Source organism: Heterodontus francisci, chromosome 24, assembly GCF_036365525.1.
Source record: "Heterodontus francisci isolate sHetFra1 chromosome 24, sHetFra1.hap1, whole genome shotgun sequence".
Classification (NCBI taxonomy): Eukaryota; Metazoa; Chordata; class Chondrichthyes; order Heterodontiformes; family Heterodontidae; genus Heterodontus; species Heterodontus francisci.
In genome coordinates, this window is record NC_090394.1 from 64614143 (window position 1) to 64758321 (window position 144179).

At 42.0% G+C, this 144179-nt stretch overlaps 1 protein-coding gene across 5 annotated transcripts; it reads left to right on the plus strand.

Annotated features, from left to right (window-relative positions):
- Nucleotides 1-1953: 1953 nt before the first annotated feature.
- Nucleotides 1954-109373, plus strand: usp7 (ubiquitin specific peptidase 7 (herpes virus-associated)). Of its 5 annotated transcripts, none has more exons than XM_068056410.1 (32): nucleotides 1954-2576; nucleotides 29950-30054; nucleotides 39636-39834; nucleotides 40801-40939; nucleotides 43061-43149; nucleotides 43462-43570; nucleotides 48664-48794; nucleotides 54519-54573; nucleotides 56055-56135; nucleotides 56225-56315; nucleotides 56398-56480; nucleotides 57288-57397; nucleotides 59555-59711; nucleotides 62390-62534; nucleotides 65050-65180; nucleotides 71551-71685; nucleotides 75407-75508; nucleotides 80895-81000; nucleotides 81190-81282; nucleotides 81360-81427; nucleotides 82147-82247; nucleotides 88197-88350; nucleotides 89985-90052; nucleotides 92096-92204; nucleotides 93422-93499; nucleotides 95267-95367; nucleotides 96083-96182; nucleotides 96288-96407; nucleotides 96587-96658; nucleotides 96901-96991; nucleotides 97189-97224; nucleotides 107895-109373. In XM_068056410.1, the coding sequence occupies exons 1-32, from the start codon at nucleotides 2507-2509 to the stop codon at nucleotides 107999-108001; spliced, it is 3336 nt and encodes a 1111-aa protein (XP_067912511.1). In that variant the 5' UTR covers nucleotides 1954-2506; the 3' UTR covers nucleotides 108002-109373. The 5 variants fall into 5 exon arrangements, with proteins under 5 accessions (XP_067912511.1, XP_067912512.1, XP_067912513.1 ...); XM_068056411.1 differs by having other exon boundaries at nucleotides 92102-92204; XM_068056415.1 differs by lacking the exon at nucleotides 1954-2576 and adding an exon at nucleotides 12508-12650.
- Nucleotides 109374-144179: the final 34806 nt, after the last annotated feature.

The window sequence follows — 144179 nt, forward strand, 5'->3', positions numbered from 1 at the left end:
GGACTTCAGGAGGAGGCCGAGATGGAACATCAACTCGGCACTTCTGGCTGAAGATTTTGCAAATGCTTCAGCCTTCGCTTTTGCACTGATGTGCTGGGCTCCCCCATCATTGAATATGGGGACATTTGTGGAGCCACCTCCTCAGTTAGTTGTTTAACTGTCCACCACCATTCACGACTGGATGTGGCAGGACTGCAGAGAATAGATCTAATCTGTTGGTTATGGGATCGCTTAGCTCTGTCTATCACATGCTGCTTAGCATGCAAGTAGTCCTGGGTTGTAGCTTCACCAGGTTGACACCTTATTTTGAGGTATGCCTGGTTCTACTCCTGGCACGCCCTCCTGCACTCTTCATTGAACCAGGGTTGGTCTCTCGGCTTGATTGTAGTGGTAGAGTGGGGGATATGCCGGGCCATGAGGTTACAGATTTTACAGATTGTGGTTGAGTACAATTCTGCTGCTGCTGATGGCCTACAGCACCTCGTGGATGCCCAGTTTTGCATTGCTAGATCTGTTCGAAATCTATCCCATTTAGCACAGTGGTAGTCCCACACACCATAATGGAGGGCATCCTCAATGTGAAGACAGGACATTGTCTCCACAAGGACTGTGCGGTGGTCACTCCTACCATTGCTGTCATGGACAGATGCATCTGCGGCAGGCAGATTGGTGAGGACGAGGTCAAGGATATTTTTCCCTCGTGTTAGTTCCCTCACCACCTGCTGCAGGCCCAGCCTAGCAGCTATGTCCTTTAGGACGCAGCCAGCTCAGTAGTAGTGGTGCTACTGAACCACTCTTGGTGATGGAGATTGAAGTCCCCCAGTGCTATTCAACATGGAGAGCAGTACTGATGTTAGTAAGGAGGACTTTGCAGGATCGACAGGGCTAGGTTTGCCATTGTCAGTGCTAGGTCGTGCTGAGTTATCCGTCCTGTTTCATTCGTTGTTGACTTCGTAGCGGTTATATACAACTGAATAGCTTGTTAGGCCATTTCAGAGGGCATGTAAGAGTCAACCATATTGCTGTGGGTCTGGCGTCACATGTAGGCCAGACCAGGTCAGGACAGCAGATTTCCTTCCCGCATGGGCATTAGTGAACCAGATGGGTTTTTACAACAATGGTTTCATGGCCATTGTTAGACTAGCTTCTTTTTAATTCCTAATTTTTATTAATCGAATTCAAGCTCCACCTTTTGCTGTGGTGGGATTCAAATCAATGTCTCCAGAGCAATAGCCTCAGTCTCTGGGTTACTAGTCAGCGACAATATTACTACGCCACTGCGTCCCCAATGGCAATCAGAAGAAAATCCAACTGAATAGCTAGCTAGCCACTTCAGAAGAGCAGTTGAATCTGGCATGGCTCTGGAATCACATATGGGCCAGATTGGATGCAGACAGCAAGTTTCCTTCAGAAAGGAACATGAAGGCCTGAAGGACAATTGCATTTTCACAACCTTCCAACAGCTTCATGGCCACTTTCCCCAATAGTAGCGTTTTTATTTCCAGACACATTCTTTCTTCTCTAAAACTGAATTCAAATTCTCAAACTGCCATGATGGAATTTGAACACGCATTCTCTGGATTCTTATAGTCCAGTCCCTTGGAGTGGTCTATTCCAGTAACATAACCAGTACACGACAAAATTGGAGAAGTTAACTTTTAAGTTGTCAAACTTTTTAAACTTAGGAAAATTGGATTTTTTTTCCCAACTGAGGGTCAACATTTTTCTTTCGAAAACGTTAAGGGAGAAATGACAATGGAAGGATGTATTTGGGGGGATGTCTGTAAATTCGAAGAATTTGACAGAAAAAGTTCAGCTCCACATTGTCAGCCTGCTGTCAGGATCTGCAGGAGTTGGGATAACAAACTGATGCTGTGTTGTTGATGATGGTGATGACGTTGCTGCTTGCCCCGCCCCTCCCCCAGCCGGCAAACTGCGCCTGCGCCTTGCGAATCTGACATCTGCGTCGCGCCGCCATTTTCTCCACGGTGCGAGCAGCGGGCTGAAGCGGTGAGGAGGAGGCCTGCAGCCGGAGAGACGAAGGCAGGAGGAGGCCTGCAGTCGGAGAATCCACCGTAAGGCCCAGCGGTCGCCAGCATCGCAATAGCGACAACAAGTCATAATCAGCCCGGCCCCCTGGTTTGGAGCAGCGTCGACTTCTATTTTTAAAAACCGCCCTCCCGCCTCTCGTTTTCACCGAATAAAAATCCTCTATTTTATTTATTCTCCCTTCCTTCCCCCCTTCCCTCCTTCACCTCCCCCTCCCGCCCACCCCTCGGGAGGCGCTGGCTCTCCCCACCTTTTTCGGGGCAGGTCGAGGCGAGTTCCCCCTTTGCCGTGACAAGCGGGGAGGGGGGAGCTTCGAGCGCACCACTCGGCCGAGATTGGGCGAATAGCGAGCAAATACGTCCGGGTTTCCGTTCCTGCCACCCGAGAGCCGTCTCTCACGTCCCACCTCCCGGTTGTCGACGCGAGAAAGGCCGAGGCGGAGGCCGACTTCGAGACCATGAACCACTGCACCAAGCCGGAGCAGAATGAGCAGCACCTCAGCGAGCCCGAGGAGATGGAGATGGAAGGTAAGAGAGCCCGAGGGAGGTGGGGGTTTGGAGTTGGGCCCTGACTGGACCCTTTAATGGCGTAAGGGTCCACCTCTCTTTCCCCCCCCCCCCGCCCCCATTAGCCCTTTAAAAGTGAATTTCTGTCGGCAGGTTGAAGGAGGAAAGTGACGGTTAGGCCGCAGGGCCGCAAGCTGGGCGCGGGGTTTCTCGGCCTCCCCTCCCTTCCCAATGGGAACCACGCGTAGGCCACAGGCGCCATGCTGCAGCCTCGCAGATTAAATCCATCCGACCTCCTTGGTCACTCAGTTCATTTTTGTGTCTGTTCAACCATTAAATTTCTGTCGAATTCAACTTAAATAAAACTGACCCGAGTTGCTCTCGTGTATTTTAAGTTAACAGCCCGCTTGTGTGTTTTTAAAAAATATATATTTATGTATGTACACGTTGATTTTTTTTTTACTGAACGCCACAAACACAAACAAGGCCTGTGGTTTGGCGAGCCCGGGGAGGGATTGAGAGGTGAGAGGGGACTGACTACTCTCAGATCTCTGCTGCAGTATTTGCAATCTCATGCTGGCCTTTCCAAGCTATCCTATTTCATCTGCCATCGGTCTCCCCCACTAAGTCGAGATCTTATAACGACAGAGTATATTAATAAGCCCTTACTCAAGTGTCTCTTGAAAGGAGGTAGATTTACTTATGCGCTATACGTGAATAGTTGCTTCTATTTTTCTTAAATTTAGTTTTTATTGCATTACGTTAAATGCTCCTAATTCAGAGAAAACTCAAGCCCATTAAAACTTCATTTTGTCTTTTAAGTCTATCATTTAGGCTGTAATTTAATTTCTGAAGTTTGTCCTATACAATTAGATTATTTAAAAGAATAAACTTTATGTAAATGAATATTCAGTTTTCTTAAAACTGGACAGTTTTTCATACTTCGCTCATGTTTGCATTCAGTTTAAGAGATTGACTCCTTTAAAAAAAAAAGTTGTCCAGGCATTTCTTTCCAAACCTCGGAGACCAACTTCTCGCAACCATGTATATTAGGATTTTTATTTCCCCAAGGTGAGGCTAACCTAATTGGAAGTGAGTCATAAACAATATAAATTTTGGTCTGTTTTGTGTGTGGAAATAAACTGTTTTGACAAGTACTTCAATTGGGTAATTTTTTTGTATCTCAAAAATTACAGTACAGGGAACCATTGTGTCTTGTCAGTAGCAACCATTAAACTGGGTCTATTTCTTCTCCTTTTCATGCTTTTTTTCTCTTACCAAGTTTTATTTTATATGCTGTAGCTGTCGTAGCAGTCACTATGCTAAATTATGCTATGCTCGAATAACCCTCTGGAAAAATGTCCAGATCCATCTTTCAATCATACTCTTAAGTAATCCTCAATCTATGCCATCTTGTTAGTTTCACAAGCCTTTGGAAACATCCTTCCACTATTTACTCCTAAAACTCTCAAAGGACTCTTTCAAACCCAAGAATATTAGAGTAAATGGTCCATGTGATATACTTGTGAACATTTTTATTTAGCTGTTTAGCCATCGGCACAATTGTATGAAAGTAAATGACCATTGGTTTGGGCTTGCAATTTACTTAACTTTTCTGGTACTATACACATCAGTGAATTGTTATTAGAACCCAGAATTTACTTTACAGCTGAATAGTTTACATCTTCAGTGACCAGGGTTGTGCATAAAGTCGTGTGATATAGGTGAAGGAGGACTAAAGCTAGTAATGGTTTTGTAGTTACTGTAAGTCTTAAAAATAACTGGCATTTATATAGCATCTTCTGCAACCTCTGGATATCCCAAAGCACTTTACAGTCACTGTTATAATTTTGCAAACGTGGCAGCCAGTTTGTACACAGCAAGGGCCCACAAGTGGCCAAGCGATAATGACCAGATAATCTGTTCTTAGTGATGTTGGTTGAGGGATTAACTTTGGTAAGGACACTGAAAGAATGCCCAATCTTTGAATAACGGTGTGGATTCTTTAATGTCTGTCTGACGGGGCAGATGAGGTCCTGGTTTAATGTCACTGAAAAATGTCACTTTGCAGTACAGTGCAGTCTCAGTATTGTTCAGGTTGTGCTCCAGCCTCTGGAGTGGGACCTGAAGCCATGACCCTCTGACTAGATGAGAGTGCTACCACTGAGCCATGGCTAACAGCATTATCATATTTGGCATCATAACGCATCTTTTTTCTGCTTATAATGCACATTGCCAGTAAACAAAATATTCAGACTGGGGGCAATATATGCTGAAGTGTAACAGATTGTATTAAGGTTTAGAAAAGACGACTGCTTTTATAAAGGAGCAGCACTGTAGTTCTGGCCACCAATGCTATAGGTAGAAATGCACATCTGCAGTATTCATTTTAAACTTGAATTTGTATCAAATATTCAATTGTATCAGCATAATTTGAAAGCTAGTTCTCAGTGAGCATACTTTTCTCTAATTGCAAAGTGATGGATATTTCAAGTTTACTATGAAAAGATAACACTGGCAAAATGGAATCAAAGTGGAGCGAGCCATCTGTACCATGTGACTGTACATGTAAAAGTAAATGAAAGGAATGTGAAATTGGGGAGAGATAATTGGGTAAAGTTGGGTAATCTTGGCAGTTTAGCTTCCTACCCTTTCTCTTCCTTCCCCTTTCAAATGTCAGAGTTAATTGAGTTCATAATGACTGGAGCTGAGATAGATTCCATTGTAACGTGAAGCTTGCTCTGTATTCTAATTGAACCTTTTATCTTGGTTCACGAGTTTGATAACCTAATGGTTCTCCTGGACTTGACTAAATAAATGTCTTGGGAGTTCCCAGTTGTACCCATTTGATTTTTTGGTTGGTAAGTGCGCTGCTGAGTGGTACTGAGCCATATTGACTGGAAAGACTCCAAGATTATGCTTGTGGGCTTTGGTGGCAAATATACAGAGCCTCTGCATCTCTGGTGAGGGAAAAAAACAGCCTGCCTACCCGTGAACAGCATGAAGAATGACCACTTTAGATGTGACACTGGAGGACTGCTGACACATGTGAAACTACTGTTTGAAAGGAGGGAAGAAAGTTGGGTTGGAGTGGTTGCATTTAAGTCCTGGAAGGACTTGTCATTGCACTTTCATTTTTGACTGATTATTTGGTCACTTGCTTAATGGCAAATTAATGTGGCTTTGTGCTTTTTTCAATGAAGCACTAATTTTTATATATAATCTATTTTGCTCCCTTTTAAATGAAAATTTAAATTAAGTTATACAGTGTCATTCCTTAATGGTGACATTGAACAGGTGATGTGTTCTCCCAGACTTTAGTCGAAACTCTGAAATTTGGGTGCTACCTGGGTTGATTCTACCTTTCAGACAAGTTCTGCTTGATGTCACTGTCTCCCCATCCCCACCCTCAAACCAAGGCATTCTACAGTGAGATTGTGATCTTGTTTTGTGGTGAATTGCAAACCGTTTTGTGGTGGTCTGCTTTGATATTTGATTTACCAGCATGTTGGGCACCAAATAGGCATCAGTCATAAAATATTGCTAGTAATTGACCTAGACCTTCAGGAGTACTGAGAAAGCTGATTTTCTTGAATTTGACACAATTGACAGAAAATGGTAACATTTCATTGAGGGGCTACGGAGATGGCAAATTTTGCTTATTTCTACTTGGCATGACTGTGTACCGGGCACAATTTGTCCTTAAAGTCCTGAAAACTGAGAGTTTTAAGATTACTCAAGATTGTAGGACTTAGGAAAGATTGGTTAAGATGGTACACTGTTTCAGAACAGGTTTACTAGATAGATTCAAAACATGAACATATTTTTAATCAGGACTTGGGTGAGGGCACTAACTGAAGAGGGGGAATGGTTGTGATAAGTCATCCCCTCATCATGAGTGCTTGCACACAATCACATTTCCCCAACTGAAGAAATGTTATAAAAACTGTGCTGGAAATGTTCAGGTCTGGCAGCACTTGTGGAGAGAAAGATCCAATGTTTGAAGTCTTATATGACTCTTGGTGATCTGCTGAGTATTTCCAGAAATAAAAACAAGAAATGCCAGTTCTGATGAAGGGTCACTGACCTCAAACGCTAACTCTACTTTTCTCTCCACAGATGCTGCCGGACCTGCTGAGTATTTTCAGCATTTCTTTCAGATTTGCAGCATCTGCAGTATTTTGCTTTAATTTTGATTGAAATGTTATCTTGTTTTTGGGCAGATAATACACAAAATTATAAAATCACACTTTTGGATTTTATTTTGCAGTATTCCTGAAGTTATGGTGTTGGAAAGTATTAAAACGAATGTGCAAAGTGCAAATTGAAGTTGCATCAAGCAGACCAGCAATTTGACTGTGGCTAATATTTAAAATGTGCAATTTGCTTAATTTTTTTTAGACAAAACAGTTCAATAATTTTCTACAGTGTTACCTAAACCTATCCTCTGTTCTTGTGATCTTGCCCCTCTTTTTAGGTGTCTGTTGTGGCTCAGTGATAGCATGCATGTTTTCCTCTTGAGTTATAAGTAAAGCTCTACTCCAGAGAGAGCACATAATGCAGGCTGACACTTCAGTGCAATGCTGTCTCCCACATTCCAATTATTTTTCTTTATTTGTGTCTCTTGTCACTATTCCTGGCTCACTTCCTTTGCCTTGTTCTTTCTATATGACTCTCCTTTCTAACATCACTTTGTTTCCTACTTTGTATTTCAGGCATGTTCTTTTACTGATTTATTGAATTTGTGTTTTACATTTTGAAGGTTAAAGCAGGCAGCAAGGGGTAAAGTCAGGTGGAAAGCGGCCCAGGGCTGAAGTAGAGAGGACTTCTAGGAAGTATTGTTTCACCTTGGAGGTGAAGATGACCACGTCCATCATCTGGGGTGTTTGGTAGAGTTCTGGTAGGTACGTAGGTGACCAGGCATTGACCTCCATCCTTATTGATCTCAGCTGTGATAGCATCAGTTCGTGAGCTTTGCCACTAGACAGGAGTAGCTTAACCCTTGTCATTTCTAACAGTGGGAGGGTATCGAGAACAGTTGATGGTAACCTGTGGCAGTCTATTGATTGCTTCTTCTTTGGGTGTACTGTACCATAATCGCAGATGTAAGGAAAACTTGGGGTTAACAGCTGGACTCAAAAGGAGCAGTGGACATGGAGCTGCTTGTCAGTGTTGTAATGGGCCTAACCAGCAGTGGTGCAGTAGAGTCTGAGATCTGAAACCGCCATCGACCTGGGTGTGGGCCAGAGAGGGAGAGACAGGAGTAGAATTGTTCAGGGTGAGCCCAAGCCAGAGCAAAAGCCAAGCTGAATGAGTGAAATAGCAGTTGAAAATAGATTTTTTTCCCACGATATAATCTGTGGTTTTGCGTGTGGTTAGCATGGACCACTGTTGGGGATCTGATTGGTCCTTGCGAACTACAAGGTACCATGCACTAAATATAATTTTACGGGCCTATTACAACATTATTATCCACAAATACAAAAATTCTATTTGTGTAGATATGTGAAGGTGCAATTTTTTAAAATGAAGTTGCCATGATGAGTCGTTGATTGGATGGTTCTCTTCATTTTCCACTAAAAATTGAAATTAAAGTAACATTTGCCCACAATAGATGAATTATGCAATCTCAAATATGGATATGTGCATAGTAAATGTGTTCATTTTTTAAAGGCATGCTCCTTTTTAAATGGTGCTTTTGCAGACTTAAGTTAGTATTCGAGTTTGCGTAGAAACATCTGGGATTATGTATCAGGTGATAATAGAAATTGTGGAGCTATTCCCCTTGCACCATACTTGTATATAAACATATATAATAAAAAGAATCTGGAAGGGTGTTGGCTGTGGCTGTGTTGGTAGCGCACTCTCCTCTGTCACAAGGTTCCAGGTTCAAGTCCCACTGTAGAACTTGAGCACAAAAACTGAGACTGAAGCTCCAGTGAAATATTCAGGGAACACTGCATTGATGAAGGTGTTAACTTTTGGTTGAGTCCCCATCTGCCTGCTTGGGTGGATGTAAAGATCCCATGGCACTATTTCGAAGAAGAGTTGGGGAGTGCTCCCTGGAGTCCTGGCCAATATTTATCACTCAATCGACATCACTAAAACAGATTATCTCGTTGTCATCATATTGCTGTTAGCGGGAGCTTGATGTGCGCCATTTGGCTGCCGCGTTTCCTACATTGCAACAGAGACTACACTTCAAAAGTATTTCATCGGCTGTAAAGTGCTTCGAGATGTCCTGTGGTCATGAAAAACGCTATATAAATACAAATCGTACTTTTTTTTAAAGTCTTGGGTAAGATAACTAGACTTGCTGACAGCATAACCACCAAAGTGTTTTTCAGCTACAGGTTGTTGCAAGGTGATAGAAAAAATGTTAGCAAGTAACAAGTGCTATAATCTATGCTTGCATCATATATTTTACCCCAGGATGCAGTAGAAAGCCAAATGTAGGTTTGAAAAAAGTTGTATCTTTGTCTTGTCCTTAACTTTCGTTCATTCATTGGTATCATCTTTCCAGAAGGTTGACTGCCAAGGATCTCCACTTCTATCTGTCCTGTGCTGTCCTCACACATTCTGCATAGGTCAATTGCATCCAGTCCATTACATGCCAAAGACTTGCGGGTTGATGGGTAAATTGGTCATTGTAAATTGCCCCTAGTGTAGGTAGGTGGTATGAGAATTGAGGGAAGGTGGGGATGTGAGAGTGAAATGGGATTAATTTAGGATTAGTATAAATGGGTGGTTGATGGTCGGCGCAGACCCGTTGGACCGAAGGGCCTGTTTCGGTGCTCTATCTCTGACACTATCTGTTATCCATTTTCTTCTCTGCTTCCCTCTCCTACGTTTTTCGTCGATCTTTCCTTCCAGTAATTGTCTCTGTCTACCTTCTGCTCTAATGATGTGACGAAAGTATCGTATCTTTCTCTTTGTTATGCACTAATTTCCTCTCTTCAGCCAAATCTTTACCCATGTGGAAATTTGAAAGTTCATTTTCTTAGGTATGAGAGAATTTGGTGCAGTTTCCTGTTTCTCTTCACTGCAGTTTTTACATTGCAAGTCTTTCCCCAAGTGATCTTCACTGCTGTCACCTTTCCCTCTCATGGACATTTCACATGAACTAAATGTGTAGGTCAGTGATATGCAGTACAATTCAGTTGTAACAACTTATTGCTGTAGGGATCCCACCTTGTTACAAAGCCATAGAATTTACTCTTCAATGCACATTCCAGCAAAAGGGCATTTTCCATGATTGAGTTTCAAGTTTAGGCAGTATTTTAAATTAAGTTTTTATTCATGGAATAATGAGATGGAATTGCAGAGCTGCCTTTGTACTTTGCATTAAGTTGTCAGTATAATGTATGTTAATATCCTGTGCTCAAAAATCTGCATAAACTTCAAGTTCATACATCAGGATATGCAAAGTTTGTAATTTTGCACTTGGTATTGCCTCAACTCTGCATCTGTATTGTACAGCCTGTTACAACACAGGCTATTTTCCACGTATTCTAAGAAACCTGTAAGGGAAGAAGGTAAGAAACATTCTTGTGTAAGTGGTCTTGGTTGTTTTATCCTACCTATGATTACATATACTTAGCCTAGATAGTTTGGGTCTGGCATTTGTGTAGTTATTGGCACAGAACCAAATACACATGAGTACACCTGTGGCCATTTGTTGTGGAGTGTGTCATTGCTTTAACTGAAGAAAATATGCTGTAGAATGCCATCTTATTTTGTTTCTGGATATCTTAGTTATCCCATCAGTGTGTATAATGAGACCAGTGAAATAGTAGCTTTGTTGTCAATTGTATTTGTAGAATTAGATTCCTGATCTGGAGCCCAAGATTGTAATTTAGCGTTTTGGTGTTTTAAACTCTGGCAATGCTTGAACAGTTCAAAGATGTATTTTAAACCTAGAACTTGATGTTGACCAGATTGCAGCCAACTCGTTTGACTCTCCCCATCTTCCATCTTGCACTGGCTCCTTAGCTTCCTTGGGTGCTGGCTTGATCTAAACCAGGTGGTGTGCAATCCTGGTTTTCTGTTCCGGTATTTTTGCATTGTGATTTTGTTCTGGTTGGGTCTGACCATTGAGATAAACACATTTCTTGCCTGGCTTCTGGTGTCCCACCAAAGAGACTTCAAGATCTTCATTCATTTTTCAAATCCCTCTATGGGCTTATGCCATCCTATTAGGCAAGTCCTTTCCAGCTCACTCACCTGCATTCCTTTGATTGTATTTATTGCTTTCTCCTGTATCTTTCTCCTTTGTGTTGCTGCAGACATAGCTTGCGCTGTTGTCCGATTCCTTTACTTTCTATTTGGTGTACACTTGTAAAGAGTTGAAACGTTTTAGCTGAGGAGCCCCATATAAATATAGGTTGCAGTTATTGTGATTTTAAGCTACTGGGATTAGAAGCATACGAACATTTATGGCACAGAAGGTGGTCATTTGGCCCACTGTGTCTGTGACACTGGAAAAAGAGTAGTCCAACCTAATCCCATTTTCCAGCTTAGTTTGTAGCCCTATAGATTTCAGCACTTCAAATGTATATCCAAGTATTTTTTTTTATTCTATGACTGTTTCTACCTCTACCACCCTTGTGTTATATCATCTATGATCTTGAACTGACCAACCAGGCACCACTTCCCTGAAAGCTACCTGAACAGACACACTCCCTTTGGAGTCAGTCTTCTCCTTTGCACACAAACTATTTCATCAACCATAGAGGCACCCTCCCTTCTTGACTCCTGGTCCCATCTGCAGCTTACACCTGATGTTGCTTATCTGAGTGAAGTCACTGCCTGTGCTGGCATTGTAACCTTTGCAAAACAAATGTTTCTCCTGTTAACTTGGATATAAATTTACTTTTAAAAATCTGACATCTTGTCTGAAACAATTTTTTTGACATCTAATGAGAAATGTTGCTCTTAATAGAATAAGAGTTTGTTGGCTGATATCAAGTGAGCAGAAATCCATACCTCAGTGCTTTGGTTTCTCCATGGTAAAGTGCCACTGGTTCTCAAGCATATTGCTTCTCACAAGGTAGATTTTCAGGTGAGCATTCCTTTTAAAGTACATTTCTCTCTCTCACCCCACCTACACATTCTCCAGTACATGTTTTCCTTTTATTGAGGTCTTCGACTGCTATGTATTTTAATATTACGCATTCAAGTTGTCTTGTGCAATGGATAGATTGAGCCAGCTGCTAGGTTAAAAGTGCGACCTGTTTTATGAGAATATTGGATAGTTACTGGTCAGTTAATTGGTAGGATTCAGGTAATGTCACAAATTGCTTTAGTAGTTACTTGGACTTTGACTGCATTACTGCCTTTAACCCTATGAAGGGCATCTATCTAGAATTGACCAAATGCAGTTACTGCATTCAACTAAGTGCCTTCATGCTGCAGTTGTAATGCTGGTGAGAAGTAAATTTGGCTTTGCAGAATGCAATGTTGGAGACGAGCTTTTTCCTAAAGACGACAGCCGGGTTACCATAAACTGGGTTCCACCTGAATGAAACACAAGTTGCACCTGCTGGACTTGGCCAGAGTGTTAACCTACGGGTTGATTGTAGATGATTAGATTACTTTGGATAGTAAAGTATTAAGAATGTTCCTTCCACTGCCGTACTGTCTTATAAATAGATTGAGGCTGGTAATTGTTCCATGATATGCATGTTAGCAATACCACAAATAAGGAGTTGTAGCTTCATTAATTTGTGGAATCTAATTACTTTTGAATGAAAGACAGTTGGGCTGTTTTATGACATCATGAGAAAGTTGTTCTGGCACAAGAAAGGTTGCAGAGGTAAGAATTTTCAGCTGGTTTGTTAAATGATTGTCTGAGACATTTTTATTAAAGTAAAGTTTAAGCAGCTGTTTATTCATTAAGCTTGCAGGTTTCTTGCGGCTCACAGCTCCCGCCTGTTACTATGGCATAAAGAATTGTTTTCATTGTCGACAGTTTAGAATGTGAATGATGGAATGTGGAATAAATTCATTTCACAATACAGAGATTTAAGTTTATTACTGCTCTTGGATGTGAGGCTCTTACCTGGAGAACGGCAGGCAGTCAACAAAATATGGAAAGTAAGTGGATGGGTGAAATATGGAACTATTTGTCTCAGAGGTTGAGATTTCCAAAGCTGATTTTATTTTTAAACGTCTTAATTGGAATGTTAGACAGCCATTATGATGGGCTCAAGAGCCTGGAGGTGAGCATAGACTTTCTGGTTATTCATTTGGGCCTGCTCATTTTCCATTGGTTACAAGTAATGTACAGCATAAAATGGACCGTTAGCTGACATTTGTGATGTAAAGGATACATTCCAACTATTCTTTCCATATTCAAGTAGAGCAGACGGAATTATTTTTTGTTTGGAGATAGGTAATACAAAACTAAAGGTTTGAAATGCATAGTTTTTTTGAAGGCAAGAAAGTATTTATTGAACTACCAATGTAAATGGACTAGAAGGATTTTGAAAAAAAGTGCAAAAAATTTAGAAGAAACTTCCATTCTCAGTAAGTACAGAGAATGACTGGTCTCTGTGACTTTTGTTGCCAGGTAGTCTTTTGGTACATTATGGTTATCAGAATGAAGGGATTTGATTGGCTAAACTACTAAATTGAGCACATTAGTGGAACCAAAGTTCCCTTGTTTCGAAAATTAATTTTCCTGTGATAAAATGTAAATCAAATTTTAACTCAGTTTTCTTAACTGCCTCTTGAAGCAGTGAATTCCTTGGGCCGTGGTTCCATGCATGCCCTTTGGCCATAATTTGTGAGCCTTAATGGTGAGTGTCAGCATTGCAATTTGACGAAGAGGCATTGCAGCCAAGCTCAATCTTGTCCTTTATCAGATGCCTGTGTGCACAATTGAAGCAGAGGTTGCTGGATAGCAATCTAGAGCAAGGATTCTAGCTGTTTTCCCATCTCCCCCAACTCTAGGAGATGAACTCCATTTTAGTGCTACTACCACTGGTCCAAGTGAGAAATAACAGCACAGACCAGGGATAGAACCTGTGGATGTCCTGACCTGTATAGCTCAACTGCTCATTGGATAAGCTTACTGAGCTATCTGGATCTTTAAACGTAATTTGTTGTAGGATTTGACAGCCAGCTGTTCCATCTGGTATTTTGGGTCTTGTACAAACAGCAGTGTTCTATTTCAAAGTTCTTACCAGCATCAAAAACATGGGTATGGAAGCAGAAATCTTTGGCATTTAAATAGCTGTCATTTTTTTGAGTCCTGAATTTTTTCTTGAGCTGAGCAAGATATGGACTGATCAGAGAATTAAACCACACCCTGGTGAGTTGACACCTTTGGTGGGGTTGCTATGATTCCCTAAACAAGCTCCTGTTAAATTTGTTTTGCCAAATTTTTGATTTTTAGTTACCAATACCTTTTTGCCTTTGCTGTTTGCCAGATGTTCGCAGCCTGCTGTGCCTTACCTTGGATGGACCATAATCCTCCATGATGATTTGATGCCAGCACCTGGCTTTGAGATCAGTACTGGATGTTGTAGGTCCTTTGTAACCACCAGAACTTGTTTACTTTCCGTAATTTCCAGTACTGGGGAGCTTGTGCAACATTCAGCAAAAGTACTCATTACTATCTTGTCTGCTGGAAAGCCATCCTGTTGTCAAAAATGTCCAAGCTTGGTTCATTTTTGTATTCATTTCAGTCTTGGAGCTCAAAATTCTAAAAGAAACATGCTTTCATCGACAACTTCGAGTCAGTGCTCCAAGAAGTAACTTGAAGCGAGTACATTTAAAGCAGGTCACAAAATTTCTTAATCCCTTGGTTCTGGGATCTATTGACAAATGACATAACTTCAAGTGCTTGAATCGTAACTGTAACTGGTACATATAGTATGTTCCTGTGTATCATGAACCAATGCTTTTGACCTCAATCAAGAAATGCACAACACTAATACTACTGGGGGAGACAGCATAGTGGTGGTGATGCTGAACTAGTAATCCAGAGGCCCAGCATAATGTCCTGGGGACACTGGTTCAAATCCCACCATGGCAGCTGGTGGAATTTAAATTCAATAAATAAAAATAATTAAAAATAAAATCAGTAATGGTGCAGTGAAGCTAGCATTGCTGGTTGTAAAAATCCATCTGATTCACAAATATCCTTTTAGGGAAGAAAATCTGCCGTCCTTACTGGTTTGGCCTACGTGTGACTCCAAAGCCATAGCAATGTGTTTGACTCTTAACTGCCCTTTGAAATGGCTTAGCAAGCCACTCAGTTGTCAAGGGCAATTAGGGATGGGCAACAAATGCTGACCATGCCACATCCCATGAAATTATTTTAAAAATTATATCACGAGGCCACTGCTGAATGATCTTTTCAGAGTTTTTCTTGTAAATGCATGGCTAAATCATGGAAGGAGATCTAAAGGGATCTTGGAGCATATCCTTTACAATTTCACCTGATCTAGAACTCTGAAATTATTCAGCTATTTTAAAAGCCTCCATTGGTTTCTACCAAAACATCCTCTAACTACTCTTCAGATTACCCCAGACTGGTGGGTATTCTATTGGACATGGATTTTTTTTTTTGACTAATAAATGGAGCTAATTGAAAAGTTTTTTCAAAGAGCCAATACATGTGATTGGGCCAAATGGCCACTTGTACTGTAAGATTTTATGAAGTATATCTGCATGGATTAAGTAATCAATATTTCAAAAGCTTCAAGAAACCCAAAAAGAGATCCCAAATATGCCCTCTGAGATTCATTCACTGTACCAATTACATAAAATGCAGGCAGGAATTTGAGGTCAGAATAGGAATCATTTAAGATACAGAAAACAAAAAAACTGTTGGCCTTCACATCCTACCCAGCATTGTCTTCCATTTGTCATCCCAGTATTGGGACAGATTTCAATGGTTGTCTTTAATTAGTGGTTGGGCAGCAGGCTTCAACTTTCTGTCCATAAGGACTTTCTCAGAGTACTTGAGAATTGATACTTCAGATTTAGACATACAGGGACTCCTAGCCTTTGGAGTGTAAAGGCAGGTGAGTTTTGACCAGGGATACCCAAGTTTTACTTTCCACTTATGAAAAAGGAGACTACTGGACTCAATCCCTTTGTCTGTTGCAGCAACTATTCTTCATTGTAGTAGTCGCATGTCCTGCCCTCCCTTTGATCATTCACCTCACAAGTAGACATCGGTAAGGAACATTTAACTCAGTGTCAATTCACATTTCCTCTAGTGCATATGACCATAAAATTTAACCAAATTGGTCAGCTCTACTATCTGTACCTAAAGCAGAAGGAATGTTATGTTGGGTGCAGGCAGCAGGAATTGGATTTAGGAGCACAAATTATCTTAACTTGTATTGTCCTCGGGGAAGATGGTTTTTAGAGTGTAAGTAGAGAAACACAAAACAGTACAGCACAGGAGACCAGTGGCCCATGTCTGCGCCAGCTTTCAAAGAGCAATCTAGTTGGTGTGTTTCCCCACTCTTTCCCCAATCCTGCATTTTTCCCCCATCGATATTTGTCCAATTACCTTTGGAAGGATACTATTGAATTTGACTGTTTCCACCACCTTTATCAGGCAGTGTATTCCAAACCTTAACCACTTGTGCAAAAAAATGTTTTTCCGAATGTTGCTGCTAGTTCTTTTGCCATTTATCTTGCATCTGTGCCCTCTGGTTTTTGATCCTTCAGTTATTGGAAACAGTTTCTCTTTATTTACTCTGTTCAAAATCTTCATGATTTTAAACACCTCTATCAAAACTGCTAAGCCGCCTCTGCTCTAAGGAGGACCCCAGCTTCTCCCTTCTTTTCACATAACTGTACTCCCACATCCCTGGAACCATTCTAGTAAATCCCTTCTGTACTTTTCAAAACCTTCACATTCCTCCTAAAGTGTGATGCTCAGAATTGGACACAATGCTCAAGCTGAGACCAAATTAGTGTTTTATATGGGTTTAGCATAACTTCCTGGCTTTTGCACTTGGTACCTATTTGTAAAGCCATGTGGTTTATTCACTGTTTTAAGCTGTCCTGCCACCTTAAAAGTTTTGTGCACAAGCACCCCCAAGTCACACTCTTCTTACACCCCCTTTAAAATTGTACCATTTAGTTTGTATTGTCGTCTCATTCCTCCTACCAAAATATATCATCCTCTGTTTTCTGCAGTGAAATTAATCTGCCTTGTGTCCACCCATTCTGTCAGCCTGTTTATGCACTCTTGAAATTTATTGTCATCTTCCTTGCCGTTGACTACAGTTCAGAGTTGCATGTTATCTGCAAATTTTGAGACTGCAGGGTACTGACAGAGTGGAGAGTGACTGAGACAACAAAAGCAAAGATATTGCAGGTACTAAAAATCTGCAATAAATGCAGAAAATCATGGAAGCACTCGGGTCAGGCGACATCTGTGGAGGGATGATCAGTTGAACCACCTTTATAGCAGAGGAGTGACTGAGGAGCTATTTACAGGCCAACTGGTGATGACTGACTGCAATCCCACCTAGGAGACAGGGTGATTTACCATGGAATGGCCAGCAGGCTGAAACCCAGGGAGACTGGGCACTGCAGCCATTGAATATTAGAGTATCTGGGGCTGGTTGTGTGGAGACCCATCACTACAACGAAGGAAGGGCCTGAGGCAGATACGTGGGAAACACCCCTTCCTCCCATTACTGGCGCAAGGTTGCGGGGCAGGCCTACACTTGGGATCTCGGAACAAATAGTAGCCATGACTTTGCTGGAGTTTTCTCTCCTTGCCTCAGACAGACAGCATCAGGCACCATCTTTGTCTTAGGTTTGGCAAGACGAGAATCATTTTCATTACTGGTTAATATTCTTGAACCTTCGTGTTCTAAGTATTGCCTGTCCCCTGTGTGCCCTTTTATAAACTCAACAAGTAAAAACATAATTTGTTGGTGTTAAAAGAATGGATATCATCAGATTATTAGTTAAAATTCCCTGAACTGCGCACAGTTTTAGCACTGAAAACTGAGTGCTAAATGGAAAATGTTCATATTGGCATGATATTCTAGCTGCACTCAGTTGTTGCTTTATTGAGTTACCTTGGCCAGTTGAATTAACCTGACATGGATCATCTTGAGGTGGGTGGGAATTTTATTGCAGAACACCTTATGTTCTTGAGGTTGATGAACACTTGGCTAGAGACCATTCTAGCCATACGGAGGTTGCTTTTAGGCCAATTTATGGTACTATAATAGCTATTTATTTATAAGCAGTTACCTGGATAACTTGTATTTTCACTAAGCATTGGTGTATTAGTTCAAGTAAACAATTTGACTTTGATATAGTGCACAAAGCTGATACAAGCCTTGCCTGTCCAACCTTTCCTCATAAGACAACCCGCCCATTCCAGTTATTAGTCTGGTAAACTTTCTCTGAACTGCTTCCAACGCATTTACATCCTTCCTTAAATAAGGAACCCAATACTGCACACAGTACTCCAGATGTAGTCTCACCAGTGCCCTGTATAACTGAAACATAACCTTCCTACTTCTGAGTTCAATTCCCCTCACAATAAACGATAACATTCTGTTAGCTTTCCTAATTACTTGCTGTACCTGCATACAAACCTTCTGTGATTCGTATGCTAGGACTCCCAGATCGCTCTGCAATCTCTCACCAACTAGATAATATGCTTTTTTATTCTTCCTGCCAAAATGGACAATTTCACATTTTCCCATATTATACTCCATTTGCCAGATCTTTGCCCATTCACTTGACCTATCTATATCCCTTTGTTGCCTCCTTATGTCCTCTTCACAACTTACTTTCCTACCTATCAGTGTAATCAGCAAATTTAGCAAACATGCCTTTGGTCCCTTCATCCAAGTCATTTATGTAAACTAAAACGCTGAGACCCCAGCACTGATCCCTGTGGCAAACCACTCGTTGCATCTTGCCAATCATAAAATGACCCATTTATGTCTACTCTGTTTCCTGTTAGCTAGCCAATCGTCTATCAATGCCAATATGTTATCCCCTACATCATGAGCTATTTTCTGCAATAAGCTTTGATGTGGCACCTTATCAAATGTCTTCTGGAAATCTATGTACATTAGATTAGATTAGATTATGATTAGATTAGAGATACAGCACTGAAACAGGCCCTTCGGCCCACCGAGTCTGTGCCGACCATCAACCACCCATTTATACTAATCCTACACTAACCCCATATTCCTACCAAACATCCCCACCTGTCCCTATATTTTCCTACCACCTACCTATACCAGTGACAATTTATAATGGCCAATTTACCTATCAACCTGCAAGTCTTTTGGCTTGTGGGAGGAAACCGGAGCACCCGGAGAAAACCCACGCAGACACAGGGAGAACTTGCAAACTCCACACAGGCAGTACCCAGAATTGAACCCGGGTCCCTGGAGCTGTGAGGCTGCGGTGCTAACCACTGCGCCACTGTGCCGCCCAGTACATCCACTGGTTCCCCTTTATCCACAGCACGTTACTTCAAAGAACTCCAATAAATTGGTTAAACATGATTTCCTTTTCACAAAACCATGTTGACGCTGTCTGATTACTGTGAATTTTTCTAAGTGCCCTGCTATAGCTTCTTTAATAATAGCTTCTAACCATTTTCCCTAAGACAGGTGTTAAGCTAACTGGCCTGTAGCTTCCTGCTTTCTGTCTCCCTCCCTTTTTGAATAAAGGAGTTAGATTTGCAATTTAATGGAACCTTCACCAAATGTAGGGTATTTTGGAAAATTAAAACCAACGTATCAGCTATCTCCTAGCCGCTTTAAGGCCCACGGATGAAGTCCATCGGCACCTGGGGACTTGTCAGCTGCAGCTCCAACAATTTGCTCAGTACCACTTCCCTGGTGATTGTAATATTCTTGAGTTCCTCCCTCCCTTCCATTTCCTGATTTACAGCAATTTCTGGGATGTTACTTGTATGCTCTAGTGGACACCAATGCAAAATACCTGTTCAATTCATCTACCATCTCCTTATTTTCCATTATTAATTCTCCAGACTATAGGACCAGTGCTCACTTCATTAACTCTTCAGGATATATATAGAAACTCTTACTAGCTTTTTATATTTTTAGCTAGCTTTCTTTCATACTAATTTTCCCTCTTTAATCTTTTAGACCTTCTACACTTTTTAATCTGTCCAGCCACCCATCTTTGCACAATTATATGCTTTTTTTTCTTTGAGTTTGTTACTACCTTGAACTTCTTTAGTTAACCATGGATGGTGGGTCCTCTGCTTGGAATTTTTCTTGTTCGTTGGAATGTATCTACTCTTTATATTCTGAAATATCCCGTTAAATTCTGGGAAGCCTATTATAGGAAACTTACTGGATCTGTGGAAAGGAAATGTTACATATTCTTGAAAAGTACTAATACTACGAAAGAGGGGTTCTATTTCTGAAGAAAGGCTCAATTTCCCCCCCACCCCACAAAGAGAAAGTGAAGGGAGCAGATCTAATGGAGGTCTTTGAGACAATATAAGGTTTTGAGGGTAAATAGTGAAAGCTTGTTTCCACTGATTGAATTAGTTACGGATTTTAGACTCGATCACTAGGAAAAATAAAGAGGAACGTATGATGGCATTAAGAGAGCTTTTGGGCCAACCATCAAGAAGATCGCCCCCCCCACACCCCCCCCTCAAATCTAAATCAGGGGACACAATCACTGGCCAATGCAAGCAAATGGACCGCTGGGTTGAGCACTACCTAGAACTGTACTCCAGGGAGAATGTTGTCACTGAGACTGCCCTCAATGCAGCCCAGCCTCTAACAGTCATGGATGAGTTGGACATACAGCCAACAAAATCGGAACTCAGTGATGCCATTGATTCTCCAGCCAGCGGAAAAGCCCCTGGGAAGGATGGCATTACCCCTGAAATAATCTAGTGCCAAGCCTGCTATACACTCAGCACTACATGAACTGCTTTGCCTGTGCTGGGACGAGGGAGCAGTACCTCAGGACATGCGCGATGCCAATATCATCACCCTCTATAAAAACAAAGGTGACTGCAACAACTACCGTGGAATTTCCCTGCTCAGCATAGTGGGGGAAGTCTTTGCTCGAGTCGCTTTAAACAGGCTCCAGAAGCTGGCTGAGCGCGTCTACCCTGAGGCACAGTGTGGCTTTCGTGCAGAGAGATCGACCATTGACATGCTGTTCTCCCTTCGCCAGATACAGGAGAAATGCCGTGAACAACAGATGCCCCTCTACATTGCTTTCATTGATCTCATAAAAGCCTTTGACCTCGTCAGCAGACGTGGTCTCTTCAGACTACTGGAAAAGATCGGATGTCCACCAAAGCTACTAAGTATCATCACCTCATTTCGTAACAATATGAAAGGCACAATTCAGCATAGCGGCACCTCATCAGACCCCTTTCCTATCCTGAGTGGCATGAAACAGGGCTGTGTTCTCGCACCCACACTGTTTGGGATTTTCTTCTCCCTGCTGCTCTCTCATGTGTTCAAGTCTTCAGAAGAAGGAATTTTCCTCCACACAAGATCAGGGGGCAGGTTGTTCAACCTTGCCCGTCTAAGAGCGAAGTCCAAAGTACGGAAAGTCCTCATCAGGGAAATCCTCTTTGCTGACGATGCTGCTTTAACATCTCACACTGAAGAGTGCCTGTAGAGTCTCATCGACAGGTTTGCGGCTGCCTGCAACGAATTTGGCCTAACCATCAGCCTCAAGAAAACGAACATCATGGGACAGGACGTCAGAAATGCTCCATCCATCAATATCGGCGACCACCCTCTGGAAGTGGTTCAAGAGTTCACCTACCTAGGCTCAGCTACCACCAGTAACCTGTCTCTCGATGCAGAAATCAACAAGCGTATGGGAAAGGCTTCCACTGCTATGTCCAGACTGGCCGAGAGTGTGGGAAAATGGCGCACTGACCCGGAACACAGAAATCCGAGTGTATCAAGCCCGTGTCCTCAGTCCCTTGCTCTATGGCAGCGAGGCTTGGACAACATATGTCAGCCAAGAGCGACGTCTCAATTCATTCCATCTTCGCTGCCTCCGGAGAATCCTTGGCATCAGGTGGCAGGACCGTATCTCCAACACAGAGGTCCTCGAGGCAGCCAACATCCCCAGCTTATACACACTACTGAGTCAGCGGCGCGTGAGATGGCTTGGCCATGTGAGCCGCATGGAAGATGGCAGGATCCCCAAGGACACATTGTAAAGCGAGCTTGTCACTGGTATCAGACCCACCGGCTGTCCATGTCTCCGCTTTAAAGATGTCTGCAAACGCGACATGAAGTCCTGTGACATTGATCACAAGTCGTGGGAGTCAGTTGCCAGCGATCGCCAGAACTGGCGGACAGCCATAAAAGTGGGGCTAAAGTGTGGCGAGTCGAAGAGACTTAGCAGTTGGCAGGAAAAAAGACAGAAGCGCAAGGGGAGAGCCAACTGTGTAACAGCCCCGACAGACAATTTCTTCTCCAGCACCTGTGGAAGAGTCTGTCACTCTACAATTGGCCTTTATAGCCACTCCAGGCGCTGCTCCACAAACCACTGACCACCTTCAGGCGCTTACCCATTGTCTCTAGAGACAAGGATGCCAAAAAAGAAGACTCGGAAAAATAAAGATGACCATACATAGCTTTTTGCCATTCAGTATATGATGAAGGAATTGCATGCATTTTCAGAAGGCATTTAATAAGGTCATGCAAGAAGCCGTATGGTTATCTTGGGGAACGTAGCTGGACGAATAAAACATTAGAATATTTGTCTCAATAACCCCTTCTGAAAGAATATAATTCTAAATATAATCAATTTGAAAAGCAAAGATTTTTTTTTAGATGGGTAAAGGATAGGATAATGGAATCATAGTTAACGAAATAAGAATTAGCATTGGTACAAGGAGCTGAACTCAGGAACATAGGAGCAGGAGTAGGCCGTTGAGCCTGTTTGGCTGATCATATACATCAGTGTCTTTTTCCCACACTATCCCCATATCATTTTATGTCATTGATATTTAGAACTCTGTCATCTCTGCTTTAAGCATACTCCATGAGCTTCCACAGTCCTTTGGGGTAGAGAATTCCAAAGATTAACAACCCTCTGAGTAAAGAAATTTCTTGTCTCTTTCCGAAGTGGTTTCCCCCTTATTTTTAAGTTGTGTCCCCTGGTTCTGGACTCCCCAACCAGGGAAAAAGTCTTACCTGCATGTACCCTGTATTTTGTAGATTTCAGTGACATCCTCATTTTTCGAAACTCTGGAGAATTCAGGCCCAGTTTCCCCAAATTCTCTTAATAGGGCAGTCCCACCATCCAGAGAACAAGTATGGTGAACCTTTGTTGCACTCCCTCTATGGCAATAATACATTTCCTAAGGTAAGGGACCAAAACTGCACACAGTACTCCAGGTACAGTCTAATCAAGGTTCTATACAATTGAAGCAAGACGTTGCTACTCCTGTACTCTAATCTTCTTGTGATAAAGGCTAACCTACCATTAGCCTTCCTAATTGCTTGCTGGACATGCATGTTAGCTCTTAGTGACCAATTGATGAAACCCAGGTCCCTTTGTACATCTGCACTTTCTAATCCCTTACCATTTAAGAAATATTCCACACCTGTTCCTCTTACCAAAGTGGATAACCTCACATTTTTCCACATTATATTCCATTTGCCATGTTCTTGCCCACACGCCCTGTGTCTGTCTAAATCCCTTTGAAGTTGCTTTGCATCTTCCTCAACGCACATTCCCATCTGGTTTTGTGTCATCCGCAAACTTGGAAATGCTACATTTGGTCCCGATATCCAAATCATTGATATAAATTGTGAGCAGCTGGGGCCCAAGTACTGATCCTTGTGGTACCTCACTAGTCACAGCCTGCCAACGCGAGAATGACCTGTTTATTCCTACTCTGTTTTCTGCCTCTTAGCCAATCCTTAATCCATGCCAGTATATTACCTCTATCCCATGTGCTTTAATTTTGCTAACCAACCTCCTGTGGGGGACTTTATCAAAAGCCTTCTGAAAATTCAGATATACTACGTCCACAGACTCCCCTTTATCAATTCTATTCGTAAAATCCTCAAAAGAAAACTCCGACAGGTTCATCAAGCATGATTTCCCATTCATAAATCCATGTTGACAATGCCCAATCAGATTATTATCCAAGTGTCCATTTATCACATCCTTTAGAATAGATTCTAGCATTTTCCCAACTACTGATGTAAGGTTAACCAGTCTGTCGTTCCCTGTTTTCTCTCTTCCTCCCTTCTTAATTACTGGGGTGATATTTGCTACCTTCCAATCTGTAGGAGCCGTTCGAGTCTATAGAATTTTGGAAGATGGTCGCGATGTATCCACGATCTCTATAGCTACCTCTTTCAACACTCTGGGATGTAGAATATCAGGTGCTGGGGACTTATCAATCTTCAGCCCCGTTAATTTCTCCAATACAATCTTCTTACTAATTCCTTCAATTCCTCATTCTCCCTATTCCCTTGGATCTCTAATTCTGGGAGATTTCTTGTATCTTCCTCAGTGAAGATGGACACAAAGTAATCATTTAGTTTCTCTGTCATTTCTCTATTCCCCATTATAAATTCTCTGCTCTGCCTGTAATGGACCCACATTTGTCTTAGCCAAACTTTTCTTTTTTATGTACCTATCGAAGTTTTTGCTGTCCGTTTTTATATTTTTTCTAGCTTACATTCATATTCTATTCTCCCTTTATCAGTTTCTTCGTCATCCTTTGCTGTATTCTAAAATTCTCCCAATCCTCAGGTTTGCTACTATTTCTGGCAACTTAATTTTATACAATCCTTAACTTCCTTTGTTATCCACGGTTGACTGCCTTTACTTTTGGGGTTTTTGTGCCTTGAAGGAATGCATAGTTGCTGTAAACTATGTATAGTTTTATATGCTTTTACATAGTTACTGTCTTAACATCTGAAGCCAGCAGTCACTGCTGCTTAGCCAAGGCTGAGTGAACAGAGCATTTCTCTGCGTGTCAGAAATTATGGCGACCACCCAAATTAGAAGTGGGGTGGTGTGCTGGATTGGGCTTTCAGTAGCCAGTCCCAGATTGCCATGCAACTTCAGAATTTCCTTTGTTCAAATTTAACACCCTGGCTTCAGATTGAGCTACCTCACTTTCAAACATAATGTAAAATTCTATCATATTATGGTCACTTGTCCCTAATGGTTATTTTACAACAAAATTGATAGAGGTATTAGGCTAGCTGTACTTAAAAGTTGATAAGTCACTAGGATCAGATCAGCTGCAACAGAGGATACTGCGAAGGATGGGTGAAAATTGCGGAGGCACTGGCCATAATCTTCCAATCCTCCTTAGATATGCGGGTGGTACTAGAGGACTGGAGATTTGATGAACCTAGCAACTACAAGCCAGTTATTTTAACCTTGGTGCTGGGAAAGGTTTAGAAACTATAATGTGGGACAAAATTAAGTCACTTGGACAAATGTGGATTAGTTAGGAAAACCAGCACCAATTTGTTATGGGTAAATTGTGTTTAGTTGACATGCTGGAGTTTTTGATGCGGTAACAAAGAGGGTTGATGAGGGTAATGCAGGTGATGTGCACATGGACTTCCAAAAGGTGTTTAATAAAGTATCTCAACAGGCTTGTCAGCAAAGTTAGAACCCATGGAATAAAAGGGACAGTAGCAGCATGGATACGAAATTGGCTGAGTGACAGTAAACTGAGTAGTTGTGAACAGTTTTTCGGACTGGAGCAAGGTATATAGTGGGGTTCCCCTGAGATCAGTGTTCAGACCCTGTTTTTCTTGTGTATTAATAACCTAGACTTGGGTGTACAGGTTACAATTTCAAAATTTGCAGATGACACACAACTTGGTATTGTGAACTGTAATAAACTTCGAGGATATAGACAGGTTGGTGGAATGTGCGGGCAAATGGCAGATGAAATTTAATTCAAAGTGTGAAGTGATACAATTGGGCAGGAAGAACAAGGAGAGGCAATATGAAATACAATGCTAAAGTGGGTGCAGGAGCAAAGAAACCTGGGGGTTTATGTGCACAAATCATTCAAGGTGGCAGGGCAGGTTTGAGAAAGTGATTTTAAAGGCAGATGGGATCCTGGGCTTTACAACTAGAGGAATAGAGTGCAAAAGCAAGGAAGTTATGATGAACCTTTATAAAACACTGGTTTTGTCTCAACTGGAGTATATTGCCAATTCTGGGCACCACAATCTAGGAAGGATTTGAAAGCATTCATGAGAATGGTTCTGTGGATGAGAGACTTCAGTCAGGTGGCAGAAGCAGGGGCTGTACTCCGTTGAGGTTCAAAATCATGAGGGGTCTGGATGGTTTTTAAAAATTCTTTGGGATGTGGGCATCACTTGCAAGGCCAGCATTTGTTGCCCATCCCGAATTGCACTTGACATCTGAGTAGCGTGCTAGGTCATTTCAGAGGGCATTTAAGGGTCAACCACATTGCTGTGAGTTTGAACATGTAGACCAGACCAGGTAAGGACTGAAGATTTCCTTCCCTCAAAGACATCAGTGAACCAGATGCGATTTTACAACAATTGACGAAAGTCTCAGTTATGGTGCCATGAAAGTATCTTTCAATCCCAGATTTATTAATTAATTGAATTTAAATTCCACCAGCTCCATTAGCCTGGGACTCTAGATTACTAGTTCGGCAACTTTACTACTACACCACCATCCCCCCATAGAGAGAAACTGTTCCCATTGGCGGAAGGATCCATAACTAGAGGACAGCAATTTAAAGTGAGTGGTGAAAGAACCAGAGGCGACATGAGGATAAACCTCTTTAGGCAGCAAGGCGTTAGGATCTGGAATGCACTGCCTGAGAGTGTGGTGGAGGCAGGATCAATCAGGGCTTTCAAGAGAATTAGATAATTATCGGAAGGGGAAAGATTTCCAGGGCTATGGGGAAAGGTGAGGGAGGCGAACTAGGTGAGTTGCTCCTGCAGAGAGCTGGCAAGGACACGACTGGCTGAATGGCCTCCTTCTGTGCCGTAACCAGTCTACAGTTCTAGATTATTTATTAACCCTTTCTCATTAATACTAGATCTAAAATAGCCTGTTCTCTAGTCTGTTCCTCAGCATACTGCTCTAGAAATTCATCCTGAACACACTCCAGAAACTCCTCGTCTACAGCATTAGTACTCATTAGGTTTACCCAGTCTATGTGCAGATTGAGGTAACCCATGATGACTATTACCCATTTTACATGCTTCTCTGATCTCCTGATTAACACCATACCCCACACTGCCAATACTGTTTGGCCTATAAACAACAACTACCAATGTTTGCTGCTCCTTGTTTCATAGCTCCACCCAAGCAGATTCCATATTTGAGATCCTCCCTTACTCATGTACTGATCCCATCCCTTTTTAACAGTGCAACATCACCTCCTTTGCCTTTTTGCCTGTCCTTCCTAAATGTCGAATGTCCTTGAATATTGCCTTGGTCACCCTGTGGCCACACTTCCGTTATGACAATTGGATCATACTCATTTACCCCTCTTTGTACCTTTTTAGATCATTTACTTTATTGCGAATGCTCCGTGCACTCAGAGTGCCCTTAACCTTGTCATCTTGACATTACTCTGCATTCTAAGCACAGTTGATGCTCGTCTTTGTTTCGCCTGCCTAATAATGGCGCTTGCTACTTTTCTACCTTCTGTTACCAGCTTTACCTCCTTCCAATTTGAGCTACCCCTCAGGTTTCCATTCCATTGACAAGCTAGTTTAAACCCTCCCCATACACTGCTGTATCTGTGAGTAAGATGTGACCTTTATGCTTTGGTTGAGCTACCTTATTGAGGTTTGCATAGTTAGGGCAGTCTTTCAGGCCAGTTTTGGAATTTATGCCTCAAATTGTTTCATTTGCCTCAGGAAGTTAGTATTAGAATTTTGTCCTTCACACATTTTTCTCTTCAAAGGGAAGTATCACTTTGATCAGGGCTTTACTGTTCAATGTAACAAACTAAGGACATCTGTCTATCTAGGCAGTTTGCATTTGGCAACCAAACAATTTGTAAGCCCATGACACAACAATCTGACTAAATGGGTTGTAGGATGTATTTTGTTTTAGCTGCTCCAGAACCATCAGGAAAACTTGAGTTCGATCTTTGGTCTATGATGTGACCATAATACACAATGTGCCGTGGGTTCTTTTACCACTATCTGCAAGGCATCAGGGCGAAATAACTTGTATGCTTTTACATAGTTACTGTCTTAACATCTGAAGCCAGCAGGCACTTTTCACTCAGCCTTGGCTAAGCAGCATAGAGCATTTCTCTGCGTGCCAGAAATTATGGCTACCACCCAAATTAGAAATCGGGTGGTGTGCTGGATTGGGCCGCCTTCAGTAGCCAGTCCCAGATTACCATGCAACTTCAAGTTGCTGATAGCTTGGCTGAGTGGCTGATTTGGCAGCCTGAGTCAGACAGTTGAGCTTTAAGCCCCAACCAAGGACTTGAGCCCACAGTTTAACTGACATTTAAGGTACTGTATTGAGGGAGTGCTACATTGTCGGTGTTATTCAGATGAGACATTACTTTAGCTTGTTCAAGTAAAAGATCCAATTACACAATTTGAAGAGGAGCCTGGGGTAATATGTCCTGGGAATGATTTCTCCCTCAACTGCCATCTGCACCAAGAATAGAATCACTTTCTCATTTGCTGTTGGTCTCAAGTGCAGATTGGCTGCATAGCTGCATTGGTGTTTACAGGAGGATCAAAGTGAATTCTAAAAATTTGAAGAATATTACTTTACAAGCAAAACTGGAACATTGAGTTTTTCAGTGAAAATATAGTGTACTAAACCGAGAAGTCTTTCCACCACCTATTTATGAAATTGGAACAAGTTGCTGGGTTACGCGAGTTTCAAGTTTTCAGACTTTGTATCTTAGTTTAGTTTAGAGATACAGCACTGAAACAGGCCCTTAGGCCCACCGGGTCTGTGCCGACCATAAACCACCCATTTATACTAATCCTACACTAATTCCATATTCCTACCACATCCCCACCTGTCCCTATATTTCCCTACTACCTACCTATATTAGGGGCAATTGCTAATGGCCAATTTACCTATCAACCTGCAAGTCTTTGGCATGTGGGAGGAAACAGGAGCACCCGGAGGAAACCCACGCAGACACAGGGAGAACTTGCAAACTCCACACAGGCAGTACCCAGAATTGAACCCGTGTCACTGGAGCTGTGAGGCTGCGGTGCTAACCACTGCGCCACTGTGCAAGTAAAATAACCAGAACTCTTCTGCAGTTAGGCTGCTGCAAGCATAGTACACATTCAAGCACAGTACACATTCAAGCATTGTGATGCCCATATTTTTCTCCACTTAAAAGCATATAACTAGAATCTCAGTCAACCATGGGAGTTAGTTGTAAGTCACTTGTGATTCTGCCACTTGTGTTGGTTGGCAGGCTTCATTTTTGGTTTACTGATGTCCATAAGCCAAGTACCAGTGTTTCCAATGTCTTGATAGTGGCTGCCAGTTGTACACTTCTAGGACCACTTCTCTCTCTCCTGGTGTTTATATACTTGGACCATCCCATACTGTAAAAGAAAATAACTAGGTCGACAGATTATAAAGGTAATTTGTTCCTGTGTATTACAGGTCTAGCAGCTCCATCATCTAGGTGGTAACTTGGGAGAGAGCATGTCCTGTGCTTGTTTTACTGCCTATACCTTTGAAGGCTTTCTTTGGGATTAAGTTGGAGTAGGAGATTATGCTGTTCTTGGGCTGTTAGCTCTATATTGGTGCCAATAGGATCAGAGTCTTACAGATTCTTAGTCTATTAATAGAGGGTCAATAGTTAACTATGAGTTCGGCAAATTGATCTCGTTTTAGTCTGGGCTGAGAGATTGTGCATGCTGAAGCACCTGGGATTGCAGCGGTCGGAAGTTGCTGCTATTTTGCATTCCTTCCACTTTGCTGCCTTGCTGCCAACACCACTGTTCTCAAATATTTGAATTAGAAATAAACTACTTCAGTCCACAAGGAAATGCAGATATTGGTGCTAAACTAATTGGCTATCTTGTCTTATTTATCTGCTACTGATTAAAACATGATGGTCCTGTTTTTAAAAAAAAATGAATTTTTTTTATTTAAAAAACTTCGGACTGGTGTGACTTTGATATTCCCCTTGGCTATGACATTTTCTTGCCTTTTTATGCAAATAAATTGTAACTCAATTAGGTTCTGTCTTGTGTGTATATATTGGAGCTGTTAGAAATGTGCAGTGCGTCTATCGACAGATTTATAGGGAAGAACTGGTGCATAGTGCTTTATTTTACAGGTTAACAGTGTAATGCGTAAGAAAATCTTCAAAATTCTACAGAGGAAACAAAAGCTTGAGTCTTTAGCAGTGATGCATTTAATTTTCTTTCAGCTGGGGATGCTGATGATCCCCCACGAATCACCCCTAATCCAGTCATCAATGGTAACGTAGCAATGGCAGATGGACACAACAACACAGAGGAAGACATGGAAGATGGTAACATTTTGTTTTTTTTAATCACTTTAGTATGGAAAGAAACGTTATAGTTGGGGAATTTGTTGGCTTAAGCTGGACTAATATCCATTTGTTGTAATATGGGAGTAAATGTTCAATTTGGACTGAAATCTTTACTGATGGAAGGCCATTGTTTGAACAATATGTATGTAGAAATTTAGTCTGGCGTTTCATAGCAACAATGTTTTGATTTTAATTTTATAAAATGGCCTGTTACATTCATGACTTGAATCTTGGATATCAAAATGGTGATGACTGTGCTGGAAATGAAAGCATTTTGTGCTTAGTTTGGTTAAGGAGGCTTGGATGCCTGGTTACCTGGTTAAAGCTCCCTCCTCACTCGCCCTCCCTAAAGTGTTCTAATGTTAACCTTAGTAGAGTGCCTTGTGCTACAGTCATTGCTGTGACCTCTCCACGCATTGCTGAATGTTGATAGCTCGGTGAGGACTTAAGTCACTTGATTTGATTGTACTGTAATACAGTACTTGGTGTCAAAAGACGATGTTCTTTCTACGTGTCTACATCCTCTTTTTCTTTTTTTCTGAGCCTTTTTCCCCCCCACGAGAGAGGGAAATATCAGTCAACCAATGTACTTGAAATAAGTTTCACTACAAGGTTCCATTTTGTGATCAGTAATACTGTATTATGACTTGGCATCTTGGAGTGATTATAAAAAAATCTGCTAGGTATTGGATAATATGTACAGCAATATGCTGGGGTGTGTAGCCCAAGACTCGGCAATTGATCTTGATTTTTTTCTAAATAATTACATTTATTCAATTTACATTAATAAAGCTGGAATAACTGGAGACATTGAAACTACTTTTGCAGTAGCTGAAATTAGTTTCCAGGAGCTCCTTAACATCAGGAGATGAGTTGGAAATTATTCCTTTTATGTAGAAAAAGGGTTAGCTCCAGTTACTTCCATTGTTGAATTTCATAGGGGTTTGTATTAAAGGTATGCAAAAAGGGATAGATTTTTGATGTAGGGATATTTTTATGCATTGACAAAACCTTTAAAAGGGCTGTGCCAACCAAAAATATGTTGAACCAAGATAAGTATGACTTCAAAATGGTTTGTTTTTGGTGTGGAAGCTATTGTCTGTTTAACTGTAGATGTACAGCAGTAATTAAAACAAATGACTTTGGATGCCGTGATATCCTATTGTGAAGTTTTTAAGATTAAAGTACAGTTTTGATCATAAATGGGACTAATGACAATGCTGTTGGTTATATTTTGCTAAATCTTTCTTAAGGACCAGATTTATTACACATATTCTCCTCCAGATCAGATATTCTACAAATGAACACTTATGGGTTATATATGCCTGCGCAGCTAAACGGAAGATTGAGAATTGCACACAGTTCTAGCAAGATGCCTCCCCATGGGGTAGGTGCTCTCTGATTAAAAATCCTGGTCACAAGGAATTTTTTTCCTACTTGGAGCATGTAATGAGAGATTCCTCAATTCTTCCTCATTCATTCAACTTTTGCATATAAATAGGAATTTCACTCATTAACTGTGGGAGAGGAGGGGTGGGAAAGGGAATGAGCACTTTAAGAGATTCACCATTGCGCTACTATTTGGGTCAGGCAATTTTTCCCTTCACTGATTAAGACTTTGTTGTGTACTTCATCTTTGAGTTTTTCTCTGTTTTATTTGTATGTACTGGTTTTATTCATTCTGGATAATAGTAATCTGCTAAAGGAGTTTTGGAAGTTCCTTAATTTAAAAAAAGTTTTTTGCCTGAGCCGATGGTTTTCACTATCAGCATTGGTGGTTTTCGTTGCAGTGCCGGATTTAAAATTTGTGGAACACAGCACTCCTTCTCCAAATCCATGACTCATCTTCAGTCTGTCTTCAACATTGCACAGTTTCAGAAATGAGGCCTGTGCTAAATCTGTGCAAGTGTTCAATGAAACGTTATTTACTGCATTGCAAAGCTAAATTCCTCCAAGTACAGGAAACCTAGGGTTCCAGTTTTGCTAAGTGCAAATCCTGATCAGACAAGGAATTGGGTTGAAGCAAGGAGTGTTAGTCAAGATGCATTGGCCATACTGTGTTCTGTGTTGATCATCAAGGAGAAAATGCGAAGGCTCTTCATAACTTGTGCAGTCTCCTACGGAGCAAGTTACAAATCTCTAATTTCTGGTTTTGTCAATCATGCAATTGCCCAATGCCAGTAGTGATGTCATTGAAGTCTTTGACCAGCATCTGGGCAGCGCTATGGTTTTTCATGTTCAGCAACGATGAGTCCAATGAGATAACCTCAAGTATGGTATTCTTTTTGTTGGGATATGGGTGTTGCTAGCATTTATTGCCGATCTCCAGTAACCCTTGAGAATGTAGTGGTCAGCTGCCGTCTTGAACTGCTGCTGCCTATGTGGTGAAGATGCTTCCACAATGGTGTTACAGGAGTTCTGGTATTTTGACCAATCAGTGGAGAAATGGTGATGTATGTCCAAGTCGGGATGGTGAGAGACTTGTACAGGAATTTGGATGCAGTGGTGTTCCATGTGCCCTTTGTCTTTGCCCTTCTAAGTGGTGGAGACCACTGGTTCAGGAGGTGTTATCGAAGAAGCTGTGGCAAGTTACTGCATTGCGTTCTTTGGATAGTACAGAGGTCAGCGAAGAGCGTTAGTCTTTAAGATGGTGTTTGGGCTGCCGATCAGGCAGACTGCTTTGTCCTGAATGGTGTCTCGCTTCTTGAATGTTGTTGCAGCTGGACCCATCCAAACAAGTGAACAGTATTTCATCTGATTCCTGACTTCAGCCTTGTAAGTTGTGGAGAGGCTTTGAGGAGGCAGCAGGTAAGCTTCTGACCTGCCCTTGTAACCATGGCATTTTTCTGGCTGGTCTCACAACCCCCAAGATGCTGATGATGGACTTAGCAATTGTCGTGTCCATGAATCTCATGGGCCGGTGGTTAGGCACTCTTGTTGGAGATTGTATGGAACTTGTGACATAGCTATTACTTGCCAGTTATCAGCCCAGGCCTGGATGTGCACAAGTCTTGCTGTATGTGGGGCATGGACTGCTTCACTCTTAACATAGACCAGGATGAGTAGATTAGCACAAGTCCATGAGCACCCCTTTTTCTCAAATGTAAAAGCGAAATATTGGATCATGGAACCCTTTCTGAAAATTTCTGTAAGACTTCTTGTGAATTCCTGCCTTAAGGATTTTGTACAACATATGGCTGACAACTTCCCCTCCATTTTTGGCACTGACTGGTGATTCACCAGTACCATCTCCTTTAAAAGCTAATGGTATTTTGGTATCATTGATGGTGCTGATTGACAGAATTGAAGATGCCAGGTTTTGAGCCGAGTTACAGAACAAGTGTGCTATCTTTCCAGGTGCAATTGAGCATGTATAAAAGTGAGTCGTATGCTCTTTTGATAGTTCGCTTTCTTATCCTACTCTCATTTCTTTGGGATCGCTCCAATGCCTCTAGGAACTAAAGATGTAAACCTAATAATACATTAACAGGGAGGAGCTTCCCTACAATTCCCATTTCCTAAACTTCTTTGTTTTTCCCTGCCCTCTTGGATGTCATGATATCAATTGTTGCAGACTTAACACTGTTTGTGGAGGCGCTGAACTGTCATAGCCAGGCTGTCCATGCCTTGCATGTTGGAAACTACTTCAAAGTCCAGATGCACAACCTGAAGATATGGACTGCAATGAAAAAGCAGCTTAGGTCTCATGGTTTCGCCTCCTTCAGTATATCAGCAGAGGCACAGCGTGCAACATAAATATGGTAGAGCTCTGGTTGTAAAACCTGGGAGAAAAGCATATGTTGGGAAAACTAAGACGAGTAGTATCTGTGGTCGTTGGACCTGAAGAGGCTGAACTACCATGATAACTCTGGGGTCCAGACTAGGGTGTAGAACATTACCTTGTTAACCTTGTGCATTCTGTAGAATGTTGGTACAAGGAATAGCTTTGTTTTGGACCCGAACTTTCAACCAAGATCCCAACTTATCCAGTAGGGGCAGGAAGGAGCAAAGAAATTCTTGCTTTCCTTTCTGGCCCGAGCCAGTGACTTGATGGAACCACATGTTACAGCATATCGAGAAGAGAAACAATCAGAACATTGTACCTCACTTTCAGAGCTCAATGACTTCCTCCCTGTGCCCCATTTCAACGTGGCCAGAATGCACAGAAGAGGATAATGAGATTGCTGACATAACCTAGGTTATTGAAAGGATGTCTGGCTCAAAAAAATAATGGTTTTGCTTCAATTGCATTGTAAAAGTATTTTTTCAGACTACATGAAAATCAGTAGATCTCTGTCAATACTTGAAGGGAACTCGTGCTTTGCCAGTAAAAAGGAAAAAAGTTATGCAATATCTAAGAATTTTGGCAGTGCTCCACAGCATGCAGTTTGTGTATTTATGCAAACAGTTGGCAGGTAAGTAAAATCTTGTGGAACTCAGACTTTATCTATATCTTTTCCTAAATAGATTTTGGAAAATTAACTAATATTGCTGGTCTGTTCACTATACCAAGACTGTTGTAGAAATGTTTAGAAGTTCCTATAATTTTTTTTCTTGTGTACTTGTACATTGTACACGGGCTTTTCCTATTGGAGGAAGGTAGTGTCTACGTATATATTCATCACAAACCCTTTGAATGGTACTCTTGTGAAAATGTCTGTGAAAGATCTGATTTAAAGGATAAAGAACATTGTAGTAATAACGCCCACTTCTCTAAAGGAGGATCTTCCACACAGACATAAACCACCCACCGTCCTCTTCTGTTCTCTAACTATTTTGTTTTAGCTCGGCTGTTCTTAGAACTACCTGCAAGTGGTGCATGCAGTCTTCAGTATTCCAGTTAACTGGATTGGTTCAGCTTAACGCTTGTGTCTGTGAAATACTCTCTGGAGAAATGGTGAGTTTTGACAGTGAGTAATATTCCCTTTTTTAATATGATTAGGTTGTGACTAATGGTGAGCTAAAATGATTTTAAGGTTTTTTTTAAATACTAAAATGCAGTCATAGAATTTCTGTAATTTACTGGTGAACACAAGTAGTAGGTATTAAATGGTGTGAAGAGGATTTGACTTGGTTTTGACAAGCACCCATGGTTCATAGTCTGCAAGTTGGCCTCGGAGGTAAGGAAATCCCAGTCGTATTTTTTTTACAATTTTTTTGGATGTTTGCTGTTCAACTGGATCCTACGTGAATAACAGGTGGATGTTATTCTGTGGCCTCGTTACTGAAATGAATTTTACTTAACTGGAAGCTCTGATCAGAAAGCATAATTCAATGTACTATCCATATGAATAGCTCTAACTAACTAGAATACAGCTAATAGGAAAACACATTTTTGATTTTGCAACAGGATACCAGTGTGAATACCCATCATAAAACGCATTTTTGCTTTATATATTACATATATGGTTGTGTATTGCAGTTCATATTTCCACTCATGGATGGCTGTCTTACTTGCTGTATGTCCTTTAGAGCAGTTAAAATCTTGTTACTACAACTTAAATAACCTTCCAACCAACAGCTTATTACATTTTAGTTCTATAGTTCTCCATCTATTGACATTATTGACCTATCTCATCTGTTTTTCATTGCTAAAACTGCCACAAAGAAGTTCTGTTGCCTCTTTTGTAACAGCTCCTTAATTTCCCCTCAACAAGGAAAGCAAATGGTATGTTAACTTATGGTACAAAGGGATTGGAGTATAAGCATAAGTAAGATTTACTAAAATTATACAGGACATTAGTGAGGCCACACCTGGAGTTAGCGTGTACATTTTTTTCTCCTGCTAAGGAAAGGCATATCTGTCTTGGATGGAGTGCAACAGGGGTTCACTCGACTGGTTCCTGGGCTGAGGGGTTTGTCCTAAGTAGAGATTGAATAGACTAGGCCTATATTCCCTGGAGTTTAGAAGAGAGGTGATCTAAATGAAACATGTAAAATTCTTAAGGGGCTTGACGGTAGATGCTGAGAAAATGTTTCCCCTGGTTGGGGAATCTAGAACACAGGGTCAGAGTATCAGACTAAGGGGTTAGCCATTTAGGACTGAGATGAGAAATTTCTTCTCGCAACCTCAAAGAACTGTGGATGCTCAGTTGTTGAACATATTCAAGAACAGAGGTCGATAGATTTTTGGGCACTAGAGGAAATTCAGGGGTATGGGGATAGTACAGGAAGGTGGAGTTGATAGCGGATCACCCATGATCTTATTGAATGGAGGAGTAGGCTTGAAGAGCCAAATGGTGTACTGCACCTCCTATTATGTTATGCTTGTTTGCTGGGCAGTACCTTTCACCTTTTATTGTCCAGTCTTGCTCAACTTTTCCTGATTTGTTGATTTTTGTCTGAGTATTTATCCTCTATTTCCACTTTAGCTTTAAACAGGCTCATGGCTTGCAATGAATCGTTACCATACTGAGAATGAAATGTTTTTATGTAGTGCCTTTAACGTTTAAAAAAAAAAGTCCTAAGGTGCTTCACAGGGTCATTATAAAACAGAATATGACATCAAGCCACTTGAGATGGGGCAGATGACCATTAGCTTGGTGAAAGAGGCGGGTCTTAAGGAGTGTCTTAAAGGAGGAAAGCGTGGCCGAGAGGCGGAGGGAATTTCTAAGCTTGGGGCCTAGGCAGCTGAAGCATGGACACCAGAGGTGCAGCAATGAAATTTAGAGATGCTCAAGAGGCCAGACTTAGAGGAGTGCATATGTTGCAAAGGGTTGTGGAGCTGGACAAAATTAGAGATGAAAGAGCAAGATCATGGAGGGATTTGAAAATGAGAATTTTGAAATCAAGGCGGTATTTAACATTGTGTTAATGTAGGTCAGCAAGTACAGGGATGCTATAACACTATTACTGTCCTTTTGTAGGATCTCTAAACTGAAATTCCTTACCTCATCTCTCTTTCCTTGCTCTTAATCTCTGGAGATTTTTAGAACCTGAGCTTCACATTTTTTTGACAACAATGACTTGACTTATTTATTAGTTCTTCAGTATTGCTGTCGTACACAATGCATCTAAGCCCTTTATTATGTTCAATTATAAGGAAAGCAAGCATACTGTACTTGTCTGAAGAATTTTCATACGTTTGCTCACTGCACTGATCCTTTATTTCTGTAACTTAAACAAAATACTGCCTTCATGGAGAAAAATAGACATGGGATATTGTCTTTTTAAGAAAATTACTCCCTTAAGTTGCTTTATTTCTCATCCATCTGTTTGTAAGGCCTTGTCCTGAACTAAGCTATACCCCTCCCTTGCTGAGACAGATATGCAAGGCACCAATCAACCTTCAGCAATGTCATGCTTTAATTAAGGGTTATTTTAAATTGTATTCCAAGGATGTCCATTTATCCAGGTTCCAGTTATGGTCCTGTTGGAGTGGGGATATGAATCTTACTGCACTGCCACAGGCTAAAACATGGTGTACTTCCTCAGAGTTTCACTGCAAAATTTTTATACTGCCACGCTTTCGTATTTGTATACGAGCATACGAATTAAGAGCAGGAGTAGGCCACTCGACTCCTTGAGCCTCCTCAGCCATTCAATAAGTTCATGGCTGAACTGATTACTCCAGATTTCCACCTACTCCTGATAACCTTCCACCCCCTTATCAAGAATCTATCTATCTCTGCCATAAAAATATTCAGCGACTCTGCTTCCACTGCCTTTTGAGGAAGAGAATTCCAAAGACTCATGACCCCCGGGAGAGAGAGAAATTTTCCTCATCTGTCTTAAATGGGCGACCCCTTATTTTTAAACAGTGACCCCTAGTTTGAGATTCTCCCACAAGGGGAAACATCCTTTTCACATACACCCTGTCAAGACCCCTCAGGATCTTATGTTTCAATCAAATTGTCTCTTACTCTTCTAAATTCCAGCAGATACAAGCCTCGCCTGTCCAATCTTTCCTCTCAAGACAGCCCACCCATTCCAGGTATTAGTCTGGTAAACCTCTTTACTGCCTCCAATGTATTTAAATCTTTCCTTAAATAAGTAGACCAGTACTGTACACAGTACTCCAGGTATGGTCTCATCAATGCCCTGTATAGCTGAAGCATAACCTCCCTACTTCTTGCATTCCATTTGCGATAAAAGATAACATTCTATTAGCTTTCCTAATTACGTGCTGTACTTGCACACTAACATTTTACGATTCATGCACGCGGACACCCCGATCCCTCTGCATCTCATCTCCACAGTGTCTCACCATTTAGATAATATGCTTTTTTTTTCTTCATGCCAAAGTGGACAGTTTCTCACTTTCTCAAATTATACTCCATTTGCCAGGTCTTTGCCTGCTCGCTTAACCTATCTATATCCCTTTGTAGCCCCCTTATGTCCTCTTCACAAGTTATTTTCCTACCTATCTTTGTTTCATCAGCAAATTTAGCAACCATACCTTCAGTCCCTTCTAAGTCATTTATATAAATTGTAAAAAGTTGAGGCCCTAGCACAGATCCCTGTGGCACACCGCTCCGTTCCGTCTTGCCAACCAGAAAATGACCCATTTATGCCTACTCTGTTTCCTGTTGGCTAACCAATCTTCTATCCATGCCAATATTGTTACCTCCTAAACCATGAGCTTTTATTTTCTGCAATAATCTTTGTGGAGGTTGAACACGTGAGGAAAATAACTATTATCTAGAGTGGGTACAGTCTTAAATTCTTTGGGAGAAATGCAACCTCTGCAAACAGAACTCCTGATGGGCCTAATCCATATGTGTGATCTTGTTTTGTGGTTACATTTCGATGCTCTTGCTGTTGGCATTTTAGTGCAGCCTCCTGTAGGCAAAGGGCAAAGCCTTGTATGCAGCAGAGTGGGGAAAGATCACCATAACAGCTCAGCGTGATATGTTTTCAAGAGGAACAGTATCCCAATTTTCTCCTTTATCCCCATTCCCAAATTCTATTTGTGCAAGGAATCTGAACTGCTTCCCAAGAATAAGGAAGGCCATACTTGTGGTAAGTAATATCTAGAGGTCAAATACTGCCATTACTGTGCACCTACCATTTGGTTCAAGCAGCCTGTTTTGGATGGTATTTTCTTTGAGTAGTAATAAAGATAACTAGTAATGCCTGCTTTATTCCTAACTGATCACTGTTGCTGTACACCACTTACAAACTGCTTATACATTTTATTTTTGCAAATTTGGCTCTTATCAGTTGAACTCCATTTGCATCATGTATCTCAATAGAAACTATTTCTGTAAGTTGTAAAGCTGCCTCACCTTCCCAAAGAACAAAAAGTATTGGCGTACAGGGGTCTATAAGAAAAGCTGAAATCATACTTTTTGGAAATGTGTAGACATTATAATGTCCAATTATAACTGAAAAATATGCTTTCAAGGTCTTGCTGGTGAAAATACTTTTACACATCAGTCAGATTACTGTGGAATTAACGAAATATCTATTTGCTATGTCTTGGATGTATTGACTTGGATTTCTGCTAATGCTTTGGAAACTGCAGAACAGTTTTAAGTTCCATTCAACAAGACAAATTTTTAACCTTAATTGTTTTTTGGCTTTATGTTGAGCATTGAAATTCTTTTTGATTTCGACAGACACCAGCTGGCGGTCAGAGGCCACATTTCGTTTCACAGTGGAACGGTTTAGTAGGCTCAGTGAGTCTGTGCTGAGCCCTCCTTGTTTTGTGCGGAACTTGCCATGGAAAATTATGGTAATGCCTCGCTTCCATCCTGATCGACCTCATCAAAAGAGTGTTGGATTTTTCCTGCAGTGCAATGCTGAGTCCGATTCCACGTAAGAGTCTACCTTTTCTTAAAGGGTGGAAACAGTCACGAAGTGAGCAGTTTATGGATAATCCCTCTTTAACTTGTACAGTTTGAGAAGTAGTGTGTCTGTAAGTGATTTTAGTGTGTAAAAGGTTTAGCAAGAACTTTGAGACCAAGTAACTAAAATTAAAATCTTGTCCTTTACAAAATTACCCAAAACATAACTTGGTAATTTGCTCAGTAGGAATATAAATGGCAGAATTTTGGCTTAGTCAAGTGATTTAAATGGTTTTAGCATTTGTTCTGTGCTGAATGTGTCAAAGATCCACAACAGCTATTGGAAAATCATCTCTGCATATATGAAAGTACATCAGAACTTAAAGGATTCTAGTCTGTAGATGGAAGAGGGCTTAAAATTAGGGTTAAAACATTAGACCTGAAGGTTATCTGTATCTTGGGTTGGGCGATGCTGAAAAGGCCACAGTTATTGACATCCTTAGTTGATCTGAGAATGTAGTAGTTGTCCGTCTTCTGTAGCTCCTTTTTAAACTGGTTGTCTTGCTAGGCCACTACAGAGGGCATTCAGCCAACCATGTAATGTAGAACTGGGCTCAGGTATATCAGACTGGCTAGGAGTAACAGGTTCCTTTACCTGAAGGACACAAATGTTTTTATGCCCATTTGGGTCTATCATGGTTTTTATAAACTGGTGCTTGCCACAGATTTCCAAATGCTTTGAATTCAGTTTTAGAACTTGGTGTGATTCCAGCTGAAGGTACGGGCTGCTGGTCCAGTACCATAACCGAGACACATTGCTGAACCCTGAGGACAAAATCTTGATTCACCGCCTTTTGCTGTTTCATTTGATAATGTAACATCTGCAATTATAATTTTTCTGTGAGTTGTGTGGTTTTTGTGCACTTGTGAATTTACCCTTGAAGCTAGAGAACATAAATTATCTAGTTACGAGAATTCCTCATGTTCCCGTTTATAGGTCATGGTCCTGTCATGCCCAAGCTGTATTGAAGATAATAAACTACAAAGATGAAGAGAAGTCTTTCAGTAGAAGAATTAGCCATCTTTTCTTTCACAAGGAAAATGACTGGGGTTTCTCTAATTTTATGACTTGGAGTGTGAGTGCTGAAGATTTACTACTTTTTTTCTGCAATCAAACTTGTTTGTTTTATAATCCAAGTCAAACTGTGAATATGAAATGTGCTAGCCTCCTTTTTCTGCATTATTTCAAAACTGCTATAAAAAGTGGGATGTGTATGGAGAGAATACACGGGACTGACTAAAGTTTTAGAAACTTATTCTAGTACAAAAAAGCTGCAATCCCACAGGATACATCTCCATCAACCCTTAATATTGAATATTCTTTCTTGAATATGACTTATAAGACCTTAAATTTGCTGCTGATCCGTAACTCATTTTGCAAGCTTCCCATGTAATTTAGGGTTGCCTGCGTGCTCCAGTGTCTGTCATGGTCTCATTGGCATAAGTGCATTGATCCTATTTGACTGAGAGAACCGTAATCTCCCAGTGTTTTGTCAGGCAGCTAGAAAGGACTTGTCAAGAAGGTTGCATAGTTGGATTTGGTGCTTATGGAGGCTCAAGTGGTTGAATAGTCAAAACATCAAGATCCAATTTGTCAATCCACTTGACTCTTGCAATAAAGCCTCAAAACCATTGACCCAAATTGAAACAAGTCAAGTACTGCCAATTTTCCATTGCTTTGTCTAGTTAGTTTTAGGATCATCCTTCCCCTTCAACTATTGAAATGCAGGCCATCTTGCTTAACCTGTGAAAGATTTAATTTTCATAAAGTGTATGTTTATATATCGATAAAATGCCATTGCCCCTTTAAGATTAATCCTCCGTGTTTGATCGCATTCAATGCCTCCACATTGATCTCAAAGCCCTCAGGATATTTGCTGTACTTGTAAAATAAGTTTCTATTCTCCTCTCTGAATACATCTTAAAACAAGTGTTACTGTTTTCCCTTGTTTCCTATTAATCCACAACTTTTATCCTGTATAGTTCTAATTTGCTTCCTAGCAATTCTTATTGTAATGATACAGGGAGCATGTATGCTTGTGCTTAACCACTTTTGGTTCATCTCCACTGCCCTTTTTTGTATCCCAAAATGCCTATTTTCGCATTTTAGAGGGATATAGAGTCATAGATACAGCACTGAAACAGGCCCTTTGACCCACCAAGTTTGTGCCGACCATCAACCACCCATTTATACTAATCCTACATTAATCCCATTTCCCCCTCACATCCTCACCTTCCCTCAATTTTCTTACCACCTACCTACACTAGGGGCAATTTACAATGGCCAATTTACCTAACAACTCGCAAGTCTTTGGCGTATGGGAGGAAACCAGAGCACCTGGAGTAAACCCACGCGGTCACAGAGAGCTTGCAAACTCCACGCAGGCAGTACCCAGAACTGAACCTGGGTCGCTGGAGCTGTGAGGCTGCGATGCTAACCACTGCACTACTCTCCCCTGTAACCTTTGTAGAAGTATTTTCTTCACACTCCATTTTTTAAAAATTGCTCTATTCCACTCGCCAGTGATTGATCAAAGATTATTTTTTTGTGTATACTTGATGCATATCCTTTTCCTCAAAGTTTTACACTTTAAAAGTTGAGCTATTTCTCAGCTATATATCCCGCTTAATTTATTAATTTTCTCCTCCAACGGTGTTGATGTACAATTTCACTACTTCAGCCTAAAACTTACAAGTGATCTTGAGCACACAAAACTGCACATTTTTTCTGTCACTTCCATCTGCCCTGGAAAAACCTGAACCTGCATATATTAAGTTTGCTTTTCTCTATGTGGGAAGCAATCACGGTGACATAATTTACGTCTGCATGTTTCAGTCATTGCAGCGGGATTAGTGTTGTTGTGATAGTACTTCAATGACTGGAATCAACCCAACCCCATAAGGCCTAGCTTAGGTGGATTGTGAATCATTGGATTTCAAGGAATGAATCCATGTAACTTCACCGACTGCTGGTTTAAAAAAAATAGTTGACTTGTGGAACTGAGGAAGCAGGGGTGTTCAAGCCTGTATTGTTTGTGAAACATTATGTTCGCTATTTTGCATATTGTCTGCCTAGTTTGAGTTTTTTTAAAATTCAGGTCTCATTAAAATTATCAGGCCAAATGATGAGTTATAACATTTTGAAGTAGCTATGGAGTGAACTACATTAATTGAATAGATATTTAAAATCTGTTTAGGAAGCAACTGATGCTGAAAAAGGTTTCATAGAAGATGACAAGGTTACATTTGAAGTCTTTGTTCAGGCTGATGCACCACATGGGGTGGCGTGAGTATTGTGTTTAAAATGATAAATTCTTGAGTGTTTGAAAGTTAATTAGATTGAGACACTTTACAAGAATAACTTGTGGTGATTGTGAGCAGAAAACAATAGTATGCTTTGGCTTTGTTCCTTGCTGTGCAATGGACTTTGAGGTGGGGGGTGGGTGTGGAAGGGAGCAGGGGGAGTAGGAAGCATGCTTACTAATCACTTTCAGCCTCTCGAGGCATGGGGTGGAGAAAATTGGGAAGTTTGCAAATATTTCAAGGGCAGCCATAAATTAGAAAGCTGTGAATGAAAATGTTGCAAATTTAATTCTAGGTGGGATTCCAAGAAGCACACCGGCTATGTAGGTTTGAAGAACCAGGGAGCAACCTGTTACATGAACAGCTTACTACAGACATTGTTCTTCACAAATCAGCTGCGAAAGGTAATGTGGACATTATCACTGTTCAAACAAGAAAATAAATGGTTGCAAGGAAACAGTTGCACACTGCATTTCTGATTTTGCTTTTGTGTGCTGCAGATTATATGGCTATGAAGATGCCTCAGCTAGCAGCATAAGCACATTCTTTGATAATATATAAACTGAATTATTTACTATCGCATTGGCAGCTTTTTTAAACTTGAAATTAAGCTTGCAAGTGTTAGAGCTCCAATCAATTACATTTTATAAAGTTTTTTTTATTTCATGGGATATGAGCGTCACTGGCAAGACCAGCATTTGTCGCCCATCCCTAATCGCCCTTGAGAAGGTGGTGGTGAGCTGTTGCCTTGAGCCGCTGCAGTCCATGTGTAGGTACACCCACAGTGCTGTTAGGAAGGGAGTTCCAGGCTTTTGACCCAGCGACAGGGAAGGAATGGTGGTATTAGTTCCTAGTCAGGATGATGTGTGGCTTGGAGGGGAACTTGCAGGTGGTGGAGTTTCCATGTATCTGCTGCCCTTGTCCTTCTAGGTGGTAGAGGTCGCAGGTTTGGAAGGTACTGACGAAGGAGGCTTGGCGAATTGCTGCCATGCATCTTGTATACAGTACAGACTACTTGCCACTGTGCACCGGTAGTGGAGGGAGTGAATGCTTAAGGTGGCGGATGGGGTGCCAATCAAGCAGGCTGCTTTGTCCTGGATGGTGTCGAGCTTCCTGAGTGTTGGAGCAAGTGGAGAGTATTACAGTGTACTCTTGTGCCTTGTAGGTGGTGGGCAGGCTTTGGGGAGCCAGGAGGTGAGTTACTTCCAGCTGAATTCCCAGCCTCTGACCTTGCTCTTGTTGCTGCTGTAGTTCTGTGGATGGTCCAATTAAGTGACTGGTCAATGGTCACCCCACCCCCCCAGAATGATGGGGAATTCAGAGATGGTAATGCCATTGAGTGTCAAGGGGCGATGGTTAGATTCACTCTTGTTGATGATCATTGCCAGGTAATTGGGTTGTGCGAATGTTACTTGCCACTTATCAGCCCTAGCCTGACTGTTGTCCAGGTCTTTCTGCATGTGAGCACATTCATTATCGGAGGAGTTGCAAATGGTACTGAACACTTTGCAATCATCTAGCATCCCCACTTCTGACCTTATGGAAGGAAGGTCATTGATGAAGCAGCTGAAGATGATTGGGGCTAGGATATGACCCTGAGGAACTCCTGCAGCAATGTCCTGAGGCTGAGATGATAGGCCTCCAACAACCACAACCATCTTGCTTTGTGCTAGGTATGACTCCAACCAGTGAGAACAGGGATGCTATTACGGGCCTCAAATGCTCCTGTGTCAGGGAGGGTAAAATCAGCCTAGTGATTGCACTGTATGCTGTAACATGTGCATGAGTGTTGGATAAAGACTGGATCTAGCATAGCTATAATGCCAGATGTTTGAATAACCTGTTCTTTCATAAAAATAGGATGCATCATTGAGATTCCAAGGCATTACAGGCACCTTTTGGTGATGTATCTCCCCCACCATCAATCAGTGCCTTTTGAGAGAGTAGGAGACTAAGATTTGGTGTGTCTTTTCCCTCTGTGTCTCTACAGTTCTTTTTTAGCTTGTGTTCTTGAGCATCTTTTTTGTGCACACAATAAACTCCGTGCTTCTTAGTCATATATACTGTATATTCTAATCATCCTTGATTTATTCCATGTAGTAAAGATGTTACAAACAGTTCTGTTTGGCACTCACCGTATAATGTCATGAGCTGATAGTTGAATAGTGGCCACTGATGTCTTGATCACTTGCTTGTCGGCTGAGGATTTTCAAAGTGCTCATTTAAGATTGAACCCCCTTTCAATATTTAGAACAGAGGAGCTGGGTTGAAGTCATACCCAGTTGTGGCTAGGAGGTTAGTACCAAGTAAGCTTATGATTTAAGCTATCGGGTGAAGAGCTAGAACCTGTCATAGCCACTAAGCGCACTGCACTGTTGAACTACAAGAAAGCCCCCAGCGAGTTAACATCTGCAGCACTTAAAGCAGCCAGGCGGCGCAGTGGTTAGCACCGCAGCCTCACAGCTCCAGGGACCCGGGTTCGATTCTGGGTACTGCCTGTGTGGAGTTTGCAAGTTCTCCGTGTCTGCGTGGGTTTTCTCTGGGTGCTCTGGTTTCCTCCCACATCCAAAGACTTGCAGGTGATGGGTAAATTGGCTGTTATAAATTGCCCCTAGTGTCGGTAGGGAATATGGGATTACTGTAGGGTTAGCATAAATGGGTGGTTGTTGGTCAGCACAGACTCGGTGGGCCGAAGGGCCTGTTTCAGTGCTGTATCTCTAAATAAAAAAATAAACAAAGAACAGCCAGGCACTGTGCAAATGACTACTGGCAACATCTATGCAGTCATATTCAGCTAGCCTCAGACACCGGAAACATCAGAGGAATGTATGATGGCATTAAGAGAGCTTTTGGGCCAACCATCAAGAAGATCGCCCCCCTCAAATCTAAATCGGGACATAATCACTGACCAACGCAAACAAATGGACCGCTGGGTTGAGCACTACCTAGAACTGTACTCCAGGGAGAATGTTGTCACTGAGACTGCCCTCCATGCAGCCCAGCCTCTACCAGTCATGGATGAGCTGGACATACAGCCAACCAAATCGGAACTCAGTGATGCCATTGATTCTCTAGCCAGCGGAAAAGTCCCTGGGAAGGACAGCATTACCCCTGAAATAATCGAGTGCCAAGCCTGCTATACTCTCAGCACTACATGAACTGCTATGCCTGTGCTGGGACGAGGGAGCAGTACCTCAGGACATGTGCGATGCCAATATCATCACCCTCTATAAAAACAAAGGTGACCGCGGTGACTGCAACAACTACCGTGGAATTTCCCTGCTCAGCATAGTGGGGAAAGTCTTTGCTTGAGTCGCTCTAAACAGGCTCCAGAAGCTGGCCGAGCGTGTCTACCCTGAGGCACAGTGTGACTTCCGTGCAGAGAGAGTGACCGTTGACATGCTGTTCTCCCTTCGTCAGATGCAGGAGAAATGCCGCGAACAGCAGATGCCCCTCTACATTCCTTTCATTGACCTCACCAAAGCCTTTGACCTCGTCAGCAGACGTGGTCTCGTCAGTCTACTAGAAAAGATTGGATGACCACCAAAGCTACTAAGTATCATCACCTCATTCCATAACAATATGAAAGGCACAATTCAACATGGCGACCCCTTTCCTATCCTGAGTGACGTGAAACAGGGCTGTGTTCTCGCACCCACACTTTTTGGGATTTTCTTCTCCCTGCTGCTTTTACATGCGTTCAAGTCTTCTGAAGAAGGAGTTTTCCTCCACACAAGATCTGGGGGCAGGTTGTTCAACCTTGCCCGTCTAAGAGTGAAGTCCAAAGTACGGAAAGTCCTCATCAGGGAACTCCACTTTGCTGACGATGCTGCTTTAGCATCTCACACTGAAGAGTGCCTGCAGAGTCTCATCGACAGGTTTGCAGCTGCCTGCAATGAATTTGGCCTAACCATCAGCCTCAAGAAAACGAACATCATGGGGCAGGATGTCAGAAATGCTCCATCCATCAATATTGGCGACCACGCTCTGGAAGTGGTTCAAGAGTTCACCTACCTAGGCTCAACTATCACCAGTAACCTGTTTCTAGATACAGAAATCAACAAGCGCATGGGAAAGGCTTCCACTGCTGTGTCCAGACTGGCCGAGAGTGTGGGAAAATGGCGCACTGACACGGAACACAAAGGTCCGAGTGTATCAGGCCTGTGTCCTCTACCTTGCTCTATGGCAGCGAGGCCTGGACAACATATGTCAGCCAACAGCGACGTCTCAATTCATTCCATCTTCGCTGCCTCCGGAGAATACTTGGCATCAGGTGGCAGGACCGTATCTCCAACACAGAAGTCCTCGAGGCGGCCAACATCCCCAGCTTATACACACTACTGAGTCAGCAGCGCTTGAGATGGCTTGGCCATGTGAGCCGCATGGAAGATGGCCGGATCCCCAAAGACACATTCTATAGCGAGCTCGCCACTGGTATCAGACCCACCGGCCGTCCATGTCTCCGCTTCAAAGACGTCTGCAAACGCGACATGGAGTCCTGTGACATTGATCACAAGTCGTGGGAGTCAGTTACCAGCGTTCGCCAGAGCTGGTGGGCATTCATTAAAACGGGGCTAAAGTGTGGCGAGTCGAAGAGACTTAGCAGTTGGCAGGAAAAAAGACAGAAGCGCAAGGGGAGAGCCAACTGTGTAACAGCCCCGACAATCAAATTTCTCTGCAGCACCTGTGGAAGAGCCTGTCACTCTAGAATTGGCCTTTATAGCCACTCCAGGCGCTGCTTCACAAACCACTGACCACCTCCAGGCGCTTTACCATTGTCTCCCGAGACAAGGAGGCCAAAGAAGAAGGATGTCTTTTTGATTTGCACCTTTCTTTAAAAAAAAAAGTAGTTTTGAAAGAAAGCTCTGTAGGAGATGGGATGCAGGATCAGGTAAAACATAAGCACATGCTTTTCCAAGCAGTGATGGAAATTTAAAATGACTTTTAACTCCACTGATGAGTTTAATCATGGAAACTTTTTTTTCCCTCCAAAGGTTTGCAGATAAGTGATTATATGACTTGATAGCTAAATGCCCCATGGTATTGTATTAAGCAGTTACACCCAGAATATCCTAGGTTTGGTTCCAGGCTCACTTTGTTGGCTTAGGTAGTAGAACAATTTGGTAGACTAATAATAACTAACTGTGTAAAGTGCTGCAGGGCTGTTGGGGGTTTAGGGTGGGGCAGGTGCAGTTGCTTTGGAACTATACCCGGCATGAGTCATCAATCACATTCAGAACAGCAATGCAATAGCGATTTGTTGGGGTGGGGGGAGGCTTGCCATTGGACTAAAAAACAGACGGGATGCATCAGAAGGAGCTTGTGGCTGATGTCTGTGCAAATAGGAGATGCTTTTGTATATTAATTAAAATGTACTGAACTTGGAAATGTTTCCTCCAACAAGACTGGTGGACTTGCCAGAGCTGACATTTGTTCAATTTTGTTTTGTCATACTATATCTCATTGCGGTTTCACTGATTTTCTTTGTTATGCATAGGCTGTCTATATGATGCCAACAGAAGGGGATGATTCATCAAAAAGTGTCCCCTTGGCATTGCAAAGGGTGTTCTATGAATTGCAGCACAGTGACAAACCAGTTGGAACTAAGAAACTGACAAAGTCTTTTGGGTAAGTCGGAATGGATACTTGTACTTCCATAAGGAAAACATTGGTCTTTGTCTTAAAGAATTAAGGCTGCATTTCTGGACTTTTTACTTGGTAGCATTGTAATAATCTTATTGAACTAGTAATCCAGAGCCCTGGACTAATGCTTCGGAGACACAAGTTCAAATCCGCACCCCAGTAGTTGGTGGAATTTAAAATTAATGAATAAATCTGGACTCAAAAGCTAGTCTCAGTAATGGTGACCATGAAGTTATCAGATTGTCATTAAAAACCCATCTGATTCACTAATGTCCCATAGGGAAGGAAATCTGCTGTCCTTACCCAGTCTGGCCGACATGACTCCAGACCCACAGAAATGTGATTGACTCTCAACTGCCCTTGGAAATGTCCTAGCGTAGAACCTAGTGTACAGCCAGTCATTTACAGCACAGAAAGAGGCAATGAGGCACATTAAGTCTGTGCCAGCTCTCCCTTGAGCAATCCAGTCAGTTCCATTCCCCTACATGATCCCCGTAGCCCTGCAAGTTTATTTCCTTCATTGCCGTTCCAATTTCCTTCTGAAATCGTTGATCATCTCTGCTTCCACCACCCTTGTAGGCTGCAAGTTCCAGGTCGTTACCACTCACTGCGTTTAAAAAAAAAAGTTATTATTGCATTTCTTGCCCAAAACCTTAGATATGTGTCCCCCAGTCCTTGTACCATCATTTAATGGGAACCATTTTTCCTCGTCTACCTTATCTAAATCTGTCATAATCTTGTATACCAATATCAAATCTCCCCTCAATCTCCTTTGCTTCAAGGAGAACCACCCCCAGATTCTCCAGCCTAACTTTGTAGCTAAAATCCCTCATCCCTGGAGCCATTTTGGTAAATTTCTTCTGCACCCTCTCAAGGACCCTCACGTCCTTCCTGAAGTGTAGTGATCAGAACCGTACACAGTCCTCTGATTGGGACCCTAGCAGAGCTTTATAAAGGCTCGCATAACTTCCCTGCTTTTGTACTCAATACCTCAATTTATGAAGTCCAAGATCTCCTATGCTTTGCTAATTACACTCAATATGTCCTGCCATCTTCAAAGATCTATGCGCATACACCCCCAGGTCCCTCTGTCCCTGCATACTCTTTAGTAATGTGCCATTAAATCTATATTGCCTCTCCCTAACCCTTCTGCTAAAATACATCACCTTACACTTCTTTATTAAATTCTATTTGACACTTAGCTGCCCATTCTGCTAGTCCTATCTATGTCCTTTTGTGGTCGATTTGTATCAGCCTCGCTGTTCGCTAAACCTCCTGAGTTTGATATCAATGGAAATGTTGAAATTCTACTCTATTCCAGTATTCAAGTCAATTTTATATATTTATCAAAAAAGCATTGGTCCCAGCACTGAGTCTTGGGGAACTCCACTGTCAACCATCCTCTAGTCTGAAAAATGACCATTTACCATGACTTGCTGTTTTCTGTCCTTAAGCCAAATTTTTATCCTATCTGACACTGACCCTCCATGAGCCTCAATTTTGTTAACCAACCTTTTATGTGGTACTTTATCAAAGGCTTTCTTAAAATCCATGTAGATGTTGCTACTTAATTAGATTAGTCGGGACCGATCTGCCTTTTACAGATCCATTCTGGCTATCCTCATGTTTTTTTTTCCTTCTGATGAATGTTCCTGCAACCTTACTCAACACATGTTAAACTAAGTGGCCTGTAGTTACTAGGACCGTCCTTAGCATCCTTTCTATTTGTCACTCTCCAATTCTCTGGCATCTCTCTTTCTTACCCCCCTTTCCCGCCCCCCCCAAAAAAAAATATCTAGGGAAGATTTATGGCAGGCCCTTCTGCTATCTCCACTCGCACTTCCTTTAGCAACCTGGGATGCAAGACTTCCGGAGCAGACGGCTTCCCCACTCTCAGCATAGCCAGCGTTTCCAATGCGTCTCAGTTTTCACCCATCCATTAACTCCTACCATCTCCTGTTATATTTTGTCAGCCTCCTTTTCCTTAGTAAATATCAATACAAAGTACTCATTATGTATTCTAGCCTTGCCCTGTGCCTCTAAGTTTGTATCACCCTCTTTGTCCCTAATAGGACCCACTCTGCCTTTTACTACATGTATACTGTTTACATACAGCTGGAAGATTTTGGGTTCCCTTTTAATGTTAACTGCCATTCTTATCTCCTATTCTCTCTTTGCCAGTCTTGTTTTCCTCTTCACTTCTCCTCTATTGTATTTGACCTGATTCTCATTTGAAGAATTCACCTGACATGCATCGTACGCCCTCTTATTTTATCATAATCTGTATCTCACTTATCATACAAGGAGCTAAGACTTTGGTTCCCCTACCTTTCGCTCTTGTTGGAATGTACCGAGCCTGTACCTGAAACATCTCAAAAATCATCCACTGGTCCGTTAATTTTTCCTGTCCTTCTTTAATTCCATTTTACTGTGGCTAGATCCCATGTTATCTGATTGAAATTAACCCTTTTCCAATTTAGAAGTTCTACTTTAGATTGTTCCTTGCTCTTCTCCATTAGCAGTCTAAACCTTATGATCACACTTACCCAAGTGTTCCCCCCACAGACACTTGGTCCAGCTCATTCCCCAGGTCCAGATCCAGCAATGCCTCCTTCCTAGTTGGCCAAGAACATTGGTCAAGGAATTTCTCCTGGACACATTTCAGAAATTTCTCCCCTTCTGTGCCTTTTACTGTGTCTAACACTATCCCAATCAATTTTTGGGTAATTAAATTCCTCCTGTATCACAACTCTACAGTTCTTGCACATTTGTGATTTCCCTGCAGATTTCTTTATCATGCTCACACACAATTTGGAGGCCTATATAGTAGCCCCATTAGATTCTGTCCTTGCCCCCTCAAAGGCGTCCTCTCTTTCCAACACTATCACGTCTTCGCTAATCAAAACTGCTATCCCACTCCCTTTTTTCCTTCTCTATCTTTTCTGAACACTTTATATCCTGCAATATTAAGCAGCTAGTCCTCATAATTTTCAAGCACTCCGTTGTCTCACAGCATTGACCTCTGCACCAGAAATGACAAAGTCACACCCTGCCCTGTCAACCCTGCAGAGTTCTGCTTACCAGCATCTGTGGACTTGTGCCAAAATTGGGAGAACTGTCCCACAGACTAGTCAAGCAAAAGCCTAACAGATATAATTCGGTAAGTATGACTTACAGCCAATGTCCCAGACTCTTCCATCACTGTCCCTGGGTATGTCCTGTCCCACTATCAGAACACATCTATAAGAGGTGGCGGCACAGTGGTATACCTTCAGGAGGGAATGGCCTTGGAAGTCCTCAACATCGACTCCAGATCCCATGAATTCTCATGGCATCTGGTCAAAGACAGGCAGGTAAACCTCCAGATTGACCACCTACTGCCCTCCCTCAGCTTATGAATCAGGGCTCCTCCATGAGTGACACAGTGGCAGCACTGCTGACCGGGTCCTGAAGGACATATCTGCCAGACTGCGCCTGCGGCAGATGGTGATAGAACCAACAAGAGGGAAGGACCTACTTGACCTTGTCCTTAATCTACCTGTCAGAGATGCATCTGACCATGACAGTATTGGTAGGAGTGACCGCGCAGTCTTTGTGGAGACTAAGTCCTGTCTTCTCACTGAGGGGCAGTCTTCATGTGTGCTGCTACCACTGTGCTCCATGGCGTATATTATTTAAATTTTTAAAATTGAGATACAGCACTGAAACAGGCCCTTCGGCCCACCGAGTTTGTGCTGACCAACAACCACCCATTTATACTAACCCTACAGTAATCCCATATTCCCTACCACCTACCTACACTAGGGGCAATTTACAATGGCCAATTTACCTATCACCTGCAAGTCTTTGGCAGTGGGAGGAAACCAGAGCACCCAGCGAAAACCCACGCGGTCACAGGGAGAACTTGCAAACTGCGCACAGGCAGTACCCAGAATTGAACCCGGGTCCCTGGAGCTGTGAGGCTGCGGTGCTAACCAATCGATCTCGCAGCTCAAAACTGGCATCCATCAGGCATTGTGGGCCATCAGCAACAGAATTGTATCCAACCACAATCTCATGGCCCAGCATATCTATCACTATTGTCAAGCCAGGGGGTCAACCCTGGGTCAATGAGTGCAGAAGAGCATGCCAGGAGCAGCACCAGGCATCCCTAAATATAAGGTGCCAACCTAGTGAAGCTTCAACACAGGACTACATGCATGTAGTTGAAGCAGCATGCGGTAGACACAGCTAAGCGATTCCACAGCCAACAGATCAGACAAAGCTCTGCCATCCTGCCACAATGAGTCACGAATAGTGCTGGCAGTTAGAAGACTGAGGAGGAGGATCCACAAACATCCCCATCCTCAATGATGGGGGAGCCGAGCATGTCCGTGCAAGACAAAGCTTTGCGTTTGCAACCATCTTCAACCAGAAGTGTTAAGTGGATGATCCATTTCTGCCTCTTCCCGAGGTCCCCTGCATCAGATACCAGTCTTCAGCCAATCTGATTCATTCCACATGATGGAATACTCTTCACTTGCTTGGATGAGTGCGTTCCAACAACGCTCAAGAAGCATGACACTATCCAGAACAAAGCAGCCTGCTTGATTGGCATCCCATCCACCACCTTAATGATTCACTCCCACCACCACCAGTGCACAGTGGCAGCAATGTGTACCATATACAAGATGCACTGCAGCCACTCACCAAAGCCCCTTCGACAGCAACTTCTAAACCTGCAACCTCTACCGCCTAGAAGGAAAAGGGCAGCAGATGCATGGGAACACCGCCACCTGCACGTTTCCCTCCAATCTGCATGCCATCCTGACTTGAAACTATTATTGCCATTCTTTCATTGTCACTGGGTCACAAACCTGGAACAGTCTCCTGAAAAGCACTGTGGGTGTACCTAGAGCAGATGGACTGCAATGGATCCAGAAGGAGGTTCAACTCTACCTTCTCGAGGCAAAGTAGGGATGGGCAGCAAATGCTAACCTTGCCAGTGACACTCCCATCCCAAGAATGAATACAAGAAACTCAGCATTTTCAATTTGCATGCCAAGTTTTAAGTGTGTAGTCTGCTGAGTAACACTAAATAGGATACTAACCTTTTGAATGGTGTAGTGATTCAAGTAGTATGTCATTCTATCCCCTAAACAATCTTAATCTGAGTTAATCTAATTAATGCAGAATTTAAACATGTGGCCTTTAATGCCCGTTAGTATCTCCAGTTGGCTTGTGACAGAAAACATGGTGCAAACTTGAGTGAGTGATATGTTCCCTATCTGTAGATTGTATGTAATTCAATGAGTAAGGAAGATGTGAATAATTACAAGGGGGCTGGGGGAGGGTGGTTTGTTAGTGTTCCCTTTTAGAATTTAGTTGCTGTGCGTGACCCGTTTTTAAGCGCACAGTCCCGTTAAAGTTGTTGTGCAGAACAAGGCCTGCGTGATGCCTTTCGTGCTGCTGTGTGCCCTGTAGCTTAACAGGAACATTGGAGAGGGTGTCTAGTTCCATAATGCATTTACTTTGTTGTTATTGGCTGTTGACAATTGGCATGAATATATGTAGAATTTGTACCCTGTGTGGATCTGGTTAGTTATAATATAACTTGCAAAACCTAATGCCGTATAACTCCTAAAACGTTAAGACTATTAATTAGATTTCATAAGTGTTTGTCAGTGTTGTCCTAAAATTAAAAGCTGTATTAATAATTCTCTTGTGTAGGTGGGAAACACTAGACAGTTTTATGCAACATGATGTTCAGGAACTGTGCAGGGTGGTAAGTGTTTTTCCTGTATAAATTCATTTGCATTTGCTTAATCTGAGCATATTCAATCATGCAGCACTACCAAGGTTAACTCTGCAAAATTCAAATGTCTATCTCCTGGCCAGTGTGAAACTACAGTAAACTATTCCTGATTTCAAAATGACAAATTAATTGTATGGTTAACTGAGTTCTAACTTCAATTGTGCTTGAAAACTCCATTCTAGGGTTGGGGGCAGGGAGGGAGGAAAGTGTGTTCTGCACTGCTATAAATGCTCACCAGGCCACCTAATTGCACTTCAGAATGATTTTAATTGACATACTTGGAAACTACAGAAAATGTATATCCTTTAAGATTCAACCAAAGTTAACATTTGGGTGTCCAAGCTAAATTTTTGATGTGGTAGTAGTTACTATAATCTTGGTGACTTTTATCGAGCCTTAAATATTTGTGAAGAGCCAGTTCTTCCCAGGATATTTAAGGCACTTCATTATAGTTTTGGAGGTGAACAAACTTTACAATATTGTGAATGAATGAAGTCCACTGCCAGCTGCCCTGTTCAACATCTGGCATCCCTTCTCCGTCGTGACCGTACTTGGTGCTACGTTCTTCTCTTGTAGGAATGAGGTTGCGCAAGGTATATAATTTCCCATTGTTGCGATCATTCTGTCCTCGGCTAATAGGAGGTAGGTTCTGTACAGCTGGGCTGCTGAATTGTTCGATGTTGTAAAACTTGGTTCTTGAGTGGAATTTTACTCAAATGATGTCCTTTAAACTTCAGCGCTCAAAGAGAAGGAACTATTTATATTGAAATTTTAGAAATATTAAAACTGGGTCTGTGGTTATTGGAGCTGTTGAGTAGAAATGGGTTTGGAATATTCCGCTTGGTTGCAGCAGGACTCTGAGCAAATAATGGCAATGCTTGAACTATGAAGTAAATGGAAATTGTGTATGTCTGTTTTCTTTTAGCAGCTATAGGTCTATTTGTTAGTTGCTGAGGACTGCTAGTGGCAAAAGCTAGGTACTGCAACATTATTGTACTAGTTGAGGAATTATATGGTTCCCAAAAGCTTTGACACGAAGTTGGCAGCGAGATTCCATATGGCTGCTCATCTGTGCTCAGTTTTTAAAATCTTTTCCGAGCTGAATTGTTGCGCTGCCAGTGTAAACCATGACTTGTGTAAAAAGTAATTGTACAAGTCAGCATTACTCGTGGAAAGCTTCACTTGCCAGTAGCACAAAGCAAGTATTTGAACACATCATATCCAGGAATTCCTTACCATTATGGTTGGACAATCATGAGTATGTGCTCCATTTGATATGAACTGCTGGTGGCAAGACTCACTGGCAGCATCGATTTGTAACACTGGCCCAAGTTCTGGTAATAGCATTTTAGGTTTTTCTCATCTGCATTGTTAAGGAGTTTTAATCTGGAAAGTTTTGCAGTAATTGTTAATTGATCTGGCAATAGAATTCTTCAACTTGTTTTTCCTAGCTACTTGATAACGTTGAGAATAAAATGAAAGGAACCTGTGTAGAGGGCACAATTCCAAAATTGTTCAGGGGAAAGATGGTGGTGAGTAATGACTAATTATTCAGTAATGGAATTTGGATAAATTTCATTGCTTTTGACATCAGTTAACATTTTCCCTTTTGTTTTTAAAGTCATATATTCAGTGCAAACATGTGGAGTATCGATCTGAGAGAATAGAAGATTATTATGATATTCAACTCAGTATAAAAGGAAAGAAAAACAGTGAGTATATCTACATATGCATTTCATATATGCATTCAGAATGACAGTAAATTAACAGCTTCTGGCTTTTTTTGTTCTCCAGTATTTGAGTCTTTTAAAGATTATGTAGCAGTGGAGCAGCTGGATGGGGACAACAAATACGATGCTGGCGAGCACGGTTTACAGGTATATTTTTGATATTGATGTATGGAAAAGTTGTATTTGATGTATGGAAATGTTGATTTATAATTAAGGTGTGGAGAGAAACCAGTTAGAATATGAAAAGCAAATTCAAGTTAGTATAGATTGTCTACTGCATAAATAGTTCAGAGATTTTATTAAAAATACTGTTTTACTCTTTCCCCCTGCCAGTTTTCTTTTTTTTTAAAACTACATTCAAGGCTTAAGATTTGAGAAATATTTCAAATTGCAGTCTGAATTTTCAAATTGAGCTGTTAATTGTAGTAATTTTGATGTGAGCTTCGTCATGGGTGGGTCAGTTAGCATTTCTGATTTTGTTGTATATAAAGTCATAATGACAACTGTCTTATTATTTGATCATCCCCTCTTTTGTGATGTTTTTGATCATGTTTTACTAGAGGCATATTGAGGACTACCTGGACTTGTTTGGTCCTGGTTGCCAATAGCTCTCCTGTCTTTGAAATCTAATGAACATCCATTCCAATAGTTAACTCATACAACATCTATATTTTCTATCATTTATCATTCCAAAACTCTGTACAAGGCGGCACTTCAGTAAGTTTATAGCACTAATAAGAGCACCTCTAGTTTATAGTCATTCGGAAAAGTTCCCAACTACTAATACAAGAGTTGTGGTGTACTAAGTACTGCATATAGGCCCCCCAAGTATTGCATAGTTATTGCATCACTTAACACTCATACTAGGGGAAATTTAGGCTTGTGCATCAAATACCTGATGTTGGACTCATGATTTTTGGGTTATGTATAAGCTTATTTATGTATTGTGTACAGGATGCAGAAAAGGGCGTGAAGTTTCTTACCTTTCCCCCGGTGTTGCATCTTCAGCTTATGCGTTTCATGTATGACCCACAAACTGATCAGAATATCAAGATAAATGACAGGTAAGCAGACTTGTATTTTTGTCCACATTGACTCTTACTCAGTCTTGGTACTAGGTACTTATTTTGTGTATTAAACGGCTACCACCTCTCATTTCCAAACAGAATCCAAACCTGAATTCTGATGATGCATTCTAGTTAAGTGGCATCTATACATCTTCATGGTAACAAGACTAAAAGTAGTTATGACATGCTTATTCAACTTACTGTTATAGCTGCCTGCTGTCTGAAAAGTATGTGTAGCAGCTATGAATTGAGTCAACACATATATAATTCATGTAAATTACCTTGTTACAATTGTTTTTATTTCTCAAATAGCTATGCATCCTGTTGTCTCCACATTTTAAGTTGGATCCAACGTGGTGACCGAGGTAGACAATCTCTGGTTACATTCCTCAGTCCCCCAATCAATCATATTATGCCAACCTCTCCCAGGCAGAAATATTAGGGGAAATTACCCAAGGCCATTCACCTACCACTTTGTGGTCCGTGATGGTACAGGACTGATGGAGCTCAGATACCAGGCCTTTAACCTGTCCTCATGGCTATAGATACTAAGGGGAAAGCAAGGGGCGTCAAGTTCAACCTGGGGGAAAATGGACATGCTATTTGGTATAAATATGAAACAGTTGATGCATTTATTTCATAATTTCAGGATACAGCACTAGATATTATTGATAGATAAACCCCTCAAGAGTAGCTTGTTTGCCCTTGCATGTTTGTTTCAAAAATATGTTGTGGTGAATTATTCAAATTATCATCAATGCATGCCATTTACTTTTAATGGTGTTCTTTGAAAATGTAATGCTTATTTTCAGGTTCTAATTGTAAGAAAGCCAAGTGCAGAGAATGGATAAAAGTGCAGTTTCTTTACAAGCTGGCTTTCTGTATTTTGATATTAAAAGGGACAAATACATGAGCAGAATATGATTTGGAGAAAGCACTTTTTGTTTTGGGCAGGAGGTATCAGTACAAGAAAGATGCAGCATATAAATGCACTGTGCAACTAATTTTCAACTTGTTCATGTCATTTGGAAGTTTAGGATTGCTTTTACTTAACATTTGTGCCACCTTCTGTTCGCCTTATTCCCCTTGTATGTTCCATACCTTTATAGACATTGGTAGACTGCTGAAGATTTTTTTAAAATCACATGTATGATTTAAATTGTGATCAGTCAGCATGCTGGAAATTTCACTGCAATTTGAAAACTGCTGTCTTAAGACAGTTGTTGGAACAAATTGCCTCAATGCGCCAACAGTAGAATTTTGCAAAGATTTTACGCAGAAATAAAGTGGACTTTAATCAGTGTTCTAGATTTTGTAAAATGTGGAAATTGAGTGTTTTATCCTCTGTAATCCTCTCCATTTAGAAATAGGAAATGGTTCTGTAATACAGTCTAATCATATAATCAGTCGGTTCCTTTTCTGCACCATACCTGTTTCCAACTTTTCAAATCTTCTCCCTTCTGTGACTGAACCTGTGAATTTTTCTTGGCATCAGGTACCAAATTACAATTCTTTTTATTTTTTTTGAGTTTGTATCTTGCAGATTCACTTAATTAAGTGGAAAGTGTAGTTCATCAACCTTTGCAAGTGCATTTTTGGTATGTTTGAAGTAGCTTTTACACATATTATGAATCTTTTGGAATGCAGTATGCCATCAGTCAACCAGTAGCAGAATTATTCCCAATTGTCTGTTATGACCTTCCCCAAGAAGCTGATGTATGGTGGTACAAAACATTTTGAATACTTAATATTCAGGGATTTTAGGTATAATGGCAACCAAGAACAATTATACAAATTATAGCCAAGTTAAACTAGCATTTTATTAAGATCTCTTGTATCACATAACCACTGCCTTGTATTATCACCATTGTTTCAAAAGTTAATGTAAATTATCTCGAGTGGGACTTGGCAGAGTTTGTGCTCTACTAGCATTGTTTCTGTTCACTGTATTTTGAGCCTATTTTCTGTTAATGTGTTACACACACACACAGTAAAACTGCAATACTAGCAAAAGGTTAATTAGTATTGAGTCTAAATTATCCCAACCAACTTTGGACTCCCAATTCATTTTACACACTTGCTGAAATATAAAATGTGCAGTTTTCTCATCTGTTGCAGTATTTTTCTAAGGGCAATTTAATTTTATTTTTTAAGGTTTGAATTTCCTGAGCATTTGCCCCTAGACGAGTTTCTGCAGAAACCCGATCCCAAGGATTCTGCTAATTACATACTACATGCAGTGTTGGTGCACAGTGGAGATAACCATGGTGGACATTACGTAGTCTACCTAAACCCTAAGGGTGATGGTAAAGTGAGTATATAAACCACTGATGAAGTAGCTACGCTTGATGGGCGTGTTATTGATGAGCAAGCCAAAGTTATTGTTCGGGTGTTGTAAAATGTTGAATTTGTGTGGAAATTTGAAGAAAAACTTTGATATTTATTTAAGGTAATTGGCCTCGCAGAGTTTAGCTCCTGATGAGTTTACTAGGGCTACCTTTTTTTATTTGAGTGGGAGGGTCAGCTTTGGACATAGCACATGTCCTCGACACATGTCCTCGAGCAGCTGGAATTTTAAGTTTCTGGATCATTTGTAAAAGCTGGAAATAACTTATTTCCATTGTGAGAAGATCAATTTCTTTTTATACATCAGTTGGCTATAAAATTGCAGGACAAAGGCTCAGTTAACAGGTTATTTTAAAACTTGTCATTTATTCTATGCAAGGAATAAATTTTTCAAGTTGCATCGTCGTCCTTTTTTTTACAATGTTAGCAAAATGCATCTGTGATCAGGGTCTTCAAGCTGCAGCTCTACCTGTTATGCAGCTGGAAAAAGTTTAAAAGGTTGTAAATTTCATGCCTAATCCCAATTCTTCAAATTGAAGTTTTCTACAAATTGAAGGATACAGCTTTCAAAGGAAATTATTCAAGAAGTACATGCTACTAAATATGGGAATAAATGAATGTATTTAGGACTTTTGTTAATATTTTTAGGGTTAAAAACTACTTACAATTATTTCAAATAGTAAAAGGGAAATAAATACTTGGTGTTTCAGATTTAATTTTTTAGTGTTGAAAGGCAAATTTGCATTTTCAGTTTCTTGTAATTTTTTAAACTGACATTGTAAAAATGATGTGATTGGACCTGAGTGCTGTGTTTTGAGCAGAAGTTGGAGTCCTGTCTTCTCTCTTGATTAGTGATCAGTTTGGGCTGTTATGTAAATGTGACACAAACCTCCATTGTAAGAAAAGCTTGTCTATAAACTTGCTTTCTGGTGGCTGATTACAATTGCAGTTGAGCAGAAGTTACACAGTTCTGATCATGCTTGCATTTCAACCGGATGCTTAATTATGACCAGACTACAGTGGGAAATAATTGTATTATCTGTTGAACTTTTGCTTAGCAAATCTGTGCATATCTTTATGGCCAGCAAATCTTTGAGGTACAGGAAGGTGGTGTGTGATGTGGAAATTTTACTGCATAGGTTTAAAAAAAATTATAAATTAATCTGTTACTAGTATACTGCATTGCACGCATAATTCAGCAGTATTCTATTTGAAACATTTTGCATGCAAACTGTAACATTACATTGTCAACAAATAAGAATAACCAAAGAATTCTAGAGGAAATGGTGATAAACATGAAGATATATTTTGTGAACTGGCGTGAGAACTTTGGAACTGTACCTTTTTTAACAAAACAATCAGCTGTCGCGAGAATTTCAGTACCCTGTTGATATTTAATGCAGTGCTAATTTAGAGGATTTACCGATGGAGTAAAGAAGCTGGTTTAACACCAACATCAATTAATGCAAGCAATGGTCCAGAGTGTTTCAGTTCAATGTTATTCATATCACTAGGGTTTAATTTGTCTCAATTTCCACAGTATCATTGGCATTACCACGTTAAAACTAAAAAGAATCAATGTCTCTGGAGAAATGCACTATGTAGTATGGTACTGAAATATTCCAATCAGGAGATTCTCAGATTCTGTTAGTAGCCTAGTCTCTCCTCCCTCCCTTTTGTGGCAGAGTAGATCTGGTGTGAAAAATGGCCATCTTGGGAAAGTAACAGAAGTTTGACAGCAACTAGTGAAGCCTATGCAAGTAAGTCACTGCCTAAGGGGAGAGGAGAATTATCCAAATTCAGTGGCTTCATATTTGACATTTTTGTAAAGAGTATTGTGATCTGAGGCTCTTAACTTCACCTTAGTTGCTTTACACATCATACATTGGTACAGGATATTTGCTTGCCTTATGCATTCTGTTATACCGAGTACTAAAGTTTTTGACATGTCAGTGAAAGAGTAGCACAATTTAATTAGTTTTCTGTATTTTCTCTTAACTCCACTACCTGGCTAAATTGTCTTTCCCCCTCTTAGGTCATTTTAGTCTTTAGTCCAGAAGCACCAATTGATGTAACTTCTGATCATTGCTTTTAACCCCAGAGCAGTGTACATGTATTGACTGAAAATTATGTTGAAAGTTGATGACTGATATTTTTCAGAATTGATTGAAAGTGTTATTGTGTACTCATTCCCTTTTGTAATTAGAGGGACAGTGCTCTGACTTCCCTTAAGTGCGGTTACTATTTTATTTATCTTTGGTACAGTATTTAAAAAACACTTCAATATATCTTCCCAACAGCATACAACATCAAGGAAATGCTGAAGTTAGTGTGCTTAAGTTAGTATGCTAACATTTGATGGTTTGATTAAACACCATAACGGCAACACATTCTTCAGTATAATAGTCTATGCTTAAGGCATTGTAATATCTGATATGCCCTGTTCGTCCTTTTATACCATTCACTGAATTGAATATTAATAGTCTTGTGAAAACTAGTGGCCCCTTTTAGAGCATTTCAGTTAATTCAGTTTAAATGGATAATGAAACAATATTTGTAACCATATTTTGTTTGCTTCCTTTTTTTGTTAGCTATAAAATGATTTGGGATGGAGTGAAATACTTCTGTTTTATTTCCTCTTAGTGGTGTAAATTTGATGACGATGTTGTATCAAGGTGTACAAAAGAAGAAGCAATTGAACACAACTATGGAGGTCATGATGATGACTTATCTGTGCGACACTGCACCAACGCCTACATGATGGTGTACGTCAGAGAATCAAAACTAAGTAAGAAAGTTTTGAATGCTGAATAGTAAACTCTGCCCTCTGATTTAAACATGTTGCAGTGCATTTACCCAATTAACAGGTCTTTAAAGGTAGTTGACCATTGATGAAAGGATCTCATTTGTCACTGGATTTGAGCCATTTTTTTTCTGATTTAAAAACACAGTGGCATTGGATTGATTGGGCAAAACTTCTGCAGTCAATCTGTGGGGACATTGGAAGCATTTTGATAGACTAATGGACAGTCCATCATTACATTTCAGTAGCCTTATAGGTGCGGTCTTGTACTTTTATAGATTGGAAGTTGGCAAATGTTACACCGCTTTTCAAGAAAGGAGATAGAGTGAAAACCGGGAACTACAGGCCAGTTAGCCTAACATCAGTTGGGAAGATGCTGGAAATTATTATTAGAGGTCTTAACATTGCACTTGGAAAAGCATAGTATGATTAGAACAAGTCAGCATGGTTTTACTAAAGGAAGATCCTGTTTGACAAACTTATTAGAGCTTTTTGATGATGTAACTGGTAGAGTAGATAAAGGAGAATCAGTAGATGTAGTATAGCTGGATTTCCAAAAGATATCGATAAGGTGCCACATAAAAGATTAATAGACAAGATCAGGGCTCATGGTGTTGGGGGTAATATATTAGTGTGGATAGAGGTTTGGTTAACAGACAGGAAGCAGAGTGGGCCTAAATGGGGCATTTTCAAGTTGGCACTGAATAGTGGGGTGTCGCAAGGATCAGTGCTGGAGCCTCAGCTATTTACGCCATATTAATGACTCTGATGAAGAGATAGAATAATGTATCTTAAGTTTGTTGATACAAAGCTTGGTGGAAAAGTGAGCTGCAGGGAGGGCATAGAGAGGTTGCAAAGAGTTATAGAAAGGTTAAGTGAGTGAGCAACAAGAGTATAATGTAGGGAAGTGTGAAGTTCATTTTATCGTAAAAATAGAAAAACAGAATATTTTTAAAAGGTGTGAAAGTGGGAAATATTGATGGTCCGAGAGACTTGAGGGTAAAGGCCTGCTCACGTTGGGGAAAAAAGAACCCCGCGCCCCCAAACCCGACAGATCCACAGCGGACCTGAGCCTGACCTGACCATCCCTTTACTTGCCTTCCGACTGAGAAGCTCCACGAAGCTGCAGCACTCGCTCACTGCGCAGCCTCAGTTTCGTCCCAGCTCAGCTAAGTTTTTTTAAAATTTCTAATTCTTAACGGCAGAGCACTTAACTTGTGTGCCCGACCCAACCCGAACCCGGCAGACGTCTGGTTCGGGTCAGGTAGCAGGCTTTTTTGTGAGTGTACTCGTACAAGGAACGCACAAAGTTAACATGCAGGTGCAGCAGGCTATTAAGAAGGCAAATGGCATTAGCCTTTATTGCAAGGGGATTGGAGTACAGGAATAAAGAAACCCTACTAAAATTGTACAGGGCTTTGGTGAGACCACACCTGGAATACTGTGTGCAGTTTTGGTCATTTAAGAAAGGATATATTTGCGCTGGAGGCGGTGCAGCGAAGATTTACTAAGTTGGTCCCTGGGATGAGGGGATTGTCCTATGATATGCTGAGTAAATTGGTCTTTATTCTCTGGAATTTAGAAGAATGAGGTGAACTAATTGAGACATACAAGATTCTGAAAGGGCTTGATTGGGTAGAAGCTGAGAGGTTGTTTCCGCTGGTCGGGGAATCTAAAACGCAGGGGCTTGGTCTCAGGATAAGGGGTCAATCATTCAGATGAAAAATTACTCCAGTCAAAGGGTTGTGAATCTTCGGAATTCTCTACCCCAGCGGGTTGTTGATGCTCCATCATTGAATACATTTAAGGCTGGGATAGATAGATTCTTGGTCCTACAGGGAATCTAGGGATATGGGGAGTGGGTAGGAAAGTGGCATTGTGAAGCGCAAGACAGCCACGATCGTATTGAATGATGGAGTAGGCTCGATGGGCCATATGGTCTACTTCTCCTATTTCTTGTGTTCTTGTATTGTAGGTTTATATATTAAATAGCTTTAAACTATATTTGTAAATTTCTGATTAACAAATGACACAAAAGCTATTGATCTAGTTTGTCCAGAAACCTTTTTTACCACAAATCTAACAAATTAACCTAAATTTTGTGCTTTCCAGCATCAAAAGCAAATTGCTTCAAATGTTGACAAGTACATGCATTGCTTTTGCTGAGTGTTGTTGACCTTTTGAACTTGGGCCCCATCTGCTTGTTCAGGTGAATGCAACAAGATCACAGCACATTTTTGAAGAGCACGGTGTTCCTCTGGACTCGTGACCAATATTCCTTCCCGAACTAACATTGACAAAGCAGATCAGCTTGTTATGCATCTCCGTTGATAGCTAATTATCTTGATTGCAAATTAGCTGTGAATTACTTTGGGTCATCCGGTGATGTGAAAGGAATTTGGGTTAAATTGTCTCCTTGTTTTGAGTTTGTGTTTGTCCCATTTTAGGTTAGTGCACGAAGTAATTTGTGAATACAAATGTGTTCAAAACTGTTTTAAAGGTGAGGTTTTACAAGCTGTCACAGACCACAACATTCCACAACAACTGGTGGAGCGTCTGCAAGAAGAGAAGAGGGTGGAGGCTCAGAAAAGAAAGGAAAGGCAAGAAGCACACCTCTACATGCAAGTGCAGGTACTGCAGCCCTCGTACATCATTTAAATCCAACGTGTAATTCTCGCTGCACTTGCCTGTCACACACAGTATCTGTCCTCTACTTTTGGTGTATGGAATATGGTTTTTTTTGTGGGCTTAGGAACTAAGTGCCCTCAAAAACTTGATTATCTGCAAATATATAACAAATCCCAACTAGATCCTGAGCTTTTGCTTTTTTGCTTGAAAAAAGTACTTCACCTACTTTGATTTACCCATTATCCAGTTAAACAACATTTATTTTTATTAAAATTGTTTTTCATTCCAAATGTCCCACTGGCTGTAGGAATGCAGCTGTGATCTGATCACATGAAAATGTTGAATGACAATGCAGATATGACACTATATGTTGTCCCCCGCTCAAATCATATTTAACTCTGACTTGATGCCAGGCTCCATTCCCCCTCCTCCTCCTCCTCCTCCTCCTCCCTTTCTTCCCCCTCCTCCTCCCTTTCTTCCCCCTCCTCCTCCTCCTCCTCTCTTTCTTCCCCCTCTTCCCCCTCCTCCTCCTCCTCCTCCTCTCCCTTTCTTCCCCCTCCTCCTCCTCCTTTTCTTCCCCCTCCTCCTCCTCCTTTTCTTCCCCCTCCTCCTCCTCCTCCCTTTCTTCCCCCTCCTCCTCCTCCTCCTCCCTTTCTTCCCCCTCCTCCTCCCTTTCTTCCCCCTCCTCCCTTTCTTCCCCCTCCTCCTCCCTTTCTTCCCCCTCCTCCCCCTCCTCCTCCCTTTCTTCCCCCTCCTCCTCCTCCTCGCCCTTTCTTCCCCCTCCTCCTCCTCGCCCTTTCTTCCCCCTCCTCCTCCTCGCCCTTTCTTCCCCCTCCTCCTCCTCGCCCTTTCTTCCCCCTCCTCCTCCTCGCCCTTTCTTCCCCCTCCTCCTCCTCGCCCTTTCTTCCCCCTCCTCCTCCTCGCCCTTTCTTCCCCCTCCTCCTCCTCGCCCTTTCTTCCCCCTCCTCCTCCTCGCCCTTTCTTCCCCTCCTCCTCCTCGCCCTTTCTTCCCCCTCCTCCTCCTCCTCGCCCTTTCTTCCCCCTCCTCCTCCTCCTCGCCCTTTCTTCCCCCTCCTCCTCCTCCTCGCCCTTTCTTCCCCCTCCTCCTCCTCCTCGCCCTTTCTTCCCCCTCCTCCTCCTCGCCCTTTCTTCCCCCTCCTCCTCCTCCTCCTCGCCCTTTCTTCCCCCTCCTCCTCCTCCTCCTCCTCGCCCTTTCTTCCCCCTCCTCCTCCTCCTCCTCCTCGCCCTTTCTTCCCCCTCCTCCTCCTCCTCCTCCTCGCCCTTTCTTCCCCCTCCTCCTCCTCCTCCTCGCCCTTTCTTCCCCCTCCTCCTCCTCCTCCTCCTCGCCCTTTCTTCCCCCTCCTCCTCCTCCTCCTCGCCCTTTCTTCCCCCTCCTCCTCCTCCTCCTCGCCCTTTCTTCCCCTCCTCCTCCTCCTCCTCGCCCTTTCTTCCCCTCCTCCTCCTCCTCCTCGCCCTTTCTTCCCCCTCCTCCTCCTCCTCCTCGCCCTTTCTTCCCCCTCCTCCTCCTCCTCCTCGCCCTTTCTTCCCCCTCCTCCTCCTCCTCCTCGCCCTTTCTTCCCCCTCCTCCTCCTCCTCCTCGCCCTTTCTTCCCCCTCCTCCTCCTCCTCCTCGCCCTTTCTTCCCCCTCCTCCTCCTCCTCCTCGCCCTTTCTTCCCCCTCCTCCTCCTCCTCCTCGCCCTTTCTTCCCCCTCCTCCTCCTCCTCCTCGCCCTTTCTTCCCCCTCCTCCTCCTCCTCCTCGCCCTTTCTTCCCCCTCCTCCTCCTCCTCCTCGCCCTTTCTTCCCCCTCCTCCTCCTCCTCCTCGCCCTTTCTTCCCCCTCCTCCTCCTCCTCCTCGCCCTTTCTTCCCCCTCCTCCTCCTCCTCCTCGCCCTTTCTTCCCCCTCCTCCTCCTCCTCCTCGCCCTTTCTTCCCCCTCCTCCTCCTCCTCCTCGCCCTTTCTTCCCCCTCCTCCTCCTCCTCCTCGCCCTTTCTTCCCCCTCCTCCTCCTCCTCCTCGCCCTTTCTTCCCCCTCCTCCTCCTCCTCCTCGCCCTTTCTTCCCCCTCCTCCTCCTCCTCCTCGCCCTTTCTTCCCCCTCCTCCTCCTCCTCCTCGCCCTTTCTTCCCCCTCCTCCTCCTCCTCCTCGCCCTTTCTTCCCCCTCCTCCTCCTCCTCCTCGCCCTTTCTTCCCCCTCCTCCTCCTCCTCCTCGCCCTTTCTTCCCCCTCCTCCTCCTCCTCCTCGCCCTTTCTTCCCCCTCCTCCTCCTCCTCCTCGCCCTTTCTTCCCCCTCCTCCTCCTCCTCCTCGCCCTTTCTTCCCCCTCCTCCTCCTCCTCCTCGCCCTTTCTTCCCCCTCCTCCTCCTCCTCCTCGCCCTTTCTTCCCCCTCCTCCTCCTCCTCCTCGCCCTTTCTTCCCCCTCCTCCTCCTCCTCCTCGCCCTTTCTTCCCCCTCCTCCTCCTCCTCCTCGCCCTTTCTTCCCCCTCCTCCTCCTCCTCCTCGCCCTTTCTTCCCCCTCCTCCTCCTCCTCCTCGCCCTTTCTTCCCCCTCCTCCTCCTCCTCCTCGCCCTTTCTTCCCCCTCCTCCTCCTCCTCCTCGCCCTTTCTTCCCCCTCCTCCTCCTCCTCCTCGCCCTTTCTTCCCCCTCCTCCTCCTCCTCCTCGCCCTTTCTTCCCCCTCCTCCTCCTCCTCCTCGCCCTTTCTTCCCCCTCCTCCTCCTCCTCCTCGCCCTTTCTTCCCCCTCCTCCTCCTCCTCCTCGCCCTTTCTTCCCCCTCCTCCTCCTCCTCCTCGCCCTTTCTTCCCCCTCCTCCTCCTCCTCCTCGCCCTTTCTTCCCCCTCCTCCTCCTCCTCCTCGCCCTTTCTTCCCCTCCTCCTCCTCCTCCTCGCCCTTTCTTCCCCCTCCTCCTCCTCCTCCTCGCCCTTTCTTCCCCCTCCTCCTCCTCCTCCTCGCCCTTTCTTCCCCCTCCTCCTCCTCCTCCTCGCCCTTTCTTCCCCCTCCTCCTCCTCCTCCTCGCCCTTTCTTCCCCTCCTCCTCCTCCTCCTCGCCCTTTCTTCCCCCTCCTCCTCCTCCTCCTCCTCGCCCTTTCTTCCCCCTCCTCCTCCTCCTCCTCCTCGCCCTTTCTTCCCCTCCTCCTCCTCCTCCTCGCCCTTTCTTCCCCCTCCTCCTCCCCCTCCCCCTCTCCCTTTCTTCCCCCTCCTCCTCCCCCTCCCCCTCGCCCTTTCTTCCCCCTCCTCCTCCCCCTCCCCCTCGCCCTTTCTTCCCCCTCCTCCTCCCCCTCCCCCTCGCCCTTTCTTCCCCCTCCTCCTCCCCCTCCCCCTCGCCCTTTCTTCCCCCTCCTCCCCCCCTCTCCCTTTCTTCCCCCGCCTCCTCCCCCTCCCCCTCTCCCTTTCTTCCTCCCCCTCCTCCTCTCCCTTTCTTCCCCCCCCTCCTCCTCTCCCTTTCTTCCCCCTCCTCCCCCCCCTCCTCCTCCCCCTCGCCCTTTCTTCCCCCTCCTCCTCCCCCTCGCCCTTTCTTCCCCCTCCTCCTCCCCCTCCCCCTCTCCCTTTCTTCCCCCTCCTCCTCCTCTCCCTTTCTTCCCCCCCTCCTCCTCTCCCTTTCTTCCCCCCCCTCCTCCTCTCCCTTTCTTCCCCCTCCTCCCCCCCCTCTCCCTTTCTTCCCCCTCCTCCTCCCCCTCGCCCTTTCTTCCCCCTCCTCCTCCCCCTCGCCCTTTCTTCCCCCTCCTCCTCCCCCTCGCCCTTTCTTCCCCCTCCTCCTCCCCCTCCCCCTCGCCCTTTCTTCCCCCTCCTCCTCCCCCTCCCCCTCGCCCTTTCTTCCCCCGCCTCCTCCCCCTCCCCCTCGCCCTTTCTTCCCCCTCCTCCCCCCCCTCTCCCTTTCTTCCCCCGCCTCCTCCCCCTCCCCCTCTCCCTTTCTTCCTCCCCCTCCTCCTCTCCCTTTCTTCCCCCCCTCCTCCTCTCCCTTTCTTCCCCCCCCTCCTCCTCTCCCTTTCTTCCCCCTCCTCCCCCCCCTCTCCCTTTCTTCCCCCGCCTCCTCCCCCTCCCCCTCTCCCTTTCTTCCTCCCCCTCCTCCTCTCCCTTTCTTCCCCCCCTCCTCCTCTCCCTTTCTTCCCCCCCCTCCTCCTCTCCCTTTCTTCCCCCCCCTCCTCCTCTCCCTTTCTTCCCCCCCCTCCTCCTCTCCCTTTCTTCCCCCTCCTCCTCCCCCTCCCCCTCGCCCTTTCTTCCCCCTCCTCCTCCCCCTCCCCCTCGCCCTTTCTTCCCCCTCCTCCTCCCCCTCCCCCTCGCCCTTTCTTCCCCCTCCTCCTCCCCCTCCCCCTCGCCCTTTCTTCCCCCGCCTCCTCCCCCTCCCCCTCTCCCTTTCTTCCCCCTCCTCCCCCCCCTCTCCCTTTCTTCCCCCGCCTCCTCCCCCTCCCCCTCTCCCTTTCTTCCTCCCCCTCCTCCTCTCCCTTTCTTCCCCCCCTCCTCCTCTCCCTTTCTTCCCCCCCCTCCTCCTCTCCCTTTCTTCCCCCTCCTCCCCCCCTCTCCCTTTCTTCCCCCTCCTCCTCCCCCTCGCCCTTTCTTCCCCCTCCTCCTCCCCCTCCCCCTCTCCCTTTCTTCCCCCTCCTCCTCCTCTCCCTTTCTTCCCCCCCTCCTCCTCTCCCTTTCTTCCCCCCCCTCCTCCTCTCCCTTTCTTCCCCCTCCTCCCCCCCCTCTCCCTTTCTTCCCCCTCCTCCTCCCCCTCGCCCTTTCTTCCCCCTCCTCCTCCCCCTCGCCCTTTCTTCCCCCTCCTCCTCCCCCTCGCCCTTTCTTCCCCCTCCTCCTCCCCCTCCCCCTCGCCCTTTCTTCCCCCTCCTCCTCCCCCTCCCCCTTTCTTCCCCCGCCTCCTCCCCCTCCCCCTCTCCCTTTCTTCCCCCTCCTCCCCCCCCTCTCCCTTTCTTCCCCCGCCTCCTCCCCCTCCCCCTCTCCCTTTCTTCCTCCCCCTCCTCCTCTCCCTTTCTTCCCCCCCTCCTCCTCTCCCTTTCTTCCCCCCCCTCCTCCTCTCCCTTTCTTCCCCCTCCTCCCCCCCCTCTCCCTTTCTTCCCCCGCCTCCTCCCCCTCCCCCTCTCCCTTTCTTCCTCCCCCTCCCCCTCTCCCTTTCTTCCTCCCCCTCCTCCTCTCCCTTTCTTCCCCCCCTCCTCCTCTCCCTTTCTTCCCCCCCTCCTCCTCTCCCTTTCTTCCCCCCCTCCTCCTCTCCCTTTCTTCCCCCCCCTCCTCCTCTCCCTTTCTTCCCCCCCCTCCTCCTCTCCCTTTCTTCCCCCCCCCTCCTCCTCTCCCTTTCTTCCCCCCCCCTCCTCCTCTCCCTTTCCTCCTCCTCCTCTCTCCTTTTCCCCCCACCCCTTTAATATGAGTAAGGAGGTCTTAATTACAATTATTTGGGGCATTGGTATGGCCACACCTAGAGTACTGTGTGCAGTTTTGCTCTCCTTACCTGAGGTAGGGCATACTTGCCCTACTTCGAAGGAGTGCAACAAAGGTTCAATAGATGGTTCCTGGGCTGAAGGGTTTGCCCTATGAGGAGAGATTGAATAGACTAGGCCTGTATTCCCTAGAGTTTAGAAGAACGAGGTGATCTAAATGAAACATGTAAAATTCTTAAGGGGCTTGACAGGGTAGATGCTAAGAAAATGTCTCCCCTGACTGAGGGAATTTAGAACAGAATCAGAATCTTAAAGTGACGGCCATTTAGGACTAAGATGAGGAATTTCTTCACTCAATGGGCTGTGAATCTTTGTATTCTGTACCCCAGAGAGCTGTGGATGCTTAGTCTTCAAGTGTATTCAAGATGGACGTTGGTATATTTTTGGGCACAAAGGGAATTGAGGGATATGGGAACAGTGCAGGAAGGTGGAGTTGAGAAGATAGATCAGCCATGATCTTATTGAATGGTAGAGCAGTCTCAAAGGGCTAACTGGCCCTATTTCTTATGTTATAAGCGCTATAGATGAACACTCATTTGGTGACAAAATTCTGCTAGGAGTTGATTGAGAATAAATAAAACTGGTCTTAATTGCCTTCAGGTTTTTTTTTTATGACAAATTACATTGCACAGTCACAATTGGTGCCAACAAACTGCAAAATGCCCTGGATGAAATTGGGGGAATAGCATGAAATTGGTTTGGACAGTAATACAAAATGGGAGATAGAGAATTGGGAGCTTGTTTTTACACTCTACTCAACTTTCGTTTCCCCCATAATCTCCAATTAACCCCATAGTTTTCTTCGATCAAATTAATTGCTTAGTGCAATTTTAATTAAGTGGCTGAGATGAAGAAAAATGTGAACAGCTTTTGTTGTATTGCAGTATTGTAGAATTCTTTATTTCAGAATTAAAACTTGGCAACTGATTCCTGCATTTTGTTCACTTTAGATAGTAACAGAAGACCAGTTCTGTGGACATCAGGGTAATGACATGTACGATGAAGAAAAAGTGAAATATACAGTGTTCAAAGTGCTAAAAAACTCCACGCTTGCAGAGTTTGTTCAGAATCTGTCACAGACAATGGTGAGCATTTCAGTCAGAAATGTTTGATGCTATAAAATATAAAAGATATTGCATAAGAATATATTGTCAAATGACGACCAAATAACTGAAATTGCTATGAAAAATTAAAAATGTGCCCTGCTCCACGTGTTGTCCAGAAACGACTGAAGGTTCTGAATACATCCAAGGCTGTGGACCCTGACAACATCCTGGCAGTAGCACTGAAGACTTGTGCACTGGAGCTAGCTGAGCCCCTAGCCAAGCTGTTCGAGTACAGCTACAACACTGGCACCTACTTTTATTTATTTATTTATTTCGAGACACAGCACTGAAACAGGCCCTTCGGCCCACCGAGTCTGTGCCAACCAACAACCACCCATTTATACTAACCCTACAGTAATCCCATGTTCCCTACCACCTACCTACACTAGGGGCAATGACCTTAATGTGGAAAATTACCTAGGTTTCTCCTGTCCACAAAAGGCAGGACAAATCCAATCCGATCAACTTTGACCCCATCGGTCTACTCTCGATCATCAGCAAAGTGATGCAAGGCACCGTCAACAGTGCTGTCACAATTGGCACTTAAACAGCAATAATCTGCTCACTGATGCTCAGCTTGGGTTGTGCCAGGGCCACTTGGCACCAGACCTCATTACAACCTTGATCCAAACATGGACAAAAGATCTGAATTCAAGATGAGGTGTGAGTGTGACTGTCTTTGATATCAAGGCAGCATTTGACCAAGAGTGTGGCATCAAGGAGCTTTAGCAAAATTGAAGTCAATGGGAATCGGGTGTAAACTCTCCACTGGTTGTAGTCTTAACCTAGCACAAAGGAAGATGGTTGTGGTTGTTGGAGGGCAAACGTCTAAGTCCCAGGACTTCGCTGTAGGAGTTCCTGAGGGTAGTGTCCTCGTCCCAAGCATCGTCAGCTGCTTCATCAGTGACCTCCATAAGGCCAGAAATGGAGATGTTTGCTGATTGCGCAAAGTTAAGTACCATTCGTGACCACTTATACTGAAGCAATCCATGTCCCTATGCAGCAAGACCTGGAAAACATTCAGGATTGGGCTAATATGTGGTAAGTAACATTTGCACCATACAAGTGCCAGGCAATGACAAGCTCGAACAAGACAATGTAACCATCTCCCCTTGATATTCAACTTCATTACCATCACTGAAACCCTGAGCATTGACATCTTGGGGGATTTACATTGACCAGAAACTGAACTGGAGTAGCCATATAAATACCATGGCTACAAGAGCAGGTCAGAGGCTAGGAATCCTGCGGCGAGTAACTCACCTCACTCCCCAAAGCCTGTCCACCATCTACATAGTCCAAGTCAGGTGTGTTATGGAATACTCTCCACTTGCCTGGATGAATACAGCTCCAACAACACTCAAGATGCATGACACCATCCAAGACAATGCAGCATGCTTGATCGGCACCCCATCCACCACCTGAAACATTCACTCCTTCCACCGCCAGCGCACAGTGGCAGTAGTGTGTGCCATATACAAGATGCACTGCAGCAACTTGCCAAGCCCCTTTCGACAGCACCTTCTAAACCCAAAACCTGTACCACCTGGAAGGACAAGGGCAGCAGAAGCATGGGAACACCACGACCTGCATGTTCCCCTCCAAGTGTCTCACGATCCTGACCTGGACCTATATCGCCGTTCCTTCAGGGTTGCTAGGTTAATACCTTGGAACACTCTTCAAACAGCACTGTGGGTGTACCTACGCCAGATGGACTGCAGCGGTTCAAGAAGGTGACACCGCCACCTTTTGAGGGCACTTGGGGGTCGGCAACAAATGCTGGCCTTGCCAGCGATGCTCACATCCCATGAAAGAATTTAATCTATTCTGGATTGCTGATGCAGATGTACGTCAAAAGGTACTGGATGTTTTGGCATAATTTTAAAAACAAAATAAGTTGTTAAATAAAACAGCAGTATTGCTCAGTTCAAAAAAAATTCAATGGTACTGGAAAGTAAGCCTACTTCACTTGAGGAGTCAGACTTGGATTGGCAGTAGCACTCTTGTTTCTGGGTCAGAGGCCATGAGTTCATGGACCATATCAGACTCGAGTACATAATCTAGGCTGGTACTTGAGTGCACGACGGCAATGCACGACAGAGTGTAAGTGCACTGTGGAGTTGTCTTTCAGGTGAGATATTAAACCAAAATCCTGTTTGCTCCCTCAAGTGTATGTAAAAGATTCCTGAGCAGTTTTAGAAGAGCAGAAAGTTATCCTGATGTCCTGGTCAGCATTTATACCTCAATTAACACAACCAAGAAACAGATCATCTGGTCATTTCTCATTTCTTTGTGGGACCTTGCTGTGCAGAAAAATGGTTGCCCCATTTTCCTGCACTTCAAAAATCCTTAATTGGCTGTGAAGCACTTTGGGATATCCTGAGGTCATGAAGCTTTGCTTTCTTGATGCTCTTCAGAGTTTGAAATCATGGTAGCTTTACATGACTGGCATTCGTTGGTGTTCCGCCCCTACCTTGATAAGTGATGGTCTTTAATGTGCAAAGAAACGACACGAATATTTGCACTGTATTCATTATGGATGTAGGTTTGTCAAGATAGTTGGGTAAATAGGACAAACCTCATCTACCTAAACAAGAGGATTATCAGTGTATCTGGACAGCTGTTGTACCAATTTTTTTGTCTCCCAAATGAGTGGTTTTTAAAAAAAAACATAAATGGTTAGATAGAGCCTAGATTTCACTAAAACTGCTGACACTCAGGTTTGGCATGGAGGAGGAAAATGAGCATCGTGAGTGATTACAATTTTTTGCCCGCTTTCCACAATGCTATGAAGGAGCCATCAGTTACGACATGGGGGATGTTAGCATTTATGATCCCCATTTACAAAGCTTCACTGTTTTTGAGAGTGGCTTGTGTCCCACCACCTGAAGATTAATGCATGTGGAACTGAGCACAGATAAGCTAATTTTTTTCATTAGAATTGGAGCTTGGCTATTTCATGTTTTAATCAAGTGTAGGTCGCCTAACTTGAATTATAGGAAGAGAAGGCCATTTCATCTCTAGCCTGTTCTGCTATTCAAGAGATCGTGGCTGATCTGTGGCCAAACTCCATATACCAGTCAAATTTGGATAAACCAGGACAACTTCAATACAGATCTGTCCCCTGTAAGCATCTTGCACTGTATTTGGATTATCCATATTGTGTGTGTAAGGATTTGGCAGTGTTCAACTGGAAAGAATCAGAGCTAAACTAGATCCTGTTCTCGCCCACCACCCACATGTGCAGGCTTCACCAAATAAACATCAGGAATGGGAAACATAGCCTCTTACTCTTGATTCTCACTCCCCAAGCCCGAGAACAAAGGCCAGTTGTAAAAGTTAGAATGATGCACTAGTTGAGATCACTGTCTCAGCATAGACCTGAGACTTTTGGTGTATATGGTTTAATAATGCATCAGGCATGGCCTTTATCCTCTAGGTCATTGGGAAAACGTATCTTTCGGGTTTTAAGATATAGGCACGCTTCTGTGTAAGAGGGAACATATACTGACCACATCTCTGAAGTTGGTACACTTTTGAATTTAGTATTAAATTCTCTAATAAACTTTGAGTACTATAACTATGTTGTCTATTGAAACAGTGTACTAATTTGGAATGTTGCATGCAACAGTACTTTGGTTGTAATTGCATAACTGCTTTTGCCTACATTTTGATCTTAAATGTGCTTGCTTTAATCTAGGGATATCCACAGGAACAGATACGATTGTGGCCAATGCAGGCCCGGAGTAATGGGACGAAGAGACCAGCGATGTTGGACTACGAAGCGGACAGCAACAAAACTGTAAGTGTGTATATTCCAGGATAAATTTTCATGTAGATTTTGAACTAGAATTGTGGCTTTTCCTAAACTGATGAAAAATTTTGTTGCGTTTTGCTATAATGCCAGATATGGGGCTGCTGTACCCCAAACATAGCCCACTTAGAAGCCATATTTAAAAAATAGCAATACTACAAACTCATTTAACTGTAGAAAATTGAAGTGGCCTGACCTTATTGAGTGTTTGCACCTTTTCTGGATAACTTTGAATTGAGGTTTAAATTTTGTCATTCTTGTACCATTATGTCTAGATCTCAGCCTCAACTCAAATAATATGCACTTAATTCTGGCCTCCTGCGTCCTTTGTCCCATCATAGCTGCCTTCGACCGTCTCTGCCCATGCTCTGGAATTCGTTCCAAAACCCACCTTCTATCATCCTCAGATCCTCCTTGGGATTATCTTCACAACATTTTATCACATCAGATTATAGATTGCTAAATGTGATTTCTGTGAATTTGATTTTTTAAAAAAACTAATCTAAGAATCAGTGTTTCGGAATAACAATCTATGACGGGCTAGATGTAAGTTAAAGCGCTTTTCCACAAGTATGTGGCAAAGCTTTTTATGCTTCATGACTTTGTACAGGCAGTTCATGTTGTACCTGTAAATTGTTAAATCTCTTCACAAAAGGAGTATGTAGAAACTGGGTTCGATGGAAAAACCTTTTGTGATATCATTAGCTGTTTGCAAAAACAGCCATGACAGACTTCTGGAATCGTGCTACCTTTTTAATCTCTCAATGTTTGCATCAAGTTCTTTTTTAATCCTCCCTTGTGTGGCACTTTTTCTTGGAAGACTTCATTAAAATTTAGCAAGTACCAAAATAACAGGGGTGGATGGAGGAAAGGAATGGAAATAGGATGACTTTTAAGTGGTACACAGTTGCTCATCAGTGACCTATTCCATGCAGCGTGATCATTATTCGAACTAACATCAAAATGTTGTAAGTACTTACTCAAACTTGATCAGTAGCTGTTCTAAAATGAAATTGAATAAAAGCACTTGGTTGCTCCCTGTTCACATATCCAGTGGTAATGTTGGTTGAATGCTGTATGAAGGGAAACTACAAATCCAGATGAAAACCTGTACTTAGAGTGCATTTATTGGCATCTTCTAACTAGATTGTAGTAACCCACTATAAACTTGGTTAGAAGTGGCAGTCCAGTGCACTCAAGTATGACTAAGAACTGAAGATCAGTTATGATAAACCTTTAAGAGATGGCATACTGTGCCTGCTTTTGCCAGGGAAGTGATTTTAACCTAACTGCAGTTAACTGCTGTGGCTTAGGTTCACATGCTGTGACAATGCAGAACTTAAAACGAGGTGTGCTGAAACTTTGCTTGTAGAACATGAGTAATAACTACCCTCACTGAACTTCTAACTTGTCATCTCGAAATGTGACTGAAGAAGCAAAATTATTTTATCAAACATGAATATTTTCGTAGGAAAAGCAATACTGACAAATCTATTTCACTTTCTGCAGTATTTTGTAGTTTTGCATTATTCTTTCAGAGTCCTAAGGATTGATTTCAAATAAAGGAACTTCTGTCTCAGTTGTGAAGTATTTTTCATCACGTTGCTTTTCTCTTTTGAATCATTATTGAACTTGTTTCTCTGTCAGGCCATTGCCATGATGCTTTTAAAATAAGCACAGTTTGCATCTTGAATTTCTGATTCCTGTTGAGAGTCCTGTAATCAGTGTTTGAATAATAAATATGCGGGGGCGATAGAGGGACTTGACCAGACAGTTGGGGGATTACATTGGCAAGATCCAATAGGAACAAAGATAAGCGTTGCATCACCTGAGGCACATGGTTACGGAACTGTACGTACTTAACTAGATGAACAAAAATTAAAATATCAGAACATGTTACTTTTCCAGATTACTCAGTTGGTGAGTGCATTATCCATATTGAACTGAGCCATGCAAACCAGGAAGGGCCCAGGTTCAATCCCTGTGCTAATCAGCTGAACTCATCCAGTGTTGTAGGAGTATATAATTGCATCTTAAATCAGTTATCAGCCTGGGTCTCCTTGGTATCCAGTCACCCAGATGAGAAGTGTATGCATCAGGTGAGGTCTGAGATTGGGCTCAGCTGTGATGCCAAAACTCATTACCCAAATATCTATCTTTAAACTTAATGCTGTGGTTATTTGAGCCTGCTCATGGTTTTCCGATTTATCCAGTAGTGGATACTCCATTAGCTGAGCAATTCCCAACCACCAACAGCTTAAACTGTATATTTCATTTTATTCTTCCAAAAAAAAAGCTATTACAACTTTGGCCAATAATGTAATTGTACTTGAACGAAATGACTACTCTCTTCGTCTGATGCTCAGTGACTTTTGCTGGGGGTAGTTAACTTTTTAGAGGAGGAATAACTGCAGAGAAGAACCTGAATCCTTGATGGCTTTGACCACTGTTGCAGTCCTAGCTGAAAGCAACTAATAGTTCTGTGCTCCGAGTGAGGGTTGTTGGTGCTGGGAAGTGAAGCAGTTTTCAATTCAGGGATGCAGTGGCAACCCCAACCTCTCCCAGGTTAGCTATTCCATGGTTAGCTACAGAGCTCAGTTCCAACCTTGGCGCACCTGCTGCAGGCACCACTGAGACATTGGGCTGAATTTTCCTGGCCCCATGGAGATGGGGTTGGAGGCAGGTGGGTGAAGGAAGGGCAGGGAAATAGTGGGACAACGTGTCTGACTGCTCCCTGTTGCCAACATCTTTTCCGAGGTGGGTGGTGAGCAGGAACGGGAGCCTGCTTGCCAGTGGCAGGCATCCAATTGAGGCTGTAAAGGGAGTCATTAGCAGCAATTTTGCAGTGTTTTGAGTTTTGTCGAAGGTGCACGGGTCCCAAGGAGCTTCATCTCGCCAACTGAAATGAGGCAAGAGCACAGTGGGAAGTGATTGTTGCCTGCAACTGATAGGTGATAAGATGTGCAGAGTTTCCAAGCAGGGAGGCTCAGGGTTGCCGTTGGGAGTGTAATTTAATTGGATTGCTGTGCGGAAGGACAGCTGCAGAGGCTAATAACTGCAAGGGTTTCTCCCAGGACCTCTGCTGCGAGCCCAGGCATGGCAAGGGTTGACACCATTGAGCGTTGAAGGCTGCAAAGGGAGATGGGTGTCCTGCACGAAGATTGCCTCCTCCTGTCAAGAGGGGAGAGAGAGAGGGCAACGTCTGCTGCCATGGCAGCAGGCAGAGGAGCACCAGCAGCATGTCTGTGCTGCCAAGCTCACATGGAGGCAAATGCTTGAAGAAGGTGCTACCCAGCGCAAAGAATCAGACAATGGCTCAGCTTCGCAGACTTTTTCAAGCATCAATGTCCCTGAAGACTGCGCTTATCTGGACAGGTGGTTGTTGACCTATGCAACATGCTGAAGGAGTTAAGACTACTGAGTTGTGGTGGGCATCCATTGCCTGTGGCAGTGAAGGTAACCATGGTGCTCAATGTTTTCACTACAGGGTCGTTGCAGGGATTAAATGGACATTCGTTGGACCTTGCAATTTGCGGTCTATCATTGCATAAGGCAGGTGATGGATGCTTTCTTTTTGAGGGCAGAGGAAGTGTGGAAGATAGATAATACAAGTCATGCCAGGCAGGCCAACAGATTTGACACCATGGCAGGATTTCCTTGAGTCCAGGGGGTTATAGACTGCACTCATTGCTATCGAGGTTCCCTCAGAGTAGCTAGGTGCTTTCGTTAACAGGAAGGGGTTCCACTCACTCAGTGTGCAGGTCATGTGCGACTACCGCAAAAATATCCTGCAAGTGTGCGCTAGCTTCCTGGGAAGCTGTCATCACTCTTACCCAAGTGTTCCCCCACAGCCACTTGGCCCAGCTCATTCCCCGGGTCCAGATCCAGCAATGCCTCCTTCGTAGTTGGACCAAGAACATATTGGTCAAGGAAGTTCTTGTGGGCACATTTCAGAAATTCCTCCCCATTGTTACCCTTTATTCTATCTAACACCATCCCAATCGATATTTCGGTAATTTAAGCCCCCCCCCCCCCCCCCGCATCACTCCTCTATGGTCCTTGCACATCTGTGATTTCCCTGCAGATTTGCTCCCCTCTCTTTTCTCTCTTTTTGCACTGTCTGGCGTGCATTTGTCTATGGATTATGTCCTTGTCTGCTCATGGCTATCCTCTCTTTCCAGCGCTACCATCTCTTCCCTAATGAATACTGTCACCCACCTCCATTTTTTCCTTCCCTATCTTTTCTGGTTTCCTTTAACATTAAGAGCCCGTCCTCACCGTTTTTAAGCCAGGTTTTCGTTCTTGCCACACAGCCGTATGTACCCTAAACTCACCATTATTCACCATACTTAGTGCGTTCACATACATGCCCTGTGAGGAGCCTATCCCAGTTCATCATCCGTCTTGCCCTGCAGTTACCAGCATTCCTTTCACGGGCTCCAGCACCATGCCCCCTGCGTCTGGTCAAGGCTTTTTTTTGTAACCAGACATGAGTGTTGGAGCAGTTGGTCCCTGCCACGATGCTGAACTGTTGGAAAGCAGTGCCAAGCATCTTGCTGTTCAGTAGCAGTCTTGTGCAACTTTCACAAAAGCACCATGCCTTAACTCTGAAAATCCAGCTGCATTTAGAAAAGCCTATTGTGAAGTTGTGTGCTCGAAACAATGCTTCATCACTTCATAATGCATCACTTAAGAACCAGCGGTTACTCAATATTTCTGCTAATTAGGAAAAATAGTCTATATTGAGTCTTTTGTGGTATCCTGATGTGCAGCATTACTAGTAAGGAGAGCAAATTATTAAAACTAGTCTGTCATGCATGACATAATCATATTTGCATCTTGAAGTGTTGTACGGACAAAATCTGACATACGTGGACCTGATTGAATATAAAAATATAATCATAAATCATAATAAAACAGCGCATCACAATTGAACAAGTAGCTTAGGTATCTTAACCAACTATCTTCCCTGAGCTTGAGCAATTTATTCTGACCTCAGTGTACCTGTTTAGTCTTTACTCCCTACCTACCCTGCATGGAGGAGTTGTGGATTAGATTTGTGATCTACTTTAGTTTAGTCTATAAAGGGACAGGACTAGGCAGACAATTATTCTCAGTTAATTGGGAAAACTCTTGTAATAAACAGCTTATCCTCTGACATATTGGAAGCACACGATAGGAAATCAGTATTTTTACGTTTAGCTATATTGGTGCCTGCAGTACAAAATAGTGCACTGAATCTGTACCATCTGTGGATCTAAAACCACCTTGGTGCAGAAGTATTGAAATAAATGGTCAGTGAAGATAATGAAACCTCAAGTTAACTTTTGAAAGCAATGTACTCTAACAGCTGAAACTTTGTTTCTACTCATAGATGATTGAATTGAGTGATAATGACAACCCGTGGACAATATTTCTAGAGACTGTAGATCCAGAGTTGGCTGCCAGTGGAGCAACGTTGCCCAAATTTGATAAAGATCGTAAGTTCATATTGATGTGCTGTTATGTCAGTTAGTGATTACATGATTTGTGCAGCAGTTACACTTTAGTTCTTAATTGCTTGTATGCCTGTTTGAGAACGTATCTTTAATGGATTAGGTTAAAATGCTCCTTATCAATATAGAAATAGGTTGCAAATGTACAGTACAGTAATTTTGTTTTCTTTTCAGATGATGTAATGTTGTTTTTGAAGATGTATGATCCCAAAGCTCGGAGCTTGAATTACTGTGGACATATCTACACCCCTATATCGTGTAAAATACGTAAGTTGAGAACTGAATGCAGATACCAATTTGAATGAGCATTCCAAAGAAAACTAACTTACATTTATTTTGTGCAGGTGATTTACTGCCAATCATGTGTGAGAGAGCAGGGTTTCCGCAAGGAACTAACCTTATCCTCTATGAGGTATGAAAAACACGAGTTGTCCATGTTTACTGTGTATGATACTTTGTATGCAATATTGTTTGATTAAAATACAGCATTGACTTAAAAATCTGATTTCAAATATAGGTTCCTTGGGGAATTGTAAATTAAAAAGAAAATTGAATATTTCATGAACCATGCTTTCATGGTTGATTGAGGAGGCATTGAACAGCCATTTGCAACACTGAAGCAGCATGTTATAGCCACATGATAGAGGACTACAATGTATGCATACAAGTCAAATGGAAGACTCGAGATTACTTAATGCAACCTCTGATTCATGATGTAATAGGCAAAGCTCATTGCCTGTAGCATTACAGTGGAATACCTTAGAGATGAAACCTGCACCGGTGATCCAGAATTCTCTTGTATAGAAAGGTGGACTTGTATAGGAAGGTTCACAATGTGCACCCCACCATTTGCCCTGCCGTCTTGAACACAAAATGTGTTCTTGGGTTGGGGAAGGAGGGCAAGAAAACAAAATGTTGGATGGATTTGGTTTTAAGTTCAAGAATGTCAGCTGGGTGTTAAGGTTTTGCTTAGATCTATGAAAGTCATGAAATGTAAATCTTCGAGACTATCAGTTACATTTGTAATCTAGCTATAGTTAAATCATTTGGCTGATTATTTTGCATTTGTAGTCATTGCAACAAAATAGTGTCAAGTTGTAATTGTTTATGTTCATTTATAAAACTGTCTAGGAAGTAAAACCCAATTTAACTGAGAGAATTCAGGATTATGAAGTGTCCCTTGATAAAGCACTTGACGAGCTCATGGATGGCGATATTATAGTATTTCAGAAGTAAGTAATGCTTTAACAGAAAATTAATGCATCTCAACTAATGTATCATTTTGATATTCTGATATACACCTTTCTAGTTTGTGTTGGCAAGACATGGTTGTAAAATTCCAGAAATGTGTAGAACTCTATTACATTATTTAAGTGCGGGGAAATGGTTTTTTTATAAATGTACAGCCAAAGTTGTATGAAACCCATTCTAACTGTCCCAAGATACAGCAGAAGTTCATCAGGAGCAGTTTCTTTCTAGAATAGGAAAGCAGACCCTCAATGTGAGACTAGAGTGGACATCCCATGAAAAACTTTTTAATTGGCTCTTATCCTTGTAAAGCTGGTAATATGGTGGAACTCTTCCAATCCTGACGCAACTGTCCTCCTGATATGAGCTAAAATCATGCAATTATATAAATGGCCCATAATACTCCAGCCATTTAAGTAATTACCTTTAAGTCACTAGTATTAATTTTGAAAGGCATGTAGAAGAAAATTTCTATGCAGGAGGCATTGTTTCATTGAATACAGAAAGCATGTTGCCACTGGAGCAACAGAATTGTGTGGGTCCATGTGTTACGTCAGCGCATGGTAATTCTACCCATTTAGTGTTGCATAGCATTTCGGGCAATTTTATGTTGTGAATTATGTTTAAATCATGCCCTTTTCATACTAATTTTCTTCCATGAGGATATTGCCACTTGGGCTAAGATGTCCCAGATGCCAACTGTCTATTAATATAACAGTGTATTACCCAAATAGCCTGCTATTTGGACAGTGGAAGGCATCCTCAGATCTTAAAGTCCACAAAGGTACACTTTCCAGTAAAAGTTACTGGATAGTACTTAGTATGGGAATCCTCCATCGTCCTTCCTAACCCAAGGTCCTTGCAGTTAATTGTAGTGCCCCAATTCCTGCCCTACTGTAATCAGCTAACTTGACTATGAACCAGGTTTTCAGTCTGGGACCTTAAATCCTTTTTGCTTACTGTTCTCACTAACTCCTTTACTCATTCAGCCATCAAGGGAGCTTTGTGTCTGACTTCTAAAATTAAGTAATAATGGGTGTTCTAAGGTGTTGTCCCAAAATATTAAAATTGCCCATGGATTTTTTTTTGAGCCACAGAGGTTTATTTAGCTTCTGGGATCAGTGGTCTATTTAATTGTGGTTTGAGCTGGGGGAAGCATCTCTAGACATCTGCAATGAATGCTACATTTTAATGAAAACTTAATGCTGTAGTAAAGTCTGCAGTGATGCTACCTACAGTTTAGTTTTCTGTTTAGTGAGTATTTTTCAAGAAAATGAAAACTAAACTGTAAACAGTGACACTGGATGCTTGTAATTATTTGATTTCTTTCCAATCTGGTGGCTGAAAGCATATTCCACCTTATTTTTCCAGTATTTTGCAGGTATCAAAATTTGCTACCCCAGCTCAAAATGTAATCCATCCTGCAGACGCACAAAACACCAGTGTGAGTTACTGCTCATTTGTGACAGGCTCCAGACCACAGCTTGCTTCCACATTGGGTAATGAAATTGCCTAGCCTTTGCATGTTTCTCCTTACGATTGGCAAGATGTACTATTCAATGCTGGAGGGAGAAATGGAGACCAGAAAACTATAGATTGCAATTTGAGCTCCAGTACTGTTAGATGTACACTGGGCTGTCACAAACCATTCATTGCTATTTATCTTCCTTAAATCTAACCGTATGCCAGAAACTTTAAAACAATCAATAGTGTATTAAGTTAGAAATTTATTTGACCTATAGTGAATTGTAGTTTTGAGTAATTCAGTTGAATTAAAATCTTGCATGCTTGTAAGAACATAAGCAAGAAGAGCAGGAGTAGATCTTTTGCCTCAATACAATCTGCCATTCAATACAATCATGGCTAATCATCTACTTCAATTCAACCTCCCTGCCCACTTCCCATATTCCTTGATTCTGAGATCAGAAATCTGTCGATCTCAGTCTTGAATTTACTCAACGATGGAGCACCCACAACCCTCTGGGAGAAGATATCTGCCAATAACTTTAATGGTCTGGATACATGACTGCATGCAGGAGAACACGACATTGCGTTTGGGAGTGGTGTTTGGACAAGTTCTCCTGGATAGCAAACTTTTTGCTAGAAATGATCTCCACCTCCTTTTAAAACTGCAGTTAATGCACTACTAATGTATCTGTGGTTTTTGTTAATCTCAATATGGAATATACTCTTCAACTTTCACTTTTTTTTAAAACCTGGTACACTTAGTCTTCACAGTATAGAAGGAGGCCATTCACCTCAGAGTCCTTGCTGGCTTTGTGTGGAGCAATCCAGTCAGCCCCACTCTCCACTCGATCCCCGTAACCCTACAAGTTTATTTTCTTCAAAGTGCCCATCCAAATTCCTTTTTTAATGATTGATTGTCTCTGCTTCCATCACCCTCGTGGGCAGAGAGTTCCACTTGCTGTGTAAATAAAGGTTCTTGTCACATTCCCCCTGTATCTCTTGCCCAAAACCTTGTACCGTCATTGTATGGAATGTGCTTTTCCATGTCTAACTTTTTTAAGCCTGTCATAATCTTGTACATCTCTATCAAATCTCCTTTGCTCCAGAGAGAACACCCCTGGCTTTTCCAACCTAACATTGTAACTAAAGTCCCCCATCCCTGGAGCCATTCTGGTAAATCTCCTCTGCACCATTTCAAAGACCCTCACATCTTTCCTAAAGTATGGTGACCAGAACTGTTGCAGTACTCCAGTTGGGGCTTAACCAGAGCTTTATAAAGGTTCAGTTCACTTTCCTGCTATTGTACTCTGTGCCTCTATTTATGAAGCTCAAGATCCCATATGCTTTGCTAACCTTTCTCTATGTCCTGACACCTTCAAAGATCGATGCACATGCACCCCTAGGTCCCTCTGTTCTGCACTGTCTTCAGAACTGCGCCATTAAGTCTATATTGCCTCACCCTAGCCCTTCTGCCAAAATGCATCATTTTACACTTGTCTGTATTAAATTCCATCTGCCACTTCTCTGCTCATGCTGCTAGCCTATCTGCTACAGGCAATTCATATCCTCACTGTTTGCTACTCCTAAGTTTGGTATTACCAGCAGATTTTGAGATTCTACTCTACCTTCTAAGATCCAAGACATTTATATATAGCAAAAAAAAAAGTGCTGTGTTCCTAGCACTGACCCTTCGGAACACCATTGTCTACCATCCTCCAGTCTGAAAAACAACCATTTTCCATGATTTGCTGTTTTCTCTCCTTGAGCCAATTTTTTATCCAATTGTGCACTGACGTTCCTACTCCATGAGCCTCAATTTTGATAACTTGTCTGGGGGTCATGCTTTGTTTTATTCATTGCACGGTGTCTTCCACTTTTTCCTTGTATGCTGAAGGTAATGACTCTCACTGGTTGTGTTTTAGGCAGTGATTGTCAACTTGCTGTTAATCTGTGGGGCATCACAGATGAATGATCATACCCTGTATGATCTCCAACATTTCCCAGTAGTCAAAATCAGGCTGCTGCTACTCCACAACATTCACCCTTGCAACAAAAGCTCTGAGGGCTGTTATAAGAACCAGAATCTACTTTGAGCTTTGCTCATTGAGCACGATCTCTTAAATGTGCTGTAATTCATTTGTCTGTCTTGGTATTGTTTTTGCTTTTGAATTGTATTGGCCTCATGGTTTTTTCCTCTTTCATTCTCCTTTGTCTCCCCTTCTGTCCCTCCCTGTTTGTCTCTAGTTCTACTCTCTCCTTCTCCTTCACCCACCCCCCCCCTTCTCCAAAGCGTTCAGTCTGTGTCTCCCCTTCTTGAATTGACCCTTCTGTCCTTGTTGCAGAGCAAACTACTACCCTACCTCCAACCTTCCTTTATTCTCCCAAGTTCTTAAATGTGTTCATGCCTTCCCATTTTTCCCAGAACTTCATGCTTGAGTCCGTCCAATCAGATTTCTGACTCTTATCAAAGTTGCAAATTGCATCTTGTATGAATGTGACAAAGGTAATCCCTCCTCATCCTTCTCGACCTGTCTTCAGCCTTTGACATGGCTGACTGCACCATCCTCCTCCAATATGTCTCCACTGTCATCCCACTAGGTTGGACTGCACTCGCTTGGCTCCATTCTTATCTATCCAGTTGTAGCTACCGAATCACCAGCAGTAGATATCCTTCGTGCTCTCTTTCTGTTACTTCTGGTGTTCCAAGGGTCTAGCCTTGCCATCCATTCCTCCCCCACCAAAAGCCCTGGCACTTCTTGTTTACGTGAGCTTCTCAGTGACATCGTCTGAAAAAGTTGTCATTCTCCACATGTTCACTGATGACTCCTAGCTCTGTCTCCACCCCTACTCTGTCTCTAAATTGTCAGAATGCTTGTCCAGCACTTGGTACTGGATGAGCAGAAATTTCTTCCATTTAATTAAGACCAAAACCATTGCTTTTGGTCCCTGCCACAAATTCTGCTTCCTGGCCACCGACTCCATCCCTCTCCCTGGCAACTGTGAAGCTGAAGGGACTGTTTGCAACTCCGGTGTCATTTTTGCCCATGAGATAAACTTCTGACCAAAAAAAATGTGGCATCACTAAGACTGAATATTTCCACTTCTAACATTGCCTGACTCTGCCCCTATCTTAACTGATTTGCTGCTAAAACCCTCATCCATGCTTGGACTATTCCAACACACTCTGGCTGGCGGCTTTCATTCTACCCTCTAAACTTCTTCATCCAGAACTCTGCTGCCTGTGCCATAACTTGCACCAAGTCCCATTACCCATCACCCCTGTGCTCGCTGACCTACATTGGCTCCCAGTTAAGAAATGCCTCAGTTTAAAAAAAAATAAAAATTCTCATCCTTGTCTTCAAATCCCTCCATGGCCGTGCCCTTCCCTATCTCTATATAATCATCTCATCTTCAGTCCTACAACCCCCTTGATATCTGCTCCTGTAATTCTGGCCTCTTGAACCCTGATTTTAATCATGCCACCATTGACAGCCATGCCTTTAGCTGCCAAGGCCCTAAGCACTAAAATTCCCTCCCTAAACCTTTCTGCCACTCTTACCTTTTAAGATGCTCCTTAAAACCTACCTCTTCTGTCCTTAATATCTCTGTGGTTCGGTGTCGGATTTTGTTCGGTAACGCTCCTGTGAAGTGCACTGGGATGTTTTACTACATTAAAGGCATTATATAAATGCAAATTGTTGGAAATTTGTAATGAATAGATTTTATATGCAAAACTGATTAGTTGATGTTGACTTGTACATCTTGCTTTTGCAACCGGATTGTTAACTCCACTTTTCGTACAGTAGGTGCACATTTCTGCTCTTAGTACCTGCAGAATTAAAACCAATAATTATAGCAATCAGCAGAGGTAGGGAAAGAGGGAACTGATCAATAAAAAGGGCTGTAGCTATCAATTTGTTTCTAATTTAACAGATCCATATGGTTGAACAATTACTATTGCCAAGTTAGATATTTTATATAGCAATCATTTCTTATCCAAATAAAGCTGTAGGAAGTGCAGAAATTAATTTTATCTTGTGATATGTATCTGGTTACATGGTTACTATTATTGATGTACTCATTTCCATATAACATTTGTGCAAAAATAGCTTTTCTTCCATTTCGCGTGGCTGGGTAGGTCTAAATAGGGATTGGAAAATCCAAATAACGTGTTAGTAATAATTCTGATGCTTAACGTTGCTGGCACTTTAGCAATGTCTGAAAACAGTGGCCGATATTTTCCACGCTCAAAGTTAATGCTGTCCAGTTAAAAGTGAATGGGATACCTTTATTGGTAAAGTTGTAAAACCTAAGACAATACTTAACCTATATTTTCACAAAGTATACATATTTTTGTGACTGCTTGGCATGTATGCTCAAACTTCTATTTGAAAAGGGTAGGATACATTTTTAAATAAAAGAAATGTTTAAACAGCTGAAGTCACTAATTCTTTCTGACTTTTCAGGGATGACCCAGAAAATGACTCGAGTGAGTTGCCAACTGCAAAAGATTATTTCCGAGATCTCTACCATCGGGTTGATGTCATCTTTTGTGATAAAACTATTCCTAATGACCCAGGCTTTGTGGTGACTCTGTCTAATAGAATGAACTATTTTCAGGTATGAGCTTTTTATGAGGGTTCAACTATAAGTGTATTAAAAAATTAGACTCAAATCATTTCAGTGACTAATTTGAGCATATTGAACGAGAACCCAAAAGTGGAGTGATGCCCATTTAGTTAGGAATTCATTTTAATCTAGAGGCAATTAAAAAAAAAAAAAAAAAAAATTGGATTGCCTATATTATATGTGGCTCATGTATGATGTAAGTTGTAGATTTTCTAAATCACTTCTTGTATTGGGCTTGGTAGGTGCAGCTTCTGCAAATAATGGAAGTCTATTGCTTCAGCAATTGTGTATCTGCTTCAAGAGATGCTGATCTTTGGTAGAGGCCATAACGGTTGTGTTAACTGACTCAAATTCAGTTTATGAAACATTAATGACAACTTGCATATATAAAGTGCCTTTAACACAGTTAAAGGTCCCAAGATATTACACTGAAGCATTATCAAGCAAAATTTTAACACCTATTGGGGCAGGTGACCAAAAACTTGGTCAAAGTGTTAGGTTTTAAAGAGCGTCTTAAAGGAGGCAAAATGGGTTTAGGGAGGAAATTCCAGAGCTTGAGGCCTAGGCAGCTGAATGCAGGGCTGCTAGTAGCGAACCAATTAAAATTGTAGCATGCACAAAAGGTCAGAATTGGAGGAGTGCAGAGATTGTGGGGATGGGTTTACAGGGCTGGTGGAGGTTGCAGAGATGGGAGCGAAGTCTGAGGGACTTGAAAATAAGGATGTGGCTTTTTAAATCGGTGTTCCAGGACTGAAGGTCAGGAGCACGGAGATGATGGGTGAATGGAACTTGGTGTAAATTGGGACATGGGCAGCAGAGTTTTCGATGTCAAGTTTATGGGTGGGGAAGGTGGGAAGCTGCCCAGGAGAGCATTGAAATCATCAAGTTTAGTAAGGAAGGTATGGCTGAGGGGTTGAGGCAAGGGCTGAGAAGAGTGATAGACGTAGAAGTAGGTGACCTTGGTGTTGGAATAGATATAGAATTGGAATCTAATTTTGAGGGTCAAATAGGATGCCAAGGCTGCATTTGGTCTCGTTCAGCCTCAGAGGGGTGGAGTTCATGGCTAGGGAATGGAGTTTGATGGTAATTCTAAACTGGTATATCTTCAGCTTCAGAATGTGATATTCCATCAGTTATTTAATATTGTATGCAATGAAGCTAAAACATTTGTACATATTCATATGGCCCAGTCAGGTGAAGTTATATAATCAAAGACTGTACAAAAAATACTCTTGCCAAGACTTGTTTTTCCAAAAGAAAATCTAACTATTAGCCTTTTTGTGCAGTTTTAGGGTTGTCTAAATATCATGCTGTTTATGGTTTCAAAATAAATCACAAGGAAACATTTAGCATAGATAATTGCATTTACTTGACCTTACATTTATTTTAAGTTATTAATAGGGCTGATGTGACTAACATTTCAAAGTTTATAAATCCTTTCATTGCTGAATGGTATAAAAATTAGTTTACGAAAAGGTTCAAAATAGAACATTTGTGTTTTCTATTTAGTGTTCCATTATGAAAGTGTCCCTACTACAGTACTGGACACTTTTGCAGTGCCCATTTTTAATGAATCCCCACATATAACAGGCAGTATGAAATGTACTGATACTTCTTTTTGGTAGGTTGCCAAGACAGTAGCACAGCGACTAAACACTGACCCAATGTTGCTCCAGTTCTTCAAGTCTCAAGGGTAAGACTACGTAACTTCGCAGTTTAAATTTCTTTCACAAAAAGACTTATCAATGGATATATTTTCCTAACTTTTGCGCATGGCAGTGAATCCTTGGTAATTTGTTTTCACATTGTTAATAGCAGTTGATAGAGTAGGGGATTAAAAAAATTCTTTGTTTGAATGTTTTCTGGTAAGCAGTGTCAATCACACGTGCCAGTTTCAAATGTAGGTCCTGTATCATCAGTCTGTTAGAGCATCAAAACGATGAACTAAGTAAAATCCAGCACGTGGCAGTAACAGATGGAAAAGCAAATACTTAATCTATTTGCAACTTTTTAGTTTCACCAGTGCTGCCAGTATGCTCATGATTCACACTTGCTGTAAGAGACCGTTTAATCAAAAGAAGAAAGACTTGCATTTATATTGTGATTTTCTCAACCACCGGACGGCTCAAAGCACTTCACAGCTAATGAAGTACTTTTGAAGTGTAGTCACTGTTATAATGCAGGAAATGCATAATGCTTAAACATTTATAAGAAACTGACAGTGGGATCACATTTCTTTCTGTTATATAAAGGTCCTTCATGTGTAAAATAAGTTTGGTTAATCGTGGTGTAGTTCCTACTGCGCACAAATCCATGATGCAGAATTGGCTGTAATTCAGCACAAATGGACATTTAAGTTTATATCTTTACCAAGATAATGTATAACGAATGCATGAAAATGGGGAAAAAAAAATAGACTGCATGGTGGGTAGTTTCCAAAAGTGATGGTCGAACACATTATTGTGACAGGGCACAGAGTAGAGGGAGCTGTATTCTGAAGTACTTTTGCTGTACTTAATCTGGAGTGCCTTATGCTAACATAGCGTCCTCATATTAAATTATAAATCTGTTACATTTTGTTAGACAACTTGTGAAATAATTTCCCAGTGAAGAAGTAATTTTTCCTTATTGTGAGGGTGGGATTAATTGTGTTACGACCGAGGTTGGAGGAATGCACGTCTTTCTTTAGTTCCACTACTCCACTGGTCGCAGCGTATATTTAAATGTTTTACCCTGTTACCAATATGGCCAATTATGTACTTTATATTAGTTTCAGAATAAAAGTCTGCCAACTAGGTTTCTTTAATAAACAACAAAATTATTTTATTATAAAACAAGACCTAATCAATAAAGATGCAAAACCTATTAACACAGATTGAAATATGAAAGTATCAACATATTCCTTTCTAAATAACCCAACACAGACACCGGTTAAAGAAAAAATAAAGAAGCTTTTTCTGCAGATATCAACTTCACAAAAATGAGAATTCTTTGGCCAAATACTTGCTGATTCTTGAAGAAAAAAGGGATAAGATATGAACTGTTCCAGGTGACTTTAGATCTGGTGTCCGAGTTACACGTAGACAGTTGTCACTAGACATAATGTGGTTGTCACTGGGATCTTTTCAGAAGCAGTTGTGTTCGAGACGTTGAGGCCTAGTCTTACTGGCTTTTCAGGGGAATTGCAACATCAATGGGTTCAGCTATCTCTCTGGATTCTCAAGGTTTCTCAGAGGTGGAGCAGCATGAGTTGGATGACCTCTCTTAGCAGGGTACATGCCAACTGCTCTCCAAAAACGAAACCAAAACTGCTGAGCCATAACTCTAGCCATGTGACTTCTCTGTGAACAACTCAATAGTTCCATAGTCCTTAAGGCTCCGACTGTTTACTTAGCTTAAGACATGTGAATTCCAGTAAGTGTTTGTTTTTAAACAAAGTCCCAAGTGTCCTTCCAGTGACGCTTTTAAAAAAAAAAGCCCAGCATCTCCTCAGGTATTTTCCAGTCTTTTAAACATAAGTCCTCAAAAATATTAATAATGGAAGCACGTTCATGACTCTCGTAAAGTGTGGTCATTTACCTCCTTCATGTGTCTAAGCACTTGATATAGTTTGAGTCATTTTTTTGTTCTTGCAATCTGTGACTTACATTTTTAAAAATATTCATTGATATTAATGTCGTGTTCTCTTATGTATAAAAAAAAAATGCCAAAAATTAAAGGATTTTATTGTTAAAAGTTACAGGGATGGGCCTGGTAATCCTCTTAGGCATAATTATGAAGGCACACTTAGAGATCTGCTGCAGTTCTTCAAGCCAAGGCAACCAAAGAAACTCTATTATCAGCAAGTAAGTGTGTTTGTACTCAACCTCTCTGCTACATGTGGAAAAGGCTTGGGATAAACTGGTATTAAATAAAGCTTAAAATTTTCAAATATGTATATTTACTTGCATCTATCCCAGAACTAACCTCTTGCTGTTTTATTCCAAATTTACCAAATGTTAAAACTTTGGCTAGCCTTGTCCATTACTTCTAATATGGTTTTTACTGAGTACTGTCAACTGTGGAACAATTTAATCTTCAAACTTGTGAAATTTATAGCAATTTTGTATTCTGTTTGTGGTTGTAAATCAATCTGGAAGTTTTTTGAATTTGATTTGATTTAGGACAGATATCAGGGATTGGTAAACACTTTTATAAGATTGAGGTGTGTTTGCAAGTGTGATGGATAATTGATCAAAATAGGCAGATATTTATTTTTAAAATAATTCAAAGTTTTGTTTTAAAAAGGAATCTTCCTTTTCTGGATCTGTCAGTCTAGAAAAATTACTGCGCTGCTGTTCAAATATTTGTAACTGACTGGCGCATTCTTAATGTGGACACATCTCTGGCTAGCCTGAAAATTACAACCAAGAAATTTATAAGAATCTATGCAATAGACCCCACTTAAATAACTCTCCATACCACCCCAAAAAAGGTGTCCTTAGTTTGTTGTGGATTTGTAACAGTAGCAATACCTCAACTTGAGATATTCGGGTTTATGTTGTCTTTTTGGAAAAAATGGGAAATGGGATTAAAACTTGAAAGGGGGAGGGGAGTTTTTAAAGCTATAAGTTTGTTTCATGCAATTTTCTTAATTTGGAAATCTTAAATAGCTGGAAAAGATGAAATAAATCAAAGTTCAGCCTAGTCTCCATTATTTATTATGGAAAATAAATGCAATGAGTGATTGACTTGTATCTTATATTAGGGACTTTAAAAGGGCTTGTTCTCAGACAGTACTGTTCAATTCAGACAGAACCACAGGAAGGGGTTGAGACGAATATCAGAGTTGCACTTAAGTTGGATAAGCATATGGGAGAGAAGGGAATAAAGAGTAATGCTAATAGATGAGGAAGGTGGGGTGGAGCATAAATGTTGACATGAACTGGTTTGGCTTAATGGTCTGTTTCTGTGCTGTATATTCTTTGTAATTAAGATTGTTTTAAAAATCAATGTGTTAGACATTTTACACTGCAAAGACAATGCAACAAAATCTTGTTTTGCATTAATAAACTTTTTTTAGCTGAAAATGAAGATCACAGACTTTGAGAACAGACGGAGTTTCAAGTGTATATGGCTCAACAGCAGTTATAGGGAAGAGGTAAATATCAATTTTTATGTTGCATTAAGATGTAATAGCTAGGCATTTTACAGTGTTGCAGAATGAATGTGCCATTTAAACAGATATGATTGTAGTAAAAAAATTCTAAATTAAAAAAAACTTGTACAGCTGAGGATAAAAACAATTTTCCCTTGTCTCAGGCACACATGTGCATACACTTGCCAGCACATGCATATAAAGGTATCCAGTAAAATTTCCACTAGAGGGAAAATAACCTGGTAGCACTTTAACAAGCTCCCTCCTATGGAGGCCCAAGTGCCCTTTCCCTCGTACGCTGCATGACTACATCTCCAGAGTGGAAATCAAAACAATTGACTATTAGCAAGGTCGATGTAAACTGGACCAAATCTCTGCAATATATTGAATTTGAATTGGATCTTGGCTGCATTTTTTTTAAATTTAAGAATATATAGTTACAATCAGGGTTCCAGCACTGACGAAGAATTATCATGGAATCTTGTTTGGTGACCCCTGCATGAAGGTATGGATGTCAGTTGGGAAGAGAACAAGTCCTAGTTGCGATGTTTGTGTCTCGATATAAAGGATGGGCTCTTGATAAAGTACTGAAGGATTTGGCACCAACACAGTAAAAAGAAGAAAATTAGTCGGGATGCGGGGGGGCAGTTGGACTGCTTCTGATTCTCATCTTGTTACTTCAAACACTGGAGTGTACACAAATCACTTGCAACGATGCAGAATTATGCCATTTTTTGACGCATCACACTTCACAAATACAGTATGAGTACAACATACTGTGGTGCACTCAACTATTATATTCATTCTACCTTTTGATCTCTACATTCCATGCATACTGCCACTAAATCATAGTGCATCAACAGTACATAAAAGTAACATCAGAGTAACAACAAAATGTATTTTCCACCACAGCAGAAGGTGGAATTTGATTTCAATTAATAAAAAAATCTGGAATTAAAAGCTAGTCTAATGATGGCCATGAAACCATTGTCGATTGTTGTAAAAACCCATCTGGTTCACTAATGTCCTTTAGGGAAGGAAATCTGCTGTCCTTAGCTGGTCTGGCCTACACGTGACTCCAGACCCACAGCAATGTGGTTGACTCTTACATGCCCTCTGAAATGGCCTAGCAAGCCACTCAGTTGTATCTAACCGCTATGAAGTCAATAAAAAAAACAGAACTGTGGGTGTACCTACCCCACATGGACTGCAGCGGTTCAAGAAGGCAGCTCACCACCACCACCTCAAGGGCAATTAGGGATGGGCAATAAATGCTGGCCTGGCCAGCGATGCCCACATCCCATGAATGAATAATAAAAAATAAAAAATTTAACTCTTCTCAATCTCTTCTAATTAGTGTTAACACTGTTGTGTGTCCCACTTAAGTTTCATCATTATATTGCCCTTGCAAACTCTTCAGGCTTATTCCCATACTATAAACACAAGTGACCAGATCAACATCTCCCAGGCTATCGACTATATGATTGTTTCCTTTTTTAATCACATTTCAATATTATAAACTCAAATTCTTGGGTTACTGCCAAAGTAGTACAGCCCCTAAATAAGAGTGCCAGTCAACTGATTAACTTTCACTTAAGTTTAGCTTTCATTGCAGTAATTAAGTGATGAATATTTGATTATTGTACTAAGAAACTAGCTCAAATCATCCTCCACTTGTTAGTAATATTTTGTTGCAAGATGCTACTTGGAGATGCAATTGTAAACAGATCATGCAACCGAATACCGACTTGAAAAATTATTTTATTGTAGGAGATAACACTATATCCAGATAAGCATGGCTGTGTGCGTGACTTGCTGGAAGAATGTAAGAAAGCTGTAGAATTGTCAGAAAAAGGATCCAGTAAACTAAGGTAAGAATCTGTGTAGTGTTCCACTGAACATACTTTGTAGTGATAATTCCACTGTTAATGCAGGCAGTGCAGATAAGTTGTGTGCACTAGATTGTTCTGGTATGTAGTCTTAGGCATCCAAATTAAACTGATTTGGACTTTTAAAGTCCATTGCGCTGTAGTTGATGTCAGCGGAAACCCACACAGTATTGTGTCAGGGTCCACCAGTGTTTTATTTTGAGCTAACAAGTGACATAACCTGGTTTTTAAAAAATGTTGGGCACTGCCTACAAATTATAGTATACACGTAATTAATTTTTCAATTTCTCATCCCAACACAGCTATTTTTTTAGGCAAATTAGGCACAAGTTGGGCGAGTAGTGGCACTTTTAGTAATGGCTAGGTACTGCTTTTAGTTAAAATATTTACCCGAGGAGTATGATTGGATACTAAGTAAGTGTCCCCTAAAAGATTTCCAAACAGTCAAAGTTTAATTACATTTTGCCTGTATTTTTAACTTACTTCAAATTGCCTCATAGTTGTTGGCATAAGTAGAAATGCATGGCATGACATTCGTGGCACAGTTGCTGAAAACAGTGCCTTAAAATTAGTAGGGAAATCTGGTCAACTGGGGGGCCAGTCATCTTGGGCTCGTGCATCTCTGAGCAATCACCTTTGGATCCTGAGACAGTCTGCATTTTTAGATTTTAAACTGTTAATGTGTGTTTGCTTTTAGGCTGCTGGAAATTGTAAGCTACAAAATAATTGGAGTCCATCAAGAAGATGAGCTGTTGGAATGTTTATCTCCAGCAACAAGCCGCACATTCAGGATAGAGGTACATTGTGCATTTGATATCCAATTATTTTGTGGTAGTCCAAAAACTTTTTTTTTAAATAAACATTTTCCAATTGGTACATGCATTTATTTGAACATTTTTCAGGAGGTCCCACTAGATCAAGTTGATCTGGACAAAGAGAATGAACTACTGATCCCAGTGGCTCATTTTCACAAAGAAGTTTTTGGCACTTTTGGGATTCCATTCTTGCTGCGGATATGCCAGGCGAGTTGCCTAATTCTGTTGTCTTTGAAGAGTATTTGCTTAGTAAGCATTTGTTTCTCTTGAGTGTCACCTAATGGCAAAGCTTTGCAGTGCAGAAATATGGCACAAGAAGGTTTGAGAAAGTTTGTTCAAAAATAGTGCTGGTTTGAAGTTAATCAGAGTTCACGTTAAAATTTTAGAGCGAACCCTTCAGGGAAGTTATGAAGCGAATTCAGGCCATGCTGGAAGTTCAGGAGAAGGAATTTGAAAAGGTAAAAGCAGCTAATCTTGGTCATCATTTTGAGAATACTTTTCTTGTATTGGACTATTTCTTTAAACAAGCTGAGAAAGCAGTAAATAGATATTGCTGTTGGTTTGTAATCGAAGTTTGTCTTAAAAACCCAGAAAATTAATATTGAATAAATAAATGGAATAACTGGTTCCTGCAGTCATCTGGTATAGAGTTCACTTCTCTTGGAATCCTGTAGCATTAAATCTTATTTCTCTTTTCAAGTTCAAGTTTGCAATTGTGATGATGGGTCGGCACCAATACATAAATGAAGATGAATATGAAATCAACCTGAAGGATTTTGAGCCACAGCCCAGTAAGTAGCAAAAAAAATTTGCAAATTGAGGCAGATGGAGTTGGTTTGAATGACTAAGTGCTAATGAATGGATTGCTGTATTTTTACAAAAATAACCTGTGGGGATATAATATATATATATATATATAAAAAAAATTCTAAACAGCAGTGAGGGTTACCTTTTTGTGGGAGTTTTATATGCGTGACTTTTTTTGCAGAAGACTGGCCAGTTCCAGATTCTCTACAGTTAACGGGTAAGCTCTTGTGAGACTGAAGATCGTTAAAATTGCATCTGTACATGTGAACATGTGACCTGAATGTTTGCATGAGGATATGTCTATTTAAATTAACAGCAAAGTCATAATATAGTACAATTTTGGGCTTGACAAGTGATCCCAAGCTAGGACACAATTAAACAGGTGGTGTCAGGATTTTAACAATGTCCTGATTTTATTCATTAATTCTGTTATTTTCACTGTTGTAAATTGCAAGTTATTTTAGAGGAACTTTTGTAATTAAAACTTCTGTGACAAATCCAATTGCAAAAGCAGTTTCACAATTTCAGGCATTGCCATTAACACCAAATGTGCCAGAATATTAGAACTTCTCACTGTAAGCATGTTTCCTTGTAAGATGTTTGATATATAAATTGATTTTGAATAGATACAGGTTACCTGTTTACTGTGCAAATCATGTAGAGCTCTTCAGTCCAGGAAGTGCATTTCCCTTTTTTGTTGTTTCTCTTTAAAGAAATTGTGGGGGGGGGATGGTGGTTAGGGAAGGGTGGATTCTGGAAGGATCACCACATAGCAGTTAAGCTGCAGGAGGGGCCATGGCCTGGCCCACTTAGGCGATGAGATTCACTGCTGTAACCACCTCAAGATACAGCTAATCTGCAAAGTGACGAGACAGTGGCCTGGGCCTTGCTGGGCATCGCCTCTAAGAACAGCGGGAGAGCCAAAGGCTAAGGGAAGTAAACCTGACAAGAAATCTGAAGTGGGATCCTATTAGGCCGTGATTGATCGCTTTAAGCAAACAACTGCTGGAACCAACTGCTCTCCTGACATATAGACTTGCGTCTTCCCTCTGATATTGGCCTACAAGAGTGTGGGGTGGGGGTTGGCGTTCAGATCTGAGGCAAGTCTGCACCTTCTAAAACCATGCCTTTGCAGCAAGACAATGGAGAGGTCACTTCATCCTGAGTCTCACCAGTCGGGAAACACACACGGGAGCTAGCAGTCTACAAATTAAGTCTGGCTCAGCTGGCATAGAGCATGGGCACCACGGATTGTCTCCGGTGGGACGCATCATCGTGTCCTATTGGTAAGTTACTGTCTGCCTCAAGCTGGGCAACCTTCAGCCAGTCAGGTACTGACCTGCCAACATCTGTCTTTCTCGCTGGGTACGGTAAGATAAGGGATTACAAGTGGACAGAGGGTGAGTACACAACCAACAAAAGAGAAATTTTCCGGCTTGGAAGCTGTAACATCAGGACTGTGTCCTGGCATGGACCATGATCCACGTTCTGCAATCAGTGTACGCAAGACACCGCTGATTGATTGTGAGCTAAGCAAGCTTGATGTCAAAGTTGCAGCTCTGCAGGAGACCAGATTCGCCAACACAAGCTTTATGTGTGAGACTATCTACACCTTTTATTAGCATGGCAAGAGCGCAGAAGACCATCATGAACATGGTGTAGGCTTTATAGTCAGCAGATTAACTCATTCAACTGAGTCACCAGTAGCAACTTCTGAACACCTGTCAACATCATCTGTGCTTATGCACCAACCTTAAATGCCAAATTCTTAGACAAAGATCAATTCTGACACATTTCTGGAGCATATTCCAAAGGGTGAAAAGTTATTCATATTGTGTTGGATTGGACAAGGATTCATGGCCACCGTGCCTTGGTCATCATGGGGTGGGCAAGATCAATGACAATGGACGACGACTTGAGCTTTGTGCCCAGAATTAACATGTGCATCGCTAACACTTTAGGGCAGACATTGTCTCAAGGTATCGTGGAGTCATCCAAAATCTGGCCATTGACACCAACTTGACCTGATCACCACCAGAAGATGCGATCTGGCCCGCATTCTCCATACCCACACCTACCACAGTCCAGATTGTGACACTGACCACTCTCTGGTCACAGCAGAATGAAAGTGCAACCCTGAAAGCTTCACAGCTGCAAACATGATGGCTCGTCACGCATCAACATCCCTGGTACAAGAAATTATGCCAAATACCAACAGTTCACATTGTCGCTTGAGCAATTCCTACCCAAAGGCTTACCAGGAAATGCCAGTGTTGATTTTGATGAAGCTTGGAAGTTGCTGAGTTCAGTTAACTATAACAGCAGCAGCAACATTTGGTAAAGGCTGAACCCACAACAAAGATTGATTTGAGACTGACTCAGCACAGATGGCATCTGTCATTGAAGCAAAAAGCAAAGGCTACCTGATGCACAACGTAAACTCAATCGCCAGAACACTGCATGACTTGAAATTAGCCCAGGCAGTTGTGCAAAAGACAAGACAACACTGCACAAATAAATACTGGATCAACCTATGCCAAGAAATCCAAACTGCCTGCAACAATGGAAATCTACGTGTTAATGATGGGATCAAGAGGGAGCTTGGTCCTACCGTTAGCAAAGTTGCCCCTCTGAAATTGACAGAAGCAAGCAGATGACCTGTTGGGTTGAACGCTACTTTTTATATTTCACTGGATGTGCTTGTCGCTGGCTAGGCCAGCGTTTATTTCCCATCCCAGATTGCCCTTAAGGTGGTGGTGAGCAGTCGTCTTGAACTGCTGCAGTCCATGTGGTGTAGGTATACCCACAGTGCTGTTACGAAGGGAGTTCCGGCAACAGTGAAGGAGCAGCGATATAATTCCAAGTCAGAATGGTGTGTGACATTTCCCAGTAGGGTGGCCACTGACTGACCTCAAGAATACCGGACAGCCCTGCCAACCCCTACGCGCGCATGCATTTGTGTACTTTTTTTATTCAAGTAAATAAATAACTATTGATTCGAAACTTTGAGATTACTTTGCATAATGTACATTTCCAGCTTGCAATGAACCCTAGAGGAGCAAAAGCAGGTTCAAAAATAGTCATGATTTTAATCAAGAACTTTGTACACAAGTGTTGAGACTGTCAAGTAACCCAATCCATTGTGGCAGCTGCTCGAGAGAAGTGACACTCTAAATCTACATTACTTATGATGCAAGTGACTTAGTGTGAGGCTTCATAAGGATGCGAATATGGATGGCCCAATAGAATCTTTGTGGGGCTGCTATGGTGCCCTTGGGCCAGGCTTTCAATGGCACAGCCGGAGCCAATAATTTGAGATGCTTCCCTAGAGGCTGTGTACTTGAAATTAAGAATACTGGATAATAAGACATCCAATTCAAATCAGGTACTGGGCAGAGAACAGACCACATGAAAAACAGAATCTCCGGTATAAAACCAGACGAATGGCCACCCTATCTACCAGTCTGCGCTTGACGCTTTCCCCAGCTTCCTATCATGGGTGAGTTAGATGCAGAACCTTCATCACTTGCGCTTGAAGAGGCCATTGGTTCCTTAGCAAGTATAAAGGCAGCTGGCAAGGATGAAATTCCAGTTGAACTGCTTAAACATGGAAAGTTCCATCTTGTGCTACACCTTCATGACCACCTGCTTCTCTGTTAGAGGGCAGGATCCATTCCACAGGACATGCATGGTGCAAAAATCATCACGTTATACCTAAAGGCGACAGGAGAATAACAACTACAACGGCATCTTATTCCTCAGCATCACTGGGGAAGGTCTTTGCTGGGGTCGTGGTTGAAAAAATTCCAACTTGCAGGCCGAGTGTATCCAGAAGCACACTGCAGTTTCTGTGCTTGGCAGATCTACAGTGGACATGATCTTCTCCATACACCAGCTGCACAAGAAGTACAGGGAACAGGACATGCCTCTGTACCTTGCTTTCGTAGATCTCTTAAAAGCCTTCACTATCAGAAGAGCAAGACTCTACAAGATTTTGGAGAAAATTGATCAGCAAAACTTATTCGGTTCATCCGTTCCTTTGACATGTGCAGTACTGTACAGTTTGACAGCTCCACTTCCAGCAGTTTGAGTGATGAATGGAGTGAAACAGAGCTGCATCCCAGCCCCCACTTTGGTATTTTCTTCTCCATGCTCCTGACCTTTTCTTCGATATCTGCAGGGAAAGTAGTTTGCTTACATACTAGGTCAGACAGCAAGCTCTACAATCTGTCCAGATTGGAAGCAAAAACACAGATACCACAGGTCGTAATCAGAGAACTCCACACTGATGCCATGAGTCTCCCACAAGGAAATTCAGCTACAAAGACTCCTAGATTATCTCTCCCGTGCCTGTTACCTGTTCTCCCGTTGTATATGCATCAAGGAAACAGTGGTTACATCTCCACCCTCGATCACATTAAACAATACTGCTGGAAGTGGTTAGCAAGTTCCGCTACCTTGGGTCTTCGGTGACAGACGATTTGACTCTGCAGAACTCAACACACGTAGGGAAAGCAGCTACCAACTTTGGCTGACTCACGAAATGTGCATGGAAAAACTAGTTGACACTCGGGACCAAGATGCTGGTTTACGAGGACTGTTATCAGCACCTTGCTGTATGGCTGTGAAGTATGGAAAGTTTATAACCATCAAAGGAAGCTCAACAATTTTCATTTTCATTGCGCATTCTCAGCATTTCATGGAATGACAATCATGAATGCAACAGTCCTCAAAGGCAAACCTCTCAAGTATGCTAGCATTCATCAAGCAGAGCTAACTTTGCTGTCTCGATCAAGTTCGCAGGGTGGAAGACCGACGCATTCCCAAGGACATTCTGTATGGAGAGGTAGCTGGAGCCAGAAGACCAGTAGGATGCTGGCAAGCGTGGCTTGAAGGCCCTGCACATTGATTAACACGGGTGGGAGACACTAGCCAACAACAGAGGGAAATGGCAACATTACCTGTGGGTTGGTATGGCCATCAGTGGCTACAGCAGCTTGACAGCAGGTGTCAACATCAAAAACAGCATCCTACAACAACACCTGATAGCCTTCTCATATGAGGCACTTGTGGCAGACCTACCTCTCAGATTGGTCTCCAGTTATCAGCAAAAATACACCATGTGAAACTATCACATCGCCAGTGGATTTACTGCACGTCCATCTCGTGACGCTGGAAGGATGCTATTTCAATATATGAAGCAAAATGTAACAGCCACCTGAGATATTAGGTCAGGTCACCAAAAGCTTGGTCAGAGGTCAGATTTCAGGAGTGTCTTAAAGAAGGAAAGTGAGGCAGAGATATATGGAGGATATTCCAGAGCTTACGGCCTAGGCAACTAAAGACAGTCACTATTAGTGAAACGATTAAAGTCGGGTGCTCGAGGCCAGAATTAGAGAAGTGCTGGTATCTCCGAAGGTTGTGGCGCTGGAAGAGATTAGAGATAGGGAGGGGCGAGGCTATGGAGGGATTTGTAAACAAGAATGAGAATTTTAAAATCAAGACATTGCATGGGAGCCAATGTAGGTCAGCGAGCACAGGAGCGATAGAGGAACGGGACTTGGTGCGAGTTAAAACACGGGCAGCAGAGTTTTGGATGATCTCAAATTTACTAAATAGAATGTGGGAGACCAGCCAGGAGTGGGTTGGAATAATCAAGTCTAGAGATAACAAAAGCATGAATAAAGGTTTGAGCAGCAAATTAATTGAGATGGGACCAAGTCAGATGATACAGGGGTGAAAATAGGCAGTCTTTCTGATGGCCCAAATGGGTTCAGAACCTCATCTTGAGGTTAGATGTGACACCAGGGTTGTGTACGGACTGGCTTAACCTGACTGTTGCCAGGGAGAGGGATGGTATTGGTAGTGAGGGAATGGAGTTTGGATCAGGGACTGAAAACAATGGCTTCAGAGACATTCCAATATTTAATTGGAGGAAAGTTTTGCTGATCTGGTACTGTCTGTCTGGTAACCAATCTGATGATTTAGCAACAGTGGAGGAATAGAGGGAGGCGATGGTGAAGTATAGCTGGGTGTTGTCGGCATATATGTGAACACTGACACTGCTTTGGGCTGATGCCGCTGAGGGGCAGCATATAGATGAGAAGCAGTGGGGTGGGGGGCATAAGATAGATCCTTGGCAGACACCAGGGGTAATGGTACAGGAGCAGGAAGAGAAGCCACTGCAATACTCTGGATACAATTAGGAAGTTCAGAATGAAACCAGGAGAGCAGTCCCACCCAGCTGGACGACAGTGGAAAGGTATCGGAGGAGGATGGTGTGCTCAAACGTGTCAGGTTGCAGGTAGGTCAAGAAGGACGAGGAGGGAAAGATTACCTTTGTCACAGTCACACAGGATGTTATTTGTGACTTTGATAAGAGCTGTTTCTGTACTGTGAAGGGGCAGAAACTTAATTTGGGGGGGGGGGGGGGGGGAGGAGAGTATTCAATCATGGAGTTCCCAGAAAGGACTTGGGAGGCAACCATATATTCAGGGACTTTGGAGAGGAAAGAGAGGTTGAAGATGGGATGGTAGTTTGCAGGGACAGTGAGGTCAAGGGTAGTTTTTTTTTTGAGGAATGCATGTTGGCAGATTTAAAGGACAGAGGATCAGCACCTGAAGAGATTGATTTTGGCTAACATGGGGACCAGGAGGGGAAGTTGGGTGTTTGTTTTTATTCGTACATGGGATGTGGCGTCGCTGACTAGACAGCATTTATTGTCCATTCCTAACTGCCCTTGAAGGTGGTTGTGAGCTGCCGCCTTGAACCTTTCCAGTCCATATGGGGTAGGTACACCCACAGTGCTTTTTGGAAAGAAGGTCCAGGATTTTGACCCAGCAACAGTGAAGGAACGGCGATAAAGTTCCAAGTCAGGATGGTGTGTGGCTTGGAGGGGAACTTGCAGGTGGCGGTGTTCCCAGGCATCTGCTGCCCTTGTCCTTTTAGGTGGAGAGGTCGCAGGTTGGAAGGTGCTGTGTAAGGAGCCTTTGTGTGTTGCTGCAGTGCATCGTGTAGATGGTACACACTGCTGCCACTGTCGGTGGAGGAGGGAATGAAGGTTTGTTGATGGGGTGCCAATCAAGCGGGCTGCTTTGTCCTGGATGGTGTCGAACTACTTGAGTGTTGGAGCTGCACTCTTCCAGGCAAGTGGAGAGAATTCCATCACGTGCCTGGCCTGTGCCTTGTAGATGGTGGACAGGCTTTGGGGAGTCAGGAGGTGTGTAACTGGCCGCAGGATTCCTAGCCTTTGACCTGCTCTTGTAGCCATGGTACTTATATGGCTACTCCAGTTAAGTTTCTGGTCAGTGGTAACCCCCAGGATGTAAGTGGGGGATTCAGTGATGGTAATACCAAGGAGAGATGGTTAGATTCTCTCTCATTGGAGATGGTCATTGATCGGCACTTGTGTGCCGTGAATGTTACTTGCCACTTATCAGCCCTGCATATTGTCCAGGTCTTGCTGCATTTCTACACGGACTGCTTCAGTATCTGAGGAGTCGCGAATGGCGCTGAACATTGTGCAGTAATCAGCAAACATCCCCATTTCTGACCTTATGATTGAAGGGAGGTCAATGATGAAGCAGCTGAAGATGGTTGGGCCTAGGACACTACCCTGAGGAACTTCTGCAGTGATGTCCTGCAGCTGAGATGATTGCCCTCCAACAACCAAAACCGTCTTGCTTTTGTACTAGGTACGACTCCAACCAACGGAGAGTTTTCTCCCTGATTCCTGTTGACTCTAGTTTTGCTAGGGCTCCTTGATGCCATACTCGGTCAAATGCTGCCTTGATGTCACGGGCAGTCACTCTCACCTCACCTCTTGAGCTCAGCTCTTTTGTCCATGTTTGAACCAAGGCTGTAATGAGGTCAGGAGCTGAGTGGCCCTGGCAGGACCCAAACTGAGTGTCGCTGAGCAGGTTATTAAGCAAGTGCAGCTTCTTAGCACTATCGCGACCACTTCTATTACTTTACTGATGATCAAGAGTAGACTGATGGGGTGGTAATTGGCCGGTTTGGACTTGTCCTGCTTTTTGTGTACAGGACATAGCTGGGCAATTTTCCACATTGCCAGGTAGATGCCAGTGTTGGAGCTGTACTGGAACAGCTTGGCTTGGGGTGCAGCAAGTTCTGGAGTACAGGTCTTCAGTACTATTGCCGGAATATTGTCAGGGCCCAAAGCCTTGGTAGTATCCAGTGCCTTTAGTCGTTTCTTGATGTCACGTGGAGTGAATCGAATTGGCTGAAGACTGGCATCTGGGATGTTGGGGACTTCAGGAGGAGGCCTAGATGGATCATCCACTCAGCACTTCTGGCTAAAGACTGTTGCAAATGCTTCAGCCTTCTCTTTTGCACTGATGTGCTGTGCTCCCCCATCATTAAGGATGGGGATATCTGTGGAGCCACCTCCATCAGTTCATTTAATTGACTACCACCATTCATGACTGGATATGGCAAGACTGCAGAGTTTAGATCTGATTCATTGATTGTGGGATCGCTTAGCTCTGTCTATAGTATACTACTTGTGCTGTTTGGTATGTAAGTTGTCTTGGATTGTAGCTTCACCAGGTTGACATCACATTTTCATGTGTGCCTGGTGCTGCTCCTGGCATGCCCTCTTTGACTCTTCATTGAACCACTCTTAATTCTGGAGGGGGATGCTTTGGGGATGATGAGAGCTAATCCACTGGCAGAATCCACAGGGTCAGCAGTGGGTGTTTTAAGCAGAAAAGCTGTGACAATTTAAAAAGTTGTATTGGATGGAGCATAGAAGTTTCTCTGCAATACTGGCTGAGATGCTCAGATACGTAAGTGCTACAGTACCACCCTTGGTGGGATAGTATAATTATAGCATGACAGGTTTGCATGAACAGTTTGCATTATAAATGTGGAAGTAGGAATTTATAGTAGATAATGCTGGCAGAGGTATGTTAGAAGTGAGATTTGAAACTAAGTGTGAAGTACTACAAATGAAGAAAAAGGGACAGCATATGTACTCCATCAATGAATGCTGAGGAGTTGACATCTATGGGACATTAATAGATGAAATGTTTTAACAAGTCCAGTCACACACAACTAATGAATCAAGTAAAAAGCTGAACGGTATGCCCAAAGTAAGGTGGCCACACTCCAAATGTAAAGTGTTCTAATCCGATCACAACTTAACTGTTGTGTTCAGTTAACCGGTCAACAAGATACAAGGAGAATTCAAGCTCTGGAGGCATTACAGAAAAGTCGCAAAACTGATCCCCATTGTCAGATGTAAAATAAAGTGGTGAAAATACTCAGCAGGTCAGGCACATCCTGAGTTAACATTTCAGGTCTGTAACCTTCAGAACTCACATTTCATTCAGCGTCCGAGGGTATTGTGAATACATGGCAAAGGGTCAGCTTAGGAGAAGGGATGGGGGAAGAAGGATCTGGAGGGGCATTGGTATCCATGAACTGCTGGCGCTTGCGTTCCTTAACACCTGAAAAGGTCACAGACCTAAAAAGTTAACTCTGCTTTCTGCACAGATGCTGCCAGACCTGTTGAGTTTTTCCAGCATTTTGTTTTATTTCAGATTTCCAGTATCTGCAGTATTTTGCTTTTATCCTAGTGTCAGTTGGTTGACTTATGAGAAAATTCAGAATAATGCATTTATTTCGCCTTGAAAGGTGACGCAGGGAGCCTCGTGAAGATGAGTATTTTTATTTTGGTCAGCCAGCTGTGCTGACCCAGAAACTCTGGCCATGTTGAGTTCTGAGAAACCTGCAAGTCTAATTGCTGTTTACCCAAAACAGAATGCACGCTTTCTCCACAGGCAAATTGCACTCCACTGAGACAAAACAGTTTTGATGCAGGTTGTCAGAGCCACAATTTGGGGAACTCCAAATGTGTGGAGGAGATATTGCTGGAGTTTAACTAGCTACTAGTTAGGGTATTAGCTTGCAGCGTGGGAAGAGTATCACCAACCATTCATAGCAACAAAGCTGCAGAAATTGCATTTTTGATAGCCACTAAATTGTACTGATGTGAAAATAAAACAGATTTTTAAAAACATAGCTGTCACAGACTCTGGGTGTTTCTCTCACCTGTGACCATGCAATTTGGGCAAAAATTTTACACTTTTTTTTTCACCACAGCGTCTTTGGGATTAAAACCAGGCTTGCTTAACGCAGCCTGGAAGCCAAAAATTGTGGACTTGGATGAGACCAATTATTTTTGATAGTTAATTGCACATCTATTTGATTTGAAATAGCTTGAAGCACTTTGCAGAAAGCTGTGTGCATTGTTATGCAAATGCTCCGTTAAATAAAAGGATTAAAGTCTTAATGGCCACTGGATGCACCCGCACCCTGCTGAGAGCTAGCTTTGGGAACGTTTGGCGTACTTGTTATTGTGTGATTTGCTTTGCTTAATTTTAAAAAGATACATTTTTGCCGTCCATTGTTGCTTGGTGAATTTCAACGTCTAAAATCTAGAAGAGAAATATACGAATGAGTTCTGAGAAATAGGTGGAATGAAACCGAAGAGTTGTGTGTGTATATATGTATATTAAAAAGCATGCTTTGTCCATAACAATGGGATCTGCATCATGGAGTTTTGCAAATTTTATTCATCTACTAGAAGTAGAAACTCTGCAAATTCAGTTGCTATGCCATCCTTTTAGTACTTTAACAGATGTGTGAAGTTGTCCGGGAGCCTTGTTTTATTTGCATGGGGCTTTATACCAATGGTTGTAAAAATTTAAAAGTTTTTCTCTGAGGCCTTAATTAGTAGTTGCTGCAGTTACTGGAGACTATGTGAGAATATTATTGCTTAAGCAGCTCTTGATGTACAACTGAACTTAAATATGTCAGTATTAATGAAGGGATATTTGTAACATTTTCTGTTTCTGTTCTCAGGTAATATGTCCCAACCAAGGCCATGGTTGGGGCTTGATCACTTCAATAAAGCTCCAAAGAGAAGTCGCTATGCATACCTGGAAAAAGCGATCAAAATTCACAACTGACACCAATGCCTGACCCGTCAGGATTGTGTGTCTTAAAAAAAATAAAAAAATAAATAAGACTCTGTGTGCACCTATTCAACAACAGTAAAAATGAACTTTGGTACACGTGCACCTTGTCAGAAGTCTTCAGCGACAGGATTTGCTGCTGATGCTAATTTTATTTTGTTGAGGCTGTTCAGTTTGGCTTCTCTATCTATTGACTGCCTATTTTCCAGATGGAAAGACGAAATGGTTTTACCTTTTCAAAGAGCAGTGCAGTTGGATGTGAATTCTTGCTTGTTTCAAGGATGAAAAGATGTTGTGGCCGGAATGTGGCAGCATAGCGAAGGAGCTAAGTAGTAAGGAAACAGCTAGTCATTTGCTAAATGGTTCCATGCCTTTAGAGTAATCCACAACAGATGGCATAGGATTCACATCTCTAGCTGGCTGCTAATTATAGGTATTGTGAAACTTCACAAACACTTGAAGCAGCCAGCATGTTCATGTTTACAGTCATTTGGATAGTTTTTCTTTATTTAGGTAGTTTGGATGAATTCAGAATTTTTGTGAATTTGTAAACACCACCAACTTTCACAGCATTAATAAATGGTGTCTGTACTACATCTTGCACGTTGTTGGCACTTAATATTAAGGAGATGCATTTTTTTCTCCCAGCTGAATGTGGTCTTTGATTTGTTTTTTAAACATGATCTGGGTTTTTGTTCATCCCATTCTCTTTGTAGAACACCTTGGCAATAATAATAAATCAGTACTCATTGTATCCTGCCTGGTGCGAGTTTGTAGATCTGGCTATGCTTGTTTTATTTTGATGCTATGGCCATTAGTACTTCCTAATGGTAACTGGCTGGAGTAGGTGGGGTTTACTGTGCTGCCTGTTGGAAATGGTTTTAAAACACAATGGTGGCTGGAAAGGGCAAAGTTGAAAAATCTGAATGTGTTCTATTTTGTCATGGTGAGATGTGAAAAATTATAACATGACAAACACAGCCTTTAGCACAGAGGGCATGCTCAATAACGTAAGTAGTAAGCTGTTGACTTTGTAAAAATTAAAAAAAAAAATACAAAAAAATTGTATATTTAATGATGAACATGTACAATTTAACACTCGAAGGAATAAATTCCCATGGAGGATTCTGCAGGTAAAGTCACTGATGTTGATATTCATTGCGTGTAGTTTTATTTCAAACTGGTTTTTTTAAGCTAATTGCAGCAGCGTGTCTAGTTGAGTGCAGTAAAATAGAATCTGCAATTCACAACTTTAATTTCTCTTCCCTCCTATCTTTTTAATTCACGTAGCAGTGTATGAAATCTTTTCCTGTATATTGCCTTTTTGCTGGAAAATGTTGTATGTTGAATAAAATTTTCTATAAAAGTTGTGTTGTGTTTATTTACTTTGTGTACCAACAAAGTAAGATTTTGTTCAGTTCGTTTTGTTTTAGTTAAGCATTTCAACCTGAAAAAACATGTTTTGATAGGTTTGCAGATTTTTCTGTAATGCTGGATATTATAAAGTAGATTTAGACCAAAATATGGACTGAGCAGCATTTTATTTCTTGGGTTATTTTGGTAATGGCATAATGTCATAGATGTTCATTAATATTGAGCAATGCTTAAACTATTTGTCTTTTTCTTAACTAGCCAAACTCAGCATTCATGGTAATTCTACTTACTGACTTAAACTGCTTATTTATAACACATGCATTTGCACAACTCTTGTATCAGTTCCTTTTTTTTTCAAGCATCCAATTTAATTTTTATGGTAGTAAAATCTGTTCCCATCCTTTGGCAACACTTTGGCTCCATGTTCAGGTTGGTACTCAATCCTCGTTAGTTGATAATTGTGGAATAGGAGTAATTGACATATTTGTGTCTTTCATCTTGTTCCCTAATTAACTCTAGGGCTATTTAGGGTCTTCTCTCATGGTGTGACTAAATGTCAAAATTGCAAAGGACATGCAGTCATCAGTGAGGTATAGTAAGCAACTTCAAAAATTGTTGGTGAGATCAGTCATATTTGGAGTTGAGAGCTAGCTTGCAAAGAAAATCCTGATCTGGAATGTATACATTTGTTGAGTGTTTTAATTGTCACCACTTGGTACTACATGCTGTATTGAAAATGCATTTGTTTTGATTTCAGCTGATATAAAATGCCAAGTGAAAAACCATTAAGGAGATGCATGATGAAATGTATGTTATAGGAAGATGATTGCTGTAAATTTGATGACAATTCTGCAGTAGAGTGGGTGGCCTTTCATGTAGGGTGGAAAAAATTTGTACAGGGTGACAAATTTCTCCCTCGCATGTATAGCATATACATACAATTAAGAATTGTCATTTTATAGGTGTAACAGGCAACTCAAAGGAGTTGTGTTTTGATGTTCAGAGACTGTCCCCAGTGTTGCATCATGTTGATTCTGTAGTATGCTCTACCTTCCATTTCACTCAGCAGGTGTATACTGTCATCTTGCAGAAAGAAAGTTTTACACCATTTTACGATCTAGTTTCAGCTACTTAAATGTTTTGAAAGGCATGAAATTTTCTGAGTTTTTCTCAAGGACTACGTCTGTGTAAACTAATTTGCCTGCCTTTGCCATTTTGGATCAAGGCCTACTTGGATCAACCTGCTTCCAACAACGCGAACCTTTCAGTGGCTTCAAAATTTGTATTTAATAACATGGGTCCTTTCTAGCAACATGTTTACAATTTTGTTGCCTCTCATCAGATGATGTGAATCATATTTTGTTAGTCTTTTCTCCCTGGTAGATAATTTTCTTGGCACTGTGCCAGGAAAGGGATCAACTGCAGTGATCTGCAAAAACATTTTCTTGAACTAAGTTTTTGTCTAGCAAGGACAGTTGTAGGCTTTTGCTCCCATTAGCTGAGTTGTCCCCAAGCATTTTTGGGGCTTTTGAAATCTTAAATGGTCACCTGAAGCAAGCATATTTAAACACCAGAATCAAAGATGGCACTGTATCAATACAGCCAGAGAGAACTCTTAAGTACTGAGGTGTTTGGGTTGATTTCCATTGCTGTGGATTCCAAATGCCTTTTCTTAGAGGAAACCTTTTCAACAAATTAACTGGACAACTCACTGTGGAAATGGGCAGACAGCTTTATATTAAGCAGTTGCTCGCCTTGCATATACAACTCATCAGCTTCAAAAATCACATCTGTCTGGTGGAGTAATTTTTACTTCATATAGTTTTAATTAGATGATGTAAGTAGTTGTGCATTGCAGATGATTGAAACTGCATCAGTTTACATTGCAACAAGTTTTTGCTTTTTTTTCCTGAAACTAACAGCTGGGAATTGAAACGTGACCACTAATGATGTCTGTCCAGAATGTTTCAGCTGTCTGTTAGCAGAGGGGAAGGATAAATGGCAGCTGATCTTTGAATACTCAGCAATTTTGGCACTCTTTCCTGCCCCCCCCCCCACCCCAAAGAAAAGTTGCATTTGAGTGCATGAAGGGAACTTTCTGGGACTTGGGAGCTCTCACCTACAGGGCAAACTAACAAAAGCTTATAATAATGTAGCAGCTTTAACTTGAAAGACCCGAGATGTTTTCCGTTAGAAATAGTGCAGTGGGCAACGGATGAGGAAAATTAGTAAAGGTAATTGAAGACTTGATAATGAAGATGTTTTTTAATTAGGTTTCAAAAGTGGAGAGGCAGGGGAGTTTAGGAAGGAAGTTATGAAGAACCTGAACTAAGGTGGTTAAAGGCTTGGCTACCAATAATGGTGTGGGTACACAAGTTTAGTCACTGCCATGCAGGAGATATGAGGCTGAAGGACTTTGCAGAAATTTATGGAGCAAGGCCATCAAAGGGTCTTAATATGACTAAAATTCAAGTAGAGGAATAGTGAGCCAGTTAGTAAGTATGGGGATGCAGGCAACCTAAATTTGGACAAGCTGGAATTTGAGCATCAGCAAGCCTAGGAAAAATGTTGCTTTTTTTTTTGTTCACTTCAGTTCCTCAGGTGGGGGTGGAAATGTGTTCTTGGTAAAAGGATAAAATGTGGGTTTGAAACCCAGCTCTGGATCAGGGATTTTTCACAGGTTAATGGAAGAGTGTTGGAATGGGGTGTGGATGGAACTGGGACAGAAGCTGTGTGTGATTGCTGAAAATCATAACTTTGGTCTTCCTAGTATTCAATTGGAGAAAGTTGTGGCACATTTAGGGTGATGTCAAGCATGCAATGTGATAATACACATAGTTAAAGGAGGTGGAAAACATGGTTATGGTGCAGTTGATCAGTCACGGAGTAATAGTGTTATAAATGTGGAAGCGGTGTGTGGAGATAGAGAAGAGGTATGATGTGTTTGAGCCAGATCTAGTGTGAGAACCATTTGCCACCGTGTGTAGTTGCATAGCTGACCTTCTGAGAGTGAGGGCATAAAGATGACAACTATCTGGAGAAACTGCAGCGCTAGGAGATGGTAGCTGGTTTGCTGGGAATGACAGCATCATAGGGAGCCAGCAAAGTCATTTAGCAGGTTGACAGTAGTAGAGGTCATGGACATTATGGCAGAGAAGGAGGTCATTTGGCTCATTGAGTCCATGCTGACTCTACAGCAATTCAAACAGTCCCATTCCCCTACTTTATCCCTGTAGCCCTGTAAGTTTATTTCCTTCAAGTGCCCATCCAATTATGGAAATCATTCACCGTCTCTGCTTGCACGCACTCTTAGGCAGTGTGTTCCAGGCTGCTATCACTTGCTGTGTAAAAAAAAAAAAATTGTTCAGTCCCGCTTCACCTCTTGCCCAAAACATCAGCTAATGGGAACAGCTTTTCTTTTGTTTACCTTTTCTAAACCAGTCACAATCACATATATCTCTATAAACCCCCACCCTCAACCTCCTTTGCTCAAAGGACATCCCCAGCTTCTGCAACCTAATCTTGTAGCCAAAATCTTCCATCACCACTCTGGCAAATCATCTCTGCACCCTCTTGAGGACTCTCACATTGTTCCTAAAGTGTAGTGAGCTGAACTGGACACAATACTCCACCTGTGGCCTAACCAGAGCTTTATACAGGTTCAGCATAACTTCCCTGCTTTTGTACTCAATATTCTCCTGTGAAGCCCAAGATTCCATATGCTTTCTCACCACTCGATGTCCTGCCACCTTCAAAGGTCAATGCACATGAACCTCCAGGTCCCTCTGTCCCTGCACATTCGTTAGAACTGTCATTGGTCTATATTGCCTCTCCCTATCTGTTCTGCTAAAATGCATCACCTTGCATGTCTCTATTAAATTTCATTGTCACTTAACTGCCCATTCTGCTGGCCTATGTCTTGCAGTCGATTGATATGAGCCACACCTCTAAATTTGGTATCAGCAAGATCCTAGCACTGAACTTTGGAGAACACCATTGTGTACCATCCCTCCATTCTGAAAAACTGCCATTTACCATGACTCACTGTTTTCTGCCCTTAAACCAATTTTTTATCTGAGCTGACACTGACCCTCCTATTTCATCAGTCTCAATATTTTTAACCAGCCTTTTATGTGGTACTTTTATCAAATGCTTTCTTAAAATTCAAATCGATGACATCCAGTGCTTTCCCTTCATCAATCTTGTGTTACTTCTTCAAAAATTCAAATTAAATTAGTCATGCATGGTCTGCCTTTCACAAATCCATGCTGGCTATCCTTAATTAACTCCAACCTCTCCCTGTTGATTTCCCCCCCACCCCCTACTATTTATAAAACGTTACCACTGATAAGTTTAAGTGACTTGGCTCGTAGTTACTTATACCATTACACCCTTTCTTGAATAAGAGTTTCATATTTGCCACACTCCAATCCTCTGGCACCTCCCCTATATCTAGGGACTGTTGGAAAATTATGGCAAGCCCTTCTGCTATCTTCACTCCCACTTCCTTTAGCAACCTGGGATGCAAGCCATCCAGACCAGGCAACTTATCCATTCTAGCCATAGCCGGCCTTTCCAGTATATCTTTCCTATCAATTTTCACCCCATCCATTACCTCTACCAACTCCCCTTCTACCAGTAATTAGTCAGCATCCTCTTAGAGTACTTTGTATCAGTGTTTACCAAGTATTCTAGCCTTGCTCTGCAATTTTAAGCATATATCGCCCTTTTTGTCCCCAATAGGGTACACCATGCCCGTTAAAATTTACATGCCAGTTGAAGAGTTTTGGGTTCCCTTTTATGTAAACTGCCATTCTACGCTCATTCTTTGTTAGTGGTGTTTTCCTCTTCACTTCCTCTCTCAACTTATTGTATTTGGCATGGTTCTCACTTGAAGAATTCACCTGACAAGCATCATTCAGCCTTGTTCAAAAAAAGAGTGTAAACACAAGCCCAGCAACTCCAGGCCAGTCAGTTTAACCTGGGTGCGGAAGCTTCTAGAAACAATAATTCAGGACCAAATTAATAGTCACTTGGGCAAATGCAGGTTGATTAGGGAAAGCCAGTACAGATTTGTGAAGGGCAAATCATATTTAACTTGCTGGAGTATTTTTTTCACTAGGTAGCAGGAGGTTGATCAGGGTAATGCTGTTGTAGTGTTATAGCTCATGGGATAATAGCAACATGGATGCAAAATTGGCTGAGACAGGAAACTGGTTAATGGATGTTTTTCGGACTGGCGGAAGGTTTGTAGTGGAGTTCTTCAAGGGTCAGTGTTAGGACTTTTGCTGTTTCTGTTATAAATGACATAGACCTTGGTGTACAGGGCACAATTTCAAAATGTGCAGATGATACAAAACTTGGAAACGTGAACTGAAGAGGATAATGATAAACTTCAAGAGGACATATAGGTTGGTGGAATGGGCAGACAAGTGGTAGATGAAATATAATGCAAAGAAGTGTGAAGTGATTGATCTTGGTAGGAAGAATGTGGAGAGACTCTAAAACAAAGGGAACAATTCTAAAGGGGGTGCTGAAGCAGAGGGACCTGGGTGTGCGTGTATAAATCACTGAAGGTGATAGGACAGGTTGAGAGCAGTTAATAGACCATACAACATCCTTTGCTTCATTAATAGGGATATAGGGCTGCATTTGACCTTCCCGCTCTTTTTGTGGGGGGGGTTGGGGGGTGGTGTAAAATGGAGCAGGAGGCTCGGGGGCGCTTCCTGACCCATCCCTGCCACCGCTTTATGCAAGGCGTCAGCGGTAAAAAAAAAAAATGGCCCACTTAAGGGCCTCCGCATGTTACCACAAGGATTTTAACCATAGGCCAGCGGACGTCCCAGGCCTGGGAAAAGCTGCCTGACAAAAGCAGACGGCCTTGGGGCGGTGGGGTGGGTAGGTGGAGGCAGGTTCAATTCAAGCATTCAAAAAGGAATTGGACTGTTCTCTAATAGGGAATAATGTGCAGGCCTACGGGGAGAAGGTCCAGGCGTGGCTATAAGTAAATAGCTGTTTTGAAGAACCAGAACAGACAAGAGGGGCTGAATGGTCTCCTGTGCTGTAACGATTCTGTGATGCACTTTTTTTGTTTCATATTCTCTTTCTCCCTCGTCATAAAAGGGGTCCTGGCTTTGGTTTTGCCCTCTTTGGGATGTACTTAGCCTGTACTTGAAACATTTTCAAGATCACCCGTTGTTCTGTTAGTTTTTCCTGTCGATATTTGATTCCATTTTACCCTGGTGAGATCCCTTCTCATCCCATTGAAGTTAGCTCTCTTCCAATTTAGATGTTCTGCTTTGACCCTTGCTCTCCATTGCTAATCATTGGAGCTGGTAGAGCAGTTTTTTTAATGCCTGCGGTGGTTCGTGAGCCATGGCGTTGTGGGTGGAAAGGGAGATGAAGTAGCCCTTCAGTGATGGAGCTGAGGGGATTGTGGTGTTGCGGAGGAGAGTTCATGTGTAGGATGCGATTGAGAAAGACATACAGGAGGAGAGCTGGCTTGGGGAAGTTCAACTAGGTTGAAGACATCGGTGAAGGTTAAGGAAATCAGCATGGGGCTGAACAGGATATCATGTGATGAGCATTTTAAACAAAAGCTGGTGGGCACCAAAAGTCAGTGTAACATACTATAGGGCAAATGAATGCCCAAACTGCCAGCCCCACCACTTTTAATAAGACATTGCCAAGCTCTATGGGCGAGCAGAGATTGTTTTAATTGTGCAGAAAATGCCAGTTATAACTTGCAGAGCAGGTTGTAAATTAACAAAGGCTGAACTTAATTGGTCAATGCAGTGCATTTGCTTTTTTTGTGGGGTATCCGATTTATTTTTAAAAAAGCACTTCTTTAAAAATCCTGTTTGGGATTGAAACTTGTTTGCGTTTTCTTTGATAAGTCCAGTCTCTGATCAAAGTTGTTCTCTTGATATTTGCTTGTACTGAGTGTATTGCGAATGAGTAAGCACAGCTGTTTGTGCCTGAATTAAATGGAACATTTTAAGATGTTATAGCAACTTTGAAATTGATAATACAAATGAATAATGGTTATTACATTTTGGCCAATATAAGCGATTGCCTAGTTAAACATTGGCGTTTTAAATGGTAGGGACTGCAACTATTTTGCACTATATCTGGATAATATTTGAAGTTCCCTTACTGCTGATTTTAACAACCTGTTTGCAAAGTTTTCTGCCTGATTAATTTTGATTCTCATCTCATTCAACTTTGCTTTGATTTCAGCTTGAACTCTACAATATTGTCTATTTTTACATTGGGCCTAACTAATTCATTTACCTGCCCCTGTGTGCGCCCCCCTCCCCCAAAAAAAATTGGTAGAAAATTTTGATCGTCCCTTTGTGCCTTTTAAAAAGTTTAATTCATGAGATGTGGGCATTGCTGGCAAGGTCAACATTTATTTTTCCATTCCTAATTGCCCTTGAGAAGGTGGTGGTGAGCCGCCACCTTGAACTGCTACAGTCCATGTGGTGCACTTAGACCCACAGTCCTCTTGGGAATGGAGTTCCAGGATTTTGACCCAACGATATTGAAGGACTGGTGATATATTTCCATGTAAGATGGTGTGTGGCTTGGAGGGGCACTTGCAGGTGTTGGTGTTAATGCATCTGCTGCTCTTGCTCTTCTGGGTGGTAAAGGTTGCAGGTTAGGAAGGTGCTGTGGAAGGAATCTTGGCGAGTTGCTGCAGTGCATCTTGTTGACTTTACACTGCAGCCACTGCAACAGTGGTGGAGGGAGTGATTGCTTATGGTGATAGAATGGGTGGCCACCCACATCAGGAAAACATCTTCCCCTACACTCTGCTTTCTGTTCTCTAGCCTTACCCTCTTGCCCTCCTTGTGACACCTGATCAAAAATTCTGAAAATCCATATATGGTATCTACTTGAATTCGTTTATATCTTGAATCACTTGGAAATGAAGTCAATTAAAATAGTCAAACAAAAGCTTTGTTGAATGAATGATGATCTCTGATTTGTCCATGCTTGCAGTGTCTGTTAATTTCAGCCCATACTGTGATCATCAGAAGATTTATCCACATCTGAAGTAAGACTATCTGCCTTATATAATGGCCTACTCCTTTCCTGGAAAAGGAATGTTAGATTGTGCAGGTCCTTTGGCACATTTCCAATTTCACTATCCCCCAATTTGCTGAGACTGCTGAGTGTTAGCTGTGGCTCAGTTGGTAGTACTCACCCCTCAGTCACAAGGTTCTGGATTCGAGTGTTGTTCCAGGACTTGAGCATAAACATCAAGGCTGACCGTCAAATCGAGTGCAGTACTGTTGGAGATGCCATCTTTCGGATGATATGCGAAATCAAAGCCCTATAAAAGATACCATGGCATTCTTTTGGAGAGCAGGGGAATTATCCCTGATGTCCTGGCCATATTTATTCCTCAATCAGCATCACAAACATTATCTGGTTATTATCACATTACTGTTTATGGGAGCTTGCAGTGCATTAATTGGCTGCCAGGTTACCTACATTACAGCAGTGACTACACTTCAAAAGTACTTCATTGCCTGTGAAGTGCTTTATGTCCAGTGGTCATGAATATTGCTGTATAAATGCAAGTCTTTTATGTAGTCTGCATTCCAGACTACATAAAACTTGTAGATGTTGCTGTTTTTCTTCTCCAGTATTGCAGACAACTGCTTCAGCCATTCACCACCTGATCTGGCTGGACCAGTAAAGTACCAGGATTATCCCGGAATACAAAGATAACCTCAGGCTTTTCTTGACTGCAAACTGTCGTCTTAAACCCCTCTTCCCCATCTCCTCCACTCTCCCCTCCAACAATAAATGTGAAGAACTCATGGACGTCTTTGTCACCATGACCGAGACCATCCAATCAGCTGCTTCCCTCCCTTCCACTAACCTACCGGGCTAAACATCCTCTAAAGCTCCCCCCACACCTTAGCCCTGAACTCTCAAATTTCCCTTTCCTATCTCCCTTCATGCCCTTTCTGATCTCTTGTCCATAGGACCCTTCTCTCTTGACCCTATTCCCACTAAACTGACCACACCAGTTCCCCTCTTGGCCCCCATGTTAGCTTATATTATTGGTTTTCCCTCTCTCCAGGTGCTGCACACTCCTTTTACATCTGCAGTCATCCCTCCTCAAAAAGAAAATCCAACCCTTAACCCCACTGTCCTGACAAACTACTGCTCCATCTTCAACCTCCTTTTCCAGTCCTTGAACATGTTGTCTCCTCTCAAATCCATGCTCATCGTCAACCCTGTTTCATCTCATCTGCTGAATCCCTCATGCATGACATTGTTATCTCCTCGACTTGACTACCTGCTGTAAACTTCCAGTCATCCAAAACTGTTGCCTTTCTCAAACACACTCCTGCTCATTATCACCCCTCTGGTCGGCAACCTACATTGACTCCAGTCAAGCATTGCCTCAACTTGAAAGTTCTCATCCTTGTTTTTAAATCCCTCCATGGCTTCGATCCTCTCTATCTCTAGTCTCCTCCAGCTCCATAATCCGCTGAGTCACTGTGCTCGTCTATTTCTGGCCTCTTGACCCCTGATTTTGATCACTCCACCATTGGTCATGGAGCCTTCAGCTGCCGAGGCCCTCTGCTCTTGAATACTCTCCCTACACGTATTTTTGCTTTGCTTTCCTCTTTTTTAAAGACACTCCTTAAAACTTACCTCTTCGACCAAGCTTTTGGCCATCTGCCCCAATATCTCCTTATATGGCTTGATGTCTAATTTTGCTTTATAACGCTCCTGTGAAGTGCCATGGAGCATTTTATTCCATTAAAGGTACTGTATAAATACAAATATTTTTTAAATCCAGTTAAATTGAATATTTCCAGCAGTGGCTGTTCCAAATCCTCCTCCAACTTTGCCTTCCGGTTTTAGGAATGAAGGTTGATTTATGGGCTAGATGCTCTGGCGAGATAGTGGAAGCAATTCGACTGTGTACTTGCACCTCGTGGTGGTAGGCGCGGGTTTTTATTGCCTCCGGCATGGGCTCTCGAAGGCCAATACCGACCCAATACTTTGTAATGTGTAATTTAATCCCATCTGTTGTAGAGTAATTCAAATACTTATTCCCTTACAATATTCACTCTGCAGTTGGTACTGATTCATTCAAATGCAAAATCAATTGATTTCCTTCAAAAAAGAACTAACATTTTGGTATATAGTACATAAATACTTTGAGTCATTATGGGTGCTAGGTGCATGCTTTGGAGCAACAGGTGGCTTTGGACCTATGCTTCCAAAAGGTCTCCACTGATGAGGTTTCCCCTAGGTTCTGGGGCTGTTGTAGATTAACTGGAGATTTCTATGATTAGTCAACAACTCCCATTATCGTGCGACTTTTCGTCTGGTAATTGCTAAGCTCAGAAACACATTTCTGCCATTCCTAACTCGATGAACCTGATGATCTCTAAGAGCACTTGTCCCTTTGACTATTGTTTAACTACTTATAAAAGCCCTAGTTATTTCTCAATATTGGTTGTCAGTCTTAATCCCTCATGGTCTCATCTTTTTGCATCCCTTTGTAATTTTTTCATAATTTCTGTTTTCCCGAGTTATTCTCATGATATGCAGCCTTTCGCCACTTGGTAGCATACTTGTATTTTTTATTGTGAAATGTTAGCAACTTCTCTCCTTCCCTGACTGGCTAGACTGTTTAAATGCTTGAACTACGTATATTGGAGAGCACATATGCTGGGAAAGTCATTGTTGCTATTTTGAACCCAAAAGTATGCTGATGTGATCACCTGCATAAACAAGATAAAATTAGTTTTCATTTAATTGCCCAGACAAATACTGTGTTTTAAACATCCAGAATGTTTACGTATTTAACTTGTTTTCTTATCCACATCAGCAATTGCATACACTGAAACCATTACTGCAGTTCTTGTTACTGTCTACTTTGTCATAGGCTGGATTTGTAACTCATCAAAAGCATTTACATAGCAATGCACTGTAAGGGAGGTGCCAAAAAGATTTCTGTAAAGCCACTTTTTAAAAAGGTATAATTATTGCCTTTAAAAATTTCCTCATTCGTAAGTACCAGAGTAATCAATGTTTTACTAAATGTACAAATGCATTTGAATGAAAACAAAGGGCAATGCAGCCAAATTATCTGCTGGTGACCCAGGACTGAGGTCCTTTCAGGTTCTTATTCATTTCAGGGACCTGCAGAAGTTGCTGATTCGTGTATGGGCCCTTCCAGAGTTCTGTGGAGTATTTCCAGCATTTCCTGTTTTTGTTTCATCACTTTTAATGCCTCAGACCCTTAAAGAAAAGCAGGAAATCTACTTCTGTAGATGAATCCTCAACAAACCATTTATCAACCATAAAGTTCATGCAAGCACTTTTGAAAAGAACTATGACTAAGGCTCACATCACTTCAAGACTTGTTGAGCTTTACAGTTTTCTCATTGTCCATCCACTGAGAGCTGATATTTTGCGATCCATTTCACCAGTTTTATTTCTTGTTAACCTGACCACAGGTTTGTGTTATATATGTATATATTGTTATACTATCTGTAAAGTGTTAGGAACCAATTAGCTAGGAACTAGTTGTTATGTGTAAGTGTTCCAGTGATGGGGCCACATTCACGGCTGCACTGGGGAGACATGTTATGTGTAACACAAGAACCAGTTGAATCAGGTTCTATAGCACAGAGCATGGTCCTGGACTAAACAAGACTGCCTCCAGCCTTTTCCAAGTTTAAAGTGTGATCCTTTCCAACAATGGAAACCAGATAACAACATCAAGAGGAAACATGGTGGCAGCAAGTGTCTGTGAGCAAACCTAGAACATTTAAAAAAGCATCAAATTGAGAAGAGTGAACTAACTTAGTGCCAGAGACAAAGAAAAACTGCGTGACCCGTCTGAAAACTCTTTATATTTAAAAAAAAAAATGTCAACCGGGCCAGGAATGAATGCACTGCTACAGCTGATCATGCATTAGGAAGCTGATGATGTTGTAGAGGCATTTGAGATATTTAAACAAAAGTCTAATTTGGCATTCAGCAGTTTCCTAAAAGACACTAGTGAAGAGGAGAGGGTCAGCTGTATCCTTCTGTGGGATGGAGATAAAGGGTTAAATTTATTTAACAGCTGGGTCCTAAACCAAGAGGACAGCAGGAACTCAGGCAAAATTTTTCAAAGATTCAGCACCCATCTCCAGCCAAAATCAAATCATCGGATATACCGATATGAATTTCAAGGCCTCAGACAGGAACTAGGTGAGAGCCACAACAATCTCAGCAGTTTGAGTTCTGTTCGCTGAGCAAGTGCTTCATGAAAAGTTTGTGACAATGGCTATCCAATTTACATCCAGAGAATGTAAGGAATTCACTGAGCAGTATGGATTCAACACCACCACCACACTATCCACGGGGACACGGATTTATAGAAAGATGGTCAAAATAACACTTGTGAAATGCCAAAAGATGAAGGAAGACCCAATTCTGGTCTTGTTGTCACTCCGATCCGCACCTCTCAAGGCTGACCTGAAATCATCTGCAGAGCTGCTAAATGGAAGAAAATATAAGACAACTCTGCCAAGCAAAATACATCCTTCAAGTAACCAGGAGGAAGTGAGACAACAACTCACTGAAGCACAGGTAACAGGAGTGCAACACTTCAAATATGCTAAATCACTACCTGAGATGTTGAAATCACAAACTGTACACGTACAGGATCCAATCTTGAAAACCTGGAGCCCAGCAAAAGTTGTTGGTGAAGCTGAGACTCCAAGGTCATATATCATTGGGACCGAAACCAGTAACCAGATGAGAAGGAACAGTATCCATGAGCTGGAACAACAGAAAAGACCATCACAACACTGGAAGCATCATTATCCAGCGATACCACATTAACATCACCAGCAAATGACACAACATCGCCTGTACAGCGTGCCAACTCACCACTGAGAGCAACAACTACCAAATCTACAAGATGGAGGCACAACATCTTGCCATCCAAGCAATACCTTGAATAATATTCAAAAAAAAATACACGCGAAAAGACTCTTAAAAGGGGGTTCAGATTATTTCCACAAGTCGGATGATCTTTATTTATATTAACTTATATTGATATAGGGGCATTATGTTTTAAAGAAAGAGGGATGTTATATCTGTATATATTGTTATACTATCTGTAAAGTGTTAGGAACAAATTAGCTAGGAACTACTTGTTATGTGTAAGTGTTCCAGTGGGGGCCACATTCACGGCTGCACTGGGGAGTCATGTTATATGTAACACAAGAACCAGTTGAATCAGGTTCTATAAGCACAGAGCATGGTGCTGGAATAAACAAGACTGACTAGCTTTTTCCAAGGTTAAAGTGTGATTCTTTCCAACATCTGGGAACCAGAAAACAACATAACGAGAAACCGTTTGAAAACCTATGGCTCTAACGATTTGCATTGACTTTACTGGCAGACGTGGGCTTTGTAACTAGAGTTGGGATGCTATTCATCACCAGTGCTCACACCCCCTGAAGTAAAGCAACCAAACACCTGAGCATTTATCAGGAAATATATTTGTGCAGCGATAAAATTTCCAGCCACGACCCTACCTTTGATCATAATCATGCAGGAATGTGCAATGCTTTCTCAACAGTTTGGTTGTATACATACTGCCATAGCTCTGGAGAATGTCTTGGCAAATATGTATATCAGCATCAACAAAAGGAAAATATCTCAAGACAAGTCATCAGTCCCAGCAGTTGAGGGACAGAGGAAACCTTATGGAACTCAAATCGAGTTTATCAAAGAACCAGGAGACTTCAATAGCAAATGCTATAGAACCCGTGGCCCTGTCTGCACTTTTGGGTGGGCGTAAATGATTCCATGGTACTGTTTCAAAGAGCTGGGAGTTCTCCCTGATGTCCTGACCAATATTTATCCCTCAATCAACATCACTAAAGGACAGATTATCTGGTCATAATCACATTGCTGTTTGTGGGACCTTGCTGTACATAAATCATTACATTATAATAGTGACTATATTTCATTGGCTGTAAAGCACTTTGGGACCTACTGAGTTTGTGAAAGGTGCTAGATAAAATGCAAGTTTTTTCATTAGATAGTGATCACCGTCACATTCAGGAATGATCAGGTCTTGATTCATCCAGTAGCAGTATGCTTCGCTAGCACCCTTGCACATTTTCTCATTGTGTGTCTGTGTGTGTGTGTGATGCAACCATCTAGCTCTCAATGTAGCTATTGTCCTATTGTCTTAAAACTGAAGTCAACTCCATCACTTTCTCACAAATGGGCTATTTTTACTGAACTGGTGCTTATTTTTTTGTGTGTAATTTATTGTGAAAGAAACTTTCACCAAGCTGACAGATATTTTTGAGACCTTTTTAGCTTTTACCATAAAAGCTTTGAACTAATTATAGTTGCTGAAGGAAAATGCAACTAGCTAAGCCCAATCTTGCAGAGAGAGAGAGAGAGAGTAGAGTAATTTAAGTGATCAGGGAAGAGCAAAGTTGAACCGTAATACTTAAATTTATGTAATGCCATTCATATGAGGTGAAGCACTGAGATGCTGTTATGTTAATTTTGAAGTGTAGTGATTTACATAGGCAAATTAACAGAACTGTTAATGCAGAGGAGCTATCCATCTGTAACGTATTAGAATCCTTGCCTTAAAACAAGAATTGGCCTTTCATTACCTCATGATGCCCCAAAGCTTTTACAGCCAATGAAGTACTTTTGAAATGTCGTCACTGCAGCAATGCAGGAAACATAGCAGCCAATTCACATACAGCAAGGTCTCTCAAACAAAATTTTCTCAGCCAGAGAGCGAGAGAAATAGTTATTTCCTTATCGTATAGTGGTGCCCATCAAATCTCTGCAAGTGCAGTAGAGGAGTACGTATGTCCAACCTTCTTCAGGGGGTAGTACTTCAGGCTCAGCAAAGATTGAGGCTTCTGAAACCAAAACCTCAACAGTTTTATCTGCTGATTCATTAACCAAATCCTTTAACCACCAAAAGAGTGATTTCTCATTACAACAACAACTTGCATTTATACAGCACCTTTGATGTAGTAAAAATTAAAGCTGCATTCCCATTTTCAAACAGTGTCTGCTGAGAGGAAACTCCTTCCTGAAGTTTGCCGACAGTGCCTTTAGCCACCTAGGACTCATGCTCTGAAATTCCCTTCCTAATTCCCTACACTTCTCCATCTCCTCCTCCTTTTTAAAATGCTTCTTGGGACCCACATCTCTGACCAAGCTTTTGACCATCCCTCTTTATTCTCTCCTCCTTTGGCTGTTCTGATTACACCTCTACCAAGCACTTTGGAAGGTTTTTTCCAGGGTAAGGGCACTATATAAATGTAAGTTGTTAGAAATTCTGATAGCTCAAAGTTAATTATACAAGAGGAATTTTCCAGGAAGATTCATGGGTAGTTGATAAATGAATAGGAAATGATAACACTTCTGAAGTGTAATTCTCTTTTTATTGACATAAATATTTGTTGCCATAGTCAAATAATTCACTTTGGTGGTGGGAAGGGGGTTTCTGCACGAGCAACATTTTATTGAAATAAAAGAAAATGTTGGAACTACTCAGCAGGCCCAAGCAGCATCTATGGAGAGAGAAACTGTTAACATTTCATGCCAATGACCTTTCATCAGAACGGAAACATTAACTCTCTTTCTCTCACCACACATGCTGCCTGACCTCCTGTGCATTTCCAGCATTTTCTGTTTTTATTTCAGTTTTCCAGCATCCACTGTATTTTACTCTTCTATTTATTGAAGTATTAGTTGTGTAACAGTATGAAATGTCTGAAGTAAAGGTGCTATATAAACAGGAAAAGAGTACAGAATAACTTCTTTATTTTACAACAGTATAAGAACATTGGTTCCAAATTAACTTTGATAGCCAATGCTGTAGGCTGTGGGTTATTAATTACAAATTAGTGTCTATATGTAGAGGAAATCTCAATTTAAAATGTGGTAACATGTGTTACAAGTACAGTAATAAATTTCTTTAAACAACAAAATTAACTAGTTATTAATAAACCAAGTTTTAAATAAGAATGAGATGTATCTATATGTATAAAAAGACTTTATAACTCCTTAATCTTCCTAACTCTCATGCACACACATACATTCAATTACTAACCGTTAACCGGGGGTAACGGTAATATTGACCATACAACAGTTTCTTAGCAATTATAAAAGAACTGGGCTGTAACTTCTGGTAGTATTTTCCTGGATTGGTGAGGTGTCCCAGAGTCGAATAGTCAGATGCCACTCGATGTTCATTAATTTCATCTGGAAAGACAGTCAATGGTGGGTAGGCATTCAAGGTAGTTCATCGGCAGCAGGCGTCACACAGATCTTTTAGCAACAGGTCTATTTAAATTTTAAAGTAGCAGTCTAATAGTTGAAACTTTCTCCAGATTTCAGGAATTTCCAAAAATACAAAAGGCCACAGGACTCACTCTTGAGGCAGCAATTTTCCAGAGACTGGAGCCAATAGGACATTTTGCTACCTTCAACAATGCAGGCTTCATCTTAGCAAAGGAGTGTTTCTCCACAGAATGTCGCAACTCTTTTTTTCTGGGTCTTTTCCTCTCCCTTCAGGCAGGTCAAAACCTCACCTTAAATGTAGCACTTTTTCCCTTCAAATGCAAAGCTCATTTTCAGAGGGAATAGGTCTTTTTCTCTTGTCTATCAGCAAATCACAGCTCCAGCCATTGCTTGTTGTTGGGTTTCCCTCTGCAGAACAAACTCGAGTCTTTCCACAGAAGTCATAAAACTGTCATAAAATCTTCCTGTTGCTTGGATACAAATTGCCTTGCAGCCTGCACTCCAAACACCAAATGTCAACATTCAGTCACTATTCAGTCTTTTTTTTCCAGTCTTAAAGGCACACCGACGACCTAGTTTTTTTAAAAACTCTTATGACAATGTCTTAAGTTGTCTTTTAACCAGTTATAGCCTAGTATCTTGGCTTATCTCGAAATAGTGCTCTGATTTTAGCTTATCTATAACCATTTAATATATATACGTTAACATTCCTCTTTCAGTTGCCTTTTATCAAGGTCAAGGAGTTCCTCTTAACTCAGTCCTCGATTGCAGGAATCTGACTCATTGTTCTTCTCTGCACTGCTTCCACAGCTTGACTGCTTTTACTGTGTCTTAGTGACCACAGTGCTCACAATACTCAAGGTGCAGCCTAACCTGAATACTGTTTCTGGGTGCTATTCTTCAATTTAAGCTCTACTTTGCTCGCAACATCTGTTAACATTTGATTTGCTTTCAAGTCCTCTTGTGTCATCACAAATGCTGTTTATTGTGTCTTTCACTCAGCTGCCTTGTCGAGGAATATCAAATGAAAGGAAAATACTTTCCAGTTTCCAATAGATGGCAATTCAGTTAAGGGTCATCTTGGTATTCAGCTATTGATGTTGCTTACAGAATTTTCTAATTTTAGCCAACCTACTTATAATTTGCACCACACCTGCAATTTTATCATAGCACTCCAATATTCATAGATTCATGATCCCTCTGCCATTTAAATGCAGTTAACAGTTAAAACAGAGGCTAGGAAGGGTGAGTTAAAATCACCCTCCCTGTTGTTAAAGCTAGCACAGTTCCCTAGATGAGTATGCAAAGCGTACATTTTCGTAAAGAGGGAGTCATCCACAAGCCAGTCACGGCAGCTGCAGGGCTAGCAGACAGAGACTTCTCTGTAGAAACAAATAGTTACAAATCAAAGTGGTAAGAGTTCTTGAGGATTGTGCTGCTATTCATGCAAGTAGTTCTTTCATCATGTTCTGTCCCAAGTTTAAAAAGAAAGGGAGCCTTTTGCTTCCTTGTATTTGTGTCTAGCCAGATGGTGCCTTGGCCAATGGATTGAAGGAAACTTGTGGGCAGATAATCCAGAGGTCGTGTCTTGCCCAGTATAGGTATGTACTGTTCATAACTTTAAACATGGACGATATTCAGCATAGCATCTTTTAATGTCCATTGAAGTTCATTTAAAGATGGCTGACGAAGGTCAACTGACTTTTGGCTTGTGTATTCAAGAACTAACTCACTGTCAGAAAGGACCAAAGAACACCTTCCAGACTAAGAGGTGTCATCAACGCCCATTCTGAAAGCATAGGGCGTCATTCCTGAATTGAATGGTTTTCTCCTGAAATAAAGAAGGTGATTGGCTTAACCCTCCTTCAAATGAATATCTTAAAACAATAAAAAGGATGAGGCTAATCAACCTAGACCCCCACCAGCTTTGGGAAAGGAACTGAGAAGTCATATGATAAGGTGACCATGTTGGTCTCCTTTCAAAAATCTTTAAAGTACGGACTGCAGAAAAAGCAGCAGCAGACCAGGCACTGCTATCATGCCTTAAAGTAACTGGAGGCTGTAACATCTTAAAGTCTCTGGACCTGTTCCTTTTCAAGTCCACCAGTACATAAAACCAACCTCCTAGTGATGAAACTACAACCACCTAGCTTCGTGACCGGCTGAAAATCTACTCTTTGAGAGAATCTTACAACGACTTTGGTATATGACTCCGGCTACTGAATCTAACCAACTACACTTCAGGAGTGAAAACGCCTTCTTCGCCAGGCTTGCAACACATGCCCTTCCCCCAAGACAAGCCAAATCACGTGACTTACAAACTATTCCTTTGTTTGCAATTTGTGAAAGTGCACTATCCTTTTAACGGCTTTCTTTCTTGTGAGAGTGGGGAGTGAGTGACGTAGCGTTAGACTTTCGGGGTGAACATGTGAATAAAAATGTTCCTCTTTATTTAAGCCCATGAAATGCATGCTACTGGTTATTCAAATTGGCCATTCACTCAGGGGTTAAGAAATACACACATCTTTCTTTTCAAAAACATGCCGATTACAGACAGTAAAGAGACAAGAACTGGGATTTCAATTCCCTCTCAATTCTGACGGTAACAAGCAATAAATGTCTGTCTGAGTTTTCTCTGTTGCGTGAATATTTAAAATGATCAAAAAGTAGACGTAACAAAACAGGAGGGGGTCTTTTAAAAAAGATTCTATTTCTCGGAGGGGTGTGCAGGCGCAGAAGAGATAGAATCATTCCTTTTTTTACTCCACCCCTACTCCCCCCCCCAACTTTGTTTCATCCGGAGTAGAATTCAAACTTATTTTTAGAAAGACAAGATACTAAATTCATCCCCTCACAGATTGAACTTTTTAAGAAGCTGCCTCAGTGGTTTGAATATGTTCGGCAGTTCAATAAACAAGTTAAGCAAACCAGTCCCTTCTATTCTGGCAAGTTAGGTACATATTTCAAGGGGGACAAAAAACATTGTATCTGCTGGATAACTCCGACTGCAGGTTGCTTTTTAAATTATATTTTCTCGTGGAAATTTTGAGCTCACTTAAGGAAAGTCAAACAGTGGAGTGACATCAGCTTGGTATACTATTGCACTTAGGAGAGTAGTTGTAAATTGCATTTTGTCACTTTTGGAAAAACAACCCTCTTGCAAAACAACCTGATGTTCATACACTCAACATTCCATCAGTTATAGGTATTAATATTTCCAATAGTGCAGCATGATTTGACAATGTGATGTTGCTGGTCTGGAAACTTTATTTCAAAATGTTAAATGGGCATCACCTACACAGTTTTATAAAACTATTAATAAGCTAATTGCTGAATAACGAAACAAAAAAAAAGTGAAGATATAGAGGGAATGAATTAGGTGCACTGAATTACAGAAAATCAATCTTTGAGTCACTTTGGGGTCCAAAACTCACAGTTAATGCAGGGTTCAGTCAGTTGTGGCAAGTGGGCAATAAGTTGTTAAATGTCCACAGTATGCCATAAGATGAAACCAATTTCATCAGCGTTGGTTTATTCTTTACTCATTCTATTTAACCAGTGTATAAACAGCATTGAAAAATGATGAGTTATTTTTCATAATTGAGGGCAAGTTGGATTGTCTGCTATGTTGAGAGGTTTTGGCCCTGAAATCCCTTGGGGCGGCTACCATTGGTCTCTCGCAGTACTGCAGCAGTCAACCAACAGAAACTCCAGAGAAACAGTGTGAATGGGTGCTTTCATACAGGAACTTCATTTACCCGCCATTGATCCATATTCCTTGGCACCCTTGCTAGACCAAAATCTATTGATCTCAATCTTCAAAATTCCTCCCAGCATCCACAGGGTAGGGTGGGGTGTGGGAGAGAGTGGGGGGGAAGCACAGTTCCAGATGCCCAATACCCGAATGTGAGAAAGTGCTTCCTGATTTCATTTCACTCTGGTGTTCTGCCAGTTACGAAGTGAGATTAGTCATAACCCTACCTTATTGCTAAGCCTTTTGTTTGTAGCACATATTAATGTTTAATTTGAGGTGAAAGAACGCTATGCAATGAATGTGCTAACATTTTTGATGCAATTCCACTGGCCACTGTTTTATTGAGGGAATTCATCTGCTTATTTACAATAAATAGGCAAATGACTATAAATTTTGTGCACTAATTTAACAAACACTTTAATGGACTGGTGTGCTAATACCACATGACACAATTTGATATAACAACTTCCAATCCTGCTGTAAAATCATTGAAATGTGCCTCCAGCCCAACTCTCCCGGGGCTAGTCCTGACCCATTTTTTTGTTAAGAGTTCAAACTCAGTGCTGTACACAGAAAAAGAACGTGTTGTGAATGAGTACAGCTAGATCACATGTCACACTGGAAGGAATCTCAATAGTATGAAATAATTGTTTTAAGCTGCTGAGCAAAGCAACTTGAATCTAATAAGTTGCTTTGGTTTCATGTACAATAAGGTCTTACAGTCTTCTTTCTTTTGGGCCTCCTTATCTCGAGAGACAATGGATACGCGCCTGGAGGTGGTCAGTGGTTTGTGAAGCAGCGCCTGGAGTGGCTATAAAGGCCAATTCTGGAGTGACAGGCTCTTCCACAGGTGCTGCAGAGAAATTTGTTTGTTGGGGCTGTTGGGGCTCTTACAGTACTATCAGGGAAACAGCCTTGGTGAGAAACTGTCCATTAGTAATGTCAGTGCAATGCACAGCAATGGTCTGATTTCATCACATAACCTCCAACTAACCCAGCCTTTCTTTCCTTGAGTATTTTAATAGTTAATAAACAAAACGGTTCAACAATTTTTTTTAAAAACCCACACCCAATTGTTTTCTCCTGCATTGCTCTGCAGCAATCCCGAGGAGATTTATCTTAAATTCTGGGAGACTCCAGAGCAATCTTAGAGGGCTGGCAACCCTCTTCTGAGACTATCAAACCTCAAACAACCATGATCCCTTCAGGCCAGAAAGAGAGAGAACAATACACCACTGATTCTTAAAGGGAAACTGCCTCTGACTGCAGTTTAATCACATCATCTAGCAGGATGAAACTCAGCTCTCCCAAAGTTCATTCCCAAAATGCTATTGCTATGGGGGAGGGTGTTGCAAAGAGCTCCTCTCACAGGCATGATACTTTGGTGTCAAATTTATAGAATTCCTTACCCTTCTTCAAAAGAACCTGCTAATTTGGTCACTAAACACACAGGGGTAACTTCCCATTGTCAGACCATGCAACTTGACCTCCAGAAATAAACAACAGTAGCTTCCTGTCATGGAGGTTTCCTGGTCTGAGCACGCTCTTAGCTTGACAGATTCCAGGAGATGCACTATTCCACATATTTGCCAGTTACTTCTTTTGGGAATGCAAAACATATATTTTGGTTTGTATGGTACCTACATTAGAGACTGAGGAAATTTAAATGGCTAAGAGGAGGGGATAATTTTTCCAATTTCATTCAGCACACCAGAGTAATATTTGTAAGCTTTCTTTGTTTTACGGTTAATTCACATTTTTAGTTTTTTTACAGCATAACTGCACTAATTGTTGCAGCTTAGGGGAGACAGGTGAAGAGTACAAACTATTAGTCCTGCAATGAAATGTGAGAAATTCACCCTGTCCAGGGCTGAAGGCTCCACCTTTGACCATTGACACTATAGTTTGTTCCCCTCCTCTTTTTCCTCACTAATTTTGTCCCCTTCCAAGGATAAAGTTCAATCCCACAGGGGCAGGTACCTTTTGGTGTCACTAAAGTGGCTACGATTCATTGGTGAGTCTCAACAGTGACTGTTGGCAGACTGGAATAGAAAAGATAAGAAACATAGTAACATAGAAAATAGGAGCAGGAGTAGGCCATTCGACCCTTCAGGTCTGTTCCACCATTCAAAAAAGATCATGGCTGATCGTCTAATTCAGTACCCTGTTCCCACTTTCTCCCCATATCCCTTTATCCCTTTGGCATTAAGAAATATATCTATCTCCTTGAGTATATTTAATGACTTGGCCTCCACTGCCTTCTGCGGTACAGAATTCCATAGGTTCACCACTCTCTGAGTGAAGAAATTTCTCCGCATCTCGGTTCAAAATGGCTTACCCCGTATCCTGAAAATGTGACTCCTGGTTCTGGACACCCAGCCATCAGGAACATCCTCCCTGCATCTAGCCTGTCTAGTGCTGTTAGAATTTTATAGGTTTCTATGAGATCCCCTCTCATTCTTCGAAACTCTAGTGAATATAGGCCTAATCGAGCCAATCTCTCCTCATACGTCAATCCTGCCATCCCATGAATCAGCCTAGTAAATCTTCTTTGCACTCCCTCCATGGCAAGAACATCCTTCCTCAGATAAGGAGACCAAAACTGCACACAATACTCCAGATCTGGTCTCACCAAGGCCCTGCAGTAAGACATTCTTGCTCCTGTACTCAAATCCTCTTGCAATGAAGGTCAATATACCATTCGCCTTCCTAATTGCTTGCTGCACCTGAAGGCTTACTTTCAGCGACTGGTGTACAAGGACACCCAGGTCTTGTTGCACCTCCCCCTTTCCCAATCTATCACCATTCAGATAATAATCTGCCTTTCTGTTTTTACAACCAAAGTGGATAACCTCACATATATCCACGCCATACTGCATCTGCCATGCATTTGCCCACTCACCCAACTTGTCCAAATCACATTGGAGCCTCTTTGCATCCTCCTCACAGCTCACAATCCCCCACAGCTTTGTGTCGTCTGCAAACTTGGAAATATTACATTTAGTTTCCTCACCCAAGTCATTAATATATATTATGAATAGCTGGGGCCCAAGCACTGAGCCCTGCGGTACCCCACTAGTCACTGCCTGTCACCCGGAAAAAGACCCGTTTATTTCTACTCTCTGTTTCCTGTCAGTCAACCAATTCTCAATCCATGCCAGTATATTACCCCCAATCCCATGTGCTTTAATTTTGCACACCAACTTCTTATGTGGGACCTTATCAAAAGCCTTATGAAAATCCAAATCCACGACCTCCACTGGTTCTCCCTTATCTGTCCTACTAGTTACATCCTCAAAAAACTCCTGTAGATTTGTTAAGCATGATTTCCCTTTCGTAAACCCATGCTGACTTTGTCCAATCCCGTTAATGCTTTCCAGGTGTTCTGCTATCACATCCTTTATAATAGACCTAGCATTTTCCCCACTACTGAATAGACAATATATCCTTCAACATATTTCAGTTTACCCAGTATTGTGGAAAGTAGTCAATGTTTTCCATAATCCCTACAAACTGATGGCTCGATCTGCGAGGGAATAGTCTATGTAAGTGAATACTTTGACTGTCTGCTCCCTCTTTGAATGAAATACTTCTAATAGCTGATAGTGATGGAAGCCATTATTCCTACACAGAGTTAAAATAGCAGAATCTAATTGCCTTTGGTAAACACAGGATTGAAAAATGATGATGCAGTTGAGACGTATAAGACATTCTGATGAATGATTTTCTCAGTAACATTGAACTCATGCTGCTGCAGGGATTTAAACAGAGAAGTGAAGAATAGAGAGAGGGTAAGAAAGGAACCCATGCAGCAACTGTTTGACATGAGGCAGTCTCAGGTGATTCAGGGCTGCCTTCGACACTTTTGTAACAGAAGGGAGGTGTATTTGTAAAAGTGTCAGTTGTGGCTCTGTTGGTAGCTCACCTCTAAATCTCAAAGATTGTAGGTTCAAGTCCCACACCAGAAACTTCAGCATGAACCTTTAGGCTGACGCTCCAGTGTTTTACTGAGGGAATGCAGTACTTTTAGAAGCGACACAGTGGCGCAGTGGTTAGCACTGCAGCCTCGCAGCTCCAGCGACCCGGGTTCAATTCTGGGTACTGCCTGTGCGGAGTTTGCAAGTTTTCCCTGTGTCTGCGTGGGTTTCCTCCGGGTGCTCCGGTTTCCTCCCACAGCCAAAAGACTTGCAGGTTGATAGGTAAATTGGCCATTATAAATTGCCCCTAGTATAGGTAGGTGGTAGGGGAATATGGGATTAGTGTAGGATTAGTATAAATGGGTGGTTAGGGCCTGTTTTAGTGCTGTATCTCTAAATAAAAATAAAAATAGAAGTGCTGTCATTCAGATAAAGAAGCACAGTTTGCCCTCTCAGGTGAATGTGAAAGATCCCATGGCACAGTTTTGAGGAGTTATCCCCAGTGTCCTGGACAATATTTATGTGTCAATCAACATCAGTAAGAACAGATTGCATGGTCATTATCACATTGTGGGAGTTTGCTGTGTGAAAATTGGCTGCTGCGCTTCCTATAATACAATAGTGTCAACCTTTCCAAGGTACCTCATTGTCTGTAAAGTGCTTTGGGAGATTCTGAGGTTGTGAAAGGCACTATATAAAAGTCTTTCTTTAAAGGAACTAATATGGCCTGAAAGAGCGACAGATCCACACCTGGGACAGGTCTAATGTGCGTTCGCTGTATTCATTGGTTGGTGACTCCAGTTTCTCTGTTGGAGCAGTGTTTATCTACCATGCTAATCTGTAACTATCAGTGACTTCAGCTTTTCATTATACCATCAAAGATGGCAAGAGAAGGGTTTTCTTGTGGATGTTTAAATGCCATGTTTCCCAACATCCTATGTGTAAACATTCAATATCCAATCCCCTCATGAGGATGGCAAAATTCTCTGACTCGATACTAAACCACAGGTGTAGAATGTCATCGCTGAGAAATAGGGACAAGACAAGGCTAAAACTGTAGCTGAGCTTATCTCCACTGTGGTTATTGGTATTATGCCTGACCCACCCTATTACTGCTTCCAGAACTCTTCCCTGAAACAATAGGCTTCAACAACAACAGCAATATCTTATATTTATATAGTGCTTTTAATATAATAAAACGTCCCAAGGCGCTGCACAAGAGCATTATTTAACAAAATATGATACCAAGGCACATAAGGAGATATTAGGTCAGATGACCAAAAGCTTGGTCAAAGAGGTAGGATTTAAGGAGAGTTTTAAAAGAAGAAAGCAAGGTAGAGAGGCAGAGAGGTTGAGGGAGGGTATTCCAGAGCTTAGGGCCTAGGCACCTGAAGGTGTGGCCACCAAAGAGAATTGCCTTGCTTGCAATTCCAGGGCACCTTCCCTCAAAGGACAGCGGGCGTGGCAAGGCTTTGGTGAATTCTTTCCCAGATCTTCCTGAAAAGAAAAAGAGGCCCAGTTTTTAAAAATTCATTCTTGGGGTGTGGGTGTCACTGGCAAGGCTACCAATTATTGTCCTTGAGCAGGTAGTGATGAGCCTCCTTCTTAAACACTGCAGTCCATGTGGGGTAGGTACACTCACAGTGCTGTTAGGGAGGGAGTTCCAGGATTTTGACCCAGCGACAGTGAAGGAATGGCGATATAGTTCCAAGTTAGAATAGTGTGTGGCTTGGAGGGGAACTTGCAGGTGGGGGTGTTCCCATGCATCTGCTGCCCTTGTTCTTCTAGGTGGTAGAGGTTGGAGGTTTGGAAGATGCTGTCGAAGGAATGAAAAGAGTAGCAACCCTGAGGTTCCTTTGCACCCTGCTCATGTTGGTTACAGAATAGGATTGACAGAAGGTTGAATGCAGGGTAGTACAGGAAGACTGCAGCAGAACAGGAGAAAAGTAATAAATGCCATTTTTAAAATTTATGATTAGTGAATCAAATTACTGATGTCTACCTCCCGCCAGGTCATCTTGAGTGACAGATGCGACACTGAGCTTATCACATCTGTTGCCTGGCAACCTGAAGCTGGCTCCAGCTGGATGGGAACATCAACAGTCTTCCAGATCTGCCCACATGCAAATGATCAGACTGCTGGGGACCAAATGTACAAAGATCCCTAGCACTATTCAAAGAAGGTCAGGGACTTTTTTCCTGGTATTCTGGCCAACATTCCTCCCTCCAATAACAACACCATGAATGGATTATCTAGTTGTTTATTTATTTGTTACTTTGTGAGGCCTTGCCATGTGAAAATTGACTGCTGCATTTACCTACACAACAACAATAACTACTTTTCAAGTAGTCAATTGTGTTAGGGAAAGGACGTTCTTACTTTATAAATGTATATTATTTCGTAAGATAATAGAGTTCAAAGAGATTTATTGACCTTCATAGGAAATAAATATACAGTGATAACTACTTTTCTCTAGAATTACACATACACAATGAGAGCTAATATTAATCATAATTCCACATATACTTAAAGTCACACTTACAACACAAGATCAAAAAATTCACCGCATCACAGGTTTCAAGCTCAAAGGCTGATCAGGCCTTGCTGAATTCTATGGATTCTGTTCTAACACCCACTGTTGCGCGTTTTCCGTCACTCTGGCTACGTGAGCATCTGCATGTGGAAGTGTTTCGAGACATCCTGATGATCTGAAAGATGCTATCTAACAACAACAACTTGCATTTATATAGTGTCTTTAATGTCAGAGAACACCCCATGGTGCTGCACAGGAGCATTGTCAAACAAAATTGGACACCTAACCAGATAAGGAAATATTAGGACAAGTGACCAAAAGCTTAGTCAAAGAGATAGATTTTAAGAAGCATCTTAAAAGAGGAGAGGCAGAGAGGTTTAGGGAGGGAATTCCAGAGCTCAGGGCTTTGGTAGCTGAAGACACAGTTGCCAATGGCAGAACGATTAAAGTTGGAGATGAGTAAGAAGCTGGAATTGGAGGAGTAGATATATCTCCTTGATGGTTATGGGGCTGGAGGATTTTACAGAAATAGGGAGGGGCAAGATCATGCAGGGATTTGCAAACAAGGATGGGAATTTTAAAATCGAAGAGTTTGCTTAACTGGGAGTTAGCGAGCACAGGGGTGATGGATGAATGGAACTTGGTGCAAGTTAGGATAAGGGCAACAGAGTTTTGGGTGAGCTTAAGTTTAAAATGGGTAGAAGATGGGAAGCCAAGTGTGCCTTGGAATATATAAATGCCAGTTGGCTCCTCTAGTACAGGCTTCTATTTAATAGCAGTTTCTGTTTAAAATAATTATTTTTTTGGTCAAATTGTTGTCCATAGATTTGAAATATCACCAGCTATAATCACCAGCACTAACCAAAATAATAATCCAACTATTTTAAAACAGTAACACCAAGATTACTATGTTAAATTACTACCACCAACCAAATCGCAACAGATTAACAACTTAATAATACAATTTATCTTGAAATTCCCCACAGTTATTTTGTCTGAGTAATGCAGGTCTTCACACAATTAATCTGTTCTTGTGCCTTTGTTTCACTCTGTTGAAAGCATTCATAATTCAAGAGGATTCTCCTCATGATCAGCACAACAAAGTAACAATTATTAGTTTCAATTCTTGGCCTCAGATTAATGAAGAGCAGTCAGGCAACACTATAGGATATAAAGCATGTTGCCACAATCTGGCTCATTTAAGTGTCACTGTTACGACCAGATGAGAAAGGTGTCTGGGTTCCCTTTCAGCCTTCACCTGGTCTTACTGTAACAGGGTTTAATTTTAAATGCACCATGTTTTTAGCTCCCCCTTGGAGAATCCTTGTTCACCGCTTTCCGATTATAAGGCAAAGAAACCAGCTCAAACAGGTTTTCTTAGGTTTAAAGAAGAAAAGTTGAAATTTATTAAACTTAAACTCTAATTTGGTTGACGCCTACAGATACACGACACACCCACGCTAGCATGCATATGCAATACACACATGAAAATAGAGACAGATAAGAGAAGAAAAATAAAGTGGAAAAGTTTGAGGCAACATCTGAAGAGTTTTTGTTACGGTTCTTTGAGCTCAATGTAGAGTCCTTGAGTGGAGGTAGATCTTGCTTTTCATTGCAGTCCAGTATTCTTCTTAAACCTTGTTCACTGTAGGACACTTTTCTCTCTTGGGGTTCATGTGTCTTCAGTGGATTCAGAGGCTTGTGAGAAAGAGATAGGAGCAGGCAGGAAGATCTTCTCAGTCCAGGAGCAAACAGACACAGCAAGTTCAAACTGTTTTACAATTCAGAAAAATCCAGGTTGCCAAGCAGGTTAGTCATGTGACTAATTGGTCTGACCATATCTTGGATTTTATCACTTTAGCAGCCTCTGGAATGCTCCTCTTACACATAATACTGGTGATCAAGGTCCATTGTGGGTTGAATGTGCCAGGGAATGGTCCTTTGTCCTTCCAATCACCATCTGTTAATATGCCAATGTATTTCCCAGCTATGGCTGATTTGTTTAACAAGTCCTTTCTTCATTCCAGTAACAGTTTAAAATCAATGTTCATGGCAAAATTAATGTGTCTCATTCTTGGCAGGTGGAGCCTAGCATGACAGTCACACTAATTTAAGTGCAGACAGATGTGTCTAGCCAGAGCTGTGATGTGTTGCCGCATGGTTGGAACAGGATAAGGGCTGAAATCAGTATTTATCGACAGGTGAGGTTAATGCTAGTTAGAGCCTGAAGATTTAGTTGAAGGGTGAGTCAGCGTCAGCCAACACTTGGTGTGCACTGGGATCTGGAATGGAAGGTATAACCTGCAACTTTCAATGTTGTTATCAATGCTGTTGCTGTCATTCTTTTATTATGTAAATGTAACAGTGGGAAGGTTGTTACACGGTGTATGGACTTGCCAAAGTTTAATTTTCAGTTGCCCAGTTACAGAAGTTCAGAGAATTGAATTTTTGCGCAGAGTTGACTGAATTTGCACATGTATTGTCAGGTTTAAGGATGCACACTGATAGGGTTGTCAGATAGACACCCAACACTGTGTTACTTCCTCCACAGTAAAAGGTTCTTTCTGGTTATGGTTGGCACCCTTCCATCTATGTAAAAAATCCATTTAGGTGGGGTGTCTTCTCTTGGTGCACCTTTCTTGATGGCTGTGATGGGCAATCCTTGAGAGGTAGGTTCTGCCACAAGTGCTGCATGTGAAGCTGCAAAGTGACGCTGTGAGTTGTTGTTTTTGACATTGGCACCAAGCTGCTGTACCAACTGGGTATCGTGGTAGTGCACACCAGTCCACGGGATGTGTCACCATTTCCCTTTTTCACCAGCTAGTGACTCCCAGATAGTCAACATTTAGGGCCTTCATGTCACATTTGCAAGCATCCTTGAAGTGGAGCTTTGGGCGCCCCACTGGTCGTCTGGTCCCGGCTACCTTACCATACAGAAGGTCCTTCGGCATGCAACCGTCTTCCATGCTGCGGACATGTCCGATGTGTTCGATGGTTCTTTCTAGTGGCCTTTCTATTTTGTCTTTTTGAGGATTGATAAAATGCATCCCACCTTGGCTGGGAGCTTTGAGTTGGAGACAATCCTGTCAATTCAATTATTTATCCAATTCCCTTTGAAAGTTGCTATTGAATCTGCTTCCACTACTGTTTCAGGCAGCGCATTTCTGATTATAATTTGCTGTGTAAAAAACATCTCTTCCTCTCTCCTCTGGTTCTTTTGCTAGTTATCTTAAATCTGTGTCTTCTAGTTACTGACCCACCCCCCCCCCTCACCCCCACCAGTGGAAAAAGTTTCTCCTTATTTACTATATCAAAACCTTTCATAATTTCGATCATCTCTACTAAATATCCTCTTAATTTTCTCCGCTCCAAGGTGAACAATCTCAGCTTCTCTAGTCTCACCATATAACTGAAGTCTCTCTGCACCCTTCCCAATTTGTTTTTGTTCTTGCTTTCCTTTGGTGCTTGAAGCTTTTGCCAAGGACTGCACTGCAACTTATTTGCTGTTTCCTTTTCACCCTATCAGTGTTGCATGAATTGGAGGCACGCTGAAAGCACATTTGTCAACACGAATTTTCTTCTATAATAAAAACACGAAATGCTGCAAATACTCAGCAGGTCTGGCAGCATCCATGGAGAGAGAAGCAGAGTTAACGTTTCAGGTCAGTGACCCTTCTTCATGAATTTTCTTCTGATTTTTTGAAAAGTTAGCAGTTAAATTGTGAAGTAATCAACAAATGCAGACCAAATGACGCGACCAGAACTACAGAATAAAAAAATCAGAATTCAGGATACAAATGCACCTCGGAGACATACCTTTGGAGGGTGGTCCAGAAGAGAGATGAATTAATTGAGGACAACTCAAAGGGTGTTTCTGGCTCAAGCTCAGCATTGGAACTTGAATCCAGTTATTAAAGAAAGAAAGACTTGCATCTATATAGCACCTTTCACGACCATAGGATATCCCAAAGTGCTTCACAGCCAATGAAGTACTTTTGAAGAGTAGTCACTGGTGTAATTTAGAAATTAAAAGATCGTAAGATTCCAGGATAGAATTTTGCCTTCACAGCCTGAATGATAATCTGGTGGAGCAAACTGCCCACACTTTTTAAGACCACCCATCCCCTCCACCTCGCCCTCTCTTCCTCCGATTTTCATTCCATTGACATCAACAAAATGAAAATAGGGCAGGTTCTGTAAAGGGCATTTATAACATGGAACATTAGCAGTAGACAAGCAGGGCAATATGACAGGACACGGTGCCTATGACTGGAATATTTCTCCAGGAAATGGGCAGCAATAATTACAAAAGAGAAATATTCATTTAACAAGAATAAAGGTTTAATTCATGTTGACTCCACAAGATCAAGAATATGATACTTCACCAGCCAATCATCATGGAGGGGGGGGGGGGGCGGGGTTAAGGAATCTAACTGCATAATTGCCCTATGTCCTGCATTCCTTTCAATTAAATTGACTAAAGGAATGTGATCATAGTAATTGAAAAGATTCCCAATGACATGGTGAAACTCTAGGCTATTGATTTCTCTAATTCTCATTACAATCTAAAACCTGCAGGAAACGGCAGAAGAGGCAAAGGAAAGTAACTGGAAAATATATGATCTTTGGACAGAACAGAGGTGGCAGTCAAACCATCTGCTGGAGATATAAAAATAGTTTCAATACTGTTAATTGTCTATGCAGTAGATGTTCATTATATCTTCCAAATACCTATTTAAATCTAGTGGAGCGGAGTAAACAGAAATCCTGGTCAATTTACATTTAACTGATGATTTGTGTCAACAATGGATTTAGTTAATAAATCTTGACATCTCACTAATTGTGGAATTTCCTGACATCTGGCAAATGCATCAAACGAGAAGACCTTTAAAATAATTCCATAAACAAGCTCGAATGATTAATGATTGGTTTCCAGTGTGCGAACACAAAGTCATATTTAAATCACAAATTTTCTCACCCACTCCTCCTCTCTTAACATTTGGCAAACTGTCACTCAAATCTGCCTGTCATTTTTAAGGTGGATTCCACCTTGAGAGGAAAATTGCCATTTCCTAGTTCACCCTCATACCAGCACATCTGCTATCAACAGATCACAAAATATTAAATTTGAAAGTAACATATTCCTGTCCCAAATAAGAATCTTAAACTTAAACAAAGCCAATTACATAGGTATAAGGGGAGAGCTAGCTAAGGTTGATAGAGTAAATAGACTAAAATGTCTGGCAGTAAATAAACAGTTGGAAATATTTCAAGAAACAATTCAAAATGTTTAACAAAAATGCATCCATTAAAAAATAAAAACTCAGCGAGAAAGGTCCATCTGTGGCTTACTAGGGGAGTTAAGGATAGTACTAGATTAAAAGGAGAGGCTTATAATGTTGCAACAGAATAGTAGCAAGCCTGAGGATTGGGAAAGTTTTAGAAACAAGCAAAGGGCTACCAAAAAGTTGATAAAAAGAAAAAAAATAGAATGAGACTGAACTACCCAGGAATATAAAAACAGATTGTAAGAGCTTTTACAAGTACATAAAGAGGAGGAGAGTAGCTAAAGTAAACATTTGAACCTTAGAGGCAGAGGCAGGAGAAATTATCATGGGGAATGGCAGAGATGTTGAACAAATATTTTGTGTTTGCAGTAGAAGAAACAAATTACATACCAGAAAATGAGGGTAACCAAAGGTCTAAAAACAGCGAGGAATGTAAGGTAACTAATATCAGCAGAGAAAAGGTATTGGAGAAACTTAAGGGAATAAAAACTAACAAACCCCCAGGACCTAATGGCCTGATCCCTTGGGGCTGGATTTCATGGAGGAGGCAGGGAAACCCCACCTCAGTCTTTTCACACCCCCTGCTGTGATCTTCCATTGTTCTGGAGGAGAAGTTTTTGGTGCCGTCCCTTTAAAGACAGGGATCCCGCCTCCAATAGTTGCTGACCAATCCCAGGGCCGGCAGCTCAGCAGTATCGGCAGTCTCACCAGAAGCAATGGCCACTGCCCAGTAGAGGCCTCGGACCCAGGCCCAGCAATGGAACCTCGGACCTCAGGTAAGTGAGGCGGGATGACCGGGGCCAGTCCAGAAGGCCCCAACGAGGGAAGGTGGAGGGGTGGTCATAAAGGCTAGTGGGGGGGGGGTTTCTGGGAGGTGCCATGTTTTGTTTCCCAGCCGGGGGCCCTCCGTGGACCACAGAAAGCCTGCAGAGGAGGGACCACACTACATTCCCCTAAGTGCACAGGGAAGGCGCCTTGTGTTTTGCAAGGCATCCTCCCTGCATGGCAGAGACGACACCCGCTGCTGGTTAAATCCCTGAGACAGGCTGTTAATAGGCCACTTGAGGGTGTCAATTGGCCTCTGAGCGGGAAGGCCTATCCCGCCCCCGGTAAAATCGCTTGGTGACAAGGAGGCAATGGATCCTCTGTCCCCCTGCACCCACCCCCCCATCGCGGTTCTATGGGCACCCCGCCTCCGACTGCACATCAGAGGCCCATACAATTCAGCCCTAAAGGAGGCAGCTGCAGAGATAATGGATGCACTGGTTGTGATTTTCCAAAATTTGGTAGATTCTAGAATGGTCCCAGTGGCTTGGAAGTTAGAAAATGGAACACGCTCATTCAAGAAAGGAGAAAGAGAGAAAACAGGAAACTACAGAGCAGTTAAGCCTGACATCAGTCGTTGGGAAAATGCTGGAATCTATTGTTAAGGAAGTTTTAACTTAGAAAATCATTGTGTGATCAGACAGAGTCAACATGGTTTTATGAAAGAAAAATCATGTTTGACAAATTCATTAGAGTTTTTGAGGATGTAACCGTTAGAGTAGAGCCATTAAAAGTAGTATACATGAATTTCCAAAAGGCTTTCGATAAGGTGACACACAAAAGGTTAATACACAAGATAAGGGATCATGGAATTGGGGTAACATATTAGCATAGGATTGGTTAACAGACAGGAAGCAGAGAGTAGGGATAAATGGCGCATTTTTAAGTTGGCAGGCTGTAACTAGCAGAGTGACACAAGGATCAGTGCTGGGGCCTCAGCTATTTACAATCTGTATTAATTACTCAGATGAAGAGACCAAGAGTAATGTATCCAAGTTTGCTGATGATACAAAACTAGATTGGAATGTAAGCTGTGAGGAGGACACAAAGAAGCTGCAAAGAGATATAGACAGGTTAAATGAGTGGGCAACAAGGTGGCAGATGGAGTATAATGTGGGGAAGTGCGAGGTTATTCACTCTGGTAGTAAGAATAGAAAAGCAGAATATTTTTTAAAAGACATGAAACTTCTAAATGTTGATGTTCAGAGCGACTTGGCTGTACTTGTACAAGGAACACAGAAAGTTAGCATGCAGGTACAGCAAGCAATTAGGAAGATAAACAGCATGTTGTCCTTTATTGTAAGGGGATTTGAGTACAAGAGTAAAGAAGTCTTGCTTCAATTGTACAGGGCTTTGGTGAGACCACACCTAGAGTACTGTGTGAAGTTTTGGTGACCATATTTAAGGAAGGATATACTTGTATTGGAGGTAGCACAGCGAAGGTTCACTAGATTGGTTCCTGGGATGAGAGGATTGTCCTTTGATGAAAGACTGAATGAATTGGGCCTATGCTCTTTGAAGTTTAGAAGAATGAGAGGTGATCTCATTGAAACATACAAGATTCTGAAGGACAACAGGATAGACACTGAAAGGTTGTTTTCCCCTGGCTGGAGAATCTAGAACACGGGGGCACACTATCAGGATAAGCGGTCGATCATTTAGGACGGAGATGAGGAGAAATTTCTTCATTAAGAAGGTGGTGAATCTTTGGAATTCTCTACCCCAGAGGATTGTGGATGCTCCATCGCTGAGCATTTTCAAGGCTGGAATAGATTTTTGGTTTCTCTGGGAATCAAGGGATATGGGGAGAAGGCAGGAAAGTAGAGCTGAGGCAGAAGATCAGCCATGGTCGTGTTGAATGGCAGAGCAGGCTCAAGGGGCTGTATGATCTACTGCTCCTATTTCTTATGTTCTTAAAATGGCACTGGCAGCAGACACAAGGAAATCCATGGCATAAGCCTTCCTGCCTAGTGAACGAACCAAGAGACCTTAAAAGGGGAAACATTGAGGGGGAAGAAAAGAGAGCCCATGGAAGGTGACAAGTAATGCATCACATAGTTGTTACAGTTTTAAATTGCTGTTGCGTTTGGACAGAAACATAGAAAAATACAGGTAGAAAATGCTAGAAAACTTTCCACTTGCGGGGAA

Coding starts and splice junctions, on each gene's coding strand:
- usp7 (XM_068056410.1), top strand. CDS start 2,507: ATGAACCACTGCACCAAGCCGGAGCAGAATGAGCAGCACCTCAGCGAG. Junction 56,136..56,224: donor TGTTCAGGGGAAAGATGGTG/GTGAGTAATGAC, acceptor TTGTTTTTAAAG/TCATATATTCAGTGCAAACA. Junction 62,535..65,049: donor CGTCAGAGAATCAAAACTAA/GTAAGAAAGTTT, acceptor ACTGTTTTAAAG/GTGAGGTTTTACAAGCTGTC.